The 144,179-nt window shown below is 33.5% G+C and overlaps 1 protein-coding gene across 1 annotated transcript; it reads right to left on the reverse strand.

Moving 5' to 3' along the window:
- Nucleotides 1-5,940: 5,940 nt before the first annotated feature.
- Nucleotides 5,941-64,070, reverse strand: LOC126892548 (homeobox protein SIX4). The gene is made up of 4 exons (XM_050662112.1): nt 63,616-64,070; nt 48,519-48,789; nt 33,701-33,947; nt 5,941-6,121 (listed from the first exon to the last, which is right to left on the reverse strand). The coding sequence occupies exons 1-4, from the start codon at nt 64,027-64,029 to the stop codon at nt 5,956-5,958; spliced, it is 1,098 nt and encodes a 365-aa protein (XP_050518069.1). The 5' UTR covers nt 64,030-64,070; the 3' UTR covers nt 5,941-5,955.
- Nucleotides 64,071-144,179: the final 80,109 nt, after the last annotated feature.

Below are 144,179 nucleotides of genomic sequence, written 5' to 3' on the forward strand. Positions count from 1 at the left end.
CGGTTAGGAGTCAGAAGTCGTCGGAGAACGCTGTAAATCGATAGCTTCATTATCGTGCATTACTGCTTTTGACATAGGCAAGCAACTGACCAGGTAGAAGGAGAATATCATGGCTGAGGAATTTGAGAACATGGTTTAAGAAAAACTCCACGGAACTGTTTCGAGCCGCAGCGAGCCAGGTTATGATTGCCAATATCATTTCAACATCCGAAACGGATAGGAATCGAAAGAAGAAGAAGAAGTGCTTTTGACTCACATCTTGCAAAATTAGATGAACTATTAATGGAGAGAAAACATCAATCAACGGACAAAAAAATCAAAGAAAAATAGGCAAGACGAAATATACATAGTATCTGTAGAATGTTCTCGCTGAAAATATAGACATGAGGTGGATGAAGCCAGTAATCATACAGAACTACCACTTTAGATAAATGACATCGACAATCACTGGTGGAGAAAAGGTATCAGTTATAGATATTTTATAAAAATAAATAATTTACACAATTTTCTTTTAAAAAAAATCTATTGATAAAAATTAACATTAACATTTAATATATTTACACAATTTACAAATAGTACGTATAAGTTTTAATAAAAATCACATGTGTCTATATTTAAAATGGTTTCAGAAACAACAAAATCGGTTAATTATAATTAAAGATAGATTGATATAATTAAAGATAGATTGATATAAACAATTGGGCTACAGCCCAAGTCAGGCCTTGGCCTTTCTCAGCAGCCACCTCCAAATATCTCTTTTTTGGCTGCTCTTCTCCAGTTATCCACCCTCAATATCTCTTTAGTATCGGTTTTCAATTCCTCTATCCACCTATCCCTTGGTCATTCTAATTGAATGACCTGTCCAGCACATTCCACGTATTTTTGTATAAATTGCTTACAGAAAAATTATAAGAAGAAAATAGGCACGAATTTATATATTTGATCGACTTGAAGTAAGCATTTGACGAAGTAAGACTTGAATATGTAATAAATCTATTGTATAATAAAGAGACCTCGCTGGATACTATGAAAACGATTGAAAACGTCTATCAAAATAATAAGATTGAAGTCAGAATAGACGGACAACTTACGGAACCTTTACATAGAGGCAGTGCCGTTTTTGTGACGGTACGCGCCGGTACGTGACGGTACGCGCCGGTACGCGCCGGTACACCTTTTGGGACAAGAAAAAAAAACAACAAATATATTGTAACTTTAGGTAAGCCATTATGCGATTGAAGCGATGTAGAACTTACAACTTTGTATTTAACGCGAGACAGGTGGGATCACGATCGGTAGAATTCACTTTTGCTGACGTCACAAAACGAATTTTACAATGCGAGAATCGACGATTGCTAGGCAACATAGCAAAATAGAATTCTACTCATCGTGATCCCACCACTGTACTTTCTTCTACCCTCTCCGCAGTCTCCGCCCCCGCGGCCGGCAATATTGCACTATCCAAGGCCGTGTGTTGTTTTGTTTTCCATATTTCACTCAGTCCAGTGACCGCGGTCAAAGTGGCAGGTACTTGCCACTGTCCTATTTGTGCGCCCTAATCTGCTACCCTCTTCCGCTCATTTAATATGAAAGTGTTGTGTTGCTTCAAAAATGCAGAAGATTACTAATTATTTTAACCAGCCCAAAAACGAAAACTAGATGAACAATTTCAAAAATGCTTAACATCGCCAGTGATATTGGACCAAACGTCTTCACTAGTGTCTAGTCCAAAGAAGGTGATAAACATTGGCCAGACTGTTGGACTTTTGAACAAAAGAGTGAACATTGTAGGAAAAACGATTGGCTTATTGTACAAAACAAAAAGTTAGGCCACAGTATAAAGAGGGATAGTAGAACCGCTCTCCGAAAAATTGGAAGTAAAATCTGTAGTCGCGCATGGCGACCGCGCAATGTTCTTAGTCGCTTTTGCCCCACTCTCCCATTGCCAGTCGCATAGAAATGTACGGATTTTAACAGGGAAAACCCGCATCCACCACTGGTGAACTACCAATTGCGTACTGCCGGTATTACTTCTTGACATCAAAGCGCCGAAGGGGAGTGGTTCTACTGTGGTTAGGCTGTGACGTTTGCAGAAAAGTTGGATCTCTGGGTGTAGAAAAAAAATGGTATAAAAATGGTCAAGCAGTGGACTGAATGTGATGTCTGTAGAGAGTCGAGCTCAGTAACAAACTTCACTAAGAAAAAAGATATTTGATCACAAAGTTAGTGCTGCTCATGAAGCTGCTGTTAAGATATGGGCAGAATTTTACATTCACGGAACGCTTGTGCTAATATAATTACTCACATAAGTTCAGAAATGAAGAAACAAGTTGTACAGGAAATTGTAGAAGGGACTGATAAATTTGCGCTTATTATTGATGAGTCAACAACATTAAGTAAAAAATAAACATTTATTTTGTACCTTAGAGTGTGCCTAAAAAAGTTAAATATGGAGTCACCTGTGAACTTGTTTTTAGACCTTGTGGAACAGGAAAATCTGACGTCTCGTGGAATTTTTAATGCTGTTATGAAATGCCCTGAAGGGCACAAAATAGATGAAAACGTTTTAAAAAGTAGACTTGTTGCTTTGGCATGTGATGGAGCAGCAGTGATGCTTGAAGGGAAGTCTGGGGTTGGTGTACTGTTGAAAGAGAAGTTTCCATATATTGTTATTTGGCATTGCCGTAATCATAGACTTGAGTTGTGTGTGAGTGACGTGGTAAAGAAAATGGCAAGTATAAACCGGTTCAAGGGATTTATAGACAAACTATACGTACTGTATCACGCCTCGCCCAAGAACAGTCGGAAGCTGCACGATGAGCTTGGTGTACAACTGTTAAAAATCGGTAGAGTGTTGAACACGCGGTGGGTCGCATCGAGTTTTCGCACAGTTTCGGACGTTTGGGAAAATTATGAGGTCTTAGCCAACCATTTTGCAGCAGCCAAAGTAGACCAGAAGCGTGATCCTTTGGAAAGATCCAAATACGAAGGCCTATACAGAAAGCTGACATTAAGGTGTTTCTTTTTTAATTAGGGACTGATGTGCGACGCACTGCAAGAACTATCTGATGTTAGTGAGGAGTTACAACATCGAGACCTTGACCTATTTCGAGCTAACAAGAAACTTCAGATTTTGATGAACACGTTTGTTTCTCGAAAAGGCAGTCCTGAAATGTTTTATGCGCAAGCTGAGATAGCTGTCAACAACAGAAGTTTTATGGGAATCGAACTGTATGTGAAATCTAAAGAAGACCCCAACAATGCTGTTTTATGACCACCTTGCTCAATCAATCGAAAAGAGGATGCTCAGTGGAGACGATGCAGTGTTGGCCAATTGTGCCCGCATAGTTGACAAAAGCGCTTGGCCCAAAAACATTAAAGGCAATACTTTTGGGGAAAGAGACACTGAAGCGCTCGCATATCATCTACAAGTGAACAAACGAGAGGCAATTAAATCCTTCAGAGAATATTTTTTGACAATTGTAGAAATTTGGGAAAAAATTGTGAGAACAATAGCTACCCAAAAAATTGTCTACGTTTGACAACAGCTTTAAAGAAAATACTAATATGTTCCAGTGAGTGTGAAAGGGGATTTTCCCAAATGAACCTGATAATTACTGATGGCAGAGCTTCCCTACTCACAAAAACTGTTTCTTCATTAATGTTTGTGAAGTTAAACGGCCCACCTCTTACTCGATTTGAACCCTCGAAGTACGTGAATTCGTGGTTGCTTCGGGGACGGCACTCAGCATTGGACACAAACAGCAAGGAAAGAGGCAGAGAAGAGACTTACGACAAAAACTTCTCCAAACTTTGGACAGTTCTATAAACTGTAAGTTATCAAATTTATTGCTTTCTTTCGTGTAAAATGTAGCTATGATCTAAAAACTTACACTGATTAATTTGTTACTGAATATTAACTAATTTGTTACTTTTGAACTGTTATTTGGAAAATTATGCAATAAAACATGTAAACTAAGATTTTGTGCGTTTTTTATAATATGCCCTTGAAATGTGTACAAGACTAAATTTCTACAGTAGGCCAGTTAATTAGCAAATACAGTTTTTTCCAGTAAAAGCAGACATACCTGTTAAGAAACCACAAGTTTAATAGGAGTAAAAAATTTCAAGTTTTCTGTTATTTTATATTTAAAAATAATCTTTGTACTGTTATTTTATCAATGATGTAGCCAAGTAGAGATGGTCTTAGATTTTTTATAGTATTCAGGTCAAATTATACACAAATTCTTAAATTTTTTCCTTGCTCCCAAATAGCTTTAAAATGCCCTTTTTGAGGCTGAATTTGCAAAGTTTTCCCGGGGCCTGACCCCCCTTCTGAATACCCCCAGACTCCTGGAACATTGCGTACCGGAACCTATATTGTTACAAAAACAGCACTGGATAGAGGCAATGGGATAAAATAGGGGGATTTATTAAGCCCTATAATATTCAGTTTATCATGGATGAAGCCATAAATAGCATTAATAAAGGAAGAGGGCTGAGGACATAGAATGGGAACAATGAAATTAAAATTATCTGTTACGCAGACGATGTAATACTAATATCCCAAAATGGAGATAGCTTTTAAAGAATTTAACATTACGATTTCAGTTCAGAAAACTAGATCAATAGTAATCAGTAAAGAACCAATAAGAGGTAAATTGAAAATCGATGGATTAAACATTGAATAACGAGTAATGGAGAGATAGCCCAGCTATTTAGATGTTGAAATAGAAATAATCAAGTACAAAGAGCAAATAGATTAGCAAGATATATAGGTCTTATACTGGCCTTACATATAAGAATAATAAGGCCAGTACAAGAAAAATAATGATGTATCCATCAGAGACAAGACCAACACAGCCAAAACACAGAGGAGACTGGAAGCAACAGAAATGAGAAGACTTTCAAGAAACATGTTAAGAGAACGAGTAAGGAGTGTCGAGATCAGACCAAAATTTAATGTAAAGGGTACAAACGAGTGGACACTAAATATAAAAATTAATGGAACAATTACAACAAAAGTAGAATGGCAGATACAAGAGTTATTAAAATAGCAAGAGATCATCAATTGGTAGAAGTATATAGCTATTATAGCGGTCGCGGAAGAGATGGAGTGACAATCTTCCGCAGAGGTAACGACTCGTCAATGAACAAGAAAAATTAGATTTAATAATTCACAATTAAAAAAAAAACAGATAAATTCTAAAAATTAATTGCAAGAACATAATTAATTATTCAGCAGAAAATTTCCACAAAATTTTCGTTTCGTTTATACAAACCTTTAAGAGGAAACAGTAGCGTTCAACAGGTAGCGAAAACGCGTTCCAAGATTGCGGCTGTAATTTTGAATATTTTTTCGAGATATTCGGCACACGTATTCGTAATATAATAAAGAATGGCGGTGCAGAGCCCAATTTGAAAAATATATTAATATGTGGAAATTACTCTGTAACTAAATACAATATTAAAAAAACGAGCCTGTACCGCCATTAAGAAGAACAAAAATATACACTTTCTTCAAATAAACTTTTTTATCCGATGCCTAGATTTTGTGTCATTTTGGAACTACTAAAATTTTTTATTTCATTAGTAGTTCCAAAATGACACAAAATCTAGGCATCGGATAAAAAAGTTTATTTGAAGAAAGTGTATTTTTTTGTTCTTCTTAATGGCGGTACAGGCTCGTTTTTTTAATATTGTATTTAATTACAGTGTAATTTCCACATATTAATATATGTTTCAAATTGGGCTCTGTACCGCCATTCTTTATTATATTACGAATACGTGTGCCAAATATCTCGAAAAAATATTCAAAATTGCAGTCGCAATCTTGGAATGCGTTTTGGCTACCTGTTGATCGCTACTGTATCACCTTAAACAAAATTTGTTGTTTCTGACACGTCTATATATATATATATATATATATATATATATATACATTTTTTACATATATTATGCTACTTGGTAGTCTTGATAACAAGAGGTTATTGTACAGTTTGGATCAAACAGTTTTGTAGCCGTCTGGAAAGCTGTCATGTCCAATCCCCCTTGATGGCTTCCCATGGACGTCATAATGTTGCTCTGGTGGGTTAGTGACATATTGCCAATTATAAGTTCACTGTAACAAAATAAAGGTTATTAGAGGTAATTCCCGAAATTAAATTTCTAAACTTTTGCAAGTTATTTTTATAGCATTTTGATTACCTTTTATTATGATGACTAGAATATTCTGATTTTATATTCAAAGTTTGTATACATTTTTGTGTTTTTATATTTATATAATAGTATTATCTTCAAATAATTAATAAAAATAAGCTGAAAATTCGAGCAGTATCATAACGAAAACTTTGTTTATTTACGTATTTAAATTCATAATATGGAAAATTGCAATTTTGAAAAGTTGTTTAGAATTAAAAATTATGTTTTAATGTGCAATTATATCATTCTAATTTAAATGTTGTAAACCATAAAGGTACTTTATATGATGGTTGCATCATAAATCTTAGACCATGAAGAGCTTTTTATGAAGAATAACTTTTCTTCATCAAATTAAAAATAAAATAGTTATAAATGAAAATTATGTTGGTATCCATAATTTGAGAAAAATCTTCAAATATTTTTCTTCCATTAGAAGGATGTAATTTCATATATCAGAACATATTTTTTTATTCCAAACATGTCATAATAAAATTTTCAATAGTGTTAAATAAATAAAGATACTTTATTCTTTAGCGAAATTCATATTTTTTTAACATACCTCGTATAATATAAATACAATTTGATATCTGATAGTTGAATCTAAGGTTTTAGTCGAAAAGTCTTAGATTTAAAATATTGTTTATTATATTTTTATTTCAATTATTCTAATTGTTTAAAAAGTAGTAAACTTTGTATCTGGGGCTTTTCGTTGTTTTCCTCGTAATACGAGAGATGTCTCTGATTTGCGTCTCAAAAGGTGGGTTCATTGCATCGCGATGTTTTGCCTTAAAAGAGGCAGAATGTTTATATTCCCTTCAGAGTTGTGACTGCATAATCTTCACTGATGATGCATAAGGATGCTGAGATAGTTGCTATATGGAGATGGTAGTTTAACTCTGAATCGAATATAAACAAAACCTGCCTTGAACCCTTTTTAATCCTTTTCATTTTACTCAGTTTTTGAGTATTTAGAAACTGTCTTTCGGTCCTTTTCCTAGACGAAGAGAAGGTAAATGCGTGGCCTAAGTGTCCTCTATTTGCTTTCTCCTATTTTCGTCGTCTCTACGTGATTATATATTGTAAAATCCGGAGATATGGGATGCAGCCAGAAAGCAGTTTATTAACGAAAAGTCTTAGATTTAAAATATTGTTTATTATATTTTTATATCAATTATTCTAATTGTTTAAAAAGTAGTAAACTTTGTATCTTGGGCTTTTCGTTGTTTTCCTCGTAATACGAGAGATGTCGCTGATTTGCGTCTCAAAAGGTGGGTTCATTGCATCGCGATGTTTTGCCTTAAAAGAGGCAGAATGTTTATATTCCCTTCAGAGTTGTGACTGCATAATCTTCACTGATGATGCATAAGGATGCTGAAATAGTTGCTATATGGAGATGGTAGTCCAACTCTGAATCGAATATAAACAAAACCTGCCTTGAACCCTTTTTAATCTTTTTCATTTTACTCAGTTTTTGAGTATTTAGAAACTGTCTTTCGGTCCTTTTCCTAGACGAAGAGAAGGTAAATGCGTGGCCTAAGTGTCCTCTATTTGCTTTCTCCTATTTTCGTCGTCTCTACGTGATTATATATTGTAAAATCCGGAGATATGGGATGCAGCCAGAAAGCAGTTTATTAACGAAAAGTCTTAGATTTAAAATATTGTTTATTATATTTTTATTTCAATTATTCTAATTGTTTAAAAAGTAGTAAACTTTGTATCTGGGGCTTTTCGTTGTTTTCCTCGTAATACGAGAGATGTCGCTGATTTGCGTCTCAAAAGGTGGGTTCATTGCATCGCGATGTTTTGCCTTAAAAGAGGCAGAATGTTTATATTCCCTTCAGAGTTGTGACTGCATAATCTTCACTGATGATGCATAAGGATGCTGAAATAGTTGCTATATGGAGATGGTAGTCCAACTCTGAATCGAATATAAACAAAACCTGCCTTGAACCCTTTTTAATCTAAGGTTTTAGGTCATGCAAAACTTTTTATGAAGAATAATTTTTTTTCGTAAAATTAAAAATAAAAAAGTTTCACATAATATGCGACTTAAGTGACACCCTGTATATATTGTCCTTTTCATGAGCATTTTTCAGTGCTTAACAAATGAAAGGAAAAAGGGTAAGTCCGTGATAATACACATTTATGACATTTATTCTAACATGACATCTTAGTTAAATCTGACAGTTGTCACATTTTATTTTCAGATTTCGTCAGATTTTTGTCAGATTTCGAAAGCTTGTTGCTTGGAAACAGACCGACGCCGTAGGCGGAGGTCTGTTGCCTGTAAGCAACAAGCTTGAGAAAGTTGTTAAAAAATTTTTGAGCATTTATCAATGTTCGAGGGTTATTCGGATAGAAAATTTTTTGCTGGTTATGAAAAAAAATACAGAGCAGAAACAATTTATTTAAATGTGCAATTAACAAAGGAACAATTAGAAAAATTTAATGAAGATCCAGACATGTTAGTTTCTATAACTGATGAAGATGTATTTCCACTACGCATGCTGTTAATAATTTTATTATGATGTTCTTCGTCAATGTAAATTTTTTACTGTAAACAGTATTCTTTGGTATATTTGATTCGATAATTTCATTAATATTCTCATCAGTATTACAACCAAATCGTGACATTTTGAAATATTGAATATTTGAAATGTCAAAATCGAAATGAAACGAAATGTAGGTATCCATAGCTACATGATTGAGTGAAAACAGCCCATGGGATCTGTTTTCAGTATAATGTTGGTTTAATTGGTTGTATTCAATCAGATGACCACAAATTAATTGATTTAATTGGATTTCTAATTGAGCAAAAAATTTTCAATTTCAATAAAGGCACTACGATTTAAGAAAAAAGAAACAATTATCTCGGCTTCAGTTGGTTGTAGAAAATTTTTATTTTTTTTTATAAATCTTCGTTTAGTCTTCAGCAACAATAATCTGTAAGTTAGAAACTCATAGGACGTACAGGGCCGCTTCAGATCTAAATGTTTTTAACGAAATTTGCCCCCTTATTTTCAAACCCAACATTTAGCTCGGCTTCAGTTGGTGGTAGAAATTTTTTATTTTTTTATAAATCTTCGTTTCGTCTTCAGCAACAATAGTCTGTAAGTTAAAAACTCATAGGATGTACAGGGCCGCTTCAGCTCTAAATGTTTATAACAAAATTTGCCCCCTTATTTTCAAACCCAAAAATTAGAGGTTTAAAAATGTTTTACGCATTTGTTTACATCAGAATATGAAAATATAAGTCTTTAGAAGGAGACTGGATGTTTCACCAACTCTCTACGATTTTTTTTTTTCAAAAAGTTATAGCCTTCGACATTTGACCTCTTCGGATAAACAATTTATAATATCTAAGCAACAAATTCGTTAATCTGGCCTTACAATTTTTTTTATGTTATGCAAATGAAAGATCTTCATTTTAAAGCTTTAAAAAATAAAAAAAATATTTGTACAATGAATAACGCAATTGTAAAAAACGGCCGTTTTGGACCCTTCGCAGGTTGTTTTGAAATAACCAATAAACGAAATTAAACTTACCATAGCTCAAATTGTAGATTTTTTAATTTACTACAACCTCTATTAAAAAGCTTTTCTCTAGAATGAATATCCTAAGCTGCAAAATTAGAAATCTTTAAAAATTGCAAATTTAACAAATGAAAATCGCAATAAATAAAAAAGCTCACAATATTTACGGTCACATTTTAGTAGAAGTTATTCCTGGCATCGTCCTTTACAACACCTGATAGGTTTCAAAAATTCCTGAATTATATCCTGAAATCGACCGATTTTTCACCCAGAGCCTGGAGTATTATAATAACCATCCAAATAACATTTAGTTGTAATTACATTAGTCTTATAGTCTAAGAGCTAGTGAACCCTACGACTAACGGTTGTCCTGTAAGGCTAGAAATTTTTCTAGTGATAATTCATAGCCAGGGGCGGCTTTACCTATTGTGCAGGGTGTGCGGTGCACACGGGCGCCGGGATGTTGGGGGCGCCGAGCGCCAAAGAGCGGGTCCTTTACTTTGTTTTTCAACATAAAATATGCTTTAAAACGATTAATGAAAAATTACATTGGATGCTACTACACCTTTGGATGTTTTAAATTACTTGTGTACAAACAAATTACTTTCAGTGTTCCAAAATTTGTTCACTGCTCTTAGAATTTACCCCACACTGCCAGTAGCGCACAGTGAAAGATCATTTTCTAAATTAAAAATAATTAAAAATAAATTATCTAAGGTCAACACTGCTGCAAAGTCGATTGACAAATTTATCACTCATAGTAAGTATTGGACATAAATTAAAAATTGAAGTCTACTTCTTCTTCTTTTTGTATAGGCATAATTCTATCTGTTTTTTCAATGTGCCTCTACAATAGTAAGTTGTCGTTCCATCGTTTTCGTGGTCTTTCCACTGATCGTCTTCCTATTGGGGAACCGTCTCTCACTGTCCTGACTACCCTATTTGTTGTCATTCGGCTTATGTGGTCATTCCATTCTATTCTCCTGTTTTTTACCCAGTTATTAATGTTATCCACCTTGCATCTCCGTCGTATATCTGCACTTCTAGCTCTGTCTCATAGAGTCTTACCATCGATTTTTCGAAGAGTTTTCATCTCCGATGTTTCGAGAAATCTTTTTGTCCTCTCTGTGTCGGGTCGTGTTTCTGATGACTGTTTTGTAAATTCTGTCTTTAATTTCTTTTCCGATATTTTTATTTCTCCATATTGTGTCATTCAGGCAACTTACTGTTTGCTCTATTCACTTGAACTTTCACTTCTGTTTCGAGTCTTCCGTAGCTAGATAGTGTGATGCCTACGTATTTATCTGAGCTCCAATTTACATATTATTGGATCTGCTGTTATAACCATGCATTTTGTCTTTTTTGGGGAAATTAACATGTTAACTTTTCTAGCGATTATGTTGAATTTGTGCAGCATACGTTGTAAATCATCTTTACTTTGAGAGATTAGTATTGCATCGTCCGCATAGCAGATTATTTTAAGTTGTTTTTCTCCCATTTGGTATCCTTTTTCTTACATTTTTTATTATTTCGTCCATGATCAGGTTGAACAATAAAGGACTCAAGGAATCCCCCTGTCTTATCCCATTGCCGGCTTCAATTGGGTCAGTTAGTTCATCTTCCACTTTTACTTTTATTGTGTTGTTCTGGTAGATGTTTTCTATCGTTTTAATTATTCCCAGAGGTACCTCTCTCGAGTATAACAAGTGGATAACGTCCTTTAATGTGACCCTGTCAAATGCTTTCTTAAGGTCCAAGAAACATAAATATGCCGGTTTGTTGTATTCCAACGATTTCTCTTGAACTTGCCTCATTATACAAAATATTATAAATATTATATTATAAATATAGCGTCAGTGCATGACCTTCCCGACCTAAAACCTTGTTGTTCTTCTGTTAATGTTATAATTTCATTCAATTTGTTTGTTATTTTTTTGTTGTTAATTGAATTGAAATTTTGTTGAAAATTGAAGTAAGTGATATTATTCAAAATTTTGCTAATGCAAAATCACAAAAAGTAACTTTTTTATAATTATATGTTGTAATATGTGCGTCCTGTAATAATTCGTTAATAAATTATTATTTTTTTAAATAATCAAACCTGTCAAATTTCCTCAACCAATTTTTAACCTTACCTCATAGATAAGAAAGTAATTTTTAATTAAATCTTTTTAACAGATTTGGGTAGGTTGTTCTGACGCCGTGAATACCTATTGACTCCCGGCATCATTTAATATTGCAATATTTGCATCTGAATTTTTGTTTACATTATAAGCGTACCTAATACCCTCTAATAATCCATGTACTAGTACTAGGTAGGTATCTATTCGACTATTCCATTTTCACTGCGCGTCCACCAAAGGGCGCCAGGGCATCGGCTGCACACGGGCGCTACATGGGCTAGAGCCGCCTCTGTTCATAGCACACCAAGGCTAAAAACCATGACCTGGCAGGCCTCAGCGGTGCACGTGTATCTACCAGGTGAATCGAAAAGTGCAAATTTAGGGGGTAAAATAAACCTTCTCCTGTAAGGTTTAAATTTAAGTATGTGTTTGAGTAAGTCATTTAGAAGAAATGTGTACAATGACAGGCGATTCTGAAGAGCATAAGACCTTGCCAGGCGAGGGGAAAGATTAGGGGTTTTTACTAAAATTATTCTTTTTGCATCGAACAATTTTTTTTTAGGTTTTTTGAATAATTACAAACAGAAAAGGTCTTTAGTGATTTTTCTCTTAAGTTAACAGTTTTTGTTATATAAGCGATTGAAAATTTTGAAAATTGCGAAATCGGCCATTTTTAACCCTAAATCGGACATTTATCTAAAAATTTCAATGTTGCCAAGGTACGTAGATATTCTTTAAACATTGATTGATGAAATCCCGAAGAGTTACTTGCAATAAAATATCGAAAACCCCTTTGTTTTTTTAATTTCTAATCAAGCGGGCGCGTCACTGTAGTATAAGTGAGGACGTTTGAGTTTGCATAAATTCATTATCTCGAGAATGGGCAAATTTCAAGAGAAATCCTCAAATAGGTCGATTTTTATTTTTAAATTAGGACTTTTTGGCATATATATAATACTAGTGACGTCATCCATCTGGGCGTGATGACGTAATCGATGATTTTTTTAAATAAGAGTAGGGGTTGTGTGATAGCTCATTTGAAAGGCTATTTAATTCTCTATTCCAGCGGTTCTCAATCTGTGGTACATGTACCACTGGTGGTACATATTATTATTTGCGGTGGTACACAAAACACAAAAAAAAATTTAAATAGTAGTACTTAGTAAGTATTGATAATACAATCTAAAAATATAGGTGGTACCAAAAATAATAAAAATAACTGTAGGTGGTACATGACTCAAAAAGGTTGAGAACCGCTGCTCTATTCAGTAATATAAACATTAACATCATTATTTATACAGGGTGTACAAAAAAAATGTTTCTTCTATTTGTCAAATTTAATCAAAGTTAATTTAATAAAAAAAAATTTTTTGTACACTCTGTACACATAATGATGTTAATGTTTATATTACTGAATAGAGAATTAAATAACCTTTCAAATGAGCTAACACACAACCCCTACTCTCATTTAAAAAATTCATCGATTACGTCATCACGCTCAGATGAATGACGTCACTAGTATTACATATATGCCAAAAAGTTCTAATTTAAAAATAAAAATCGACCTGTCTGAGGATTTCTCTTGAAATTTGCCCACTCTCGAGATAATGAATTTATGCCAACTCAAACGTCCTCACTTATACCACAGTGTCGCGCCCGCTTGATTAGCAATTAAAAAACAAAGGCGTTTCCGATATTGTATTTAAAAAAACTCTTTAGGATTTCATCAATCAATGTTTAAAGAATATCTACCCACCTTGGCAACTTTGAAATTTTTAGATAAATGTCCGATTTAGGGTAAAAAATGGCCGATTTCGCAATTTTCAAAATTTTCAATCGCTTATATAACAAAAACTATTAACTTAAGAGAAAAATCACTAAAGACCTTTTCTGTTTGTAATTATTCAAAAAACCTAAAAAAAAATTGTTCGATGCAAAAAGAATAATTTTAGGAAAAACCCCTAATCTTTCCCCTCGCCTGGCAAGGTCTTATGCTCTTCAGAATCGCCTGTCATTGTACACATTTCTTCTAAATGACTTACTCAAACACATACTTAAATTTAAACCTTACAGGAGAAAGTTTATTTTACCCCCTAAATTTGCACTTTTCGATTCACCTGGTAGATACACGTGCACCGCTGAGGCCTGCCAGGTCATGGTTTTTAGCCTTGGTGTGCTATGAATTATCACTAGAAAAATTTCTAGCCTTACAGGACGACCGTTAGTCGGAGGGTTCACTAGCTCTTAGACTATTATCTCTTTTACTGCGACAAGTAAAAATAATTGCTTTTCGGTCTAATGGTTTCGGTCTCTTTACAGTAAACCGTTTTTCTTTGTTAAAACTGAACATATTTAAAACTCGATAGAATAAAAGTTGCTTAGAATTAGTCATTTTATCCACCCCCGAGAAGTTGTAAAATTGAGGGGATGTAGAATTATAAAGATTTTCGTATATAATAATTAGACAATTTCAACTACCTATTCCCAAATTTTCATCCTCCCTTTGAAGATCCTATTTTTTTGAGGTTTTCGTAAAGTTTTGTGTTCTTTGATCGTGCTATTCATTAACAATTAATTTACAGCCGACGTTCCAACCAGAAATGATACCTTCTTAGCTACTTTTGCCGATGATACGGGAATCTTAGAAGTGAATGTCGACCTTAATGTAGCATCATAAAAAGTACAAAATCATTTAGACCAATTACAAAACTGGCTCAAGCGATGGAAAATAAATTTTAATGCCGGCAAATCAGTACAAATTACTTTTACAACCAGAAAATCTGCATGTCCTCAAGTTTCTATAAATAATGCTCCGATTCCCACCAAACCAGTTGTCAAATACTTGGGATTGCATCTGGATGAAAAACTCATATGGAAAACGCACATTAAAACTAAACGTAAACAATTAGATCTTAAACTAAAAAATATGAACTGGCTATTTAACAAGAGGTCTTTGTTATCTCTTGAAAATAAACTACTATTGTACAAAGCTATACTTATACCAGTTTGGTCATACGGAATAGAACTATGTGGCTGCAGTAAACCTTCAAATACGAAGATATTCCAAACATTCCAGTCCAGAGTACTCCGTATGATAAGTAAAGCTCCATTGTACAGTTACGGCCAGTGAATAGTTTACAGGCTGGCTTATCTAGGAGCCGATTTTTTAAAATTTTTACCTCGTTTAAACACACCTCTTGAGTCAAAGTGACGTTGCCAGTGGTGTACCTAGAATAGGTTAATTAAAATTAAATACGTATCACGTATCCAACCAGACACTTCACAATGATCTGAAATCCCACTAATCAAGAACTTAATAAAGAATCATTCAATAAAATATAAAAATCGCATCACTGACCACACCAACGAATTGATAAATAATTTATTCACCCAACCACTTGCTGAAAGAAGACTGAAGAGAATATGGCCAGACGACCTACCACAAAAAAACAAAAAAAAAAACAAAAAAAAACAAAAAACAAAAGTCTTCAATCAATGTATACTCCCTGTTTTAATATATGGCTCTCAGACATGGACGTTTACAAAAGAGAATATGGAAAAAATAGCAAAGACAGAAAGAGCCATGGAAAGACACATGCTGAACATTAAATTATCAGACAGGAAAAGAAACGAATGGATCCGTAACAAAACAAAAGTGAAAGACGTCTCTACCCAAGTAGCAAAGCTTAAATGGAAGTTCGCCGGACACACCCTACGGCAGAAGGATGAAAGATGGACTAAGATGGTAATACATTGGAGACCATGGAACCACAAACGAAAAAGGGGAAGGCCACAGATGCGATGGTCAGATGACCTGAAGAAACACACTGGGTCAAAATGGATGCAAATTGCCCAAGATAGAGAGGCATGGAAGAAGGAAGAGGAGGCCTATATCCAAGGATGGATGTTTAGGGCTGATTAGATAGATAGATAGACCTACCACAATAATGCTTAGGGCTTAGAGAACCGTCACTGGACGGTACCTAACTCATGTTAATTGACTTACATACCATTTATTTATTACTTTTTATATAGAGCAGTAAAAATGCAGTGTATCAAATAAAAAAGATTAACAATTAAAAAATAGCATTTTAAAAAATAAACCCAAAATACTTATCGGCAAATGATCAAACAAGGTTTCAACTTGAGTTTAGATACAAGGCAAAATTAAAATAATATTTTTACTTGTGTTTTTGAGCCTTTAAATCGTCATGTTTCTTTTATTTCAGTTTTAATTTGTTTATAACTCGAAAATGATGCCCTTTAGAGAAAAATTACAAGAAACCTTTTTTGTTCAGAATGATACGGGTCGAAAAAATTTATTTTTAAAATTCATTTAAAAATATTGTTAAAAAATTAGGAGCACTTTTCGCAAGGGCTACTTCTTCAACATTAACCTGTGGTATCTCATGAAAGTGTTTATGTAAAAAAATCTTATGGGAATGTTTTTCCGAGCGAACCCGAGTTTTTCGCCTTTTCTATGTGTATAGGACAAAAGAGTTCGTTATCTTAAAGGTATGTACTCATTACTTCGTGTTATTGTTTGTATATTTTCTTCACCATGATTCCATACATCATTTCCCTTATTAGCCACTAAAAAAGTAGTTGTTCGCTGCAGCCTAAAAATTTAATAAAACAGCGGGGCTATTAGTCTAAAATACAATATAAGGTCGATTTGCACTTTAATGGATAAAAATGATTGGATATGTAATTTAGCATGTTAACAATTACAAAAACATAGGTTACCCGATCTAATCTTGTTCTAACTATAATTAATTAATAAATAAAAAATGACATTTTTTTATAAATTAAAAAAAATTCGACCATGCCAGATATTATTTCAGATTTTTTAGATCATTCTAAACAAAAAAGGTCTTTTGTAATGTTTCTCTAAAGTTGATCGTTTTCTAGTTATAAACAATTTAAAAATGAAAAAGAACGAAAGATGACGATTTTCAAGGCTCAAAAACATAGTATAAAATATTATTTTTGAAATTACGAAGTATCTAAATTAAAGTTCAAACCTTATTCTATCAGTTCTTGATGTCTTTTTTTGGACTTATTTCATTTTGAAACATTGTTTTTTAGTTGTTAATGCCCGTCTCCCCATAAGAAACCTTCCTCATTAACAATTAAAAAATATGTTTTAGAATAAAACATTGCTAAAATTCTTATCTAGACCTGACAGAAAAAGGTTTGAACTTGAATTTATGTACTTGATGATTACAAAAATGATATTTTTATTTGTGGTTTTGAGCCTTGAAAATTGTGATCTTTCGTTCTTTTTTCAGTTTTAAATTGTTTATAACTCGAAAACGATCAACTTAATAGAAAAATTACAAAAGAGATTTTTTGTTTAGAATGATTCAAAAAATCTAAAATAATATCTGCCCGGGTCGAATTTTTTTTATAAATAAAAAAAAATGTAATTTTTTAATTATTAATTATTAATAAGTCAGAACAATATTAGATCGGGCGACACTGGTTTTTTGTAATTGTTAACATGCTAAATTACATATCCAATCATTTTTATCCAATAAACAGATCGGTGCAAATCGACCTTATATCGGATCCTCTAATATATATTAAAAACCACTGTTTTATACAGGTAGCCAAAAATTAATTTAAAATAAAAGAATCCATTATTTTTTGTGCATCTCTATTGTTTCTTTTTTACGTTCAGGTTGGTCAGTCATAAATTGTCGAACGTGCTTCTCGTGAATTCTCTTGATTTTAAACGGTTTCATTTTCGCTCTCTGGAGATATATGTGATCAAATAAGTCGAAAAATTTATTGCATCGTAAATAAAGGTAACAAGGTACCTATATGCGACTCCAGTCAATTGGTTAATATAACTTTCGTACATTCGTACGAATATAGCTAAGTGAAATCAGCTGACCACCAACAAATTCAGGACCAATTATCCCATAACCAAATGCAACAACTTAAGAGCAGTCAAAGTCCGAAAATTGAATTTTTTAAGTTTTTTTGGGTTATGATTGAAAATTATTCTGAAGTCTTCTCTTTCCAACGATATATAACACCAGGGGCGGTTTCTCCATTGGTTCACTTGTGCAGTCAGTGGCGGATCCAAGGGGGGGCACGGGGGCACGTGCCCCCCCCCCCCCAGACGAAATAAAAATACACTAGATAAAATGGGTTCAAAAGTTATTTTATGAAACATATTGTACCTGATTCAAATAATTTATTTCGGGAACATAAATGCATTAATTGGTTATATTACAATATTATATTATTTCATAAAATACAATATATTCTGCTCTACACTTCTACAGTCAACATAATATGTTATATCTGCTCATAGATCTGATATTCATGTCAGTTTCGGTTTCTACTTTACCAGCACGGCTACAACTACGACAGTCGGCGCTGAGCTGAAAATCTTGCGTTGAAAATCCTCCACCAAGAGCAGTACAACCGCATAACAACTAGCGCATGCCCGCATCCACCCGCTATCCGCCATTTTACTAGCTCAGTTTCCCAGTTTGTGATCAGAGCTTATAAACGTGTTTATGCCAACGTGCCGTAATTCAGAACTCACAATAAAAAACTAAAATTTTCTCGTTTCTACTCGTTTTGTCAGTGTTGTGTTGTGTTGTGTAAAATGAGTTCTAGTGGAAAGAATAAAAGACAACTAGGCCTTGACTCCTTCTTTTCTAAAAAACCTAAGGTAAGTTCGATAAACATATTCATTTAGTTAACACTGTCTTCATTGCATTGGCTTACTGTTAAAACTTACTCCTGAAATTCCTAGATCATGTTGTTTTACGATGTTTAGGTCTACTATAGGTTCAAGCGAGAGCATAAGTAATAGATTTCTTGTATTTTATTTCTGGATTTATAACTGATCATATTGATGATTTCGAACTTATTACTGCTAATGCATTTACATACTAAAAAGCACAATGAAGTGTTTGCTAATGCATTTACATAGTAAAAAGCACAATGAAGTGTTTTTATAGCAAGTTTATTCGAAATTAATGAGCCTAGTTTTATTAAAGATATTACTGTATACCTATGTTTCTGATTCTCTTTAAGCAAGTTTCTGGCAATTTTCCACAATCACACTAGATAACTAGATTCTCCTAAATATTGGACACTGTGGCAGTAGGCCTAGTTATTAAAGTTTAATAGTTTGTTGAATAAATATATGTACACCAAATTACAGAATATACATTTCTGAAGGTTTTATCAATTAGGATAAATAAAACATAGTTCAGAGAGGTAAAATTATTAATTCGAGGTAAAATATACAACTTTTTTATTTTAAAAGTTTGTCGTTTGCCCTAAAAGCTGTTTGTTTTCAAATATTTATCGAAAAATGCCAAAAAAGGAAATCTTCCCACTCAACCTGGTTATTCTTTAATACTACGTCAAAATCGCTTAAACCATTTTAATTAGTATCGGTATATATGTACATAGTTGTATAGACAAAGAAAACTTTTTTGAAAACTTAATGTAACTTGTATACACGGAGTTTATTTATTTTCCACGTATAGGAAGTATAGAAAGTAGCCTACATTCCAGGTGTGTTCACAATGGGATATCACAAACCTTGAGGGCGTGATCCTGGACTCAAAACAGCCAAAAAATGTTAAATACATAATATAATATGGTCTATCTAGCTCGATTTTCAGTCTGTTTGTCTGTATGTGTTTTTAAAACAATTAATCATAACTTTAGAACCATTTAAGATATCAACTTCAAACTCAGTAATTTTTTGATAAATATTAGGACCTATTTTAATATGGAAACTCAAATTTCTAATTTTTACTATTATAAAATGGCGACCATTTTTATTTTTTGAAGCTTAATATGTATCTTAAAAACGGGTCTAGGACGTTTCATCGCCTCCGTTTCGATGCCGATGCAGGCCGTTTCATCGCCAGTCAATTAATCGCTATCTGATATATTTCCGAATTTTCGACAGTTAGAATTATTATTTATTTTTAGTATTAATTAGGAATTATAGGAAATGCGACATATGACGGCAATGAAATGGACTGGCGATGAACCGGCGGCATCGAAACGTCCCATTCCGCTTAAAAACCATACATTTTACAAAAAATATACCTACAAGACGCAAAGATTTGAGTATTTTAATTTTCTAAACAAATACAAAATATTATTGAGATCAGGTTACAAATAACTGAGAACATTAAGTTTTTATTAAAGAAATACCAATCTTGCGATATTTTGGGTATGCTAAATTTTCATGTAATATTTATTGTATTTTCGTAATTTTCAGGTGGACCATGCAGATTCCCAACCAGAAAATCAAACAACAGCTAACAGTAACATCCTTGTTAAAGAGGCTAATATATTTGGAGATAAGGAATCAGGAACAGATCGCTCTGCATCAGGATTATTAGTCAGCACTTGTAACTTATCTGTTCGCGATTTTGGTCGTCTTCTTAAGAATGGAGATGTCACACCATCACTTCTAACAGATGAAGAGAAATTTCAATGGGTAAAAAACCCTTGGGTGCCATGTCAAAGTTTCATATTCCCAATGGTCTCTGAAGGCAAGAAAAACCGCTCTTTTCAGAAAAGCTGGTTAGAAACACATGAATGGCTAGTTTACAGTAAACTAGTACATGGTGGTTTATGCAAGTACTGTGTTATGTTTGGTCGTAGAGAAGGTGGGAATAATGATGTTAAATTGGGAAAGTTGGTTGTTTAGCCAATGACTTCTTATAAAAAGGCTACTGAATTGCTGAAGAATCATGCAAGTACTGAATACCACAGCCGAAATGTGGTTGCATATCATAACTTTTGTTTGATTCATGAAGGCAAGATTAGCAATGTAGTAGCTTGTATGAATACAGCAGAAAAAAAAATGATCGAAGAGAATCGCAAAAAGCTGATTCCCATTATTAAGACAGTTATTTTATGTGGGGTACAAAATATACCACTTCGTGGCCACAGAGATGATGGTATAATTGATCTAAACACTGAGAGCTGCTTCCGGGAAGGTAATTTTCGGGCACTATTGCAATTCAGGGTGGATGCGGGGGATGAGGTTCTAAGCTCTCATTTAAAATCTTGTGGCAAGAATGCTAGCTACATAAGCAAAACAACTCAGAATGAAATAATTGAATGTTGCGGCGATGTGATCACTGACAAGATCATATCTAAAGTAAAAGAATCAAAGTTTTTTACTATTATGGCAGACGAAACGACAGATTTGTCGCTTAAAGAACAGCTAACTATCTGCATTAGATATTTCGACACCAAGAAATGCAAAATTGAGGAAGACTTTATCAAGTTCGTTGATGTTGTTGATCTAACTGGAGAGAACCTAGCAAACACTATTGCTCAAGAACTAAAAAAACTTAATGTTGATTTAGCTAACTGCCGTGGTCAAGCTTTTGACGGGTCTTCCAACATGAGTGGGGTTTTCAAAGGCGTACAAGCCCGAATTTCACAGATCCAGCCTCTGGCAATGTACACTCACTGTGCCAATCACAGATTGAATTTGGCAATTAGTAAAGCTTGCTCTATTGCTAGCATTAGGAATACCATGGGAGTTATATCTTCCGTAGCAGTTTTCTTCCGTGATTCTCTAGCAAGATTTAAAATTTTGGAAAATGAAGTAAGAGAGAAACACAACCTGAAACCAGGAACTCATGGCCTGAAAAAACTCTGTGAAACAAGGTGGATTGAAAGACACGATGCTATTTTGACTTTTGTGGAACACCTTCCTACACTCCCTGCTGCTCTAGAAACCATCGCCAATTCCCCTCAAGGCAAGGGAAGCAATGCATTTTCTTTCATGCACTCTATTCTTTCATCCGAGTTTTTGGTCAGTGTGGTAGTGTTAGCTGAGGTCCTTGGAATAACCTTACCACTAGCACGTAAACTTCAAGCTGAGTACATGGACGTACTTAAAGCAACTGAGCTTGTAGAAGCCACTACAAAAATCCTACAAGAGAGAAGAAACAACAGCACCGACACATTCAAGGAGTTATTCAGTCAATCAACAAAGCTGGCGGAAGAAATGGGTACAGATATTCAGAAGCCCAGGACAACATCCCTTCAAAAAAACCGAGCCAATGTCCAGGCTGAAACGGTTAAAGAATATTATAGGATGACAATTTACATCCCATTTCTGGATTTTGTTATCAATGAACTGATGGCAAGATTTCCCAAAAATGAAATGGAATGTGTAGGTAAGCTACAACATCTTCTCTCACCAGATCTCAATGATGATCAAATAAGGGATATTCTTCAAGGAGCTCGTAAATATGAATATGATTTACCGTGCTTCTCTGCTCTGAAAGGTGAGCTACAAATTTGGAAACACCTGTGGTCCAATTCTGCAAAAGAAATGCCAAAACATCCAGCACAGGCATACAAGTTGGCCGAACCACTGCCAAATGTACAAGTTTTACTGCAGCTGCTGTGCACTCTTCCTGTGACGACGAGTACAGCGGAGCGAACCTTTTCGGCTTTGCGTCGTATGAAGACATATCTGCGAACGACCATGACGGAAGAGAGGCTTAATGGACTGGCATTACTCCATGTTCACCAAGACTTATCTAGTGCATTGGACGCCGAAGAAGTCTTGGACGTGTACGCAAGGAAGCACAAGCGAAAGCTGTCTCTCAAGATTTTATAAGATTGTCGAAGAAAAAGTAATTTTATTCATGTTTTTAGCTGTATTATATTGAAATACAGTATACGTATACTTATGTGTTGTGTATTTTTATCATGTAAACAACATTTTGGAGATCTTAAATTCATGGTAACTAACAGCTTACAGGTCGAGGTCTTCTAACCAGTATTTTTGAATTAAAATGGTAATATTCGATATTAATAATTCTAAAGTTCCTAATAAAATGCAAACAAATAATTTTGAATACAACTGCATATTTTATTATAAATAAGTTAATTTATTAAAAAAATTAGGTTTAGGTATTTAGTCATCGCAATTCACAAATCTCACTGTAATACATAATATTCCTTATTCTAAGTTTGAACCTTGTGCCCCCCCCCCCCCAACACAATTTTCTGGATCCGCCCCTGTGTGCAGTGAACACCCAATCAAATTTCATTAAAATACAGATTTTTAAAAAGCTCCTAAATATTATAGCAGTGGCGGCCGGTCAGGGTCGGCAGGGTCGGCAGTGCCGACCCACACATTTATAGATATAGATTTTTTAAATATTTGTATCTGTGAAATAAAAAAAAATCTATCAGATAATACAGACTAAATTTTGTTCATGGTTTTTAAAAGAATTTGATCAATCCGAGCGTTAAGTGATCCCTGCGCATAACAGACTTCTCAAAAAATGAATGATCCGAGCCATTTATCTGACTTTTCGGCTAGCCGTCCCTAACATCCGTAGCTTGACAATTTACACGTAAAACTCAACGACATAACAAGTCGATGAGCAAGCGAACATTACTTTTCTCCGTGGGCAATAGCAGATACGGCATGGCAGGTTACGCGGCAAGTACGGCACATTTCGGTCTGCCGGTCGGTGTTTCATTTGGAAGCATGCATCGGTAGAAATTGTCAAAAATAATCACGCCGTTTTACGTCGTTTAATTGATATTGTAATTTTTTTAAGTTGTCAGGAATTATCATTTAGTGGACATGGATCGAAGCATTTGTTAAAAATCAAAGTAATTATAGAGAATTAATAAAATTGTTTTAGAAATACCTATTTACTTTCTGATTCGAAGTGTATTCGTAATACAGAATGAACTAATACATATAATCAAATAGTTAAATTTTGAATAACGTTGTTGAATCTGAGATTTAGAAAACCATTTGCTTTTCACTGAAAGTAGATGAAACTTCTGATTATCATGTCATTCACAATTATCAAATATTTTGTTCGATACGCGTTACGTGGTAATATTTATGAGAGGTTTTAGAGATGTGAGTAAAAGCAATAAGGCAGAATATATTTTTGGTGTTTTAAAGAACAGATTCAAATTTTTTGATACCAAAAATAAATTGGTAGGGCAAACTGGGGCAATCTTATGACGGCATTGCTGTGATGAGTGGTGAATTGAATAGTCTCCAGGCAAAAGTTAAAACTATTGCATCACAAGCTTTATTTACTCACTATTATGCGCACATAATGCATTTAGTTTTACATGATACGTGTAAAAAAATAAAGAATATCATCTTCTCTTGCCAGTTTAGCTCACATAAACGGATTACTGCTTTAGAACAAATTTGTTTCGAAAAAAAAAGCGAACAGTTTGTCAGACGCGATGAAATTTAAAATCTCGGTTAGTTTTATCTAAGCAGATTATCTCTTATAGTTTTAGTATCTGTAGCAGATTTTCGTGAACAGCTTTTGGAAGTTTTTGATTTTATTATCGAAGGCGATGATTTTGAAAGTGGCGATACCTCGATCCGTGAAGCAATCGGTTTGAGAACTTTATTAAATACTAATGACTCTTTCAATATTTTTTTAAATATTTTTAAGACAGAGTTTGCCCAAGATATTCCTTGTTGTTCAAAATGAGTCAACTGACATTATTTATTCTAAAAATAGAATACGAAAGCTGGTGCAAAATCTCAGAGATTTTCGTAATGATAGTAGTTTCCAATATATACGCAGTGACGTTTTGGATTCGCTTGATATTTCCGAACCACCTCAAAAAAGATAACGACATGATACATATCTCGAAAAACGAGTAAGTACCTATATCTGTAAATTTTGGATACCTAATATTATATGCAAATAGATACTCGTTTTTCGAATTTTGAAGATTTGCAAATTTTTGACCTCTTTGACGATTTAAAATTTAAAAGTTACGTTCGCTAAAGAATTTTCAAGATATTTATTTTACAAGTTAGGGTACTTAAAAATTATGCTGGTCCAAATATTTTCCGAAAGTGGGATAAGTTGCACAATATGTATGTATAATTCTATGTAGTAAGTACTGCAATTCATTACAACAAACTGTTTATCAATTTTCTTATTACCACCAATTTCTGCCTAAAAAAACGGGATTTACCTTGTCTCAAAAGAATCAACACGTATTGTCGAAACACCATGAAACAAGAGAGAATGTCAAGTACATCAAATAAAAAAAAAGCAAAAAACAACAAAATCTCCTATGATGAATTAAGCCTTTTAGTTTGATGATATACCTATATGAGGAGACAAAAAAACCTTGCCGACCCTGTCTCCAAGGCCACGAGCCGCCACTGTATTATAGTATCATTAAAATAGTTTTTCGAAAATCTCATAAATATCATAGTATCATTAAAATATATCTATTTTTTATTAATCATATAATTTATTTGAACTGCACCGCTACGCTAGATGCACGTGGCTAGTGCAGAATTCAAATTGAACCCAGCCACTATACAGTAAACCTGTAGAAGAACGAGAAATCTTAAATCCGTGAACCAGCGATTCTCCTATCTTAAAACATTGAGGATTTGTGCAGTGCACAGAGAGACCGGGGCGGAGCGTTTCGATTCACAGTTTGGCATTTTCTGTTGTGGGAATTTATTAAATACAATATTGGCAGATTTTTTTATAATGGAGCCTTATTCAGTGAAGTTTATAAAAGAAAATGCAAATATTTTTGAAAATAGACTTCTTATAAAAAGAATGGTAACTTGGCCGGAGATAAACTTTGTATAAGAATGTGCAATAAGAAATAAAAAGTTTAAACATTGTTTTAAAGTTGAACAATATAGAAAAACTTCGTGGTTATGCGGGTGTGATAAACTACATTTTTTGTTTTGTTTTCCATGTTTAGTATTTTCAAAGAATGAAACTATAATTTCAATCTCGGTCTTTGGATGCTGTTAAAATAAACGGATTTTTAAACAGTTTTGATAAAGCCATTTCAATATTCGCAACTTCATCGTCCACCTTCACCACCGAAGAAGCGCCATCATTCAGTAGGTATCATATTCTGCACAAAACAAAAAAAGTGTATGACATCCTGATTAATCGGGTCAAAGATAGGTTTCATTTTACAGAACATCTTTTGGCGAGGCCCCCAAAAATTTTTCGCCTGCGGCGCTTATTCACCATTTGTATAATTACATTCTTTAATTGAACACCCTCCTTAAATTACCACGAGCCGCCACTGTATAACACATTATAGTAGAAAATATCCATGGCTACAAAATTATTTGTTTTTTGAACATCCGCACTCAACTTACCGTGTACCTGTCAACGGCGTAACCAGGATGATCCAAAAGAGGGGGGTTAAAACTGCTAGAGGGTCTCTGAGAGGTATGGATTAAGCTCAAAGTACATCCCAATGGAGGGTTATAACCCGCAAAACCCTTCTTGGTTACGTCACTGGTACCGGTAGCTTTCTTTATAGCCTATTAGAGTGTTTTACATTTTTGCAATTTCCCGAATACTAGGTTTTTTAACTTTTGATGTCAAATATCTCTGGATCCTTAGATGATAGAAGGTCCAAATTTTTACAGTAACTGTAGATAGATAATATAAAGTGCCGCGTAAATTTTTATTGAAAATGTACCAAAACAAGTAAAATAAAAAATAAAATCTAAACATTTTTGGGGTATTTTGTAAGAGTATTTTCAAAAATTTTAAAATAAATATTACCTTCACTCTAACTTTACAAAAATCTACGCGGAACTAAACAATACATCTAGTTTCAAAATGAAATTACAACTGAACAAAAATTAAGTCTCTTAGTGCTTTGGTTACAGAGCTATGTGACATAATGTTAACATTGTCGTTAAATGGGACTTCGAGTGCCCTTAAGTTGCTAGTTACTATTAAATGGATTATTTTGGACTGAATTAAATATTTTGGAACATAAGTAAGAAAATAAGTAAAACAGAAATTTTCTGTTACACGTAGTTTCTTCTTCTTTCAGTACCCTGTCCGGTTATCGAACGTTGGCAATCATATTGGCAATAATAACTTTGTTATACCACTGTTGGAGATTTCGGAGCCAGAATGTTCTTATTCGGCCTGGGCCATCTTGCGATCTTGCTCTGTATTATGAGGTGTAGAAGGTTATACCTCTCTAGATGTTTCATTACATGGACAAAATAAATATTGTAAATTTCGAATTTTTATTTTTGTGTATATCCCAGTTATATTTAATTGATATTATACAGTGCGCTGGAATAAGTGTTACCCCCCCCCTTTATTTACTCATTTATTTTTAGCACATAATCAAAACGCATGGACAGGTCGATTTTTAAAATAATCTTAGTATATTATAGCATAAATGTTTCGAACTTTACGCGATCCCTCTTCAGGTGACAGGCGTTACTTCGATTTTTTAAATGGAAAAGTACATCATGTGACACCTCATTTAAAAGATTTTGAAATACAGATTACAAAAATGTATAATACTTTAATCTTTTTTGAGAGCGTAGGCGGAAAATTTCGGTCGAATTATTTTTAAACGCATTTATTTTTTCGAATCCTGAAAAAACTAATGAGTATTTTAAAAAAATTTAAACTCAGAATGAAATAATACATTATTATCGGTGGTCAAAAGTCCCTGAGAACCTCTATAATGGTTATTTTAATAAGTCATAGGGGTAAAAAAAGAGAAAATTTAGTCTGATTTTTATTTTAAATGTATCATTCAAAAGAAACGTTTTGTTTATTCTAAGGGACTTTCTTCCTTCGGTAATAATACAGTATTTCATTCTGCGTTTAAATTTTTCAAAAATACTTATTAGTTTTCTCAGGATTCGAAAAAAATAAATGGGTTTAAAAATAATTCGACCGAAATTTTACGCCTACGCTCTCAAAAAGGATTAAAGTATTACACATTTTTGTAGTCTTGTAGCTTTTGTAAGAAGCTTTTAAATGAGGTGTCACATGATGTAATTTCCCATTTAAAAAAATAAAAGTTACGCCTGTTACCTGAAGAGGGATCGCGTAAAGTTCGAAACATTAATGCTATAATATACTATGATTATTTTAAAAATTGACCTGTCCGAGCGTTTTGATTATGTGCTAAAAATAAATGAGTTAATAAGGGAGGGGGGTAACACTTATTCCAGCGCACTGTATATCCCAGTTATATTTAATTACGTTTTATTTCACTTCGTAATCAATTATTTATCAAATACACTATCAATATTACACACACCTCATTACAGTAAACAATTCTGATATCAAATCACAAATTATTCGCTACCTTCTAATTTTACACATATTGCTTGTTTTCCAATACACCTACATACATCCATCCAGTTTTAAACCTTTTCAATTCAACTCGATAACTTGGTATAAAAAATAAAAAATAGAAAAAATCCCTATTTCATAAACATGTTTAGTCCTAGATGCTATGTTACATAAAAGGACCTCATACTTTTGCCAGGTTATTAGTTCATTTGATATTCTTCTTCACTTCCAATATCAACACTCAGGTACCTTAACCAATTAATTCACATATCATTATATCATATCAGTTTCCTCCTGTGACTCATACAACTTATCTTAATTTCAACACTACTTTAATATCAGACTTCCATTTACTATAGACTCTCTAATTTACTCTGCCATTGGTACAATTAAACCAAACACTCCTTTTAATTCATAGTAAATCAAATTTTCAACAGCACAGTTGGACTTACTTCAATTTGAATAGGAACATGTATAGATGGCTGCATAGATTCTGGCTATTTCTCATTATAAAAATCATTTCATACTTCACGTTCATCTTACATATTCAAAGTACTTACTTAAATGTAATTATAGCCACAACTTTGTTGATGTTTGTTATTACTAGGTAAATTTTCATTAAATATTTTACTAACAATTAGTTGGCTGTCGGAATACAGGGTAAATTCCACGTCACGTTGTCCATCTGTCTTTTGACACCTTTCAGAAACATCACTCATTTTGCATTCAGTTGCCATTAAGTCATTGAAATGTGATCAACTCAATTTGGATCCCACGTGTTGGGAAACCTGTATACCTTACATTAGGGCATTATCCTGTTTGCCATGTGACCATCACATGCCTTTTTACTGAAGTATGCACTTTTAAGGCATCTATATTTTATGTAAAGGGTTTTTACCCAAATATTTTTCTTTTGTGGCTCAGCTAGCATCCAGTTTGTAAGTATAACCAACTTGCTCTAACCTTTGTCAAAATTTAAATAATAACTTTATATTCATTAAATCGGTTATACTTATTTTTAGATTGAACACTGATGATGATTTTTTATAAAAATCGAAAACGTTTTGTTGTGATCCCTTTTAAGGGATTTTTAATAAAAAAAAATTTTATACCTTTTACAAAGGATTTCTTTCCAATTTTATCAATATTATTTAATAAATACGTAACTCAAAATATTCCTGAAACCGTGTCAAATATTTGGTAGCTTTAAAAATAAATAACCATTTTCAGTTTCGTTGCAACACAAAACTACAGTCGCATCATATTCTAGTTCAATTAGAGAGTGCAGCAAGCACCTCTACCGGTTTTTGATTTACATGTTTACTCTGATTGGAGTACGAAGGGAACCATTCCCGTTGGAACTTTACCGCGCTGAGCAGATGGGACGCGAATTATAAATTGTAAAATTCCCTCATCTTCTTTAGTCTCAGCATCCGTTATGGCTTGCAAATTTTAGAAGCCTCGGAGGTGTAACCAGAGAAGGTCCCCATTGTTTTCAGTCTGGTGGGATGTAGAGTAAAATTTTTGATGTTATTTTATGTGCTATTAGATTGAAAACTTAGTCATTTAGTAGCTTTGTTTGCCACTGACTTGTCACCAGATTCTGTTCGGTTAAGTGATTTGTATGACAAATATAGCGAATCTTCGATTTGGAAAATATCACCATGGATATGGGGCTCATATTTTTTGGAATCCTGGAAAACTAATAAATATTTTTAAAAAATTTAAACGCAAAATGAGAGATTACATCATTACCGATGCTAAAAAGTCAATTATAATAAACAAAAAGTTTCTTTTGAATGATATGTTGGAAATTAAAAATCACACGTATTAAAATAACCATTATAGAAGCTTTCAGAGACTTTCTACCGTCGGTAATGATGTAGTCTTTTACTCTCCGTTTAAATTTTTCAAAAATACTCTTTAGTTTTCTCAGGATTCGAAAAAAATTAATGCCTAAAAAAATAAATTTTGCGCCTACGCCCTTAATAGTTTTATAGTTTTTGGGTTTGTCTTAAGGCGCATTTAAATCAAAGCGAACACGAACGAACGAACGAAGGAACGACTTCGTAGGTGTTCGCTTGGTCATTCGTTCGCTACAAAGTAGGGCCATTTACATTGAAGCGAACGTTCGCATTCGTTGATGATCGGGAGTGCATATTGCCCGTAGATGTATTTAAGATGGGCCAGTCACACATTGTGTTTAAGTTTATTGTCGTGTTTCTTGTTGGGTAAATTTTAATACAATAATAGCTTATAAAATGCAATATGTTTTCTGTAAAGAAAAAAATATGTCATATTCGTAAATATAAGTATAAATTTTGATACTCAATAATTTTCAATAATTTTATATTGTCCTGTTTCTATTCTATAATTATTTAATTTAAAAAAATTGATTTTACTAATTAAAATAAAATAAAAATTATTTCCAGACTCAAAAATAATTTATCCAGGTATTCAATTATTTTGTTGAAAATTTTGATAAGTTTTATTTATTAATATTTTATTTAAAGCTGGCATTATCAACAAAAATTTGAGATAAATAAAACCTCCAAAAATGCCTAGCAATTATAAATTCATATTTCTTCTTCTTCTTCTTAAGTTGCCGTGCATTTCTGCGTAGGCGTCCACCGTACATTGTCTTGTTTATAAAATATTACTGTTTTTAGCAGCATTGCAAAGCATTTCATAGCCGTGGATTCTTGTCCACTGGCGGTGGCGATTACGCAGCCATGGCATCTTTTTCCCAGACCCCTCTTACCCTCTATCTTTCCGTCGAGTATCAGTTGCTGGAAAATGTATCGTTCCCCTCGTAATATGTGCACCAAGTATGCAGTCTTCTTACTTTTAACATAATTAAAAAGTTCTCCATCTTGCAAACCCGCTCTTCTTAATACTTAATCATTTCTGACTCAGTCCGTCCATGATATTCTAAGCATTCAACGGAGGCACCACATTTCAAACACTTCAAATTTGTTAATGGAACTGGCCTTTAACGTCCATGCTTCCATTCCGCACAAGAGCACAGGTCAAACGTAACATATTTTAGCATATAAATTACTGACAAAATATTTGTATTCATATTTCTAATAATAACAAAAAAAAATATCCTGTTACAATAATTTTGAATTCAATATATTTAGGTAGGTACCTGTAATGTGCTTCGAACTAATGAACGCAATCTGTATCAGTAGCCACAGCCAGGTAGCAGGTATCATACGCTGTTTAAAGGAACTTAGACAACAATATATTAAAGAACCAGCTTTCTTGAAATTCTTCCTCGAAAAAGTTGCTTGCTCTTGGTATTATGACTATATTATGTTCAAATAATAAGTTGTAAAATTGGTGTATCAAAATAAATTTGCATTTGATTAATTTTAGCAATTAATTTGATTTGCTTACCTCATTAGTCTTTTGCGGGTTGAAATTTATCAAATAAAAACATTAAGCTTTTAAAAGCAAACCACTTCGAACCCTCTTTTTGTCTTTCTCGTCTAAATGATGCCAGAAGCTAATTCATTTTTTTTTAGTTCAAAGACATCACAACACATTCCTATAGAAATGTTAAAACAAGCATCAGCTTTTCTGTTTATTATTTTATATAGCTTCGATTTCGGGTCTCATAGGTGCCTCATAGGGGCATTTAAATCAAAGCGAACACGAACGAACGAACGAATTCGTTAGTTAACTTTATTGTATTTGTACAGCGAATCGAGCACGACCGAACGAATTCGTTCGCTTTCGCACATGTTCCAACCGATGTCGGTAAGTGAGCGAATCATCAAAGGAAATCGTTGTTCAATGTGGACAGTGGATAGAGGGTAGCGAACGAATTCGTTTAGAAGTACCTGATTTAATTTATTTAAAAACATAGTTTGAGAGGGTTGTTTATTGTGTAGTCGTGAAAACATAATTTTGCAATATGGAATGGACCAATGAAAAGATGCTTCAATTAATTCAGTTATATAGAAATGAAGAATTCCTGTGAAACCCGAAATTGAAGCTATATAAAATAATAAACGGAAAAACTGATGCTTGTTTTAAAATTTTTATAGGAATGGGTTATGGTGTCTCTGAACTAAAAAAATGAATTAGCTTCTGGCATCATTTAGACGAGAAAGACAAAAAGAGGGTTCGAAGTGGTTTGCATTTAAAAGCCTAATTTTTTATTGGATAAATTTCAACCCTAAAAGACTAATAAGCTAAGCAAATCAAATTATTGCTAAAATTAATTAAATGCAAATTTATTTTGATACACCAATTTTACAATTTATTATTTGAACATAATATAGTCATAATACCAAGAGCAAGCAACTTTTTCGAGGAAGACTTTTAAGAAAGCTGGTTCTTTAATATATTGTTCTTTATGCTCCCTCAAACAGCATATAATACCTGCTATTGAATTCAAAATTATTTTAACAAGATAATTTTTTTTGTCATTAGAAATATGAATATGTACAAATATTTTGTCAGTAATTTATATGCTAAAAAGTGTTACGTTTGACCTGTGCTCTTGTGCGGAATGGAAGCATGGACGTTAAAAGACAGTTCCATTAACAAATTTGGTGTTTGAAATGTGTTCGAATGCTTAGAATATCATGGACGAACAGAGTCAGAAATGATTAAGTACTAAGAAGAACGGGTTTACAGGATGGGGAACTTTTTAATTATGTTAAAAGTAAGAAGACTGCATACTTGGGGCATATATTACGAGGGGAACGATACACTTTTCAGCAACTGATACTCAACGGAAAGATAGAGGGTAAGAGGGGTCTGGGAAAAAGATGTCATGGCTGCGTAATCGGCACCGCCAGTGGACAAGAATCCACGACTGTGAAATGTTTTGCAATGCTGCTAAAAACAGTAATATTTTAAAAAACAAGACAATGTACGGTGGACGCCTACGCAGAAATGCACGGCGTCTTAAGAAGAAGAAATATGCATTTATAATTGCTAGACAGTTCTGGACGTTTTATTTATCTCAAACTTTAGTTGATAATGCCAGATTTAAATAAAATATTAATAAATAAAACTTATCATCAACATTTTCAACAAAATATTAAAAAATATCTGGATAAATTATTTTTGAGACTGGCAATAATTTTTATTTTATTTTAATTATTAAAGTAAAATTTTAAATTAAATAATTATAGAATAGAGACAGGACAAAATGAAATTATTGAAGTCGTATCAAAATTTATACTTATGAATATGACATATTTTTTCCTTACAGAATTGCATTGCATTTTATAAGCTATTTATCGTTGATTGATAAATATAGAGGGGTATATTCATCAAGTATATTCATCAATCAACGCTATTATTGTATTAAAATTTACCCAACAAGAAACACGACAATAAACTTAAACACAATGTGTGACTGGCCCATCTTAAATACATCTGCGGGCAATATGCACTTCCGATCATCAACGAATGCGAACGTTCGCTTCAATGTAAATGGCCCTACTTTGTAGCGAACGAATGACCAAGCGAACACCTACGAATTCGTTCCTTCGTTCGTTCGTTCGTATTCGCTTTGATTTAAATGCGCCTTAGATGGTTTTGTTCTGACTGCGAACATGTAGTTTAGACTTGGATAATAATTTGCAAAATTTTAACTGATCTAAAAGACTAAAATATTTACATATCAATAAAAAATACATTCTCTATCTACAGAAAAAATGAAAAACTGTTACTACTTACGGCCTAGATTGTGGCGTCCTGTCCCTCTGCCTCCTATTTTTGAACCAATTCGACACTTGAGTTAAAGTTAATCCAGTCCTTTTTGCTAACGCTCGTTTTTCATCTGGCGTTGGATATCGATTTCTACTATAGCAGTCTTTTAAAGCATTCCTACTTCTTTCCTTAAAACAATAGACTGTTTCCTCACCGTCCCATATTGTTTTTGGTAAAGGATACTTTTTGCGTAGTCGGTATTTGTCGACAGCTCCTAAAAATAATGGAAGATGAGGATGTCAGTTGTTACTGTAATATGCATGAGTATACGAAGTACGAAGTAAAGAACGAAGCAATAATAATAATAACTGATGAACGCTAGAGTGGGCAAAGATTATAATAGAGGGATGAGAAAATATGGAAACGATACCGCAAACAGAAATGGAATAAGGATGATCAAATTCCGTAGAAGGAAAGATCTAAAGACTGGGAACACCTATTGGAACCAACGAAGAGAAAATAAGTACCTACACGTTTGTAGCAGAAAAAAGAAACGCTAAAAGCCTAATAGACTAAACAGTACATATTATATGAACAAATTAACAAAGCTAATACAAAAAATTTAAACAAGGAGAGAAGCAGAAATATGATTACAGGATAGGCTAGTTGTAGTAGAATGTACAGTAAGGCCACGAAGAAAAGAGGATAAAACTAAATACAGAAAAATAGAAATATACAAACTAAACAAGAGAGAAATAGAACAAAAATACCAAAACGAACAAACGAAGAGTTCAAAAAATTAGAAAGTGAAGAAATCCAATGAAATCTCGATTAAAAGTGGAAAATATTCAAAATAACAATAACCCATCAGGCGAAAGAAATATGTGGAATAAGAAAATTTAACAAACACTTTAAGAGGACAGAATGATGGAATGAAGAAATCAAATCATTAATAAAGGAGAAGAAAAGTACTTTGAAGAAATATAACCAAACACTCATAAAAAGCGATAAGAAGGAGTATATTACAAAGAGAATCAAAGCATAAAAATTGGCAAAAAAAATCTGGTAAAAATTTGGAGGTAGCTTGAAGGAAGGATATAAAATAAATAACTGACAATTCTGGACTCTCGCATAAAGAGGATAAAATGCTGCAACAAAAGAAAAGAAATAAGAGCAATAAAAAACAAAAAAAAATAACCTAAAACGAAGAATATAGAAATATTAGAAAATTTCAAAAGAACACTATGAAGAAATAAATGGGGATGAAGCGACAGAAGATTACTTAGAGGAAGACGAAGTATTAGAAAGTTTACGGGAGATAAAAAGAGAGATACAAGAAAGAAAATGATGAAGCCATAAATAGAATCATAACAGGAAAAACATGTGGGATGATAAAATTGGGCCAGAAATAAATAAATATGGCTGTGGATAACTTGCAAAAAAGCTTGAAAGAATCAAGAGATGCCTGAGGAATAGGAAAATAATTTAATCGTATCATTGCATGAAAAAGGATACTATGCCCAGATCAAGTTAGCTATAAACTATATACATCGATAATAAAGAAAATACTAAATGAGTACGTTACTAAATAAATAGGTAGATCAACTACCATACTAGACCTTTATTGACCTTAGGTCTTGTAATGGTCTTAGGCGGCCCACATATAAAATTATTATTTATAACCACACTGTTGAAACTTTTTGTACTTCTTATTTGGGTGGAGTCGGACAAATTTGGAGCTTAGCGCATTATGGCAGTGGGGCGTTTGTCTGTCAAGCGGTCACGAAGTTGTCAATTTTATGCAAGAAAAAAATTTATAACCACATTGGTAATTTTGTTTTAATCAATGGTTTTTATCATATAAACAGCGAAAACAATTTTGTCGGACAAAATTATTGGGCCATATCACGCGTCGGTTACGCTAAATATGTGAAATTTATTAAAATAATAAATTTATTACCACATGGCTAATTTTAACAGAATCTACCATAAAACATTTTTACAATAATGTGGTAACCTTGTCGGACAATTTTTACGGGGCTTATGCGCAGACGGATGCGCCGAAGTTGTCAATTTCCTGGAATTTTTTTATTTACAACCATTTTTCCGACAAAAATAGGAGGCTATAAGTAATTATATTCTAAATCAAAAAATCTAAGTGTCCTACAAAAACATTGGGGCAAATCGACAGTCGGACAAAAAATTTAATTTTTATTAGTAAACTACACTTTTAAACTATTCTGGGTTCGTGCATCCCTTATCTTTACAACCATTTTTCCTACAAAAGTAGTAGGTTACAAGTAATTATATGTAATTGTCTGACAAAAATGTTGGGGCAAACGATCAGAAAACTTAATTCTTTTAGTTATCGACGCCCTTAAGAGGAGCCATTGTCAAAAAAAAATTTAAAACAGTTTTTCTCGGTTACTTTTGAATCGATTCAGCTGAAAATTGGTACACACACTAAGTACAACATTTAAAAGGATGTGACGTAGAGTTGTACCCAAAATGTTCCAAAAAATTTTTCGACATGTGGGAAAATTTTGGAAAAATTTTGATCTGAAGTTTTGTGTACATACTCCTTCTGTAGTTTCTTTTCTCGAATTTTCAAAAAAAAATTCCGACAAGAGGGAAAATTCCGGAAACTGATCCAATATGCATTACACATGTAAAAAAACAGTACAAAATAAAAATGACATCTGTGGTACTAAATAAAAAAAATCCAGGAAATTGACATCTTCGGCGCATCCGACTGCGCATATGCCCCGTGAAAATTGTCCGACAAGGTTACTACATTATTGTAAAAATGTTTTATGGTAGATTCTGTTAAAATTAGCCATGTGGTAATAAATTTATTATTTTACCACACTACGCCATAATATACGCCCCACTACCATAATGCGCCAAGCTCCAAATTTGTCCGACTCCACCCAAATAACAAGTTCAAAAAGTTTCGACGGTGTGGTCATAAATAATAAGTTTATATGTGAGCCCAAGGACTATAAAACAAACTACGCGAAAAAAGGTAACGACTTTCGATTAATAAGTGTCATGCCCCATAGACCTGGATCCCGCGTACCAAAAAAAGTTGATGAATAGCAAGCTGAAAATTTGTTAATAGCTTAACGGTGTCTAATCGGACAAACTTTGATGTACGGGAACACTGGAAGTTTTCGTTGTGGAACAGTTTAAAAATTTGGAACGTCAGAGTACGAAAACGCCCCATGTATTTTGTCGGACAGAACTTCCAATTGATTTGTTACCGTTTCATTAAACTCTCATGCAAAAATCAGACTGCTATTTTTATCACCAATATAATTTTTGCATGAGAGTTTAATGAAATGGTAACAAATCAATTGGAAGTTCTGTCCGACAAAATACATGGAACGTTTTCGTAGTCTAACGTTCCAAATTTTTAACCTGTTCCACAATTAAAACTTCCTCTCTTTCAGTGTTCCCATACATAAAAGTTTTTCTGACTAGACACCGTTAAGCTATCAAAAAATTTTCAGCTTGCTATTAATCAACTTTTTTTTGGTACTTGGGATCCAGGCCTACCATATTCTGAAGCTATTTCTAAAAATTATCCATAACACAATGTACAAAAAATGCGAAGAAGATATGGGTCCGGAACAATTTGGCTTTCGAAACGGTATGGGCACTCGAGAAGCTTTGTTCAGTTTCATTGTTCTCATGCAAAAATGTCGGGATCAACAAAAAGATGTCTAGTTGTGCTTTATAGACTATGAAAAGGCTTTTGACAAAGTTAAACATGATCAGCTAATAGGATGCTTGAACAATTAATAAAATACGTGAACTCTACTGGAATAAAAACGCGTCTGTTAAAACTGAAATGGGTGATACTGAAACCATAAACATCCAAAGAGGAGTTAGACAAGGTTATACATTATCACCATTATTATTCAACTTGTACTCAGACTCAAAAGAAATTTTTGCACGAGCTCTAGATGAAGCACAAGAAGGAATAAAAGTCAATGGAAAAATCGTGAACAACATCAGGTACGCCGATGATACAGTACTGATTGCTGGCAGTGAAGAAGAACTACAAGTTCTGTTAACCAAAGTAGTGCGAGAAGGAGAACTATACGTTCTTAAGGTGAATGTAATAAAACTAAAACAATGGTAATTTCAAAAAAGCACACACCAGTTGTAAACATCCTAGTCAACAACAATCTCGTTGAACAAGTGAAAAAGTTTAAGTATTTACCTAGGAGGATGTTGGATGCATGAAACCTTAGACCAAGAACAAGAGATTAAGTGTAGAATAGAACAGGCAAGAAACACCTTTTTAAAGATGCGACAGTTACCCACTGCCCGCAATCTTGATCTGTCCCTACGATACCGTACGATAAAGTGTTATGTATATTCTATACTACTACACGCCGTGGAAGCTTGGACGTTAACAGTCAGCTCGTTACGACGTTTAGAGAGCTTTGAGATGTGCGTATTTCGTCGTATGCTGAAAATTCCATGGACCGACCGCATTAGGAATGAAGAAGTTTTAAGGCGTATGAATAGAGAACGCGAACTCACAGAAATTGCCAAGAAACGGAAAACATCTTATCTTGGACACACATTTAACACAACAGGTATAACTTCCCTCAACTTATTATAGAAGGGAAAATAGAAGGAAGACACGGCCCGGGTAGACGACAACTGACCTGGTTGCGCAACATCAAAGAATGGACAGGATTAGTCTTTCAACGTCCAAAATAGAGAAGACTTTGCAGAAGTCATCGCCAACCTTCGCTAAAAAGAGGGCACCCAAAGAACAAAAAAAAAGTGACCTTTTTCGAAGTGATTTTTTTAATGAGAATACGGGTCGTGCTCTAACTCATTTTAAAGATTCATCATCATAGTCATTAACATCTTAGTAGATGTGTTGTGGTTCATAATTGGGCTTCAGCAGCTCGGACAGTTTGATTGATAATATTTCTCCACTGGTCGCGGTCATCAGTTACATGTATTACCTCAGTATACTGTTTGTTGAGAAGCTTTTTAGTAATGTTCGCCCATCGCTGTGGAGATCTTCCGCGTTGGCGTTGAGTCTGAGGCCTTCCTTGGACCACCAACCGCTCCATTTTGTGATCACTCCGATGGATATGACCAAAGAACTTTAAAATTCTAGAGTAAACGGTACTGGAGAGACGCTGATCCGGTTTAATTTCATCCAGAACCGAGACATTTGTACGGCGAGCCGTCCATGGAATTCGAAGCAGGCGTCTCCATGTCCACATTTCAAAGGCGTCTATACGTCGTCTATCTGATTCTTTGACTGTCCATGTCTCGCATGCATAGTAAAATATGGAAAAGACCAGAGTTGAAACGAGTCTCTTTTTGTTTGTCATAGTAATATGACGATCACGCCAGACCCCGTTTAGTTCACTCATTGCTGCTCTTGCTAGTTGAATGCATCTTCTAATTTCGGGTTCACAACTGCCTGTGTTGTTAACTGGAGCTCCAAAATATATCATAGATGAGACTACCTCGCATCCCGCAATAGTTTGGGTTTCAGGAAACTGTTGTTGGCGATCAATAACCATGATTTTGGTTTTGTTGTAGTTAACCATGAGTCCAAATTTAGCAGTTTATTTTAGCAAGATTATTCAATTCTATATTCAGTAATATAAACATTATTATTAGCGAGGGCGGAAAGTCCCTGAAAACTTCTATAATAATTATTTGAATAAGTTACAGGGGTGAAAAAAAAGAAAAAATTTAGTGTGATTTTTAATTTCAAATATTTCATTCCACAGAAACTTTTTGTTTATTCTAAAGGAATTTCGGCCCTCGGTACTAATGTAGTCTGTCATTCTGCGTTTAAACTTTTCAAACATATTTATTAGTTTTCTGAGGATTCGAAAAAATGAATTCATTTAAATAGCATTGAACAAGATGTTGTGCCTACCCCCTTAAAGCATATTTGGATAAATAACCTAACTCTAGTCTATGTGCCAATAGTTTTAATTCACTCTGTATAAAAGTGAATCATATTTTTTTTTCGAAGTGTGTTGTCTTTCGTAGGAGTAGGATCACTTTTCGTAAACTGCAAAGAAAGAGATAAATGTCATACGATGCACTAGGTAATACAAGTTGATAATAGGTAGGTACTTTAAACTTTTATAAATAAATTTAGACTTTAGATAAAATTACAGTAAAAAACTACACAAAACTTTAGAATGCAGAATGTGTCCAAAGTCTGCATTAAAAATATTATTTTTGTGTTTTTTTTATAACAATATGTCCGATTTATAGATATTCGGTTTAAAAAATTCCAATATTAATATTTTTTTGTCTAAATTTATTAGTCTCCTATCATTTGTATCGTATTATAAATAGGTATTCTGTTTATATCGTATTATACATTAAAAACCTATATTGGGATCAAATGGCGTCAGTCAAAATAGACAACAGCAGAAATGTCAATAAAAAGAGGAGTTTGTCAGGACTGTGTACTTCCTCCACTATTATTTGATATATATTCCGAAAAGATCTTTCAAAATTCCGTCGAAAATATTGAAGAAGGAGTAAAAATCAACGTAGAATACGTGAACAGCTTAAGATACGCAGTCGACACCGTTATTCTTGTGGGTTTGCAACGACTTTAAAATGTCAAAACTAGAGAGGGAGATAGCTTGGAGCTGAATATAAACACAAATAAAACCAAAGTAATGGGTGTTACACGTGCACCAAATGCTGACATTAATATTCGTATCTATAACAAACAGATAGAATCTGTACAATGATTCCAGTAACTTGGTTGCTAGATAACAAGCGATCTTGACCACGAAGTCGAAATACGTGTTCGTATCATAGAATATGCTAGGTCAGCTTTTCAAAGAATGAAAAAATTCCTAATAAAGTCTACCTTATCGTTAGATATTCGATACCAATTTGTAAAAACATTCATTTATTCCATATTGCTATATAGAGTGGAAACATGGACGCTCGAAATTACAAGTATGACGGGTATAGAAGCCTTTGAGAAGTGGGTTTTTCGAAAGATACTGAAGATCTCTTGAACAGAGCACGTGACTAACAACGAGGTGCTGAGAAGAGTGGGGACTCAGAGAGAACTCTAAATATTGTAGAAAACAGAAAGACGAGTTATCGAGGACATATTTACAGAGGAGAAAGATACAACTTTTTACGACTCATAATGGAAGGGAAAGGAAGAAGAGGTCCAGGAAGAACAAAATTCTCCTGGCTGAAGAATGTAAGAGACTGGACTGGACAGGCATAGACAAGCATTCTATACTAAAAGCAGCTCTAGATAGAGAGTAATTTGCTATAGTTATAGCCATCCTTCAGTAATAGAGAACGAACAGGCGGCCAAACTATCTAACGATCTCCTGGCCAATACACAACTGAAAACATGAACGCCCAACCAAGAAATGGTTCTTATGAGAACCAAGCGACTAGAACTCTGGGACCCATTGTCCGGATTTGTCAGATAAATATTGAAGGCATTAGTCGATCCAAAAGCGAAATGCTGCCAAACATACTACTTTCTAACGACATCGACCTGGTAGTCATACAGGAAACCCATGCTGCGAACGAACAACAACTCGCAAGTAGAGGCAAAATTCCAGGCTATGATCTTCTGGGAGCAACCTATCACCATGCTTATGGTACCGCCAACTACGTAAAAAACTCCGTAGAAAACGCTCACCTCATATCTTCCACCATGCAAGATAATATACATTTGACCGTTACCAAAATAGGTGAAATGGAAGTGACAAATGTTTATAAACCCCCAAGTATTACATGGCCAAGCCACGTCATAGACATAAGGCCCCATCCCGCCATCTATTTAGGTGATTTTAACAGCCATCATCAAGAATGGAAATACAGAAATAACGATGAAAACGGGGAGACACTGCTAGACTGGGCAGAGAGTAACCACCTGCATCACGTCTTCGATGCCAAAGACCGGGGCACTTTTAAATCGGCGGCATGGAAACAAGAGTACAATCCAGATTTATGTTTTGTGAGCAAAAACCAGAAAAGCTACCCCTTACCAACCAAGAGAAGAGTACTTCATGACTTCCCGCATAGCCAGCACAGGCCGATCATTATTGAGATTGGTATCCAAATCCCACTAGTCACAACCATTCCACGACCACGCTGGAACTTTAACAAAGGTAACTGGCCCGCCTTTACCAACGAACTCGATAAAATCCTACGATAGATTCCACCAACATACAAAAATTATGAAAGGTTTAGAGGGGCAATAATTGCTACAGCAAAGAAACACATTCCCAGGGGCCATCGTAAGCAATACATACCAGGATGGAGTGAGGAAAGCCAAAACCTCTACGAAGAATATCTTGAAACCGGTGAAAGTGACATTGCGGACGAACTTCTCCTGAGCCTTGATGTAGCAAGAAGGAAGAAACGGACAAATGAAGTCGAATCGTTAGATTTCAAAAAGTCTAGCCGTAAAGCGTGGTCGCTCCTAAGAAAACTCGGAAGTGACAAACTGGCAACACGACAAATCCACGACTTCAACCCTAATAAAATTGCATCACATATAGTTGCCACCTCCAGAGGAGCATGTGATAAAAAGTTTACCACTACTATAAAAAGGTAGCTTAAACATCTAAAAGCTGCCTGTCCATCAGATACAGAGTACTCTGCACCGTTCACTCCAGAAGAAGTCTCAAACGCCATCAAAGACATTAAACCTAACAAAGCTCCTGGTACAGATGGTATACCTCCCGAATTCCTGATCCATTGTGGGAAATTTGCAAAAACCTGGTTGTCTAAATTCTATACAGATATACTCAAAACAGGTAACCTACCAAACATCTTTAAACAAACAAAAATCATAGCCATTCTAAAACCTGGAAAACCAACAGACAACCCAGCGAGTTACCGCCCCATCGCTTTACTCAGTTCAGCTTACAAGCTCCTCGAAAGACTGGTCCTGAACAGAATCGGCCCAAAGCTACTTCAAAAAATACCAATTGAACAAGCAGGATTCAGGCGTCAACGAAGCACCACTGACCAAGTGCTCTCTATAACTACCTACATAGAGGCAGGTTACCAAAGAAAACTGAAGACGTCTGTGGCATTCATCGATTTATCGGCTGCATATGACACGGTTTGGAAAGATGGCCTCATCTATAAGCTCCTGAAAATAATCCCCTGCAAAGCAACCGCCCGACTCATAAATACTATGCTGAGCAGTAGAAACTTTCGTGTAACCATGGGAACTACAGTGAGCAAACAGAGAACGCTTAACAACGGCCTCCCCCAGGGCTCCGTACTTGCACCGCTGCTATTTAGTATGTATATAGCTGATATGCCCCCTACCAGATCTAAAAAATTTGGATATGCAGACGACTGGGCACTTGCAACTCAAAACTCCTTAATACAAAACTCCGAGGCAATCCTAACGGAAGATCTGGAACGCCTGGTTAAGTACTTTAAACAATGGAGACTTAAACCTAACCCCAAAATAACCGAGGTTAGCTGTTTTCACCTGAAACAATATGGCCCACACAAAACTTAAAGTGTACATTGATAACCAACTGCTCACGCACAACTATAATCCCAAGTACCTCGGCGTCACCCTGGACAGAACACTCTCCTTTAAGAAACATCTTGAGAACACCGCAGCAAAGCTGAGAACCCGTAACAACATCATACAGAAGCTTTGCGGGACTACATGGGGCTCAACAGCAAGTACACTTCGGTGTTCAGCCCTTGGACTCGTATACTCCGCAGCTGAATACTGCTCCCCTGTTTGGCTGAACAGCTTTCACACAAAAATTATAGATACTCAGCTCAATGTCGCCATGCGTCTCATATCTGGAACGATCAAGTCTACACCTGTGGAGTGGCTTCCACTACTGAGCCACATACCTCCACCTAACCTTCGTCGTCAGCATGCTCTGCTTAGAGAATTCCAAAAGCTGCTTAACAACTCGCAGTTACCTATACACACATATGTCGCCGACGCTAACTCACATCGATTGCGTTCCAGAAAACCTCCGACTAGAGATGCAATAAACTTGAGTTCCAACAATTTCCAAATGAACTCCCAGTGGAAGAACATGCAGAGCGACAGACCGAACCTAATAATGAGAAACACACCATGCATCACAGAAACTCCACCAGGTTTTGACCTCCCCCGAAAATCATGGTCAACTCTTAACAGGATAAGAACGGGTCATGGAGTCTGTGCAGATTCCCTTTATAAATGGAAAATGAGAACCTTTGCTGAGTGCGACTGCGGCGCCGAGAAACAGACCATCCAGCATATGATTGCCGAATGCCCTCGGAGAAAGTATGATGGAGATCCTCTGGACTTCGCCTCTGCAACACCAGCGTCGATTGAATATATTAATACATTAGATGTTAGACTATAACATATGTGTGATAATGTTGTGTATCAAATTGCCATACGCTAAAATAAAAAAAAAATAAAAAAAGTAATAGAGAAGGCACCTTAAGAAGAAGAATACTCTGTTTTGTCCTTCAACCTCTTTTTCGTTATCTACTTTAAAATAAATTATGGAATTAATACAGAAAGATACTCTCAATATATCCTATTTTTAATTATTCACTACAGAAGGCTCTGGTAAGGTAGTCAGACCTATGGAATACCTGTGGAGATTTGAAAGGGTCTAAGATTGGATGTGGTTGAAGTGTTGTGAGAAATGATGAGTACGATATATGAGGAAGTAAGGATGCCCAATGCATGAACGGATAGCGTGATGGTATCACTGTATAAAGATAAAAGGGACATTTAGGACTGTAGGATAAAGGGGTAAAACTGACAAGGGCATAAACATAAACGGAGAAATGCTTAGCCACCTGAGCTTGCAGATGTTATTGATTATATAACCTGAGGTTGCAAAGGGGGATTGAAAATAAATATATCTAACACCCAGATGATAACAAATCTTGTAGTCAGCGAAGAGATGTGCGAGGAACAAAATCCATAGACCATGTAATGGCTTATCGCAAAACGTACACCGGAAAACAAAACTCCGGGTCTATAAAACAATAATCAGGCCCATAGTACGTTATGGCTGTGAAACATGGGTGTTGTCACAGAAATCTGCCAATGCATTGTTTGAAATCAGTGTTTGAAAGAAAAATATTACGTAGGATACTGGGCCCAATAAGTGAAAATAACAACTGGCGAATTAGGTATAATAGAGAAACATACGAGCAATATAGCGAACCAACTCTAGCACAATACACTAAACTGCAGAGATTACGGTGGGCAGGGCAAGTGGTCCGCATGCATGAGAATGGAATCCCCAGAAAATTGCTAAATGCAAGAATGCAAGGAAAAAGACCTGTTGGAAGACCTAAAAAGAGATGGGAAGACGAAGTCGATGAGGATGCCAGGAACTTCCTGGGAACGCGTTCATAGAAAAGAACAGCGGTAAATCGAAATGATTGGAGAAGCTTGTTGAAGGAGGCCAAGTCTCGATTTGGGCTGTAGTGCCATTGGATGGATCGAGGTAATGGCTTATAAATACCTAGGTCATGAGATTCTCATAGGAAAAGATCTTGAGCTACTCGGTCGTATAAGACTGACTTGGGCAGCCTTCGGCAAGCTGAATCATATTTTTATATCGTCTGATATATCAATATGTCTTGAAAGAAAAACCTTTAATCAGTGTGCTTTGCCAGTGTTAACTTACGGAGCGAAAACTTTAACCATGACAAGGATAACAGTGCAAAAGATACGTGTGTCTCAAAAGGCGATGGAGCGTGCTATGTTGGACGTTTCACTACGAGACAAGATCCCAAACCGCCAGCTACGACAAAGATCAGGAGTGGCTGACGTAAGTAGTAGAGAAAATAGCATCACTGAAATGGAACTGGGCAGGTCACGTGGCTCGAATGACAGATAACAGATGGGCAAAGCGGATACTGGAATTGAGACCAAGGGATGATGCCTACCGAAGCAAAGTCGTCCACCAGCACGTAGGACTGATGATCTAAAACGTTGGCAGGCGCGGATACAGGGGGGGGTCAACGGGTCCATGGACCCCCCTATTGTATTTAGTCTATAAGTATTTTTTTATTATTTTTTTTCTGTTAACTCTAAACTTTAAGCCAGCAGTACAACACTAAATTACACGACAACCGCTTCCAAAGAATCGAAAGAAGCCATAAAATCTAATAAAACACCCTTCTCTGAAAAATAATCTGCAGGCGCATTTGTTTGGGTACCGGTGGAACCATAAACAACGAAAATATTTTTCTCAATTCAAAGAATAACAAAAATGATATTTTAAAATGAAAATACATTACACAGGGTATAAATTTACTTCATGAAAAGTCACGTTTCAAATTTGCGATACAATAAAGATATAAAAATTTGTATTTTACTAGATAATCCATGCGTACCTACCCATTGATGGTAGAAAGGTTAACGACCAGTGAAATTAATAGTCGTGAATTGTCTATCAACCCTTTTGATATTGTAGGTATTTGGGATTATATAGTGTATTTTATCCTTAGAGTAAGTGTGAGTCGTATGACTAAATCTGGAAAATATAATATTTGAGCAGTGTTGCCACAGGTCTTGGACAGAATTTCGGGAGACTGCTCCTATTTTTCGGTAGAAATCGTCAAATTTCGGTAGATTTCATTTTTGCTTCTTTTGCTATCACATTGCAAAAAATGATACTTTATGTACGAGTATTCAAAAATAAACTACATTCAGCATTATATAATGATCAATTATCACCATTCATCATAATAATCATTCAAAGTTCAAAATCGGTATACATACAAATGTACTTTCTCTGCTTTCTAGGTATTATAGAGCAACTTTCTTTATTTTTTTTAATACAAAATAACTCGAGTAGAGCCGTCTAACTAATGGTAGGGGAGCAAAGTATGCTAAATGTGCAGTCACTCGAGCGCTTTGGGGACCTATTGGGTTGTGATTATTAGGTCCTAAAACCAAAAAAAGTTAAGTAAAATTTTCCATTTTATCGGGCGCTTGCCATTTTTTAATTTAATTTTCCATTTCCATTAATCGTTTTTTCCGAATATTGCGCCATCTATCCATAATTCGAAAAAATGTTTCGAATAAAAGTTGCTTATTTTTATGCAGAGAATTCAAATCTGCAATAAAAAATGGGGGCTCCCATTTAAGATTTTAAAGTAACCCCCCACCCCACCTCCGTGGGGGGTCGCGTTTGATACCATTCGATATATTTTTCAAAAATATTAAATAAGTGTATTTTGCAGTTTTTCGATCTGATGTTTATTTTGCTAAATATCGCGGGATTTGTATTTAAAATTTAAAATTTACCCCCCACCCCTCTCTGTGATGGGTCGTGTTTGGTATCTATCGATAGATTTTTGAAAAATATTGAACGTGTAGTTTTTAGTTTTTCGATCTGACATTCATTTCGCGAAATATTCGCCTTTTTCTTGTGAAACTTTGTGACTCACCAATTCCCTTACGCCCCGCTCAAATCGTCAGATTTTTTAAATATACACTGTTTTGCATGTATTTAACTTACCTTATCTTAATCTGACAATTTCGAGTATTTTTAAGGATAGATTTTTTTTTTCGGGCCCCCCTAAACGAACTCCCCTGTGTTAAGAGCCCATATATGGCAGAGGTACATCTGCAGGGTACCACGTTTCTCCCCATATGATAATCTGACGCGCTCGAGTAACTGCAAAAATCCCCGCTTGGGCTCCCCTACCATAACGCAATACTAAATATCAAGGATGCTTTAGTTTTGTTATAAGGAATTAATTTATTTATGATAAAATAAAACTACATATTTTTTCCTGTTGTAGACTTTTTAAAAAAGCTTACCACACGTGTACCTATTAACGTTCAAAATACAAATATTCTTATTTGAAAGCTGTATAATTTTTGTTATAATAAATAATAGTTATAAGTTATTAACATTTATAAATTACTGCAAAAACAAGGGTTTTTTGCAATTATCTCCAATTGTTTATGTATTTCAAATTAGAAATTATTAAGATCTAAAATATTTATTTGAAATATTTTTCTCTAAAATCTACAGGGAATGTTTTATAGGCAAAAACATGATGATTTACACTTTATAATCGTTTAAAAACAAAACAATGTCGGACATTGAAGCAATTGAGAACGAGAAAAATTTTTAATGTTCTTTAGTTATGTCGAAATTCTGTAAGTTAAAAAGGTGCAAAATAAATTTCTCTTGTTTTAAGATTTTAATTTAAATACTATTTTTAGTTTTATTTAGTTTGGAATTATCTTCTATATCAAAATAAGCCACAATCCTTCAGTATTCACTATTAAGATTCAGGTAGATACATTTTACTCCCAAAATTATAATATAAAAGGACAAAGGACTGGTCATAAAATTGATATCGGTAAATCCGTATCTGCTGGTTCGCACATTGTGTCACAAGCTAGTAAAAGCAATTTAAGAATTCTTGAAAATTGACTAAACTCTGTTGCCAAATCTATCCGCTAAAAAAAGTTTTCTAATAATTTTGATTTTTCGGTAAAAAAAAATCGGCAAATTAATTTGAAAATTAAGAATTTTGATTTTTCGGTTGAAAAAAAGGAGAATTAGGTAGATCGGTAGATTTGACAGGTATTCGGTAGATCTACCGAAAAATCGGTAGCTGTGACATCACTGTAATTTCAGGTAAGTCTGCCCCCCCCCCCTATTATGAATTTCTAGATCCGCGCCTGAACGTTGTCATAGGAATTGGATTCAAGAGACACAAGATCGAAACAGATGAAGAAATGTCCAGCAGTGGACAAGCGAAGATTAAATGATGTTTTAACGGCACTTAGTTTTGAAAGTGAAAATTATTTAATTACCTAGAGGTCTCCCACGGATTTTCTCAGCTTCGTTATAATGTGCTTTAAACCATAACGTTTGCAATTCGGAATGCCACCTGGTGTGAAATGCGTGGGACTCCAATATCGAATATAGTTCGTGGTATGATCCCCTGTGAAACGCCACTGCAGCTCGAGCACGAAGAATACTTTCGTTGCCCCTTAGAAGCTCCGATTGTGGAAGTGACCATAGGAACGTTGCTAATTTTTCGATGTCACCTCTTTGTTGAAGAGCTTCACACATACATTGTACCTATAACAAAAAATATTCTGTTATTATTGCACAATATATGTATAAAGGATTTTTCATTAACGTGTCATTTCACGCAACCGCGGCAATTTGCTCTAGTTCCAAAAAGTCTCAAAACTCATCACGTCATTTATCCCGTCACATAAAAGGAAAAAATAGAACAAGAATATCAATTCTAATTCGAAATACTAATAGTGCAGTCACTGAAGATGGATATGAGCTAGTGGCGGCCGGTCAGGGTCGGTAGGGTCGGCAGTGCCGACCCACACATTATGGACACATTATAGATTTTCTAAATATTTAATTTAATCCAGAGTTGATGATATTTGTTTCTGTAAAATAAAAAAAAATCTGTGAAATAATACAGACTAAATTTAATTCATTGTTTTTAAAATAATTCGATCAATCCGATACGTTACGTGATCCCTACGCTTAAGAAACTTTTCAAATTAATAATCCCAGCCGTGCATCCGATTGCGATTGTATGAATTCTTTTTTATAAGATCAGCTTCGCTTGACGGCATGCCGTCCCTAGATCTACGACTGCAGCGCAGCGCTTCAAATATTCCACAGCGCGCTGTGGAATATTAGACAACCAATTATACATTTCACCATAATTTCACCCGTATTTGAATGGCAGGGTCCGGCACAGCGGCACATAAACAATCTGCCGATCATCGGTGATAGGTAGACAGTAGACACAGACAGCAGCAGGCAAGCCACGTAAATCTAAAGTGCGCTCGGGATGAAATTAATTATGAAATAAAGTAGCTTTTGGAATTTTAAATCTCGGTTAGTTTTCACTGTAGCAGATTTTCGTAAACAGCTTTTGGAAGTTTTTAATTTTATTTTATTAAAAAAGGCGACAATTTTGCAAGTGATGATATTATCTCGATTCGTGAAACAATCGGTTTGAAAACTTTACTAAATGATTATTCTTTTAATATTTTTTTTACATATTTTTAAGAAAGTGTTTACCCAAACTGATGTGATATTCAATGGTGTTGAAAATCAGTCAACTGACATTATTTATTCAAAAAATAGAATAACAAAGCTGGTAAAAAATCTCAGAGATAGTAATTTTCAATATAATATACGCAGTGACGTTTTGGATTCGCTTGATATTTCCGAACACCCCCAAAAATACAAAAGTATGACACAGATCTCTAAAAACAAGTATATTTTGAAATTTTTGATACTATTATTATTTGTGCAAATAGATACTACTTTTTTTTTTCAAATTTTGAAGATTTGCAAATTTTTGAAGCTTTGCAAAAATTTAAAAGTTACGCCAAAGAATTTTCAAAGTATCTATTAGACAAGTGTATTAAAACTATGCATCATTCTTTAATCAAATAGACAACTAAAGGAATGAATTAAAAGTTTTATATGCTGATCCAAATATTTTCGGAAGATGGGATAAGTTACAAAATATGTATAATTTTATATACTGCAATTCATTGCAACAAACTGTTCCCGAAATTAATAAATTATTATCATGAATTCTCTCATTGCTACCAACTTTTGCCTTAAGGTGATACAGTAGCGATCAACAGGTAGCAACAAAAATGCGGTCCAAGATTCCGAAAGTTCTACGAACTTTCAAAAGTGAGGCAACAGTGCGTCGGTGATTCGACACTGACAGTGACGTTTATACTATCAAAATCAATAATTTTTATACAGATAAGGGCTAAATGTTGCCAAGTCAGTGACGTTCGATTTCTTGTTAAAAAAAATCGATTTTTGGTAGTTTCAATGTGACACAAAGTCTAGGCACGGGATAAAAAAGTTTATTTGAAGAAAGTGTATTTTTTTGTCTTTCTTAATGGCGGTACAGGCTCCTTTTTGAAATATTTTATTTAGTTATAGAGTAATTTCCACATACTAAAATATTTCTGAAATTGGGCTCTGTATCGTCAAATCTTTATTATATTACGAATAAGTGTGCCAAATATCTCCACAAAATATTCAAAATTACAGCCGCAATCTTGGAACGCGTTTGTTGCTACCTGTTGATCGCTACTGTTTCCTCTTAAATGGACTGGATTTCTCTTGTCTCAAAAGTGTCAAAACGTATTGTCGAAACACCATGAAACAAAAGAGTATGTCAAGCTTTTCTCAAATGTCAATAGAAAAAAACTATTAAAATATCTCCAACACATTAATAAATTTTACGATGTTATAACCCATTTTGCTACGTCCAAACAACATAGACTAAAGTTAATTTATAAACATGTTTAGGATCGTAAATCTAAATCTAATGTGAAAAAAACAAAAAAAAAAACAAAAAAAAATAAATAAAAAAAAACAAAAACCAAAAATCTTTTATGATGATTGAAGCCTTTCAATTAGATGGTATACCTATCTGAGGAAACAAAAACCTTGCCGACCCTGTCCCTAAAGCCACGAGCCGCCACTGATATGAGCTATTACCTCCGATTTCGTTGAAGCTTCATCGATTTGAATGAAAATTGGTGAGTGGTTAGAGGATATTTCAAAGAATAAAGGTGACATGGTGCCAACTTGCGCTTTTACTCTGGGGGTGGATGCCACCCCTTCCCGTGTGTGAAAATTATTTTATTAAAAATAACTCATTAATTCGATAAAGGGATAAATTTTAAGCAAAATTTATTTTATAAAGTTTTTAAAATAAATCAAAACTTTTTGAGTTGTTAAAGATCAAAGACTTTAATTTTTCGTGAGAAAAATGCATGTTTTTAACCGATTTTTCATAAATAACTCAAAAAATATAAGTTCTTGTAAATAGTTATTATTACCAAAATTGAAGCTAATAAAAAATGAAATACATTCCTTATTAAAAAAACCCTTTAGTGTTAACTAAAAGTGAGTTATAGGTAATTGAATATGTATATTTTTTCGCCGAGTACCCAAATGGCTAAGTATTTAAGCTTAAATAACAGGAAAATGATGCATTTTATAGCATAAACTTTATTAAACATTTGGCAAAGTACTTAGAAATATTTGGATGACGGGGTTAGGCCTTTTTTTGGACCAATTATACTATAATACCTCAGTAACTTTGGAACCGTTAGTTTTAGGAGGAGTATACATAGGACCTTTTTTGTTTATAATTCAATGTAGAATATTTTTGTATAAACCACTATTCACGCTAAACCGCATAGTTTTAGACATATTGACGAAAACCGTAAAAAACTACTAATTTGACGACTTCTCCCCCCCCCCCCCCCCCCCCAAACCCGACGCTCAAAATGGTGCAACTTTTAACGGAACAATATGTGGATCATATAGAAGAATTTGGTGTTGAAGGATAACTTTCAATTTGGAAGTCTGGGTTTGGGTCTAGTTCTAGTTATACCATATACCATACTAAAATAGTATCTAAGTATTGTTACAAAATTAATAAAAAACGTACTTGTTTTAAACTACTTCATTGCAAAACCTCATTAAAAAAAACGAGAATCAAGGAAAGTTAAAAAATGTAAACATATGTATACAGGGTCTTCCGTTAAATTAAATGGGTTGATAAATACAAATACCTGGGAAGCTGAATTTAAAGAAAATATATAAAACTATAAAAATAAGGTCCAGGATACAAATAGCAAGAAATGCGTTTACAAAATGAAAATGTTTCTTTGCAATAAAGACCTTAGATTGGAACTGAGTGCTCTGAATAGCTCTGAGATGATACGTGTTTTCTATACTGCACATACGGACTTGAAAGCAGGACATTAAACAAGGACACATAAATAAGAATAATTATCTCTATAGTATGCTATGTAGATGATGCCATACTTATTGCAGAGAGAGAGAAGTTGCCTTTCAGAGACTTTTAAATCAATTTAATGTAACAGCAAGAAAGTTCAACACGATATCACCAAATAAAAAAAGTATGGTAATCTCTAAAGATCCAATAACGTGCAAGCTGGAAGTGGACAGCAAAATAATCCAACAAGAAAGAAGTATCAGCTACCAGGGAGTGCAATTGCACAGTTATGGAAATAGAGAAACGGAATATGCCCACCAAATAAACAAAGCCAACAGAATAGCAGGATGTCTTAAACACACTATCTGGCGCAACACACATGTATGGACAGAAACAAAGGCCAAGATCTATAGGACAGTAGTTAAACCAGTTATGACTTACACTGTGGAAACAAGACCTGACACCACAAGGACAAAAAGACTGATGGAAACGTGTAAAATGAAAACAGTCCGACATATCACAGGAAAATTATTATGGGCTAGACAACGTATCACAGATCTAAGGCAAAGCTGTAATATAGAGAATATAAATGACTGGACATTAAAAAGAAAAAAAATGGTGTAGCCATATAAGCAGAATGGGAAAAGGAAGACTGGTAAAGATAGCACGAGACAGATCACCAAACGCCCGAAGGAGTATAGGAAGGCCAAGGAAGAGTTAGAGTGACAACCTGGATATCTCATGAGGGGGCATCCGAAAATGGAACAGGCGCGAGCCTATTAGGGAAGCAGGAAGAAGAAGAAGAAGACATACATAAGCTATAGTCATTTTACATGTGGTATTGCAGAAGGATCCTTAGAATAGCATGGAAACATAAGAAAACCAACAAGGAGGTATTGCGAGAAATGGGCAAAGAATACGAAATAAGAAACACAATAAATCTAAGAAAGTTACTATATCTGGGATACGTAATGAGAGGACAGCGATACGAAATGATAATACTTATAATAGAGATGAAGATAAGAGGAGGAAGGTATATAGGAAGAATAAAAATGTACCCGTGTTGAGCTGCCCCCCCCCCCACTTGCAAAAATCAAAAAACAAATAGCCCTGATTTATGAGCTATTTATGAGCTCTCATATTCCGCAAACCCAGAATTTTGAGCTCGTTCCACTGAGCAGGAATTTGATAGGTACTTTGGTACTTAAAAATAGGAATATTGAATCGGTTTTTGCGGCAGAATTATGAGCTATTTATGAGCTCTTGAAATTATATAGTTTCGATTTTTGAGCTCATCCCATTCACCCCCAAACAACCCTTTAATTGATTTAACTTAAGAGAAAAATGCTGAGAAAACTTAAAATATATCGTATTGCGGATATAATTCCTATAGCTTATATACTCTAAGAATAAACTATTAAATCACGTGCATTTCGATTATTGAGCTACAACCCCTTCGCAAGAAAACCACCCTATCTTCCTGGCTTAAGAGAAAGTTGTACTTAAAATGCATTAAACTAATTATTTGGCGACTACATATCATTTAATAATTTATAAGCTTCCAAATTACGCGCCTTTAGATCAGTAAATTGCAATTTATTTTATATAATGCAGTCACTGAAGGTAAAAATCAACGATTACCTTCAATTTCGGTGAACCTTGGTACCACCTTGCGCCTTTACTCTTAAGGATGGAATCCGCCCTTTCTCAGGGGTGAAAATTATTTTATTAAAAATAACTGCACAAATCAATAAAAGAACAAATTAAAAGCAAAACTTATTATATAAAGTTAATAAAATAAGTCAATACTTTTTAAGTTATTAAAGATCAAAGATTTTAATTATTCGTGAAAAAAATGCATGCTATGAAGCGGTTTTTCGTAAATCACTGAAAAACTGTAAGTTTTTACAAAAAAGTTAATAGTAGTTTAATTCGTATAGCTTATATTCTAAGAATAAACTCTTAAATCACGCGCCCTTTGATTATAGAGCTACAACCCCTTCGCAAGAAAACCATCCCATATTCCCGGCTTAAGAGAGAGTTGTATTTAAAATAATTTAAATTAATTATTTGGCGACTACATATCGTTTAATAATTTATGAGCTTGCAAAATATACGCATCTCAATTATTGAATTGCCATTTTCTTTCTATAGTGCAGTCACTGAAGGTAAAAATCAAATATGACTTTCGATTTTGGTAAATCTCCATTCATTTTCACGAATTAACAATAACAACTTGGGGTTTTAACCTGGGGTATATGTCACCCCTTCTCGGGGGTGAAAATTACTTAATTAAAAATAAGCCCACAAATCGAAAGAGGGACAAATTGTAAGCAAAATTTGTTATATAATATGATTAAAATAAATCAATACTTTTTGAGTTATTAAAGATCAAATATTTTAATTTTTGTGAAAGAAAATGCATGCTTTAAAGCGATTTTTCATCAATAAATCAAAAACTGTAGTTTTTACAAAAAAGTGTTCATTACTAAAATTGAAGCTAATAAAAAATATAATAAATTGCTTACTTGAAAAACCCTTTAATGTTAATTTAAAGTAAGTTATTGGTAATTAAATGTATATTTTTTTCTGCGACTGTTAAAATCTAAGGATTCAAGCTTAAATAACGGGAAAGAGATGCATTTTATAACACTTAGGTACTAAATACTTGTCAAAGTACTTAGAAATACCTATCAAAAATGAGCTCCAGAAAAAGTTGATAGCATCTAAATCCGCTCACCAATTTTCGTGAAAATGAATGCAGATTTACCGAAATCGAAGGTCATAGTTGATTTTTACCTTCAGTGACTGCACTATAGAAAGAAAATGGCAATTCAATAATTGAGATGCGTATATTTTACGAGCTCATAAATTATTAAACGATATCTAGTCGACAAATAATTAATTTAAATTATTTTAAGTAAAACTCTCTCTTAAGCCGGGAATATGGTATGGTTTTCTTGCGAAGGGCTTGTAGCTCAATAATCGACAGGCGCGTGATTTAAGAGTTTATTCTTAGAATATAAGCTATACGAATAAAACTACTATTAACTTTTTTGTAAAAACTTACAGTTTTTCAGTGATTTACGAAAAACCGCTTCAAAACATGCATTTTTTTCACGAGTAATTAAAATTTTTGATCTTTAATAACTTAAAAAGTATTGACTTATTTTAATAACTTTATATAGACATTATACATATATAACTTTATACATTTTGTTTATAATTTGTTCTTTTATAGATTTGTGCAGTTATTTTTTATAAAATAATTTTTCACCCCCGAGAAGGGGCGGTATCCACCCTCAGGGTAAAGGCGCAAGGTTGTACCATATCACCTTTGTTTTTTGAGGTATCCTCTAACCACTGACCAATTTTCGTGAAAATCGATGAAGGTTCACCGAAATTGAAGGTAATCGTTAATTTTTACTTTCAGTGACTGCACTATATAAAATAAATTGCAATTTACTGATTTAAATGCGCGTAATTTGAAAGCTTATAAATTATTAAATGATATGTAGTCGCCAAATAATTAATTTAATGCATTTTAAGTAGAACATTCTCTTAAGCCGGGAAGATAGGGTGGTTTTCTTGCGAAGGGGTTGTAGCTCAATAATCGAAATGCACGTGATACATTAGTTTATTCTTAGAGTAAATACGCTATAGGAATTATATTCGCAATACGATATAATTTAAGTTTTCTCAGCATTTTTCTCTTAAGTTAAATCAATTAAAGGGTTGTTTGGGGGTGAAGGGGATGAGCTCAAAAATCGAAGCTATATAATTTCAAGAGCTCATAAATAGCTCGTAATTCTACCGCAAAAACCGATTCAATATTCCTATTTTTAAGTAGTGGGAGGGGGCTGACTCAGCCCCCCCACTAAAGTATTAAATTCCTGCTCAGTGGAACGAGCTCAAAATTTTTAGTTTGCGGAATATGGGAGCTCATAAATAGCTCATAAATCAGGGCTATTCGTTTTTTAATTTTTGCAAGTGGGGGGGGGCCAGCTCAACACGGGTTGAAAATGTCATGGTTGAAACATTTAAGGGATTGCTTTAAATGCAATTCTATAGAACCCTTCAGAGCAGCTGTAGATAGGGTAAAGATAATGATGATGATGTCCAACGTCCGATTGGAAGACGGCACTTACAGAAGAAGAAGTTCCATTAAAAAATAAACGTTTGTTCTACCCTGTGAATATGGGGCGCCCTATTAGTCAATGTGGTGCGACCGCTCCCGTCTGACAAAATTTCTAATTCCGTTTCTTTGTGGATTCCTATTCAAAAATGTCCCCTTTAAACAAATCTGAAGGGTGCCGGGCGGAATTTTTGGACAGAAATTGTTTAAACAATTCTTTTAAACAAATACAAAAGATTACGTTTTTTTGCTCCGGAACATATATTTTTGAGTTTTGTGGGTCATTCTGAACAAGAAAGGTATCTTGTAAATTTTCTCAGAAATTAATAGTTTTCGAGTTATAGACGATTTAAAATCTGAAAAATGCGAAAATACGCATTTTCGAGGCTTAAAACTCATATTAAAATTAGTATTTTTGAGGTTGACAGATACCTAAATTGAAGACAGCTTCAAGATTCTGAAGAGTGATAGCGTCTAACTTTAATTTATACCATTTTTTTTAATTGTTAAATATGCGTGTTTATCCGATTTTTTTGCCGGTGAGGCGTATATATTGACACGTTTCAATTCAGAATATAGTTGAAGACCATCAATGTCACTGTGTTGGCCATCAGTGAGAGCAATGTGTAGGTCCTTGCAGCATTTTAATGTTTTGTCATTGCTTGTGGTCTTTGAATGTAGAAACCCAAACAGTTTGTGATAGTTTTGAAGCTGCTCAAATCTGTCTCCTGGAGAAGAGATACACTGATCCAAGACCGCGTAGAAGAATTTAGTTTTGAACACGATCTCAGCATAAAGAACTGTTTCATCACTTTATTCATAAAATTGTATAGAATTCTATAATTTTAGGTATGGACTTCTTCAATGCTTTTAATAGCACCTTAAGTTGTTCTGATTTTTCTTTTTCCATATCTAAATTTAATCTGTCTACCCTTAGTGCTATTCATGATTTTTCCAGTTTATCTAGTTCTGAACAAAGGCAATTGGAGAATATGATCGCTCAGTTTACTACTATTTCTTCAAATGACAAACTAGGTCGTACTTCATTAATATCTCACACTATTGAGAATGAATAAATTATAATTGTTGATATATAAGACGTTTGTAGAAAAACTATTGTATGATATAAACACGTAACGTGCTCTGTTTAAAAAATCTTCTAGTTTCCTCCAAAATATTTTTTCCAGATTCTTTGGGACATTCTAAATAAAATAAGTTTCTTGACATTTTTCTCAAAAGTTAATAGTTTTAAAGTTATAAGCGATTTAAAATGCGAAAATTTGTTTTTTTTGTCATTTTTCGGATTTTAAATCGCTTATAACTTAAAAACTATTAACTTTTGAGAAAAATGGCTAGAAACTAATTTTATTTAGAATATCATTAAGAATCTAGAAAAAATATTTTTCGGAGGAAAATAGGAGATTTTTCAAATGGAGCGCGCCGCACCGGCAAAAAAATCGGATAAGCACGTATATTTAACAATTAAAAAACAACGGTATAAATTAAAGTTAGACGCGATCACTCTTCAGAATCTTCAAGCTGAATATTCAGTCTTCAATCTAAGTATCTGCCAACCTCAAAAATACTAATTTAAATACAGTCGAACCCGCTTATTAGAATCCCTGTTATAGGAATATCCCGGTTTATGGAATATAAATTCAAGTTCCCGAAACATTTCCATTTACTCCTTAATAAATTTATCTGTTTATTGGAATAGGATCTAACTAGATAATACCGCTTATTAGCATATTTTGCAGGTCAAAGATTTTTTTTTACAATTTACTAAAATGTTTGGTATTATGGTTTGTCGTCAACGTAGATATTATTAGGGTAATAATTATTACTTTGTTACTTGTTACGAATACCAATTCGATCTTTAGCATGGGCAGGCAGCATGGCCGACAAATGCATGGGTCATAAAATAATTTTTATTTTTCTACACAAAGGCACTGTTGCCTGTTATAAAATTGTTAGAAGCAGTTTATTTAGAATTCACTCAGAGAGTACCTACTTGTTTACAAGATGGGAATTATGGCTTTGTTAAATTCGAAAAGGAGGGAAAAGAACAAGAATGTAACAATCCATTTCTTGACGCCATTAAACTTCTATTCAACCAATGGATTAAGGATTAAGGATGACCACACGGATTAACAACCAAAAAGCTATAATTACCAATAATTTCTCAAGAAAAAAAAAGTAATTTTATTATATATCCATTTTAATAAGAAAATATTTACATATCCACATATTGCATACATTTCATATTAATTACCTAATGTATTCATTCACATACATGTAATGTAATTTGGTAATAAACACATACATAGATAAGTACTAGTTACACTACTGTATTATTGACGTAAAAAGACCTAAAACCATTTACATACACTGATTATGTCTTCTTCTTCTTCTTCAGCCTGTGTTCGTCCACTGCTGGACATAGGCCTCTTCCATTTGCTTCCATCGATTTCTACTCTTGGCAATTCTCATCCACTGCTTGCCCGCGACTTGTTTGATATCATCTGCCCACCTGTTCTGCGGTCTGCCTACTCCTCGCCTGTTCTCTCTTGGTCTCCAGTTTGTTAGTCTCTGTGTCCATTTTTCGGGATTATCTCGGGCAACATGTCCGACCCATTGCCACTTGAGCCTTGCTATACGTTCTGCGACATCAGTAATCTTTGTTCTTTCACGAATGTCGCTGATTATGTAGATACCTACATATATGATATACATATTGGCATATTGGCATAGTATGTAATAAAACTACATATTGGCATAGTATGTAAAACTACACATTGGCATAGTATGTAAATAATATTATTACCTACTATACCTACGTATATTCGGTAACACTTATTTCGATTAGCCACCAATGATCGGTTATTAGAATATCCCGGTTATAAGAATATTTTTGCCTTGCACAAAGGCTATTCCAATAAGCGGGTTCGACTGTATGAGTTTTTAAGCCTCGAAAATGCGTATTTTCGCATTTTTTAGATTTTAAATCGCCTATAACTCGAAAACTGTCAATTTTTGAGAAAAATCACAAGATACCTTTCTTGTTTAGATTGACCCAAAAAAATATATGTTCCAGAGCAAAAAAACATAATCTTTTGTATTTGTTTAAGAAAATTGTTTAAAAAATTTCTGCCCAAAAATTCCGCCCGGCACCCTTCAGATTTGTTAAAGGGGACATTTTTGAATAGGAATCCACAAAGAAACCGAATCAGACATTTTTTTCAGACGGGAGCGGTCTCACCACATGGACTATATATACCTATTATATATTTGAAAATTCCACACCTGTAATTTTGAACCAATCAAAATACGTTATTTTGACAGATCACCATGGCAACGGACGTATTTTATCGGAAATTTTTTGCTCGTGGGGTACCCAACAGCGAATTATAGTGGAAATTTTTTGACGTTTACAATAACAGAAAATTTTTGACAGACTGGTTTTTATTTGTTTACATAATTTAGTTTTGATTCATTTTCTATCACTTGTAGTTACTCAAAACTTATGTAAAATTGAAGAATATACTATTTTCTATCTTGAAATGGTATTCCCATGCAACTAAAATGAGTAGAAATTACGAATTTGAAAGCCTAAATAATTGCTGACAAAGCTATGGCGCGCTATTAATCTGTTCATGCAGCTTTGGATTTTCAAATGCAAATTTGGTGTGGAATTTTCTTACCGAATACCACGCGAAGTCAAATTAATATCCGGAATTTTTTTTTTGATCATGAATATTTTTAGAAAATTTCCCTCGTCTGCGACTCGGGAAATTTTCAAAATATTCATGATCTCAAAAAAATTTCCGGAAATAATTTGACCTCTAGTGGTATTACTAGTGAAAATATTTTAAAAGGATTGTCCTATCTATGCCCTAACTTTTACTTTTTTAGTATCTTTGACGACAAACGAATAATCAGACTTATTCCCACTAATTGTGCACCCTATCTATGTATGAAGTCTATCATATTTAGTACGTTCTTTAACGGTAAAATATTGCAAGACCTCTAAATTCTAAAGTAACCGCTCCGATTTAGACGAAATTTTTCAAATAAGCTCATCTTGTCCTCCTCTTCAAAGGTGATAATGAAATGTGTGCTTTTTATTTTAAGGGCTGAAACTACCCTTTTTTACCAACAATTAAAAACAGCCGATATAAGCGTTATTTAAACATAATTTATGTGTGGGTACGTTAAATAGTATGTTAAATATAGAAATTTGATTGTTTCTTATATTGAAATGTATTTTATAGTTTATAACTATTTTTTTCTACAACCGTGTTAAAAATGCAATTTTTAGCACAACATACGAGCGTTAAAAATGCTACTTTAAGACACTAGTGCTTTCAAAAAATTTTAAGGCACTGCAGTTCGTATTGACCGTATAGACAATTTTGATGTAATTTCAAAAAAATATAAAAATGGAATGTCAGTCAAGTTCAAGTAAAAATTTTTGTAGATCCTGTAATTACGTTTTGTAGAAAAAATATTGTATGGTATGCGTATTAAAAAGTACATTTTTAAGGCACTCAAACTTTCACATGCGTGCCTTAAACGTGTACTTTTAACACTTATACTTATCGTAAATAACTATAAAACCCTTAAAAACTACCCTCTAAATAAGAATTTGTATACAAAATATTTTGTAACTTTAAATTAGGTAATTATGTCTTTTGTACTGATTTCAACTTTATTTTATGTTTGCAATTTAGTTTATTAAGTATTTAATATTGTCAATCCTTGTAAACTACCCCTACAAAGACATTTATTAGGTCATTCACTCACGGTAAAATTCACAGGTTTTGTCAACTTGACATGAAATTTGGCATTCACATAGCTAATAAGTCAAAGAAAAAAAGTGATATAGTACCGATGTGTGCTTTTGCCCTGGGGGTGAGTTTCACCCCTTCTCGGGGGTGAAAAAATATAGGTCCAAAATAAGTCCGGAAATGGATAAACTGACTAATTTTAATCAACTTTTGATCTATAGAGTTTTTTCAATAATAATAGTCTCCCGTTTTATAATATTGTGGCTTTGGGAGTATAGCAGGGAAGTCTGCTATATCTAGGGCCTACGGTCAGAGAATAAGGACCACATGTGGTCCTTATTCTATGCTACGGTATACAAGGAAGGTAACAGGGCCAGTGCTACGCTTCAACCGCCTATTATTACCCCTGGTTTTACTCAAGGTACTCATTTTATTCAGGCTGAGTCGACCTGGGGCCTATAAACATTTTAAAAATGTCTAGTTGTTCTTGCCGGCGGTAGGATTTGAACTCCGGACCACCGGCACGCGAGCCAAGCACGCTACCACTTCGCTACGCCGGTTTAAGTCAATACTTTTTTTTCACAAGAGTTTTTTCACCAAGTCAATACTTTTCGAGTTATTTGCGAGTGAATATGTTCATTTTTCAACAAAAGAACCACGTTGTTAGACGGTTTTTCGCTAATAACTCAAAAAGTAAGTATTTTATCGAAAAAATATTCCGAGCAGAAATATAGATTATGAAAAACTGAAAAATCTGTGTATGTATGAAGTTTGGAGACCTAGTAGAACCAAAGTCGTAGCTAATGAAGTTCCAAGATACGGGGTCTTGAGATTTCTCTTATAAAGTGAAGATTTATTGATTGCTCTAAAACCGGTTGAGATATGCAAATGAAATTTGGTGGGTTTTAAGAGGTAGTTATTACGCATTTGTTGACAGACTTACTATTAAGAATTTTATATTTTCCCTTTTTTTTCATACGATGCGCCTTTTTCATAAAAAAAAATAAAATACTTATATCAATGCTTAAAAAGTATTCGACATAAGTTTCAATATGGTTTTTTAACGATAACTTCTGTATATTTCAAGATATTTCATTGTTCCGAAGCTTATTTTGTGGGAAATTGTAAGTGCTAAAAGTTTTTCAAAGTTGGACTTTCTGGAGGTCTTTGATTTTTAAAGCATGCGATTCAAAGGGCTTAGAAAACTGCTTCTCACACATACGTACAAACTTAAAATATAAATATCTCACTCAGTTTTTATCAAGAAGACATTGAAAAAACTGAAAAGGTTTCAGTATGAAAAATACTACATTTTAGAATTGATAAATACCTATTTTTCAAATTTCTTTTAGTTTTCAAGTAATTTTGAAAAAATGGAAAACATTTATAAAATATCAAAAAATAATTTAATAATAACAATAGCCAGTTTATAAATAAACCTAATTGTGTATGGAATAATGTTAATTTTTATTTTCGTGGAAAATTCACCAATTTAAGTAATTATTGTTTTGTTTTTTCAACGACATAATCGTTTTGTTTTTGTAATAACTCGGACATGTTTTATTCAAATCACTTTTATCGTAGCACCTTTTAAAGGTATCAGTAAAATCTTTAAAATATGTCTCCATATTTTTTTTTCTAAAAATCTCTATTTCTTGCGTTAGGTATATAATGATAAAATGTTTGATTCAAGGTTAATTCGAAAAAACCCCGATTTTAAGTAGGCTGTAACTTAGGTTGTCTTATTGCTATAATAATTTAAACAACACCACTCCATTCATTAATTTACAAGGTTTCTTTTTGTAGATAATGACTTTTTCGTAAAAATATATAATTTTAGAGTTATTTTTGAAAATCCATTCAAAAACATGCATTTTTCATTTAAGAAATCATTAATTTCGTTCGTGAGTAACTTGCTAAATATCAATTTACCGAAAAAGTCGTATAAGTATAAGATTTTTTACTCAGAATTAAAATATCTATCAATTTCCGAGGTTAGTTTGAGGTTAAATATTTCCACCCCCGAGAAGGGGTGGTGCTGTGGTACCCACCCCCAGAGCAAAAGCACACATCGGCACAATATCACTTTTTTTCTTTGACATATTATGTATATGTATGACAAATTTGAAGTTAATCCAAGCTGTTCTTTAAAATGCACCGCAAAAACCATCAAAGAATGTACTAATTAGAAAAAGCGCATATTAACAAATGAATCAACTTACTTGATCTGGTGAAAAGCTCAGTGGTTTCTTTCCAAAACTGTCCAGACCATTCAGTTGTATCGAACCTTCATTTTTATTTACATTGGTACTACTACTATAAAAATCCAATTGCAGTCTCCGCCCATCATCAGTCTTCTTCTCGAAACACTCCGCATACCCCATCACCCTCTTATCAACGTCACTTTTGTTCTTAACCAAACTATAATCATCTTTCTTAAAATAATCCAACTTTTTAGCACCAACACCCGCAGTGTCCTTTTTCACCAACTTTTCACCCATAAAGTAATTGTCCAGCTTGCAATTCGTCGCGAAATATAAATTGTCCGAATAATAGTTAATGTTCCCCATGGGGTGACAGAAACTCCCCATGTGAGAATCGCTCGAGCCGCTGGAGGCAGCGTCAATTTCCATCATTGCACCGAATCTTATTATTTAACCATAAGAATTGTACTAAACAAAACTTACAAACTAACAACAAGCGTTAGATTACCAACTGGTGCACTGTTTGTATATTGCTGGGGACACCCGAAGAGAAGGCGGAGTCAAAAGCTCGCGCCGCCAATCCTGAAGATGGCTTTTGTGTTGCCGGGGTGATGTACCTCGGGATGAAGCGAATCAGACGCGAGTATCTTCTAGTTGTCGGGGGAGCTTTTGAGAGGGTTTTATTTGTTTGGAGCTTTGTTTAGTATAAAGAATGTTGATTGCGTTTCAAGAACAAAAATTCAATATGTGTTTTGATTTTTATGAGACGGAATGTTGGTCTCAGCTAAATTATTTTTCAGTTTATTAAGAGAAAGTATATTTTACTTGCATTAAACTTTTCATTTGTTTACTCCAGTTTATCTAAAATTCGTATTTCTAACTTGCCAATTCGTTATTGGTTATTTATGACTAAAATTATTGGTCATTTTGACTTTACTCAGCGATTATTGGCCAAATTCCTATAAAATAAAACTGTGATGTTCTGTTGTGATTTGTGATAAACTTTCATTATTAAATACTGCATTTATATAAATAGGCATGGGCGTCCACAGGGAGGGGCAGAGGGGGGCAGCTGCCCCCCCTAGAGAGGACGAGGCGAGTGTAAAATTGGTGAATAAGCAATATAGAAAAATACAAAGGTGTAACTTAATCTTGATTTTCAGTGCAACCACTCTGTATCTACATTCTAGCTGAGATGAAAAAACCGCATAAACTTAACAAAACTTTAATGCAAATTTGAAATCTGCTATTATTTTATTTACCTAATATTTTTTAAATCTGCAAGCAACAGCAACCACCCCTGAATTCGTATTTTCTTTCTATTCGAATTTTTTTTCCACTGTCCGTCACACAGATTAAATTTAGTTGTGAACGATTTGAATAGTTTAAATGAAGTGCAAAATACTATTGCAACTATTAAAGATACAACCAATTTCTTCCGTGAATCAGTATTAAGAAGGAATATGATAGCAAATATCCCTAGCCTCTGCGAAACACGGTGGTTCGAGAAATACAAGGTAAGTAATTAGTGTTTTTCGAAAAAAATTCATTGAAATTGTACAGGCCTTGCAAACCCTATCCGTTGAAGGAAATTTGGTCACTAGAAAAACATCTTATCAGTTGCATTATGTGGCATGCAAGTCAGGATTTATCGTCGCTGTCATTGTGATTGCAAAATATTCCGAATACCTAGAGCCTATAGTCAACCGCGTACAATCTGCGCAAACTAATGTTTTAAAGGTAGCGGAACATATTCGTCAAATCATGGATATTTTAAAAACACAGACAGAACGCAGATAATGTAACAAACACTTTATTGAATGAAGCCAATAAGGTAGCCGAATAATGCGGTTTTGAATTATCTACCCCTGTAGACAAGCAACAGCATAGAAGCAATCATCCAGCTGATACGCCTAGTAAATACCGAAGGCGATCCATGATTCTTTCGTATTGTCTCTAGAGACGCGGTTTCCGAAGAAAATACGCCAGCCTTCGCTCTGAGTCTTCTGCATTCCAAGCATTTTTCAGAAATTTATTTAAATGGCCATAAATTAGAACAACTGAGACAATCCTTAAAGCACTATGAAATAAATGGAATAAATAGATGCAGAGCTAGAAGTATGGGTAGAACATTGGAATAAAAAACGCCTTAATAATGAGTTAGACATCTTCAACACCCTTGAAATTTTTGAACTGGTTCGAGCGTCCACTACTTTTTATCCGTTAACAAAAAAATTGCTGGAAATTCTCGTATCATTGCCTTGCACTACGTGTACAGTTGAGAAGTCGTTCAGCAGTCTTCAAAGAATAAAAACATGGTTGCGGAGTACAATGGTCGAAGATCGCCTTAATGGGTTAGCTCTAATGAGAATTCATCGAAAACAAATATTACCAAAAAAGAAAGAGTTTGTAGAGAAAGTTTTACAAGAATTTACAATTGATCCGCGTAAATTGTTGTTTAAATAATAGTGTTTAGGAACAGACAATTTATCTTGCTTCACACATCGAAGGCTTATCCAGGAGGAAATAAACTTGTTAAATTTGCATCACGTTTTTGTAAAAATCATTAAATTTTTTTAAAATATTTAATATATATTTAGTTTGCTTCATTTTTGTATGAAATCATTGAGTTATAATTTTGGCTCCAAAAACGTTATTTTCAAAATTTTTCGTAGGAAACCCCTTCACCCTCACCCTCTCTGAAGACTCTCAATTTACGTCTATATTTATTATTGCTTATCTAACCATTTTTTTTATTTCTCAAATCTGCCCTCCCCTAGTTTTGATCCTGCGGACGCCCATGTAAATAGGTATGTACATACCTACTACTTGTTCGTTCAATTTGAGGTATATATTTTTTGAAATGAATATTGGTCTATCAATCCCATACAGAGCCTATTTTACTTCAAATCAGGCCCGAGGCACTACACAATTTTCGGGCCCCTAAATATAATTTAATAATAATAACTTTTTTAAATGTATTAATTATTTAATAGAAATATAGTTGCACAAGAAAATAAAATTTTTATTAACAATAAATAAAATTTATATTTCAACAATTAAACATTGTTTAAGGGGATAGGCGCAAACTTTCGGCTTCAATGCTATTTAAATGCAGAATGATAGATTACGTTACTACCGAGGGCCGAAAGTCCCTGAAATCTTCGATAATGTTTATTTTAATAAGTTACAGGGGTGAAAAGAAGAGAAAATTGAGTGTGATTTTTAATTTTAAACACAGTCAAACTCGCTTATTAGAATATCTGTTAAAAGAATATCCCGCTTTAAGGAATATAAATTTGAGGTACCGAAAAGTATCTGCTAGCCACTAATGATCGTTTCTTAGAATATCCCACTTATTATAGGAATACTTTTGCTTGGCACGAAGGCTATTCCAATAAGCGGGTTCGACTGTATCTTATTCAAAAGAAACTTTTTATTTATTCTAAGGGACATTCGGCCCTCGTTAATAATGTAATCTTTCATTTTGCGTTTAAATTTTTTTAAAATATTTATTAGTTTCTTGAGGATTCGAAAACATGAATGCATTTAAAGAGCATTGAAGCCGAAAGTTTGCGCTTATCCACTGAATTATAACTCTTATGGTTATCATTTATCATTGCCTGTTCGTAAAATGAAAGAATTTTGAAAATTTGTTTTGTTAGATATTGTAATGAACATGTTTTGTTTGGCGATCTTTCCGAGCCCCATTCAAATATGGGCCCGAGGCAGGTGCCTCACGGGCCTAGTGGTAAAATAGGCCCTGATCCCATACTCTCCGAGTTAGATAGACCGCAATATTGGGGATGGACCAGTAATTTCAACGACATTATAATAAAAAAAGACATGTATTTTTCAATAAGACAAGGTATTGCAAATACTTTTTTTGCACGATTGATCATTTTTGACTGGTGACATTTACTAGCAACTCGACGGTAAGTAATCCAACTCGACGGTAAGTACTCCAACTCGACGGTAAGTAATTCACTTACCGTCGAGTTAAAAAATCTCTTAATTTTAATTTATTTTTTGAAAGAATAAAGAAAACTAACGAATTATTTATTAAGTAATATTGAAACTTATGGTACAATTTGTTAAATTATTTAATGAAATCCCACTTGTTTGGGCTGTGGTTTCACTTCTAACAGAAACTCCTGCAGAATCGCATACATTAGTAGTATTACTAGTATTGCACAATATTTTTTCGGCAAAATCTATTTTATTTTGAAGAGAATCTTCTACATAGCTTTCTGCCATTGTCGATGAACGCCAACCTCCATGACGCTTTAATCCGAGGACATCAACACATTTATTAGCCAAAAGCGTTGCTGATGTCCTCCTGAACGAATGGCCAGTATAGTTCTCGGGATTAGGCAAATTTAAGAATTTGGCAATTTGAGAAGGCCAGCCCCCAATTGTCCCTTTCCCTATTACTTGAGCACAACATTTTCCTTTGGCGTATCTTAAGAACAAATGATTTGATTTTACTTGTAATGGACGAAGTTTTATATACTTTTGCAGAATTTCTAAATATGGAATTTTATCGTCTGGTTTATTAACGACTGTAAAAGTACGCTGGATGTTCGTTTTTGTATTGGGTACTTTTACAATCATTAAACCATCGGTTTGTTGGATGTCATTCATAGTAATATTATATAATTCTTCTCTTCTACAGGCACCAGATATTCCCAATATCATTGCGACCTACAAATTATGAAAAAATCTTCATTAGAGTATTTCTTTTACCTAAACTAGCTTATATTACCTTGTGAACTAGAAATTCTTCATCCGGTGCTTCCATCAGAAATTTTTCGAATTGCTCCCGTGTAAAAATGCTCGCTTTCTTAGGCCTATAGCCAACGTTTTTTTCTCTTCAAATACGCGATCAAAGTTGAAAACTTGGAAATATCAATGCCATCATAAAGAAAAACGGTGGATTTAATCATTGAATATTCTGCCCAGAGGCTTCCAGGAGCTTTCAACTGCATATGTCTTTGAACGAAATATGCCAATAGAGTCTTTTCTTCGATTCTTAAATTCTTGCCTTCGCACCATTTTTTAAAACTTTGGTAGGTATTTTGATAACGGATTTTGGATTTTTCGGGAATAATTGCGGAACACCCTTCTTCCCAAGCCCGTTCAATTTCTTCAAATTCACTTTCGCTCATATTTTAATTTATAATAATCAAAATTGTACTTAAAATTATTGACAACTAAATAAAAACTCAATTCTCCATAGTTGTTATGCACCCTAGTTACTACCTAACAACCAAAGTATCTATCTTGATAAAATGAATGAAACTAGTCAATATGACGAAAATGTTTAATTTTATAATTTATAATGGTATCAATAGTGCAAAAAACGTTATAAGCATGTCGAACGTTAAGGGTAACCGATCTCAGACAATAATTGGAGTGGTCGCCCCGCTCCTCCTCCAAACAATTGTCTTCGATCGGTATAAAACCCTTACCGTTCTCCATACTTAATATACTATTAAAACATTATTTTTTTATACCTAATAAACAATTCTACATCTAAGTGAATATATTTTTTAGTTTTTTCCTTCTTAATGTTATTTTTCAGCATTTTTCTTTTTCTTCTTCGTATTTTTTTACGAGTTTACCGTTTTCAAAATCAATGGGAAAATCCCAATAGTTGACTATACCATAGTTTAAAAAACTCTAAAAGAAGTAAAAACTTCAAATTGTATTCTGGTATAGAATCGTTTATTAAAAACTATCTAAAAAGTCATCCAAATGGATTGCAAAACGTTTTCGTTCTAATTTAGAACATCTTCAGTGCATTCTGCAGAGTAGTTTGAAACTAGCACACTATTTAAAGTGGTAACCCCATAATATATGGTTTACATATTATTTATTACATAATAGAATATGTTAACTACATACAAGTCGATGTTGTTAGATATAATAGAATACATGCCTAAAGGGCAACATGCTTTTCTGCGCGAAAATACTAGGTACTTGCCAGTTCAATGGGCACAGACCAACTCAGTTGCCAACCTTTGGCGCGCATACGGGTAATATGATGGCTCATATTACCCGTATGCGCGCCAATGGTGAATATTAAATACTTAATTGTATGTCAAAAAATATGCAATAACTACGTCATAAAACCCACCAAATTGCATTTGCATATATCAACCGGTTTTAAAGCAACAAATAAATCGTCAGTTTGTAAGAAAAACTTCAACACCCTGTATCTCAGAAACGAAGCATTTGCGGACATATCAAGTTTATAAAGCAAACTGTCATTATTTTTTCATGCATAATTATCCCTTAAACTTTTCCAAATTTTTTTAAATAAAATTGAATTGTATTGATAAAAAACATGTCTAGTTGTTAAAGCACCTAACTTTTTTATTATCCAACATAAGCGATTCAATCAAACAACATAATGTTGAGAAAGCATGAGGCTATAGTTAGGTTTTAATTTCAGTATTCTACAAATGCTAGAATATCCCACAGGGTGATGCAAGCTTTAAGAAAAAAACACAGTTTGATTAGTACACCCGGTAGACAATGAAAATTTAACTGTTTAGTATCAATATTATTATAACGATTTTGCCAAGGAATAAGGCTATAACATATTAAAAAAATCACTTATATCCGACAACAGGTTTAGGAGATATTAGACATCAAAAATGACCCAATTTTAAGGAGGCCGGTTATTTTGGGCCAGAGTGTATATTTGAGGTCAGGTGAATAAAAATAACCAATTACAGCAACATTACACTGATAACAGATCCATTAGTCCAGTCGGGTTAGACGAATAACAGGCCTAACCTTGCATTAGGAGCTGCCCCAAATTTTATTTTTTTAATCTTTAGGGGGGTCGATAGTAGTGTAAATTAAAAATCTCGACTGAATTCCGCCATTGCGTTAGCCGCCATCTTGATTTTAAACCAGAACCGTTTTTGCTCAATATCTCCGCCATTTTCAACTTTTCGACAAAAAGTATAACAACCAAAATTATTGAAAATGTAATTTTCTATCATTTCTATTTTTACAATTTTTTCGTGTGATCAATATTTTCGGAGTAATAGCGGAAAATAGTGACAGTTATATATAAATAGAGCATAATTATTGATTTATCTCGTTTATTGTTAGTTTTACTATACAAAAATAGAGAGAATTGAATTCTACACAATTTTAGTTTGTTTCATTTTTTGCTAAAGTTAATATTTAAGGTAGTATATACGCGATAATGGCGCGAGCGTAAGACCTGATTGATTTTGTAGCAATTGTTTTGTTCAATATATACGCCATTTTTAACTTAAATTGTTCCAAATATGATTTGCTACAATTTCTTTTTAACAATATTTTTCATGCGGTTGATATTTTCCGAGTTAAGTGGGAAAATAGTAAAAAGTGGTGGGCGGAGCATAATTATTGAATTGAATATTTTTTCCGAGCTGCCCCAAATTTTAAAATTCTATCCTTTAGGGGAGATCAATAGAGTAGTGTAAATTTAAAATCTCGACTGAATTCCGCGGTTGCATTAGCCGCCATATTGATTTTAAAGGAGAACAGTTGTTGCTTAATATCTTCGCCATTTTCAACTTTTCGACAAAAATGGTAGGAGCCAAAATTGTTGGAAACGCAATTTTCTACAATTTCTTTTCCACAATTTTTTTATGCGATCAATATTCTCCGAGTTAAGGAGGAAAATAGTGAAAGCGGAGGGGGAGCATAATTATTGATTATCTCATTTATTATTAACTTTAAGACATAACTGTACATAACAAAAATAAAGAGAATTATATTTTATACACCACTTTTTACTATTTTCCCACTTAACTCGGAAAATATCAACCGCATGAAAAATATTGTTAAAAAGAAATTGTAGCAAATCATATTTGGAACAATTTAAGTTAAAAATGGCGTATATATTGAACAAAACAATTGCTACAAAATCAATCAGGTCTTACGCTCGCGCCATTATCGCGTATATACTACCTTAAATATTAACTTTAGCAAAAAATGAAACAAACTAAAATTGTGTAGAATTCAATTCTCTCTATTTTTGTATAGTAAAACTAACAATAAACGAGATAAATCAATAATTATGCTCTATTTATATATAACTGTCACTATTTTCCGCTATTACTCCGAAAATATTGATCACACGAAAAAATTGTAAAAATAGAAATGATAGAAAATTACATTTTCAATAATTTTGGTTGTTATACTTTTTGTCGAAAAGTTGAAAATGGCGGAGATATTGAGCAAAAACGGTTCTGGTTTAAAATCAAGATGGCGGCTAACGCAATGGCGGAATTCAGTCGAGATTTTTAATTTACACTACTATCGACCCCCCTAAAGATTAAAAAAATAAAATTTGGGGCAGCTCCTAATGCAAGGTTAGGCCTGTTATTCGTCTAACCCGACTGGACTAATGGATCTGTTATCAGTGTAATGTTGCTGTAATTGGTTATTTTTATTCACCTGACCTCAAATATACACTCTGGCCCAAAATAACCGGCCTCCTTAAAATTGGGTCATTTTTGATGTCTAATATCTCCTAAACCTGTTGTCGGATATAAGTGATTTTTTTAATATGTTATAGCCTTATTCCTTGGCAAAATCGTTATAATAATATTGATACTAAACAGTTAAATTTTCATTGTCTACCGGGTGTACTAATCAAACTGTGTTTTTTTCTTAAAGCTTGCATCACCCTGTGGGATATTCTAGCATTTGTAGAATACTGAAATTAAAACCTAACTATAGCCTCATGCTTTCTCAACATTATGTTGTTTGATTGAATCGCTTATGTTGGATAATAAAAAAGTTAGGTGCTTTAACAACTAGACATGTTTTTTATCAATACAATTCAATTTTATTTAAAAAAATTTGGAAAAGTTTAAGGGATAATTATGCATGAAAAAATAATGACAGTTTGCTTTATAAACTTGATATGTCCGCAAATGCTTCGTTTCTGAGATACAGGGTGTTGAAGTTTTTCTTACAAACTGACGATTTATTTGTTGCTTTAAAACCGGTTGAGATATGCAAATGCAATTTGGTGGGTTTTATGACGTAGTTATTGCATATTTTTTGACATACAATTAAGTATTTAATATTCACCATTGGCGCGCATACGGGTAATATGAGCCATCATATTACCCGTATGCGCGCCAAAGGTTGGCAACTGAGTTGGTCTGTGCCCATTGAACTGGCAAGTACCTAGCATTTTCGCGCAGAAAAGCATGTTGCCCTTTAGGCATGTATTCTATTATATCTAACAACATCGACTTGTATGTAGTTAACATATTCTATTATGTAATAAATAATATGTAAACCATATATTATGGGGTTACCACTTTAAATAGTGTGCTAGTTTCAAACTACTCTGCAGAATGCACTGAAGATGTTCTAAATTAGAACGAAAACGTTTTGCAATCCATTTGGATGACTTTTTAGATAGTTTTTAATAAACGATTCTATACCAGAATACAATTTGAAGTTTTTACTTCTTTTAGAGTTTTTTAAACTATGGTATAGTCAACTATTGGGATTTTCCCATTGATTTTGAAAACGGTAAACTCGTAAAAAAATACGAAGAAGAAAAAGCTTTAAAACCGGTTCTAAAGATGGATCTAAAACTGCCCATGGTACTGGATCAGGAGTCTTTGGGCAAACATGTAACTATAATAAATCTTACAGCCTAGGTCAACATACAACGGTTGTCGTCTATGTACAAGCATAAAGATTGCTATGTTTTGCGATTCATTCTCCAAATATATGATTGATGCCAATCCCAATCTTGGCAAAAACTTCGATACCGGAGGATTACCTCTTACAAATTTTTATGTGAAGGAATTGACAAAATCGGTCCATGGTGGCAACCGTAACATTACCATGCATACGGACTCTGTGTGTTTTTTAAGGGATAATAAATATAAGTACTATCAATCATATGTGATATATTTCCATAATTCGCGCAAAACAAATAGGAAGCCAGTTTTCCACTCTCAATTTATGGTTTATTTGAGCAAAAGCCTTGCTGAGTCATAGATGCGCAAAAGATTAACCAAATTAAATTTACGGCGCAATATTCGACAGGACATAAACGAAATCCTAAATATACAATCAGTTTCTTAACCGAATAATCCTATTGAAAGAAAACGGACAGTATGCTACGATGCTACTTATGCCCTAGCCGTCTAAGAAGAATGACAACAAACTTTTGTGTACAGTGTAAACGAGCAATCTGCGGACAAATATTTCTAAATTTAAAATATGTTAACCATGTACAACTTACATTTTTAAAAATTTTCAAATTACTTTTACTAAGTGCAAGATAGAATGTACGGAATCGGAATGTAGAACGGAATCCTATATTTTGTTAGTAGTCACTAACATCATCAGGGACGATAAAATGATATTAAAGCTACAATGGTAAAATTAGGTATTAAAAACAACTTACTAGGGTAAGATATAACATCTACATATATATGACGACAATCTCACCCTAGTAAGTTCTTTTTAATACCTAATTTCACCATTGTATCTTCTTCTTCTTCTTCTTCTTCTTCTTAACTCAGGCGAGACTCGTTAGTCTCTGGCACTTGGTCATAAGACCTTTGTACCAAACCCTGTTCTTCTCCTTAAACTTTAATAAGTCCTGTGGCCTCAACGAAGGCCAACAGTTTTCTTATTGGTAGTTTTAAGATCTCTTCTGGTTCAAACCTCATTTGACCAGTGAAGTTCTGCCTTACATCACCTAGCACACTGCAATAGCATAGTATGTGTATGGCAGTTTCTTCTTCTATTTCGAACTTTCTGCACCATGGTTCATTCACCTTACCTAGTTTGTATGGGTGATTTCTTAAACGACAATGTCCAGTCACCATTTCAGTGACCGTTTTGATCTCTCGTTTATTGAGGTTCATCAAACTGTTCGAGAGTTTTTTATCAATATTCTTGATTATTTTTTTAGTCTGGATTTGCCCTTGAGTGGTTCTCCATTTATTTTGATGATTCTTTATCAGCCATTTCTGAACCTCGTTTTTCATAGCATCTTTAGTGATGCCATAGAAAGGTTCTGGGCCTTCAAAAGTTTTTTGGTGAGAGGGTTCTTTACAGCCAGAATAGCCGATTGGCTATTTGTGTAAATGTTGATTCTCTTAGCTTTAGGGTCCTCATCAATTATTTCATCAATGCAGGCCACCAAAGCAAAAACTTCAGCCTGGAACACCGTTGTATGTTGACCTAGGCTGTAAGATTTATTATAGTTACATGTTTGCCCAAAGACTCCTGATCCAGTACCATGGGCAGTTTTAGATCCATCAGTGAACCATATTAAGTCTCCATTAATGTTTGGGACTTTTTGTTCTCTAGATGGCATAATTGTGTTAATCTTCTCAGTGAAGATTAGTTCTGGTGTCATCATATCTAAGTTCATCATAAAGATGTATTCCTCAAGTATAGTCCCAGTAATGTTTGTGTGGCTATTCAATACATAATTTGGCCTCCAAGTATTGTTTGCTTTGAGCCTCAGGATGGTCATAAAGGCTACCGCCGAAATATACAATTCCAGCGGAGGGAGACCTGTGATAGCCTCTAATGAAGCCGTTCCTGTACTATTCAAGGCTCCTGTTATATTTAGAAGCGCTTGTCTTTGTAGCGTGGTGAGAGTGGTCACACAAGATTGCAAAGCCGTCTTTCTCCACCAGAGTACTGACCCATAAGTAACTGTCGGTCGTATCACTGATGTAGTGAAGGGCATATCGCATCTGATACGCAACAGTGCTGGGAAATTTTCCCCTAGTTACTATCACGATATCATCTGCGAAACCCTGGACCCAGATTCCTTGGGCGCTTAGCCCATGAATCAGATCATCGACAACATCATTGACTACCTCATTCTGAGTAACGTTATATTCTGTTTACATCCGTGGTTAAACTTTAGACAAATATATAACCTATAAGACAATTATTATATTTAACTATAGCATAGAAACTAAATTATGGATGTTAAAACTGTTTTATTTTACAATTTTATTCTTATTAAACATTTTATAATTATCAAATAACCAATAAGGATTTAGCAACCTGTGCAAGAGACGTCGAATGAAGTAGGTTTTGTGTAAATCCGTGACTGAATAAATATAATGTCAATAATGTGTAATAATTGTTTAAATTTAAACAAATTAAGGCAGTGCATTAATTTTTTAACTGATTTCTGTGCAATTTATGTAGGTATAAGGAATTTAAATTGATTAGTAGGTATTAATTAAATACAGTTTAAAATTTATCACATAGGTACCTATTATAATTAATCGTCGTTTGGAAATTGTGATTTTTATTTTTAGGAAAAACTGTGCTTGTAGAAAAAGTATAGTGTGAAACACGTGCAGAAAGGTAATTTCTCACTCGTTTGAATTGCGGCACTCGCTTGCGCTCGTACCGCAACTTTTCAAACTCGTGAGAAATTAGTACCTTTCTGCACTTGTTGCACAATATACTATTTTCTTATCGAACCGCAAAACTTATTGAACAAACTATTAGTATCTGTTATCTTCACACTCTAATTATTGTCAAAGCCTTAGCCAATGGGCATTTCTTATTTTTTTTATAATTTTACGCACCAATATAATATTAACAAATTAACGATCATTTTAGATTAGGTACTATTTTTTTTTCTAAGAATTAATTTTGATTTAATATTTTAATGGCCAAGCTATAAAATTTCACCTAAAGTTGATCAAAAAGATGGCATAACCCAGACATCCAAAGTGAAAGTTATCCTTCAACATCAAATTGTTCTATATGGTCCACACAATGTCCAGAAAAAAGTCACACCATTTTGAGAGTCGGGTTTGGGGGGGAGAGGGGGGAGAAATCGGTAAATTCGTAGTTTTTTACGTTTTTCGTCAATATTTCTGAAATTATGCGGTTCAGCATGAACAACCCTCTATACAAAATTGTTCTACATTAAATTTGAAATAAAAAAGGCCCCATGCATAATCTTTCTAAAATTCATGGTTCCAAAGTTACGGAGGTAGTATAGTATAACTGGTCAAAAAAAAAGGCCTAACCCAAACATCCAAAGTAAAAGTTTTCCTCCTACACCAAATTGTTCTGTATAGTCCACATATTGTTCAGTAAAAATTTACACCATTTTGAGCGTCCGGTTTGGGGGGCAGATGGGGGAGAATTCGGAAAATTAATAGTTTTTTTACGTTTTTCGTCAATATTTCTAAAACTATGCTTTAGCGTAACCAATGTTATATACAAAAATGTTCTACATGAAATTTAAAACAAAAAATTTTGTATACATAATTGTTATAACATCAACGGTTCCAGAGTTACGGAGGGTGAAAGGTCGAGGTTTTCGATATGATTTGTATTTTTTGTGCAATGTATGGTATAACTATACCAAAAACCCAGACATCAAAAGTGAAAGTTATCCTCCAACAACAAATTGTTCTATATGGTCCACATAATGTTCAGAAAAAAGTCACACCATTTTGAGCGTCGGGTTTGCTGGGGTGCGGGGGGAGAAATCGATAAATATAAAAAGTATCGAAAACCTCCACATTTCACCCTCCGTAACTCTGGAACCGTTGATTTTATAACAATTATGTATAGAACCTTTTTTGTTTTAAATTTCATGTAGAATATTTTTCTATAGAACGTTCTTTACGCTAAAGCATAGTTTTAGAAATATTGACGAAAAACGTAAAAAAACTACTAATTTACCGACATTCTCCCCCATCTCCCCCCAAACCGGACGCTTAAAATGGTGTAACTTCTTTCTAAACAATATGTGGACCATATAGAACAATTTGGTGTTGAAGGAAAACTTTTACTTTGGATGTCTAGGTTAGGCGTTTTTATGGACCAATTATACTATACTACCTCCGTAACTTTGGAACCGTTCATTTTAGAAGGGTTATGCATAGGGCCCTTTTTATTTCAAATTTAATGTAGAACAATTTTGTATAGAAGGTTGTTCATGCTAAACCGCATAGTTTTAGAAATATTGACGAAAAACGTAAAAAACTACGAATTTACAGATTTCTCCCCCCTCTCCCCCAAACCCGACGCTCAAAATGGAGTGACTTTTTCCTGAACATTATATGGACCATATAGAACAATTTGGAATTGGAGGATAACTTTCACTTTGGATGTCTGGGTTTGGGTCTAACTATACCATACTACTAATTGTTGATGCAATTAAAGTTTGTCTCAAAAAATTAAAAAATAACTCACAAATTAAAGCAACTGTACTAAGTTTACAATCAAGAATCAAGATGCAGTAGAAATAAACAAACCAAAAACCAAGACACGTTAAATGCTACTAGGAGCACTCCCGAATCATAATTTACGATGTATATACATTGTAAATCCCAAATCATGATTTCCAAAGTTTATACATTGTAAATTATGATTCTGGAGTGCTCCTAATAACATGTCTTGGTTTGTTGATTTCTATTGCATCTTGAATGTAAATTTAGTATAGGTACAAATGCTTGTATAGGCACTACGTAAGAAATAATAAAGTACCTACCATAAAATTGAATTTCATTACAATATTATAGAAGACTCAGAAACTACTCATTCCAAGCTTCCACCAACCCTTTATACCAAAATTAAATATTTCGAAAGCGAAAGTTTTACTTTAATAAAATGTAAAATAATATCAAAATAAACAAGAATGTGTGTGTACTTTGTACGCACGTAAGAAGTTATACTTCTACTACATATTATGTGATTTTTAAGACTATACCAAAAATTTAAAAAAATAAAAGAATAAAACGCACACAAACACATTGAAAAATGCCACAAAGAAAAAATGATTTCTGGACGATAATAATTGTTGGCAAAAATTTTAAATAAGCATTTGCTGAAAAAAAAATTATATAACAAATATACTTACAATCATAATATGCATAAAAAAATAAAAAAATAAAACTTGCATCGGGAATTGAACCCTTGAATTTCGTGCCGCTTTGACTCGTAATCGAAGCGTAGACTCACTCGTCCAATCGCACATTATTTATCATGTGGAAAAATACGGTAACTGAACGTTTTACTGTTTGACAATTGTTTTGAAAATTATGTAGTTTAAATTTTGTGGAAGAAAATATAAAAATATAACAAAACAGTAAGAAAACAATATATTAGATGAAGATTGGTAGAACTTTTGTTGGTAATCAAATTAAGTATGTAAATCAAAGCATTACATACCTACTAGATAAATAAATCTACGCCAAAAAATCATAATTTAAAAATAAAAATCGAACCTAATTTGGGATTTCTCTCTAAAATCCGCATTCTTGAGGAAATAAATGTATGTATTTCAACCTAATCCAAATGTATAATTACAATATGATTATAATAAAAACTAGGTACTTACCAAATTAGAATGAGTTTTCCTTGTCCAAAATAGTCCAAAAGTCCAAAAATATAGGTATATGAAAACTATTTAAAAAGGCAGTATAACTATTAACTAACTTTTGTTTGTTGTTTCTTTTCACACAAATTTTAAAACGCAACAACCATAAATAATCTAACTACAGCTGTGCCACAGCCACCATATTGATTAATTTTTGACATGTCATTTGAACATCCAATCAGAACAAAGTTATAATGCGCATGCGCCCGGTCGCTAGGTTTTCCCATATAAAAATTTACCCTCTATCGCCGGTAAAGAAGTATAACTTCAAAAATTTTTGGGATCATTTTTCTGGTAACTTCTTCGTGGCTTCTAAAGTTTGCAAGCCAAACTAATGCCGGAGCAAAGAAGGTTGTAGCCCAGTAAATGAACGGGAAATTCGGCGATACCGTGTAATTTTCAGGGGCAACTCCGAATTGCATGAAAATTTGGATTTAGGTTCTACTTATCCTCCACTTCAAAGTTGAAATCGTGCCGTTGGTTGCTTTTACTTGGGGGGTGACAGTCACCCCTTCTCGGGGGTAAAAAACATACGTTTAAGATAAGACCAGAAATGGATAAATTGACTGATTTTAAGCAACTTTTGTTTTATAGAGTTTTTTACGTAAGTCAATACTTTTCGAGTTATTTGCCATTGAAAATGTTGATTTTTCGACAAAAAAACTACGTTTTCAGACGGTTTTTCAACTCAAAAAGTAAATATTTTATCGAAAAAAATATCCCTAGTAAAAGTGTAGCTTATAAAAAATCCAAAAAAAATGGTGTATCAGTAAAGTCTGTCAATTAAATAAAAACAAAGTTGTAGCTCATGAAAAATACGTTCTTATTTGTCTAATTCCAAATCGAATATTTCAAGGTGAAATCACCGAAACATTAAGCACTTTTCGGGAAAAACCCATTTAAACTTTTTTAAAGTGTTTATAAAAAGCTTTGTTTTGTTTGTTAACAAAAGTTTTAGCATTAAAAATAAGCGAGTTACGCTCAAAATAAAGTTGGCCCTCTTTTTTTTTGTAAAAAATCATGAAAATCTCGCCGTGTTTAGCTCCCCAAATGAAATTAATCGCTACCGCTTTACAAACAATTTACTTACCTATCTATTTTTTATATGATCTATCAGTCTCACCGGTTTAAAGTGTTTATTTTTGAAAGGGGTATAATTGAGAAAGCTTGAATGGGTCCTTAATCACGAGTGTATGCAAATTTTGAACAGCCATATCTTAACCAATTTTTGTCTTACGGAGAAACAAAATAAACTAGCATGTTTATAATAGCAAACCCTAGATTTTTTTACTCTTTAAGATTTTTCATATCACTAATACTTTTCATATAAGATCCATGTTGAGCAGTGATCGTTCAGCTGATATCTTTATCGAGTAAGATACGTTTTTATTGTTTGGCTATACTGTAAGACTGTTTCATGCTCATTGATTAAATCACAAAAAAGAATATTGTATATTGACTTGTAATATTATAGAGGATGTTTGTTGGTTTGGTCATACTGTAAGAATTCGCTGGTTAATACCCATAATTATATAGGAATATTGTAGGTCATCTGAGTGTATGTGTGTGAGAGACGAGAGTTGTGTAGGTACCTATACTTAGACACTTCGGTGGTTTGGTCATATGTGAGGATGACCTACGGTCTTTATGATGTGTTTGATTTTTCATCTAATCGCAATAGGTTGTCACGCGATATGTCGCATGTCTCTGTACATTGAGCTGCTTAGAAGATTAATATCCCTTTGTAGGTACCTACATGCTTTTGTGTTTTGTATAAATGTACCTATTTACGAATGTTTCTTCTAAAATTTAGGAATATATTAATTTTATAATACATTTAAGTACCTATGTAGTAATTTTCTTTACAATTTTTACTTAACTATTTGTTTTTTTTTTATAGCTAATATCGCCCGTGTCTAGCAAGTGTCTGCGTAGGCTAGCGGTATGTGTATCTAGTTACTGTCGTGTTAGTACTTGGTTCGATTCCCTCCTAAGGAAAAATTTTTTGTTTAATATTAATGGTTATTGACATACTTAGACTATTATAAGGACTTAAAATATTATTAAAAATAATTAAAACAATTAATCGGGGTTGTCGCCCAATAACGTCACCCGACAAGTCACGACAAGCTCTCCAATGACGTCACTCAACAAGTCCCGTCAAGTCACCCCACTAACGTCACTCGACAAGTCTCGACAAGTTACCCCAATGACGTTGCCCCTACACGTCGGAGTCACACGGGCTGCTGTATCGAGAGGCCGTCACGCGCGATGTTGTATCGCTAGGGTTCAAAGGTCAAAGTGTCCTGAAGTGGCTACATAAAGTTATTTTGAAAAAATGAATTTTTCAAAAATTTTTAGAATTTTTTTTTTACTATAAAACCAAATGTTTTCAAAAATAAGCACTTCAAACCAATCAAACTTACAGATTATATAAAAAATACAAATACAGTTAAAATAGATGGTAAAGCTAAACAATTAATTTCATTTAGGGTGCTAAATAGAGGGAGGTTTTCACGATTTTTTTTAACCAAAGAAAAGGGACCAACTTTTTTTTTCAGTGTAACTCGTTTATTTTTGATGCTGTAAGCTTTTGTAAAAAACAAATCATAAGCTTTTTTTCGCTACTTTAAAAATGTTAATAAGGTTTTCCCGAAAAACGCTTCTTCTTATTCGATTAGACGAATAAGAAATTATTCGATTTGGAATTAGACGAATAAGAACGTATTTTTCATGAGATACAACTTTGCTTCTACTCAATTTGTAGACCTTACTGGTACACCATTTTTTTCGTTTTTTTATAGGCTACACTTTCCCAAAAATATTTTTTTCGATAAAATATTTACTTTTTGAGTTATTTGGGAAAAACGGTCTGAAAACGTAGTTTTCTTGTCGAAAAATCAACATTTTAAATCGCGAATAACTCGAAAAGTATTGACTTACGTAAAAAACTTTATAGATCAAAAGGTGCTTAAAATAAGTTAATTTATCCATTTCCGGCCTTAATTTAAACACGCGGTTTTCACCCCCCGAGAAGGGGTGACTGTCACCCCCCAAGTAAAAGCAACCAACGGCACAATTTCAACTTTGAAGTGGAGGATAAGTCGAACCTAAATCCAAATTTTCATGCAATTCCGAGTTGCCCCTGGAAATTACACTCCAAAACGGTCATTTATTGGGCTATTGAGGGAAATATAATAATTGCATTTCACGTCTCGCCTGCCCTGCGCGGAAAAATTCCATTGAAAAACGAAAAACGGTCCCCCATACTCAGTTAGGAGTAAAACTAATACAAACAAATAAACATTTCGTTACAAAACGACATCAAGAGCCGTCTTATATTTCAGTTTATTCAGACAGCGTCATAAACACTCTAACCGGTTTCAAACCTTCTTAGGTTATCATCAGGGAATGTATATACTTCGTCTAATTTACTTATCGTTGCACGTCATCAGCGTCATAGCTCGTGATGTCACATGATACCAACACGAAATATTTAGGCGGTAGGTGTGTTTGTAGCCACTAGACATATTTTATTATGTACGCGTAGAAATAATATTTAAAGATTTCTATTAATGTTAACTTAAAGAAATATGCAATAATATTTTTAATTTAATTTGTATAAATGGATTATAAAGCGTTTTTATGAAGCACATTTGTTCGGAACACACTGTAACTATAATCGAACGAAAGTGATATTTTGGCATAAATTGGTAACATTTATTTGACAGTTGCGGTGATGACACTTTATATTTGTTTTTATTCTTTACTATAAGTATTTGTTTCTTTATATGTACTGTTTTTAGTTTTTATTATGTATTTTAACGTAAGATTATAACTTAATTCTTGTTTTCTATTTCTAAAGTTTTTATTTATTTACATTGAATATTAATTTGTTTTACTGTATAATCCACTTAAAATCCGCAAAAATTATGTGATGTATTTGATTTAAAATGAATTCAAGAATTTTTTGTAATTGGGCAACAATGTCAACGATCTCTAACGTAAATAATGACGTGCAACGGTGAGTAAATTAGACGGATTGTATATGACTTTCTCTGGACCAACAGAAGCATATCGGCAGGGCCGCCGCTAAGGTGTTGGCCGCCCGTGTGCAACTTAATATTTGCCGCCCCCCTTCCAACACTTTACAAATCTGTACATTCTAGTATTTAAAGAAATGTACAGTGGATGCATAATAATAATAATTTGTAAATAGATACCTAGCTAAATACTTACCTAATCATTTAGACTAATATCCATATTATGATCCAACGTCCATTTAATTAAAATAAACCTTGAATAGATAACATAAACACATAAAAAAAGCTAAAAACTAACTTTTCGGGCTTTCGTTCCGGAAAACCTTTTGACAATGTCTTTAATATCGAATGTCGCACACACCTCATGTTCGATAGATAACATTGCTAAAGCAGAAAGTCTATCTTGCTTCATTGAAGATCGCAAATAGTTTTTAGTTTGCCATCTAAGATTTCTTATGTAGAGACAAATCCACCTGTTTAGCAATCCACATGAAGGGGGAGTCATATTTTCTAAGGTCCTAATCTTTATACATTTTATCCATCGTTTGGAATTTTAAGCAACTATGTTAATATAACAAATTTTTATACCATTTAAAGGGTTCATACCCTGGTATTTTTTTGTGGCTCAACTTGTTATCAACCAGTTCTAAACACTGACGATGATATTTTAAATATCGAAAACGTTCTGTAATGTAACCCTTAGATGTATTTTTCAATTAAAAATTTTTTGTTACTAATAAACAATTAAACAACATAAAAAAATAATATTATTAGGTTAATGAGCAAATCCATGCCCTTTAGCATTAGGATAGTTCTGTGTGATGTTTCTCATCGGGTGTCTAGTTCTTTTTTTTTCCTTTTGCTGCCTCGTTTTTGGGCGGACGTCCAGATTGAATCCTACGAGGTCTGCAAGACAATCTTTTACGATGTTTTTTTCTGCTGACAGCAGTTAGTTGAACTTTAATTTTTCTGCCTTTGAATAGGGGCTGATTATTGACTGTCATACAAAAATAAAAAAATCCGAGATTATCGATTTGCTTTAGATCAGGGGTCACCAATTAGTTTCCCTGAGGGTCCGTTTCGAAAACCTATGACACTTCCGGGGTCCGGATTTATACTGCCTGTGTCTGACTGTTCTGATTCGGTTTCTTTGTGGATTCTTGTTAAAAAATATCCCCTATAAACAAATCAGAAGAGTGCCGGGCGAAATTTTTGGGCAGAAATTGTTTAATATTTTTTTAACAAATTTAAAACATCACCTTTTTTGCCCGCGAAAATATGTTTTTAGCATTTTTGGGTCATCTTAAATAAAAGGATCTGTCATTTTATTAAAACTTTAGAGTTTTCAAGCATCGCAAATGCATATTTTCGCATTTTTCAGATTTTAAATCGCTTATAACTCGAAAACTATCAACTTTTCAGAAATATGACAAGAGACCTTTATTGTTTATAACTACCCAAGAAACCCAAAAATACATTTTTTGAGGCAAAAAAGTAATTTTGAATTTGCTTAAAAATTGTTTCACCCAGCACCCCTCTGTTTTGTTTAAAGGGGATATTTTTGAACAGGAATCAGCAAAGAAATCGAGTCAGAAACAATTTTCATACGAAAGTGGCCTCATACACGGACTAATATGGAAAGGAAAACTAATAATATCTGATTGTTTTTTGGTTACTGTATACTTTTCTGTAAGTTTTCCTGGTATAATAAATAAAATATAAATTCATTGTGTGTTGTTTTGATGTTATTATCAGTATATTTTGAAAGCAGCAGTATTGTAAATTGTTACTGAAAATATTTTAAAAATTAGGAATTTATGTTGTTCTGAAGCTATTTCCTTGTGGCATTTTTATAATGAACTATTTTAAATGGGAAACCAAAAAAATTAATTTATTAACGTTTCGACGCCCAAGTCGGCTGTCGTTGTCAAAATACAAAAGACAGTGAAACTTGGATAATTCGAATCTCAGGGGACCGTTAAAAAAATTCGAATTATCCAAAAATTCGAATTAAAAAATAAATCTACAAAAACAACGATTACCTACAAAAACACCTGCAAGTGATAAATATCAGTAACTGATCAGCAAAAAAACAGTAGTTGATCATTTTTATCGCTTGGAAATGTTTTTGTTCCTATTCTTGCCCGAGTTTTGTCAACCTAAAAAAATGGGCCAATAAAATTCGGCCAAAAATACCAATTAAAACATTTGCAAGCTGTAAAAAAGACCGACTTTATTTTTTTCCAAAGAGATCCGAAATTTTTAGCTGCGTTTTAGAATTTAGTTTCTCAGTAATGACAAAAGATTCTAAGATATTCAGAAAAGTTCGAATTATCCAAAATATAATTCGAATTATTCAGGACTTTTTACCATTACTTATATAGGAAATGCTAGGGACCAGTATAAAAATTCGAATTAAAGAAGATTTCGAATTATGGAAGTTCGAATTAAACAGGTTCCACTGTAATACTAAATAAACAAAAATGTTGGTGCTCATTTTTTTGGTAAAATTGTGGCTTATTTCCCATTGAAAATAGTTCATTAGGAATTTATATTTTGAATGCTAATGAAGTTTTTAGACATCTTCAATTTTGTAGAAAGGAAACTGAGGAATTTAAAATAAATAATCATAGTACAAAATGCTAATTAACATGTGTTCTTTTCTACATTAGTTTCAATGCAAGGTGTTTGTTGCAAACTTATTAAATCTGAAAATTATTTTAATTAAATGCACATCTGAAAAGTACTCCTACTTAACATATTAGTAGAGAGGAAATGAATATAAAAAAATGCACATGACAATGTTATATTAATTACAGCTTACTTAATTTCAAAATTAATGATTAGTAGGCATAAAAATAAGGGGAAAACTCTTTACAAAATTAAATTATCAGAGAGAAAAATGACATTTTTTTATGTACAACCTGTCTGAAGTTTGGAGTGAGTTTCGTGCAACTGAGTCTCCTTAGAGAGTTGAGATATTCATATATGTTAGTGAGATCTCTACCGATTTTTAATAAGGTTCATTCTTGATAAATCGGCTTCGCACACATAAGTTGAGCCAAACATAGTACACAATTTCATGGCCAAACATTTTCAAAATTGCCAAACACTAGGTAGGCAAACTAGCCCACGGTCCGGATGCGGACCGCGGTCCGCTAATTGGTGACCCCTGCTTTAGATTATTGTTAAACAGCATTATAAAAATAAACATAAATAGCATTTCTTCATGCGTCTGCCTTGATTCTAAGTAATTATGTTCCTCATGTTTTCAAGGTTTTTCTCAAAATTATTCATTTCTTCTTTACAACTTTATCTCGCTTATTGAATAATTTTGTTTATTAACTAATTTTTTATACTAATTTATGTAAATTGTATATATCCTCGCAATCTCATTTGGCAAACCAGCAACGCAACAGCCGCCATGCCGCATTTAAAATCAGTTCTTCTTCTTCTTCTTCCTTTATTGGGTTATATCCCTCAGGATAATTCGCCCAGCTTACACAAGGGAAAAATAAAATCAATTCTACCACTACAAAAGCTCACTGGTTTCAACACTCTGGTGTCCAAATCTGTTTGTATTTGCAAATGTACTGTTTTTACAAAACTTCACAGATTTTAACACCCTGGTGCCAACACACGCTAGCATATTATGTAATATGCAAATTAATATGCTTCCTGGAACTGCTTTATAACTATAGCTACAAAAGGGCATTTCATACAATAAATAATATTTTCTGACATTTTTGTTTAGATTATGATGAAAAAATAACTATAAATGATAAACGAAACGCATTTTAGTATTATCAGGTAATAATAATAATTATTATTGTTTGGAATATTAGAGTTTACAGAATTATCTGAATCATTACTATTTAATTATTTGAAATTATTTTCCTTTTGAAAAAAGTACATATTATCATCAGTAACTTGCGTTTGGCCGCCCCTATTGTTGGCCGTTTTTGTGCGATGCACACTTTAGCACACATGGTAGCGGCGGCCCTGCATATTGGACCGTTAGTATCGAATCGCATTAAATATTTTGATGTATTGACAATTTTGGACAATAGTAGAATATATTAAACATCGCTTAAATACACTCGAGTGCAAAAAGATCGATCCACTGAAAATTTGGTCATTTTTGATGTCTCGAATTTCCTAAACCTGTTGTCCGATTTAAGTGATTTTTTTACCATGTTATAGCCTTATTCATTAACAATATCGCTGTAATAATATTGTTACTAGACAGGTAAACTGTCATTGTATACCGGGTGTACGAATCAAACTGTGTTTTTTCTCAAAGTTCGCATCACCCTGTGGACTATTCTAGCATTTATAAAATACTGAAATTAAAAAACAACAATAGCCCAGATTTTCTTAACATTCTGTTTTTAGTTTCATTTACTTATGTTTCCAATTAGGTACGTTAAAACTGGCTATGTTCGTCATCAGTACAGGGTGTTTCTAAATAAGTGCGACAAACTTTAAGGGGTAATTTTACACGACAAAATAATGACAGTTTGGTTTATAATTATCTGTCCGCAAACGATTCGTTTCCATGATACGGGATGTTCAATTTTTTGTACAAACTGACGATTTATTTGTTGTTTTAAAACCAGTTGAGATGTGCAAATCAAATTTGTTGCGTTTTAAGACGTAGTTATTGATTTTTTGACATACAATTAAAAATTTAATATTCACCATTGGAGCGCAAACAGGTATTATGACCGATCGTATTACCCGTATGCAGGCCAATGGTGAATATAAAATTCTTAATTGTATGTCAAAAAATGTGCAATAACTACGTCTTAAAACCCACCAAATTTGAATTGCATATCTTAACTGGTTTTAAAGCCATAAATAAATAGTCAGTATGTAAAAAAAATTAAACATCCCGTACCTCGCAAACGAAGCGTTTGCGGACATATGTTTATAAAGTCAACTGTCATTATTTTCTCATGTAAAATTACCCCTTAAAGTTTGTCGCACTTATTTAGAAACACCCTGTACTGATAAAGAACATGACCAGTTGTTAAAGTGCCTAACTTTTTTATTATCCAACATAAGCGAATGAATCTAAAAACAAATTGTTAAGAAAACCTGAGGCTATAGTTGGGTTTTAATTTCAGTATTTTATAAATGCTAGAATAGTCCACGGGGTGATGCGAACTTTGAGAAAAAAACACAGTTTAATTCGTACACCCGGTATACAATGACAGTTTACCTGTCTAGTAACAATAATATTACAGCGACATTGTTAATGAATAAGGCTATAACATGGTAAAAAAATCACTTAAATCGGACAACAGGTTTAGGAAATTCGAGATATCAAAAATGACCAAATTTTCAATGGATCGATTTTTTGCACCTGAGTGTATGAAATAATTAATAAAAAACGTAATTATCTTTTAAACTACCTCGTATACCATAGCAAAATCTGTCATATTTTACTATAGGCACAGAATAACTAACCATATGGTTAGTTATTCTGTGCCATAGGTAATAATTTTTTTCGTATCTCTTACGACAAACGAATAGGTAATTGGACTTACTCGCACTAATGTCGCACCCTGTATTTTTTACTCTATACTGCATTCTCTATGAATTTTGGTAAAATATGACAGATAATCTGTTTTTACCATCATGTTTTAAATAGATCATTTAGCTTTTCTAGGAAAACAAACTAATTGGTTATGATATATAGTCACAATCAATCATACACATGCAACATCTCTAGAAAAAAATAAGCCAAAAAAGGATTTAATAGTTTCACAAAATTCTCGAAACATTCCAGACACGACGTCTGTGGCAAACGTGTTGTCGAAAGGTCAGAAATGCCCTTCCACTTGCAGCTCGGGACAGCAAGTGGGGATCCCGACTGCAAGCGTTTATAGCCGGTACCAGCTACCACGATACACGTACAGACGGTATGGCGATTTTGGCGCCTAATTCCGTCCGTTTCGCGCACGACGTCAGCTTCGAGGAACCCACACACATGCCACTTGACTTGCAGATACATTTTTACATGCATTTGTGAAATTCTTTTACATGATATTTTTACAGAGCGGAGAATATATTTTGCTACTTTTAATAATTATTAGACAATATTGAATGTGTTAATATTCAATGTCTCAAATGTACGATTATTTAAAGAGCAGATACGATGTAGAATATATTATTATATTACCTTCCAGGCTAAACCAAGATATTCTTGAGAACTTTTTTGCGTATATTCGAGGCATGGGTGCTAGTAATGATCACCCTTCTCCTATCGACTTACGGTACTGACTTCGATGATACATTCTGTCACTGATGGCAATTTTCACAGAAAATCGAAATACAACAGATTCTAATGAGGAGTGTTTGTTGGATATTCTCAAGGACTCTCAGGGCGTAACATCTGATCCAGAATCAGAAGAAGTTTGCTTGGCAAAGAAAATGTTGTTAAACATTGCAAAAATTGACAAGCCGCTCGAAACAAAAGAATGTGCGGAAAGAGAAATTGTGACAAATTATTTTGTAGAACCAGATTATTTGTAAGAAGAATTTATCGATAACGAAATAGCTGCTCATCCAAGATTTAGAGGTGAAAGAAAAAGTGAGTCAGGAATCAGTTAAATTAGCAGAATTTGTAGCATACAAATTTAAAAATAAATGCGCGTTGGAAAACTCTACTGCAGGTATGGACATGAATAGAGGCCCTGACTGGATACAAGCTGTCTCTAGAGGTTCTCCTTTACATCCAAATGATGATTTGTGGGAAGTGGCTCTGAAACTGGAGACAGAGTTCCATAAGATGCATGGTAACTCTTTGTCTAAATAGGAGAACATTTTTCACAAATTAGCTGATAAAGCAATGTCACAAATAACAACTACATCAGTGCCTTACAAAGTTGTCATTTACTTCGATTATTTTTTTCACCTGTCAAATTCTGACGTTTTTGCTTTTTCAGCCAATCACCACGCGTCGTTCTAGCCAATCATTGAGTGTAATACTGATAAAACAGCCTCTTCCTTGATAAAACAGTCTCTTCCCTGATAAAACTTAAGGTAATTTATGCAAAATTGGCAAAAAACAAAAAAATTATCGACTAAAATATCTAGCCAGTTGCGTCTGAGTTTAGCGAACCGACTATACCCTAAATTTCACATAATACGTTACGAACGACATTGGAAAATCTCATATTAGTTATAAAAATTGTGTTTTTAATAATTGTTCATTTTCGATTTAAAGAGTTTTTTTATGTATTAACAATATAATAAATAAATTGGTTCATTTTTAAATCATAAAATAATTTATCTATAACCTACTTAAGACATTGATCCTAGTTGTCTTAAAAATATTTCACAGATGCCCGTATTTACTAATAATACATATTGGTTCACAAAATAATCTTTTCAAATACCACTCGTCCTCTAAATTTTGCTTGATAAATTTTTTCGTTTTCATACTTAAACTTCTTTATTTAGGGTAAAATCACTCAAACAAACCGAAATGGATGAAATCACTCGTCCTTCGGACTCCTGATTTTATCATTCGGTTTGTTTTCGTAATTTTACCAAATAAAGAAGTTTTCGTGAAAACAAAAAAAATTATCGATAAAATTTAGAGGACTCGTGGTATTACCTTTGATAAAACTCGAACTTATATTAGGTTACGAGATAAAAAATTAGTTTTTAGGAGCCTAGAGAAGAAAATGTCAAAATTGACCAATTTTAAAAAATAATAATCAATTACTTTTAATGGGAAATTTGGTAAAATTGTGGCTTATTTCCCATTAAAAGTAATTGATTATAAAAATGCCACAAAAAAATAGCTTCAGAATAACATTAAAAAATAATAGTATTTTATTTTTTTTTTGTTCTCTTGCAATAAATTATTCTATAAAATGTCTACATTTCTTCTTTCATTTTTTTGGTAGGACGACATAACTAAAAGTATTATTTATAACATCAATGTTTTCTTTTCTTAAAAATATTTTTTAATTACCTGGCAATTTAAAAGAGACAACATTCCATCAGGTTATTAAGACAAGATCTACTCCAAAAAAGTATTTATAGTATTCTTGAATTAATAATCAAGGCTTATAAATCTGGATCCCGCATAAAAAAAGTTGATTAATAACAAGCTGAAAATTTGTTATTAGCTTAACGGTGTCTAGTCGGACAAACTTTGATATATGGGAACACTGGAACAGGGGAAGTTTTAATGGTGGAACAGGTTAAAAATTTGGAACGTCAGACTACGAAAACGTCAGATGTATTTTGTTGGACAGAACTTCCAATTTATTTGTTGCCCTTTCATTAAACTCTCATGCAAAAATCATTTTCAGCTTGCTATTAATCAATTTTTTTTGGTACGCGGAATCCAGACCTATTATTATTTTTGGACGTATTTCCTCGCCAACAATTTTCAAATACATTTTTATTGAACAACGTTTATGTGGACAAATTGTAAATCCCTAGGGATAATAATAGTACATAAAACTATTTTCCCTTATAACCATTTTGAATCAAAAAATCAGACGCTATCGTTTTAAATTCGATAAAACTGGAACGTATATCTTAAAATTACATGCATTTACAAAACATTGTCCTCGCGCATGACGTCCTAAGTAACAACCTAAGTAATACTATGGTTACCACAATTACGTTACGACTATTGCTGGTAAATGTACTTATTTGAAAACTAATTAATTCAAAATTCATTAAAATTTTTTGCATATTAGTACGTTCTTTAACGGTAAAATATTGCAAAACCTCTAAATTTTAAAGAACCGCTTGGATTGACATGAAATTTGGCATACACATAGCTAACAGGTCAAAGAAAAAAAGTGATATTGTGCCGATGTGTGCTTTTGCCTTGGGGGTGAGTTTCACCCCCTCCTGGGGGTGAAAAAATATACGTCCAAAATAAGTCCGGGAATCGATAAACTGACTAATTCTAAGCAACTTTTGTTCTATAGAGTTTTTTCACCAAGTCAATACTTTTCGAGTTATTTGCGACTGAATATGTTTATTTTTCAACAAAATAACGTTTTTAGACAGTTTTTCGCAAATCAGGTACTCAAAAAGTAAGTATTTGATCCAAAAAAATATTGTCCAAAAAATATATCTTGTAAAAAAGTAAAAAAATGGTGTATACACTAGGTCTCTATACTTAGCAGAAGCAGAGTTATAGCTAATGAAAAATCGGTTCATATTCGTCAAATTCCAAATCGAATATTTTAACTTGAAATATCCAAAAAATGAAGCACTTTTTGGGGAAAACTCATTTAAACTTTTTTAAAGTTTTTAAAAAAGCTTTCTTTTGTTTTATAAAAAAATATTTTTATAATCAAAAATAACCAAGTTACGCTCAAAATAAAGTTGGTCCCTTTTCTTTTGGTAAAAAAATCGGGAAAATCACCCCCTAATTAGCATCTCAAATGAACGTAATCGTTACCACTTGACAAGTTTTACTCCTGTATGTATTGTTTATATGATCTGTAAGTTTCATTGGCTTTAAGTCCTTATTTTTGAGAGGGTTGTAGTTAAAAGGGCTTTAAAGATTCACTAATCACAAGTGTATTCAAATTTAGATATACCAAATCTTAACCAATTTTTGTCTTACACAGTAAAACAAAAAAATACAAAATATTCAGAAAAGTAAGCCGACTTTTTTTATTGTTTCAGATTTTTGGCATCTCTAACAATTTTTAAGTTATTTTGAAAAAATGCATTTTCCCAAAAATGAAAAATTTTCAAAATTTTATTTTAAAACCAATTTTTTTCAAAAATGAGCACTTTGAACTGATGAAACTTACAGATCATATAAACACAACATAGGTAAAGTAACTTGTGAAGCAATAATGATTAATATCATTTAAGTTGCTATTTAGGGGTTGATCTTCCCGATTTTTTTTGCCAAAACAAAAGGGACCAACTTTATTTTGAGCGTAACTTGTTTATTTTTGATGCTAGAAATGTTTTTTGTAAAACAAAAGAAAGCTTATTTAAACACTTTAAAAAATTTGTAATGAGTTTTTCCCAAAAAGTGCTTAATTTTTTGGTTATTTCAAGTTAAAATATTCGATTTGGAATTTGACGAATATGAACCTATTTTTAATTAGCTATAACTCTGCTTCCGCTAAGCATAGAGATCTAATATATACACCATTTTTTTTTCACTTTTTTACAGGCTATAGTTTTGGTAAAAATGATTTTTTCGTCAAAATACTTACTTTTTAAGTTATTTGCGAAAAACTGTCTAAAAACGTGGTTATTTTATTGAAAAATGAACAAGTTCACTCGCAAATAACTCGAAAAGTATTGACTTGGCGAAAAAACTCTAAGGAACAAAAGTTGCTTAGAATTAGTAAGTTTATCGATTTTCGGACTTATTTTGGACATATATTTTTTACCCCCGAGAGGGGGTGAAACTCATCCCTAGGACAAAAGCACACATCTGCACAATATCACTTTTCTTCGCTAACATGTTAGCTATGCGTATGCCAAATTTCATGTTAATCCAAGCGGTCCTTTAGAATTTACAGCAAAAACCGTGAAAGAATGTACTATATAAAGAATAATTTAATCGGACATTAAACTTTGCAAGGCACCACGGGTATTACAGATAATAACGCTTTCGGTCCACGTATATCCCTCGGGCCAAAGGCCCTCGGTATATACACCATTGACCTCAAGCGTTATTATCCTTAGAATACCCTTGCTACCTTAATAACTATATCTGCTGTCTATTCTACATTTTTTTATTGCGTTTATTACGGACGTATGTTCTACGGTGTCGAAAGCTTTTTCGTAGTCTACAAATGCTATAAAAACTGGAAATTTGTATTCGTTGCATTTTTGTATTAATATTTTTGTGGTTAACCGGTGATCGAAAGTTGAATAGCTTTTTCTAAAACCTGCCTGTTCATATGGTTCATATGGTGGTATGTCATACCATTGCCTAGTCTCCTTTGTTATTAATATGAGTTTGTCTTATATCACTGTATTTGTTTTTTAAATCAACCACGGAATGATTTTTCATACTGCTGTAAAATAATATACCTACTGCTCCAAATAAAATAAACTTTATTTTTCTATGGATGCTATAAAATGTGGAACTTCTCTCACTACTTACATACATTCAAAACGAACAATTTCTCAGGCAGTGAGAAAAGTCAGCCATTGCAGTGAGAAATATTTTTTCTCACGGGTTCACCGCTGGTTTACATACAGATGATCGCCATTTCCATGGTAACATGCACAATGCAAATACAATTATTATTTTTGTCAAACAAAATGTCAAACAAGTTGTCAAAACTTATCAAACTTTACCTTTTAAGACTGTTTAACTGTGGATTATAATTTTAAATAAATAAAGTATATAAATATTAAGAATATTAAATACCTATGTGTATATATGTATTTTATTTCAATTTAGGCATATAATATACCTAAAAGCACCTAAATTATTTAATTTTGAAGTTTTAACTCTTGACAAAAACGCATCCATAGAAAAAGTACAGTGTACAACACGAGAGAAAATGACATATTTCTCTCTCGTTCGATTTTTTGGCACTCACCTCGTGCCTCGGCTCGTGCCAACAAACTTCTGCGCTTGTGAGAAATATGTCTTTTTTCTCTCTTGTTGTACAATATACTATTTTTTCAAGAAAATTATGAACGCATGCATAATATTAAAAAAATGGTGGTTCTTAAAAAATCTTTATAAACTGAATTATAAAAAAACGAATATTATTGACTAAAAAATAGTGAACCAGTGTTGAAAGTGCTTGAAAGTAGAACAACTGGATGAACTTGCTGCCATTCTAATATTAAAAGCATACTGAATGAACTGCTTTTAAATATAGAAGCGTAAACATTGACGTGCGGTAGGTGATACCGCCAGGAAACTTTACGTCAACGTAGCTGAAAGACTAAACCATACTAAAACTGCAGCGGTTGGGAGGAGATACAATTACGGGATATCTTGAGTATTAGTGCACCCTAATATGTCTCTGTAGATTTTGGCATTGGATCCGACCATCACTTGTAACACCGTTGCCGTATCCTCTATTTTTTCATACTATCACGTTACAATTTTTTGTGATATTATACACTAGCGGGACAACCCTCAAAAAAGCGCTTAGTTTTCGAGATACTGACCACGGAGGGTGAATGGCTAATTTTATTCATACTTTATATTTTCGAGGGTGCTGAAAACGAAAATGAGGTTTATTTTGAATTTTATGTGGGGGAACATTGTCAAAATCGCAATTTTAACCTAAAAATAAAAAACAATGAAATCACGTTTTTTGCGTTTACCTCGCTACAACTATGATCCATTTTAATATTTTTTTTCTGAAATTTTTACAGTATATAGCTTTAACATTTCTGAAGACAAAGGTACCGCTTCAAGTTTTTATTCTTATTATGACAAAGGTTATGAATTTTTCAAAGAAAAAGGTGCGGATTTGTGCATTGCAAAGTTTAATCGCAAAAGTTGTGTGACGAAGTTTAAACTTTAGCTTCTTAATCACGTTTATTTGAAAGTAGACAGTACAAAGAAGTTTTCTGGTAAGTTTTAGATGAAAATGTTTTATAGAAAAAAAATAGTGCAACTTTTAATGTCGACATTAGAAATCCCCAATATAACGCTTATTTTTTGAGGGACAGACAATCTAGGTCTAATTTCTCACCTTTAGTACTATCCTTTGATTATAAGCTTTCATTTGACACCTCATTTGTCATTCTACCTAGTATAATGACGGAGAAGTAAACGTTCTTATTCTATTATTCTTGTAGGTACATTTAACATTGATTGAAATTATGAAAGAAATGGCATGGCAACACTGTGATGCACAAACATAAGATTCAGCTGTGCGTTACATAGGGTGAACTAATATCCAAGATGTCCCAATTACGCACCACTTGAAGGTACACAGATGGTGTTGGAACGAATCTTTTATGAAACAAGTTTAACAACAAAATATATTTTCGGCGAGGCATGGCATACTGCATGTCAGTGGTTAAAGGTTAATATGATATAATATACGCTGTACAAATGGATGACAATTACAGTGGAACCTCGATAAGTCGGCCCCCGATAACCCGGAAGTCCGGCTAACCCGAACCGGTTTCATCAAACATTTCAACAATAAAGATGTATGTAATATAATATTTGAGAGATAATGTGTATTTGTGTAATTTGAACTATACGATAGTAAAAATGACTCATGGCACACGGCGGCAGAGCGACGTTCATTGTCTCGGATTTTTGGAAACAACAGGCACCTGTATTCCTTTATTTATTTCAAACTGTCTTAGCATTGTTTAAAAAAAACTCAAAGACTATGTAAACAATTATTTTTTAAACAATGGTCTTAGTCTCCACTGTTCTTAAATAAATAACATCGTTCGGATTGTGACCCTATTGTGTGTAGTAACAGTCGTATTGTTCACTTCCGTTCTGTAATCGTGCTTCGGATAAGTTTGTCTACGTAATAGCAACAAAACGTAAAAATGTTGTAGTGACAATGGATAAAAAACTAGAAGCATTAGGTAGGATTGATAAAGGCGAATCTTTAAAAACAATTGCAGCATCATATGGTATCGAAGAATTTTGTTTCAAAATGATAACAAAAGACAGTTTGGACAATTGGTGTAAAGCTAATAAAGCTAAAAATAAGACTCTCTCAGGCTAAACTGCTTATGTTGAAGAGACTGCGGGTTCGCACAGCACGCAACCGGCTGTGCGATCCCGCACAGCCAAAAACATTGACACAATCGAAACTGACTGAGTTTTTACCAAGAAATGGAGTTTTCCAAGAAATGGAGTTTATCTGTAAGTGTAAGTATTTAATTAGTTTTTACCATATTCTCCGGCTGAACCGGATTTTCATTTTGGCATCAATTGGTGCCACACCTAGACTTTCCCTAATATACTCATTTCTAATTTTATCCTTCTTTGTCACCCCACTCATCCATCTAAGCATTCTCATTTCCGCCATATGCATTCGTTGTTCCTCTTGCTTCTTCACTGCCCAATATTCAGTTCCGTACATCATAGCCGGCCTTATGGCTGTTTTATAGAATTTTCCCTTCAGCTCCATTGGAACTTTTCTATCACACAACATACCACTCGCTTCTTTCCACTTCATCCATCCAATTGTCGTGACTGTCCATTTTCCTTAATTATTACCAACAAATCCCGGCCTGTAACTGTAACGATAGTCACATTAGCTAATGTTGTAAAAAAATAACTTAAAATTCGAGTTTTCGTACATAACCGGTCAATACCGACTGTGGCTAGAATCAAATGGCCAATGAATACTATACTTTTTCTACGACCTTCTATTTATATTAGTAGAAAAATATAATTACTAACTAATCTCGATTAAAATTAAAATTTACAAAAACAAAAAAATGTAGTCCAACAATAGTTTGCGGCTGAATAATTGCTTGCCTACTATTAGGAGGCGCATATTATTTTTACAGTAAGTGTAAGTAAGTCTCTACTGCGAGGATTACTTGTATAAAGATAAACACTATTTATGTGAATTTACAAAAATAATGATTTACATTTGTCAATGTAACACATGATCAACTAATTGAAGTTCTCCAAAACATAGGAATTGATGATAAGAACATCCGAATTGTGATAAGTCTCCACTGGAATCAGATAGCCAGGTCTCTAAGAGTACGGAAATAAAAAGCTAATGGTTCGAAAAATACCATCCTATTGTTTATAACTTCGTCTCACATGCCGGTCAAATTTGACGGTTGTATGTCAGGAATCACTCATGGCAATTAAACTTTTTTTCCTTTAAAAAGAAGCGTCCTACCACTTCCTTCCCAATACTGTTTTCTAAATTAAATTTAATCCTTAGTTACTGAAATATTCTATTTGTTTATAAGCCAAAAATTCTTTATAACTTTAAAACATTCCTGAGGCAGTTTAAACAGTCCAATTTCAATTCTGTAAAGTACGCTAGATAGGTATAGTGCCTTTATATACGCAAATCATAGTTATTCTGATGTATTATCCAGATTTAGCCATACGGCCCACACTCCCTCTAAAGGGAAAATTCACTCATCCCAGATACCTAGGGTATCAAAAGGATTGAGCTCTGGTGGGACTCTTTCCGCGTTATCGAGCCCTAGGTGACTTGGTACGTCGGAGTATCTCCCAAAAATTTTTGTACGTATCTGGACGTCGAAAGTAGCACAGCTTTCTGCATAGTCTTGTAAAGATGTTCATTTAGACCCAACCTTTTGATGTTTTCTATGATGATGTATTATAATTATTACTATGCTTATTATTGCGACCGTAAACTATTAATTAACAATTTAATAATTGTTTCTAAAGTATTAGTTCAATTTCCACCAACTTCTGGAAATATAATCTATACCAAAAAAGCTTTTTGTTACCAAGTTATTCAATTATTGATAAAGAACTACTTACCTAAAATTTTAGTTGGAAATAAAAGATTTTTGAAAACCCAGACTATCCCAGGAAAATTTGTGTCAAAAAAAATCGGTAAAAAACATCTCTACGCAGAGTTAAGTTATGGTGAATTTTTATTTGTATGTTTTTGGTGTAAAGTTAAAATCTTTTGAATTACAGAGCGATAATTGAAAAAACACGATTTCGGAGCGCCAATTTGTTTATATAAAAATAGCACACTATCATCTGCGGACTTTGCATACCTATATTATTATTATATTAATATAATACAATCATAAGATTCGATTCTAGCAATAAAAAAACTGGTAAATAACTTTTTCCAAAAATGGCCTATTCTCCGATAATCTCTCGGCAACACTCGGACGACAGCGCAGCGGGATCCTTACTACAAGCGTTTATAGCCGGTGTCAGCCGAAGGCTCATTCGCGCCAGTTGGACCTATGAAATTTTAAGAGCCTAGGCGCAAATATTTTACGGCTATCCCAACTTTTTACTATATTCCTATATTCCTTATTCCTTTTTCCAAAATAAACTATAGTATTTTTGAAAGACGTAAACTCAGAATGAAAGATTACGTTATTACCGAGGGCCGAAAGTCCCTAAAAACTGCTCTATTAATTTTGATAAGTTACAGGGGTAAAAAAAGAGAAAATTTAGTGTGATTTTTAATTTCAAATATCTCATTCAAAAGAAACTTTTTATTTATTCTAAAGGACTTTCGGCCCTCGGTAATAATTTGGTCTTTTATTCTGCGTTTAAATTTTTTAAAAATATTTATTGGATTTTCAGGTTTTAAAAACATTTTTACACCATGTCCGTGGTGATATTTTCCAAATTGAATATTCACTATCTTTGTAATGCAGCGCACTCAGTCTAACAGAATGTGCTAACAAGACAGTGACTAACAATACTACTAAATATTTGACACGGCTTCAGGAATAATTTGAGTTGTTTATTAAATAATATTGATAGCGTATTTGATAAATAATTGATTTAAGACGTGAAATTAAGAAAAAGTTGTTTATTTTTTATTATTAATGGAAGATCCAAGTGGAGAATCCACCAGGACATATTCTGTGATCCAAGTATTTTGTTGTTAAAGATGTTCAAAATGTATCTAAGCGTTCCATAGTAACAATACATTATTAAAAAATCACTTTATCACTTTTCTTTTTTCTCGATTAAGTTTTAGTTTTTATTAATCACTGAATACATAGTTAGTGAAAAAGTAATCATATTAATTAACTGAATTAATAATTAAAGCGATTATACAAGTAACGGTTATCCAGCAACATTCAAAAGCCATCTCTAAGTTGATGATGACAATGTCATTGTAAACTAATGTTTACATCTCCATACCAGTGAGAATTTTACGACACGTAATTTGCCATGTAAGGAAAAAGTTGTGATAGCCGTAAAATATTTGCGCCTAGGCTCTTAAAATTTCATAGGTCCAACTGGCGCGAATGAGCCTTCGGCTGACACCGGCTATAAACGCTTGTAGTAAGGATCCCGCTACGCTGTCCGAGTGTTGCCCCGAGATGTGAATTCAAAAATGCCCCTTTCCACGTTCGACTACGACTCCAAGTGGCACTATTTTTTAAGGGTCATAAATTTCGTCAAATTTATGGCTCTCCCAATTATTTTTGATTATCGGTGCTAAGCCAATATTGGACATTTTTTATGTCACAAAACGAAAATAAAATTAATGTCTGCATATTTCTCATTTAGAGTATTTTTTAAAAAACATATTTTGTCGCGGTAATCAGCTGTTGGGTCGTGTTTCATCACACCCCAAAAGTGATTATAGCTGTGGCCTTTTTGTTTGTGGAACTTTGTATACAATATATAAATATACACATATCGGAAAAGTCTAGGGTTATTTTAATAACATAATAAAAGTAATAAACATAAATTCATGTGGTCGTTTAATTTCAATTACATTTGTACAGTTGCTCATTCTGGCCATTCTGTTCATTTTTGTACGTAAAAACAAAACGTAAAATTTTTTTTGAAGGAATTTTCTTTTTAAAAACATTTATTTTGAAAATAGATGCGTACAATAATGTGTACTACCGAACTATTAACAATAATAAAAATGCTCAATTACAGTTATGTAATAGAATCGAATAAATCGACGACTGCTAGATGAATGCTTGATGAAAAACGGGATACGGACGTTTCGCCCCCGCTGTTTCGCTCCCGACCGTTTCACCTCTACCGTTTCGTCCCCAGCCGTTTCACCCCCGAACCGTTTCGCACCCAGGATTTTACCTAACATTTTTAACTAGTTGTATTGAGTTATAAATACAATGTTAGTAATACATTTACATTCTTGAATATGTATATATTTATTGACTGACTTGATGATGTTTCTTCTTTTTATGTATCTTTGTTACTATTATATGTATTTTGACGATTTAAAAAAAAAACAATTCCTCTCAGTATCTTTTGAATGACCAAATTGATTTAAATAACCCACCCTTACTAAATTTATGTTTACAAATCCCCTAATAATAATTTATCTTAATCCATACTTTATCCGTACATTGTAATAAGGCAAAATTATTTTTCTGAGAACAAAATCCTTTGTGTAAGTAAATAGGTATGTAAAATTATTTCTGAGAACAATTATGTATTAATCCTGTCTATCTACTATAAATATGTATACCAAAGCACTTCTAAGAAAAACAAACAAAAAAATGATCAATAGGTAAATGTATTACTAACATTGTATTTATAATTCAATGCAATTAGTTAAAAATGTTAGGTAAAATCCCGGGGGCGAAACGGTTTGGGAACGGTTCGGGGGCGACACGGCTGGGGACAAAACGGCGGGGGCGAAACGCCCGTAAATCATGAAAAACAGGTGTAGGCGTATTTATAATCTCTGTTCGGATGGACTGTGGTCGGTGGTTTCCAATAGAATTATTTATTTATATTTATATAATCAAAGTTACTATAAGCATATAGTAACAATATTTTAGTACCTAACATTTTCTCCGTTCCAGGCACGTAGCCAAGGGTCCATGGGGTCCGGACGCCTCCCAAAACTACCTCGGCTTTGGTACCAAGGCAGCAAGTTTATCTCCAATCAGTGCCGGTTTAACCTAACTTCGGGCCCTGGGCGCTGGAGGTTTAGGGGCCCCCTTCATTGCTATTCGTTGTCAGTTTTTTAACAATAAAACACATGCATTAACTGTAAAGGTTTGTTGTAAAATCCATAAAGTAATTTTTTTAAACAAGCAAGAAGAATAGCAAACGTAAAAAATAATCCAAAAAATACTTTTAAAAACATAAATACAAAACAAAAAGTACATAAAGACAAAAATTAGATCATTTTTTTTCTTGACTTGGCATTCGCAAACTGCCATGTAATATTATCACAATTCAGTTTCTCCAGTTCTTCATTCTCTATATACAATAGTGATAATGCCTCTAGGTTTTTTTGACCCAAATTTGCCCTTAAATATGTTTTTATTCTTTTTAAAGCCGAAAAAGACCGCTCACCTGACGCGTCAAATAAATTTGCAGTAAAGTTAAGATACTGGGAAAAGTTGCCTTTACATCTTGGATGACATCAAATTTTTCATAAATTATATGTTTATTCAAATTTTGGCATACCGTTACAAAATGGATAATTTTATTATGCAAGTTCTCTTTGGTTTCTTCAACATTGTTTCTCGCATAAAGTATTAATTGACGTCTTGACTTCTTCTTTATCTAGAGTAAAGAAACATCTAAAAGCTGATGTCACACCCTTGTAGCATTCAATTCGCGATTCTGAAAACAGCGACTAATTTTCTAGACTCTAAATTTTCTGCGACAGCGATTTTTTGTCGCCGCGACTACAAATCGCAAGTGGAGTGCTAGCCTTAGAGGCCACTGTATAATGCCAAATTGCAATTTTTTAATCGCTTTACCTTTGAATGTTTGAAATATTGTGTACCTATTGTTTCTGTATTGGCATAAGAACTTATATTTTGTTCCTATTTTAAAAGAATTTATTTTAAAGCCGAAAAGTGAGACATACCTATTATTATTTAATCCCCACAATTCAAAATGAAATTATTAGAAACTTTTTTTTTTTATTTATTATTTATACATATGACCTGGCCTCTAGTGACTAATCCAGGTCGTTTTTTCCTGATGGGATTACAGATATTTTTTTTTATATTTTTACATTTTTTACTCAACTATTAAATCTATTTTTACAATAACAATTTGCCATAATCTCTTAATTACGTATAACAAACAAATTTAAATAAACAATTTAAAATATTTTTGGTACTATCAACTCCCTTCTAAGTTATAAAGACAGTCCCTCTATTTTCAGAAGAGAGTTGGTAGTTTTTTTTTTTTATTTTTTTTTATTTTTATGAATTATGTATTGAATTATTATTTTTATTTATTTATTTTATATTGAATTATTATTATTATAATTGTAAATATCTATTTTTGAATTTATATTTTATTTTATTTATTTTAACTTTATCTTACTCAACTTCATCAGGGTTGGATTATTGGTTGTCTTCTTCTATTATTATAGATTTCTTGTTGTTTTTTAGATATTATTTGTGTGAGATTGTTTAATATTTCAAAATATTCTTCATTTTGTAATATATCTCTTATTTCAATTCTTTCTAATCTTCTCCTCATTTCTCTGTGTTCTTCATTTTCTATAGTATTTTCACAATGTAACACTATATGTTCTGGTGTACCTAGTTCTCCACATTCACAATATGCATCATCTTTTAAGTTAAATCTTTCCAAATATGTTGGGTACGGTCCATGTCCTGTTAAAAAGTGTATTAAACCTTGTTTTGGATTAAAATAATTTGGAATGTTTTCTATTATTGGTATAAAATTGTATAAACGTCTAGATTTTGTTGAATTTTCCCATTCATTTTGTCTTTTTCTATTTATTATTTCTTTTAATTCTCTTTTATTTCTTATATCTAATCCTATTATTTGTATTATTTTTTCATATTTTTCTTTTTTAGCCAATAATTACATGCTCTTTTTTGTGTTTCTAAATGCATTGGCATTACTCCAATTAAAACTGTGAGTGCCTGTGTTGCAGTTGTTCCAAATGCGCCCGTCATTCTTACAAGAAATCCTCTCTGAGCTCTATTTAATTTTTCTGCGTTTTTTTTATTTATTAATCTATGTGCCCATACACTTGAACCGTACCCTACAATTGATGCAAGTATTGTTCTTAGGTATATTCTCATCTGTCGGAACGAAATTCTATATTCCTTCTGTGCTAGACTAGCAATGCTATGCATGATCTTTGTTGCCTTTTCACAGACACAATTCATGTGTTTTGTAAATAATTTTTGTTCGTCTATTATAATACCTAAATATCTTGTTTCCATTTTTCTTTTTATTGTTTTCCCTCTAATTTTTATAATTGGATCTCTTTCTAAATTTCCTTTTATTAAACTATATGTTGTTTTTGAATCTGATATTGTTAATTTTACTTTATTCATCCAATCATTTACTCTTATTAATACTTCATTTGATTTATTTTCTAATTCTCTTCTTGAAAATTATTAGAAATATTAGAAACTAAAAAAACTCCGTTTATGCGATTATTTTGGATACAATTCGAGACATAGCTAAATCTGACAACTTTCTGTAGTTTTTGAAAAAGGGCCCCCCACAAACACTGACACGGGGTCCCTGTGGGGCTAGGCTACGCCACTGTGTATAGGCGTGAAGAGATGTAACAATAGAACAAGGCTTTTGCAGTGTATTGGCGTATCTGCGTATGAGATTTTTTTCGGAGAATATGTAGATTACTTGAACCTAGCGCTAACGGACATATACGAGGGAATACTTATAAACGGAGAACGATTGAACAACATAAGATACGCAGATGATGATGATACTGCCATTTTTGCAGACAGTCTTGAAGGTCTGCAGACACTTTGGGCTTGATTTTAACATCAAAAAAACCAAATACATGGTTATAAGCAAAAATAGGATACCACCTGGTCAATTACTAGTTAACCAACAACCTATAACACAAATCACCAACGTTTGTTATTTGGGTGCAAACTTAAATGAACAGTGGGACCAATCGACGGATATTAAGATAAGGATCGAGAAGGCAAGATCAGCTTTCGTCAAAATGAAAAAAATCTTTAACAGCCACGATATAAAATTGGAAATAAAAGTTCGTTTACTAAAATGGTACGTATTCTCCGTTTTTTTATATGGCGTGGAGTTATGGACCTTAACTGAAGCATCACTGAAGAGACTCAAAGCATTTGAGATGTGGTGCTATAGACGCATGTTGAGGATTTCCTGGATAGACAGAGTTACCAGCGAAGAAGTTCTACATGGAATGGGTAAAGAGCGAGAACTAGTCGTAACCATAAAACGTCGCAAACTGGAGTACCTGAGCCATATAATGCGCAATAAACAACGATATGACCTACTTCGGACCATACTTCAAGGTAAAGTGCATGGGAAAAGAGGTCCAGGACGAAGAAGAATATCCTGGCTGCATAACCTGCGAAAATGGTTTAACTTAACCACTACCGGACTTTTCAGGGCAGCAGTCAACAAAGTCAGAATAGCCATGTTAGTGTCACAACATCCGTAACGGATAGGCACCATTAAAAGAAAATGTAGATTATTTAGCGTCTTTATTTTTTTATAATTAAAAGAAACAGGCCCCTTCGGGCCCCGGGCCCCTGGGCGCCCGCCACAAGCGCCCAGTGGATAAACCGGCACTACCCCAAGTTATTATTTTGAAACATTTTTACAAAAGTTTTTAACATTGTTGAAAAAGTGAACGTAATTATTATTATTTTTTACTAGGATTATTTCTGTTTTTATTCAGTGTACGGATCAACTTACATCCAATTTAAAAATCAGATTTAGCAAAAACGAAAATATTCTATCAGCATTTCAAATTCTTTTACCTGCATTTGCCTCTACAGTAGTCTACAGAAAAGCAAAATGCTAAAAAATTTGGCTGCCTATTACTCCCGCGACACTTCTCTTTCAGCAATAAAAGTTGAAAGCTGAATATGTATATGTTATGGTGTAACTGTAATACAAAATACAATATCATCTTTGGAACCAAATACCGAAGTTATCCACGTAATGAAGCATTGTAATAAATATTTGTTATCTAAACATTGACATATTCCTTACAATTTTGGCAACTATACCTGTCACAACGGCCAGTGTAGATGTGTAGAACCTTCGTTCTCAACAATGAAGAGAGTAAAAACTTTACTCGGAAACAAGATGGAAACGAAAGACTCAGTTTATTGGCTCTTTGTTCCGTTCATTGGCACGTCGAAAGCCAGATATATAGATATCAAATCATCATCACAGATGTCATAGAGCGAATAGCATAGCTGAGGTGGAATTGGGCGGGTCATGTAGCCAGAATAGAGAACGGTGGTGGACCCAAAAAATTACAGTGTGGAGATCACGAACGGACAGAAGAAGTAGAGGTAGACCACCTACACGATGGACAGACAACGTCAAAAGGGTTGCTGGGAATTGGTTACTGGAAGCCCAAGATCGACAGAACTAAAAGAAATTAGGGGAGGCCTATGTTCAACTTTGAATGCAGAAGACTGGATGATGATGATATATCAAATAACCCAAAATATTGAGTGGACAGCTGAATAGAAGACCAGGTGTACTCTTTTCTACGGAATTCTATATTTCGTTAGTAGTCACTAACATCAGTGAAGCTAAAATGATATTAAAGATACAATGGCGAAATTAGCTATTAAAAACAACTTACTTTACTATACTGCGTTCCACGGTCACCTTTCAGTAGACTCTTATGAAGAACAGTGTTGCCAAGACATATTAATATTTATATTAAATAAATTTTAAAGTATTTTTATACCTCACTTGGCCTATTAAATTTGTCAGTATGTATGAGAAATCTTGTAAGCTGTCAAAGCAAAGGGAGTTTAGCTCGGTGGTAGCGCGTTCGACCGGAGATCGAGAGGTCCCTGGTTCGAATCCGTGTGTTATCTACTTTTTTTTGGAAAGTAGTAAGTAAAAATTAGTTTAATCTTTAAATACAAATAACTTGTTGAAAGTATATTTATTTCGTTGAAATCATATAATATAAGTATAACTTCTTATGTGCGTACAAAGTACACATGTTAAAAAGTACATTTTTAAGGCACTCATGTGAACTGCAGAATTCGCTTCGCTCATTCTGCAAACTTTCACATGCGTGCCTTAAAATTGTACTTTTAACTTTTAACACGTATATCATAAATAACTATTAAATATAATATTAATCACAGGCTAATTATAATTAATATTCAAATGATATATCTTTAATATCGTGTAAATATCTTTCATAGTACCTATCTATGAATTCACAGATTTTCAAATCAAGATGTTTTGGACTTCTGGAATATTCTATTTAGACGGACTTTAAGTTCGTCTGCTTAAAACCGGCAACACTGAGCTGCAAGGTTCCATAAGTTTTATATTGGGATATGCTGCCCACACTGCAAAGTGACTGCGGAACGCAGAATAGAATGAGATTGTCGTCATGTAGAATATAGATGTTATTATGTTATTATAGTAAAGTAGTAAACACTTGTTATTGCAATTTTTAAAATATTAAAATAGTTTTTTGAAATTTTGCATATGGATCTAAAATTTATTCTGAATATTTTTTTCAATACCTTACCGTCTAACCAACAAAAAATTTGAGTTGTATTTGGACCCCCCCCCCCCTCAAGAACATTTCCGGAACGCTGTAAACCGATAGTAGTAGTAGTATAGTAGTATAAAATTAAAGGTAAAACGAATATTTTCGAATGGGTCATATGACCGATCATATTACCCGTATGCACGCCAATGGTGAATATAGAATTCTTAATTGTATGTCAAAAGATGCGCAATAACTACGTCTTAAAAAACACCAAATTTCATTTGCATATCTCAACCGGTTTTAAAGCAATAAATAAATCAACAGTTTGTAAGAAAAAATTCAACATCTAGTATCTCGAAAACGAAGCATTTGCGGACATACGATTATAAAGCAAACTATCATTATTTTTTCACGCAGAATTACCCCTTAAAGTTTGTCGCACTTATTTAGAAACACCCTGTACTCATGTAGATTACGGCTAGTTGTTAAAGTAACTAACTTTTTTGTTTCCAACATAAGCGAATGAATAAAAAAACTAGAATATTCCACAGGGTGATGCGAACTTTAAGAAAAAATTTGATTCATTGTATACCGGGTGCACAATTTGATTCGTGCATCCCATATACAATGAAAATTTACCTGTTTAGCAACAATATTATTACAGCTATATTGTTAAAGAATACGGCTATAACATATTTAGAAAATCACTTAAATCGGATAACAGGTTTAGTAAATTCGAGACATAAAAATGACCAAATTTTTAGGTGTGCCAATTTTTATGCACGCAAGTTTAGGTAAAATTGTATTAGTAACACTTTTTAAATCATATTTAAACCTTAAAGGAAGGTCAAGGAAGAGATGGAGTGACAACCTGAAAGAAGAGGAAGAATTTTATAACCATAAGATAGCTTTAATGTTCTTCTTTAATTTACAATTTGTAAAATTTAATTTGATCAATTATTAAAAAATTATGTAAAATTAACTAAAACGCGAGCTCCGCTGAACGATTTCACACAGTAAGGCGATGGCTTAGTGTGAAAACCTCGTATCTCATTAAATTACAATTTTACAGGAGAGGCAAAAAACTGATTTTCTGCATAATATAACCTAAAAACAAAAATTACCGTTACATAATTTTAATTCGAGCACATTGAGACAAATATCTGATATTGGCCTAGAGCTAAAAGTGTTAAATGTTGCTATTAGATTCGAAATACAAATATTAACTATGAAAAACACGTAAATATCCTTGCAGTATATAGAGCCTTTGCTTAAGTAACTATGATAACCTCGTATATCTTGATATACGTGTTTTTCATCTTAAATGAGGTTGTGTTTATTATTATTTACGAGGTTTTCATTTTTCATAGCTTAATGCACACCTCCAAATACTAGGTTGATACAGTACAAATCTTTTGATTTAAGCTTCATAAAATGTTTCTGTATGCAGGACTACCTTTTACTGTTCACAAAAAACATTTCTCTAAGTCGAATCTCTGAAACAAATACTCCAAATTAAGTACCAAAGTCTTGGTTATAAATATACGTGGTATTCACACTAAATCAAGAGAGCAATTGATATACGTGGTTTCTTTTTTCGGCTGTAGAAAATAGTCTAGTGTATTTGGATTTTTTCTAACAGTTGTAAATCGTGAGAGACAAGGTTTTCAAACTAAAACAACCAAAATGTCATTTTCGAAAAAAAATGAGATACGAGGTTTTCACACTAAGCCATCGAAGGTATGTTTGTGAGAAGGGTGACTTGAGCGTTATAAAAATAAAAAACTATAGAAGCTGTAGATTTAATGTTTAATCCGGTCAACTTAGACATCAAAATAGTTGGCAAATAACAATAATTGCCGGAGAGCCAAATTTTGGTGAAGAAGTAGAGTTTATCATATAACAAATAAAGTTTTAAAAGTCCCCATCGATCACATGTGTGCAACAAAAGTTATTCGGGGTCAAAGGTCAAAATTTGAGATTTTTTGGATTTTTCTCGAAAACGGTAAGTTTTATCAAAAAAAAAAATTTAACCAAAGTTGTAGATCTTAACATTATCTACAAAAATAGTCCTACAATTTTTTTCCTAAGAGTTACCATTCCTGAGATATCGCGATTTTAAAAGTTACTTTATACATTATATGCACATATAAGCCACAAGTATAAAAGCCTATTTGTGTCTCTTTTATATAATATATTATACTATTCTGAAAATATTTCTTCAAAAGATAATCAGTCCCAAACTGAATTTCCTCTATCCACGTGGCCTTGAAAAACATTTGCCAATACCATTGCTTAAAAAAGAACAGATTGTCTATTGTAAACAATGGCTACAGTATTGTCCGTAGGTCTTGTTCATATTATCTGTTTCTTTTAGTGCTAAAGGTTCAGTTCAAGTGAATATAAGTGCTTATTACAAGCGTCTACCATTTAACAGACATTACGGGCTTACAGTGACAGTTGTATTTGACGGCTACAGTGACTCGACAAAGAATATTAAAGCTCCAGAACAACGTCGTCGAACTACAAAAACATCATCGGGTTCCGAGATTATCTTTGATGAAAATATAACAGTTCCAGCATTAATAATAAATCTCGTTTAATTTCCATGTTAACTAACAAATTAACAGCTGCGAATATTGAAGTGAAACAAGCTAAAAATGACGCAGATGTCCTTATAATTGAGACAGCAATTTTGAAAAATTTAAGGCAACAGACACAACAATTGTAGTTGGTGAAACTGTTGATTTGTTAGTACTGCTTACTGCAAGGACTCCAGTAGATAAAGTTATTTATTTTCTGAAACCTGGAAGGGCTCAACAGCGAACAGAGATATATTCTTCGAAAAGTTTATCGGCTTATCCCGAATGCCAAAAGTACATTTTATTATTACATGCGATAACCGGCTGCGACACTACGTCAGCAATGTACAGAAGGGGCAAAACGTCAGTACTTAAATTATTCGAAAAAAAAAGATTTGACTGCTGTTAAGTTTTTACAGAACTTGATTCCACATCGCAGAAAATAATTACGGAAGGAATTCGCTTTCTTATTGCGGTTTATGGAGCTCAAAAAAAAATTGGTTGTCTTGATAAATACGCGAAAATAAATAATTTTTGTAAAAAATACGCGAAACAAGTACAACTATCATGTCTTCCTCCAACATCAGCATCTGCTTTTCAACATTTGTATCGAATATATTATCAAGTTCAAACATGGCTAGGCAATGAACTGAATCCAGAAGACTGGGGTTGGAAATTAATAGATAATACTCTGGAACCGATTAAAACCTTACTCCCACCTACTCCAGAAAAACTCCTTAACACTATTTTTTGCAATTGCAAAAAAGGTTTTAGTGCCAAATGTGGATGTATAAAAGTCGGGTTGCTGTGTTCCCTAGCGTGTACCATCTGCCAAGGTCAGTCTTGCTCAAATGTCCAGAGAGACCAATGACTCAGTCACATTTGAACAATTTTTGAACATCCAGCAGGTGGAAGAGGAAGAAGATGAAATCGAAGAAGACTTGACTGTTGAAGTAGACTTTCAAGAATATGAATCTGATTAAAATATCTACAGAAATCAAAACAATAGTTAACCTAATAATCAATAGCAATATCAAGAATCAATATCAATAATAAGGTAATATCTAGAACTTGACCGGTATTGTTTCCTTAAATTATCCTAAAATTGTCAAAACAGTTAGTGGAGTAGGCCTACAGGGAAACCAAGGTAAAAAACACGCGCCGAGTACACTACCTCATAGGTGGTGTGGAAACGTGTGCATATTCTGCATAATATCATGTATAATGTGACTCTTAGAATCGCGATATCTCAGGAATGGCAACTCTTAGGAAAAAAATAGTAAGGACTATTTTTGTAGATAATTTTAAGATCTACAACTTTGGTTTAAGGTTCTTTTTTGATGATACTTACCGTTTTCGAAAAAAATCCAAAAAATCTCAAATTTTGACCTTTGACCCCGAATAACTTTTGTTGCACACATGGGATCGATGGGGACTTTTAATACTTTATTTGTTATGGTATACCCTAGCTCTCCACCAAAATTTGGCTCTCCGGCAATTTTTGTTATTTCAAATGTCTATATAGACCGGGTTATTTAGAAAAATCTTTCTATAAGATATTTTTTGTAAAATTTTCTGAATTTTTCAATGGTAAAGTCAGTTTTTTTCTAAAATTTGTATTTTCATAGGTATTTAAAACCTACTAATTTCGCAGTTCATTTGTTTAATAAAAAATGAAGCGCCCACTTCTAAATAAAATTATAATGAGAGGGGAGCCCAAGCGGGGATTTTTGCAGTTACTCGAGCGCGTCAGATTATCATATGGGAAGAATCCTGGTACCCTGCAGATGTACCTTTACCATATATTGGCTCTTAACACAGGGGAGTTCGTTAAGGGGAGTCCGAAAAAAAATCAATCCTTAGAAAAACTCGAAATTGTCAGATTAAGATAAGGTAAGTTAAACACATGCAAAAGAGTGTATATTTCAAAAATATGACGATTTGAGGGCGTAAGGAAATGGTACAGTCAAAAATTTCACAAAAAAAGCCGATATTTCGCGAAATGAACGTCAGATCGAAAAACTAAAAACTACGTGTTTAATATTTTCCAAAAATCTATCGAATGATTCCAAACACGACCTCACACGGAGTAGGGTGGGGATAAATTTAAAATTTGAAATACGAACCCTGCGATATTTCGCGAAATGAACATCAGATCGAAAAACTGCAAAATACAGTTATTGAATATTTTTGAAAAATCTATCGAATAGTACCAAACACGACCCCCCACGAAGGTGGGGTGGGGGATTACTTTAAAATCTTAAATAGGAGTCCCAAATTTTTATTGCAGATTTGGATTCTTTACGTAAAAATAAACAATTTATTTTACACATTTTTTCGAATTATGGATATATGTCGCTATAATCGGAAAAACTATTGTTCGAAATGGAAAATTAAATTAAAAAATGGAAAGTTCTCACTAAAGTGGAAAACTTTACTTTACTTTTTTTTGGTTTTAGGACCTAATAATCACAACCCAATAGGTCCCCATAACGCTCGAGTGACTGCAAATTTAGCATACTTTCCTCCCTTACTATAAAAATTTCTATCTCATTTGATTTTTCCTCTAAGTAAAAACTCCATTGACTCCACTATATACTTATATCGAAATTCATCTAATAGCGGAAACTCTTATAATAAAATAAGTAAACTCTTATAAGTAGATCTCTGTCGCGTCGGTCGAACATAGAAACACCCTGTCATGTGTTTAAATATTACTTTGGGGAAAATCATACGCGCCAATAATTGTCTTAACTAATAATTAAATTACTATGATCCATGTTATTACTAAACCGCCCTCTGCAAACTCATAATCGAAGTGTCAATTTCCAAACAAAAGCTCCCTGCTTGAACGTAAAAAACGGACAAACCCTTAACGCCCTTTTGACGGGCGTTACATGAACTAATTGAGCGGTGTGGACCGTAATTTCTCATTGAATCAGTTAATGTTATGTGATTTATTGGCATAAGGCAGGCCCTGTATAGCAGATCGGGTTGCATCTGTCTGTGTCCTCTGTAATTAATTCCATCGGGAACAGCAATCATTTCAATTAGGGCCCTTTGATCATACGCGTATCGCAGGTGATTTATTCGGGAGTGTTAACACGGGAGAACAAAGAGAAATTCTTTGAATTTTCTTTAGGAACAGGACGATTTTTGAAGGGCAGGTAAAATGTTTTCCTCTATTACTCCAGGGAAATAAGCAAAAAATAGACCATGTTCGGGACACTGAAATATCCAGGAAGCTGACAACATTTTTAGTTATTGTAGACCTATATTATGAAAACTGGGGGTGGATGCCACCCCTTCTCGGGGGTGAAAATTATTTTATTAAAAATAATACCATAAGTCAATAGAGAGACAAATTATAGGCAAAATTTGTTATATAAAGTTATTAAAATAAATCAACACTTTTTGAGTTATTAAAGACCAAAGATTTTATTTTTTCGTAAAAAAATGCATGTTTTAAATCGGTTTTTCACGTATAAATAAAAAACTATAAGCTTTTGCAAAAAAGTTATTATTACTGAAATTAAAGATAATAAAAAAGTTAATACATTCCTCACATAAAGAACTAAACTAATAATAGTTCAAAGTGAGGTTATTGGCAATTGAATGTGTATTTTTTTCGACGAGTACTCAAATCTAAGTATTCAAGCTTAAATAACGGGAAAACGATGCAATGTATAAAATATTCTTGCTAAACATTTACCAAAGTACTCTAGAATACCTATCAAATGAGCTTCAGAACAAGGTAGTAGCGCCAAAATTAAGCAAGTTATAATGAAAATAAAAGAACCGTTTCGATTTTTTTAGGAAAAAGTGAAAAATAAAACATACGCCATTTCCACAAAAATTAAAATTTACAGTAATCCTTACAAGAACTTCTTTATATTAGCATAACTAATGTTCTCGATAATTTTGACCAGTTTAGAATGCATATTTTTGAAAAAAAGATATAATTTATAGTGTAGGAAACAGAGGTTGAACCTTGCAAAATGGACACAAGTCCGGTTTTATTTTTTTTCTGGCATATCAAGGGGTGCTTAATATAAGACTAACTTTTTCTGAAAAAATTTCGCCCCGGAACCCCCCTTTTCACCCCTTTAAAGGGGGTAATTTATGGTTTTTGCAGAACGTAGCCCTTCCTGTACCTTTTACAAAAAATTTTTTTTAAAGAAATATGAAGAGGACTATATTTTCTACGATTTATTTCCGACAGCATCTCTCTATCATCCACCGTTTAGCAAGGGTGGCGCCCCAAAGTTGACAAGTTTTTAAAAAAGATGTTTTTAAAAAATATATATTTTTCCCTAACTGTAACGGAAATTAAAAAGAAATGCTGCGAAAATTATTCACAAATAGATGATTGATTTTTTGGTATAGGTTTCACTTAAGGGTAATTGCCCTTTTTTTAATTACAGGGTGTTACATTTTAAAAAACCCCTTTTTATACCATCTGAACCGTTTATGCTAGAGTAAAAAGACTTTCAGCGATTACCCATGTACTGGTGTTATTTACAAATTTGTATAATGCACCCCCATTTTTTCCCCGGAACCACCCAAAAAAAAAAAGAAGAATTAATAAATAAAGTGATTTTCTTGGAATCCTTCACACACAATGCCCTTCATTAATATGCTTCATATATCATTTTGTGCAAGTTATTATTACCCATGCATGGACACTAAAAGCGATTTCCTAGTGCAACCCCTGTAGCCAAAAACAATAAATAAAATGGGGGTTGAATTTTTTTTTTGTTTTTTGCTTTATGATCCATATGGGCATATGCTTCATCAATAGTGCTTTTCAAAAATATATATGGTTATTGCAACATCCCTGCGCAAACCACCTCTATCCTTGGAAATATACTGCAGAAACTACCCCTATACCTTATCCAGCATGTTTTTACGATTTTCTCATTACCTATTCATTTTTTTTTAAACAAAACTTATACAAGGTTAAAGACCACTATTTACTCTAAAAATTAGGTCCTATTCATTTTTTTCGTTTAAGCAACCGTTACGGCACAGTGGCGCCGTAAACCTCATATATGCTTTGACGGGCTCCACTTTTTGTTTATTTTTTCGTCATCTGTTTGTTTTATTGATAAAGTACTTATGTAAAATAAAACAACACAGTGTAATCTACAAATCATGACCTATGCACATTTTACATTCTTTGCTCCCCAAAGCTACAGTGGTGGCCCAAAATAAATTTTTTCATATTTTCGCCACCTACACGCATTTTATTGCGGTAATGCTATCTTAATAGCACAATATTCACCCCTAAGTGGTCGCTAAGCAGTGGCGGATCCAGGGAGTGGTGATGGGGGCGATCACCCCCACCCCTCTCAAACCAAGTGATATTATATTTGAAGATTATAAAAATGTTCATTTATTTTTACAGAAATACTTATATTATATTAATATTATTTTTATAAGACTGACTTTTTATGCTTTAGCGACAGTGGCGGATCCACCATCGTTAAGAGGGGGGTGCCAATTGGTTAAATTTCTATAAAAATAAATGAATATTTTTATAATCTTTGAATATAATATCACTTGGTTTGAGAGGGGGGGAGGTGATCACCATATCACCCCTCCCTGGATCCGTCACTGCGTAGCGACCACGTAAGGGTAAATATTGTGCTGTTAAGGTAGCATTAATGCAATAAAATGCATGTAGGTGGCGAAAATTTGCAAAAATTTATTTTGGGCCACCACTGTGGCTTTGGGGAGCAAAGAATGTAAAATGTGCATAAGTCATAATTTGTTGGTTACACTGTGTTGTTTTATTTTGCATAAGTACTTTATCAATAAAACGAACAGATGACGAAAAAAAAAAACAAAAACGGGAGCCCGCAAAAGCATATATGAGGTTTACGGCGCCACTGTGCCGTAACGGTTGCTTATACGAAAAAATGAATACGACATAATTTTTAGAGTAAATAGTGGTCTTTAACCTTGTATAAGTTTTGTTTAAAAATAATACATAGGTAACGAGAAAATCGTAAAAACATGCTCGCCAAGGGATAGGGGTAGTTTCTGCAGTATATTTTCAAGGATAGGGGTGGTTTTCGCAGAGATGTTGCAATAACCATATATATTTTTGAAAAGCACTATTGATGAAGCATGTGCCCATATGGATCAAAAAGCAAAAAACAAAAAAAAATTTTCAACCCCCCATTTTATTTATTTTTTTTTGCTACAGGGGTTGCACTAGGAAATTACTTTTGGTGTCCATGCATGGGTAATAATAACGTGCACAAAATGATATATGAAGCATATTAATAAAGGGCATTGTGTGTGAAGGATTCCAAGAAAATCAATTTATTTATTAATTCTTCTTTTTTTTGGGGTGGTTCGGGGAAAAAATGGGGGTGCATTATACAAATTTGTAAATAGCACCAGTACATGGGTAATCGCTGAAAGCCTTTTTACTCTAGCATAAACGGTTCAGATGGTATAAAAAGAGGTTTTTTAAAATGTAACACCCTGTTATTAAAAAAAGGGCAATTAACCTTAAGTGAAACCTATACCAAAAAATCAGTAAATTGTTTGTGAATAATTTCCGCATGATTTCTTCTTAATTTCCGTTACAGTTAGGGAAAAATATATTTTTTTTAAAAAGATCTTTTTTAAAAACTTGTCAACTTTAGGGCGCCACCCCCGCTAAACGGTTGAAGATAGAGAGATGATGTCGGAAATAAATCGTAGAAAATATAGTCCTCTTCATATTTCTATAAAAGAAATTTTTAGTAAAAGTTACAGGAAGGGCTACGTTCCGCAAAAACCACAAATTACCCCCTTTAAAGGGGTGAAAAGGGAGGTTCCGGGGCGAAATTTTTTCAGAAAAAGTTAGTCTTATAATAAGCACCCCTTGATATACCAGAAAAAAAATAAAACCGGACTTGTGTCCATTTTGCAAGGTTCAACCTTTGTTTCCTACACTATTAAATAAATCATAATTTTTAAAATTATTTTAATTCTCATATCCTTTTGATAATAACTCCAAAACTACTCAATATACGTAAAAAATTATATTTAACCAAATTTTAGATTTTTCTGTGCCAAATATTTTACTTGTTTTACTATTTCTATAAGGTAAAAAATAACCGAGATAGAAACGTTTAAATATTAAATTTTGCTGTGGGGACTATGCAACCGGGGTTATTTAACCTTTTATTTTTAAAAAAGTAAGGGGTATAAAAGATTAGGTTCAACGTGCTTAAATAGCACTTGGAATTAACTTTCAAATAGTTTTTAGATGAACCTGATATCGTAAACACGAACGGAGTTATTAAAAAAAAACCATAACATTTTTTGGAAAATTTTTGAAAAGATAAATTTTGAAAAAATTTTGGAGCCTAAATTTTAACGCTATCAGCATGTTCGAGAGATCATTTAATATATATTTTTAAGTACTTTGACAAATGTTTAATAAGTTTATGTTATAAAATGCATCAATTTCCCGTTATTTCAGCTTGAATACTTAGAGTTTTTTATTCGCCGAAAAAAATATACATTCAATTACCTATAACTCACTTTATTAATAACTTTAAATAAACTAATAATTAATAACTATAAATAACTTTTTTGTAAAAACTTACACTTTTTAAGTTATTGATGAAAAATTGGTTAAAAACATGCATTTTTCTCAAGAAAAATTAAAATCTTTGATCTTTAATAACTCAAAAAGTTTTGATTTATTTTAATAACTCTATATAACAAATTTTGCTTGAAATTTGTCCCTCTATCGAATTATGGGGTTATTTTTAATAAAATAATTTTCAGCCACAAGAAGGGGTGGCATCCACCCCCAGGGTAAAAGCGCAAGTTGGCACCATGTCACCTTTGTTCCTTGAGATATTCTCTAACCACTCACTAATTTTCATGCAAATTAATGGAGGTTCAACGAAATCGGAGGTAATAGCTCATATCCACCTTCAGTGACTCCACTACCTATGCAAGCACATTCATGACACAGCGCTAGTAAGTTGTTACGAGCGTAAGCAGGACAAACATGTTTTACGATTTAGCAATGCGCGCACCCGCATTAAAGTAAACAGACTGTTTTGACCGTTGTGCGACAGTGGACTTATTTCTTATTGAATGTGAGAGACAGTTACATAATATTTGGTTACATATCTATTGGAATATTTGCTGTTTTCTTTATGAAACTTTATAAAACCATTCAATAAACTAATTATCAATAAAAAAGCTGCATTGAATTCGTGATTTAGTCAAAATAAGTTAAATTCTGTAAATTGCGGTTGTTTCACCAAATTTCCTAACCACTATCACCAATATTCCTTACCGTGTCACCAACTTACCTAACATAAGTTTGTATGTCAGTTTGACATTAACTATCATTATTATTCATTTTTTGTTAAATTAACTCTTTTAAACAGTTATTTCAAATAATAAGTAACGTAATAACGCAAAACTTATTTCTCGCTTAGTTGTTTAATTCATATATTATTAGTATTTTTTATTTTTATCACCAACATACCTTTCCTTACCCTACACCTTATATGAAGGATTTTATTAAATACAATTTTTTTGTGATAACTGGTTTACAGCTCATTTTTCTTGTGGATTTAGTAAACGTAACTGGACAAGTCAATCAAAATCCAAAATATTTAACATTTATGTCTTTTTCATTTTGTATTATAATTTTAATAAACGCTACATTTAGTTACCTAATGTACTTAATTTTAAGATTTTTTTCACTTACTTAGAAAACTGAATGATCTTGTTTGCTTTCGTTCTCCGACCACACAAATTATCATTGGAATTTTTACTTTGCCCATCTGAGTTGAGCCGAAAAGCAGACTAACTACAGAACAGAAAGATCTTGTAAAGACAATGAGCTTCTTTTGCACGAATTTATAACTAAAGTAAACATTAGAAATGGGAATGACATTAAATCTGGAAACAGAACTTAACAGGATAAAATTATTTAATTATTATAAATTCGTATGTCCTTCTTCTTCTCCTTTAAGTTTCCTGTCCATTGCGAACTAGTGTTGCCCAAAATCGGTCTTGGTCTTGTTCTTGCGTTTTCGCAAGACCAAGACCGGAAGCTTTAAACTTTTTTCCTCCAGAGCTTGTCTCCACTGTTCCAGTTTTTGTTCTAAGTCTCTTTCACTATTTCCTATTAACACTACATCATCAGCATACATTAGGCACCATGGAATACTACCCTGTAGTTTCGCTGTTATCTGGTCCAAAACTAATGAGAATAAATAAGGACTAAGCACCGAGCCTTGGTGCAATCCTACTTTCACCTGAAATTTATCAGTCTCTCCCACACCTGTTCTAACACTAGTCGTTACTCCCTCATACATATCTCTCACAATCTTTACATATTCGCCAGGGACTCCTTTCTTATTGAGTACCCACCACAGAATCTCTCGAGGAACTCTATCATATGCTTTCTCAAGATCAATGAATACCATATGAGCATTGGTCTCTTTATTCCTGTATTTTTCCATCAGTTGCCTTACAATGAAAATTGCATCTGTTGTTGATCTGCCCTGCATAAAGCCAAATTGATCATCGGATATTACGGTTTCTTCACGTATCCGTCTATCAATTACTCTCTCCCATATTTTCGTGGTGTGGCTAAGTAGTTTAATAGCCCTGTAATTTGTGCATTGTTGTATGTCTCCCTTGTTTTTGTAGGCAGGTACTAATATACTGCTTCTCCATTCGTCTGGCATTTGTCCAACTTCCATAATTCTATTAAATAGACCTGCTAGCCTAGTTATTCCTGTCTCTCCCAATGCTCTCCATTCTTCCCCAGGAATATCATCTGGTCCGACTGCTTTTCCTTTCTTTATTTTTTGAAGCGCTTGAGCCACTTCCCCGTTTGTTATTCTGGTAACCATTGCTATTACTGTCTCCGTTAACTCCACAGGCTGTCTGTCAATTTATTCATTTAATAAACTGTCAAAATACTTTCTCCATCTCTTTTTGACATCCTTTTCGTGAATTAGTATTTTATTATTTTCATCTCGGATACATTTAATCTGATTAAAATCTCTTGCTTTCTTTGCTCTCTATTTGGCTATTTTATATATCTTTGCTTCGCCTTTCCTGGTATCAAGTTGATCGTATAGGTTTAAATACGCTTCTGATTTAGCTTTTGCTACTGCTACTTTCGCTTCCTTTTTGGCGACCATATAGTTTTGAAGATCTATGTCCGATCTGGTTTCTTGCCACTTTTTATATAATTTTCCCTTCTCTTTTATTTTTCCTTGTACTTCATTTGACCACCACCAAGTCTCTTTATCCTCAAACTTCTTTCCTGGCGTTTTCCCAAGTATTTCAATAGCCGTCTCTCTAATAATATTGGCCATTTTCCTCCAAATTGTGTTAGGGCTTCCTTTCATGTTCCAACATATTTTTTCTACTATTCTTTCCCTGAATAGACTTTTTTTCTCATCTTGTAGCATCCACCACTTGATTTTTTGTGGTCCTCTCCGATATTTTTGTTTAGTTTCGCTTTTTACTTCGATGTCCAGAACAAGCAGCTTATGTTGTTGGCTTACTGTCTCACTAACTATTACCTTGCAGTCCTTGCATCCACGTATGTCTTCTTTCCTTATCATGAAGTAGTCTATTTGGGATTGATGTTGTCCACTTTTGTAAGTAAAAAGTTGAGTTTCTCTCTTTTTAAAAAATGTGTTAACAATCGCCATATCCAATGCTGTTGCTAAATCTAGCATGTCATCTCCAGCTTCATTTCTAGTTCCAAAGCCTAATCCCCCATGTATTGTTTCATATACTGTCTTGGCTTGGCCCACATGTGCATTGAAATCACCTCCTATTATAACTTTCTCCTCTGCTGGAATATCACTCAGTACGTCTCCTAATTGGTCCTAGCAAGCTCTTCTTTCATTCTCACCCAGACCTGTTTGAGGAGCATACACACACAATATTCAATACCCCTTTATCAATTACAAATTTCACTGACATCATTCTATCACCCGTTCTTACAACTTCTACTAAGTTATCTTTCATTTTACTGTCAGCAATTATACCAACTCCATTTCTAGTGTTACTACTCCCTACATACCACAATTTATATCCATCACCTAGTTCTTTCGCCCTTTGTCCTTTCCACCTAGTTTCTTGAATACAAGCAATTTGAACTCTTCTTCGTTTGAACGCATCCACTAACTCCAGACTCTTACCTGTAAGACTACAAAGATTTCAAGACCATATCTTGATTTTTCTAACCTGTAATGGTGTTCCCCCTGAGATAGTCCTCACCAGGAGATCCGAACGGAGGCTCATTTTACTTCCGGAACATTTTACCTCAGGAGATGCCCTCATTTCAGTATAAGTTTTTATTGCGTTTGGAGAAGGTCTTTTTATTATTATGGCCTGAAAATATTTTTGGATATTTGATGCCTGAATGCCTTTTCTATTAGCACCATACCCTGCCCTGCACGTTTAGCCAATACACCACCAATGCAACCAAAGTGCAGTATTACCCCACACCCGCCTGCACTTTTCTGTATAGGCCAGGATCCCTACTGTAAGGACTGCCCTATAAGCCAATGTATTGTTGCCCGTATCCCACCACTAGGAGGCACGTACTTTATTCGGGATACAGGCTATTATTTAAAAGTATCATAAGATAATGATACGAGCCAAAAGTACAGATAATGCCGGATATCGTGTAAACTAAATACCGAAATATTATTTTAACCATATACACTTCTCCAAGGAATTAAAGCACCACCTTAAAAACGGGTAATTTTTAATGTCTCAAATTTCCTCTGTGGAATATTCTATTAGCATTATGCTAACTTATTATTCAAGCATTCAATAGCATACTGACATTACAACCCAACTATAGCCTCATATTTTCTTAGCATTATGTTTGTTTATTCATTCACTTATAGTGAATAATAAAAAAGTTAGTTACTTTTTTAACTAGCCATGTTTTTCATCCATACAGGATGTTTTTAAATAAGTATGGCAAACTTTAATGGGTAATTCTGCACGAAAAAGTAATATCAGTTTGCTTCATAAACGTTTACTTTATAAATGCTTCGTTTCCCAAATAGGGGGTATTGAAATTTTTCTTACAAACTGAGGATTTATTTATTGCTCTAAAACCGGTTGAGATATGCAAATGAAATTTTGTGGGTTTTAAGAGGTAGTTTTAACTTTAATTAGTTAGAACGTAGGCAGGTATCACTTAGATCGTGGGTTCAAACCCCACCCAGTGTCAGTTGTTTAGATATTTATTAATTTGGCTAGTCTTTACTATGGCTATGATATTCAAGCTTAAAATGTACCTCTCTGTTACGTTGTTCTAAGATATGCAATAGGCTAATGGGCAACTGCGAGATTTGCAAGACTCTTGCTGCAAAACCAAGACCAGGTGTAATGGCGCAAGACCAAGACCAAGACTGTCTAAGTGTCGTCTTGGTCTTGCATTTGGGCAACACTATTGCGAACGTTGCCTATTAACATGGCAATTCTGATCTTGCTTCCGGCACTTCTGAATAATTCGACTGATGTGAGCCCGAACCACTTCCGCAGATTTTGGAGCCACGAGTGTCATCTCCTGCCTGGCCATCGCTTACTGTCTATTTTCCACTGGACAATCAATTGCAGTAGACGGTACTTATCGTGTCTCAATATGTAGCCTAGATATTCAAGTTTTTTTTGTTTAATTGTGCTCACGATTTCTTTCTCTTTTCTGATTCTGTGAATTACTTCTATGTTGGTGACATGTTCGGTTCAGGATATGGGAAGAATGCGTCGGTACACCAAAAAAAAATTATAATTCTTTATTTTCTTTCTGACAAACATAGTTTGTATAGAATTAGTCATAAATATACATTGCTAAAAACTAAACACTAAACTAGACTAAACAAGAAATGAAATGAATTTAGAAGCTAAATGAAATATAGGTCTGGATCCCGCGTATGAAAAAAAAAAGTTGATTAATAGCAAGCTGAAAATTTGTTAATAGCTTAAGGGTGTTAACAAACTGAAAGAAGTACTCTGTAGCAGGCACATTACAATTTCTTTAAAGATAAGACTTCTGAGATGCTACGTGTTCTCCGTATGGGTTGTAGGCTTGGACATTAAAGAAGGATGTTTCGGACAGATTAGAAGCCTTCGAGTTATGGGCCTACAGAAGAATATTAAGAATAAGTTGGATGGATAGAGTCACGAATATCGAGGTGTTGAGAAGAATGGGAAAAGATAAAGAGGTTTTAAATACAATTAAAGTCAGAAAACTGAAATATCTGGGACATGTTATGAGGGGCGAGCGTTATAACTTGTTACAATTAATAATACAGGAAAAATACAGGGTAGAAGGAGTCGCGGAAGAAAACGCATCTCCTGGTTAAACAATTTGAGAGCTTGGTTTAATTGCACTTCTGCTGATCTCTTTAGAGCAACGGTATCGAAAGTGCGAATTGCCGTGATGGTTGCCAACCTTCTTAGAGGAGATGGCACATGAAGAAGAAGTAAGGGTGTCTAGTCGGACAAACTTTGATATATAGGAACACTGGAACAGGGGAAGCTTTAATTATGGAACAGGTTAAAAACTTGGAACGGCCAGACCACGAAAACGTCACATGTATTTTGTCCGACAGAACTTCCAATTGATTTGTTACCCTTTCATTAAACTCTCATGCAAAAATCAGGCTGCTATTTATCACCAAATGGGAATTATAATGAGTGGAACACGTAGAATATGTCAAATGACAGGAATTATGACAGGTGATAAATAGCAGTCTGATTTTTGCATTAGAGTTTAATGAAAGGGTAACAAATCAATTGGAAGTTCTGTCGGACAAAATAAATGTGACGTTTTCGTGGTCTGACCGTTCCAAATTTTAACCTGTTCCACAATTAAAACTTCCCCTGTTTCATTGTTCCCATATATCAAAGTTTGTCCGACTAGACACCCTTAAGCTATTAACAAATTTTCAGCTTGCTATTAATCAACTTTTTTTCATACGCGGGATCCAGACCTAATACAGCTAATATCTAAGATATAAAAAATTCTTCGACTGTACAAAAACACTTTTTCACATAAAAATTGCCTAAGATTCCTCTTAAATACATTTATTGAACTGATGGACTTTACAACTGTGGGCAAATGATTAAACACCCCCGTATCGCCCGTATACCCTGGGCGATTTAAATTTAATGTTACCTTTTGAAAATGGTATATAAAGTTTATTACAATATCTAGTATTTAAATTATGCATATCACCACTTGTTTTAAACTGATGTAAGTTATTAAAAATAAAAACGCATAATTCAAAAATGTATAGACAGGCCAATGTTAAAATTTTATATTTTTTAAAATATTCTCTACTAGTTAGTCGGGAGACACCAGCGACACAACGCAATATTTTCTTTTGTGTGACAAAAATACTATTTGCATAACCAGACATACCCCAAAAACATATCCCGTATCTTAGCCTGGACTCCACGAGTGCATAATATATCATAATTAGCTGATTTTCCGTCAAAACATATTTTAAATTTCTAATTAGATAGTTAATGGAACTCAACTTCGAAACAACCGCTCCACAATGCAACTTCGAATCAATCGTCAATCGTTATTCCCAAAAACTTGACTGACGACACCGTAGCTATTTGCATGTTGTTAGAAATAAACTGAAGATTTTCCAGGTATTTTTGTTTATTGTGAAAATGTGTAACTTGCGTTTTTCTGCATTAAGATGCAACGAGTTATCGCAAAACCAAGAATATAAAGATGAAAGAAAATCATTACATTGATGATGTAGGATTACGTTGGATTTGTTTGATTGAATAATTTACGTATCATCCGCATATATAGTGAAATTTACCGCTCTGTCTACTTGTACGATGTCGTTAATGTAGACTACAAAGAGAATTGATCCTATTATAGATCCTTGGGGAACACCCATGTTTGTAGTAACAAGACTAGATCTACAACTGGTCACACAATCCTCGATTCTCATCTGCAGGCTCACATAATGTTGTCTATTGTTTAGAAATGACATAATCCACTGTAAAGAGTTCCTGTAATACCTATCTGTTTTAGTTTTTTAAATAATATTTCATGGTTGACACAGTCAAATGCCATACTGTATAAATATCTTGTGTGGACTGTATTATTGTCGTGGTTCTGATAAATGGATTTATTTTTACTGTATTACATTTATTCTTCTTCTAAAATACAAATGTTTTTCGAAGGTGTACGTAATGAAATTAAATTATTGGATCTTGTCATTCTGAAGTCACCTTGAAGGGAACCTTCAAATAATAATAATATTAACTTAAAATAAAACACAACCAAATTAACTACATTACACATGTGAGTCCTGTAATGGTAGTAAACAGAGATCTCTAATAGATCGTTTTAAAACACCATCGGACGTCCGAACTTCCGCTACCCTAGAGATATTGTCTTTTCCAGGAAAAAATTGTAACACTCGTCCAATGTTCCATCGGAAAGACGGTAACTGGCTATTCTTAATGAGGACAAGACTGTCCACCATTATTGGAAATGCAGGTTCGTTCCGTTTATACTGCTTGTGTAGTTGAGTGACAGTCTTTTGAAAACCGATTACAGAATTGTTGCTTCAGTTGTTGCACAAATTGAAGTCTAGATAGTCGGTTTGATGGAACATAATGAGGAAAGTATTTAAAAAAATGCAATATTGACCTAGAAATGTACACCAATGTTAAATTAAATCAGTTCCAAGTTCTAAGTAACTGGAACTAGAATCGAAATGTCAATTTGACAAATATTCAAAAATAAATATTCTAAATAACTTCAAAATAATCGTTTTAAGGTTGTAGTCTAAGAGCTGGTAGCGGATTTTGTGCGTGATAAGTAATATGGAAAATCTATACGGGGATATGTTGAATTAGTTGTGTACATGACTTCCACCAACGGCCGGAAACCAGAGTTGGGGCCGAGGGTAGTTTTAAGGGGTCAAAGTCGCGGTTTTTATTATTTTTTTTATGACGCTCATGATCGAGATAGTTCACCAAAATTTGGGAATAAGTAGGTCATGACGTACCTAAGTAAAATCTCTAGGGGCTCAACGCTGCGTGACCGACAAAGGGGTGGGGGTAGGGGTGAATATAAAAAATATAAGGGGTTTTTTGCGACGTTCGTGATTGAGATAGTACACCAAAATTTGGGTATAAGTAGACCATGACATAAAAAATTAAAATCCCCAGAGCCGGAAACCAGAGTGGGGAAGGAAGGTAGTTATAAAGGGTCAAAGTTCCGTTTTTTATTATTTTTTTTTTGTGACGCTCAGGATCGAGATAGCGCGCCAAAATTTGTGAATAAGTAGGTTATGACGTAACTAAGTAAAATCTCCAGGAGTGGAACGCTGCGTGGCCGACAAAGGGGTGGGGCAGGGGTGAATATAAAAAAATGTAAGGGGTTTTTTGCGACGTTCGTGATTGAGATCGTGCACCAAAATTTGGGAATAAGTAGACCATGACATAACTAAGTAATATCCCCAGAGGCGGAAACCAGAGTGGCGGACGAGGGTAGTTATAAGGGGTAAAATTCGCGGTTTTTATCATTTTTTTTGTGGCGCTCATGATGGAGATAGTGCACCAAAATTTGGGAGTAAGTAGGTTATGACGTAACTAAGTAAAATCTTTAGGGGCGGAACGCTGCGTGGGGTACAAAGGGGTGGTAGGCAGGGGTGAGTATAAAAATATATGGGGTTTTTTTGCCGTCCGTGACCGAGATAGTGCAGCAAAATTTGGGAATAAGTAGATCATGACATTACTAAGTAAAATCTCCAGGGGCAGAACGCTGCGTGGGGGACAAATGTTGTGTCAGGTCAAAAAAAAATACACACTGCGACTTTGACCCCTTAAAACTACCCTCATCCCCAACTCTGGTTTCCGGCTCTGGGGATTTTACTTAGCTAAGTCATGGTCTACTTATTCCCAAATTTTGGTGCACTATCTCAATCTAGCACGTCGCAGAAAACCCCTTATATTTTTTATATTCACACCTACCCCCAACCCTTTATCGCCCACGCAGCGTTCTACCACTGGAGATTGTACTTAGTTACCTCATGACCTACTTATTCCCAAATTTTGATGCACTATCTCGATCATGAGCGTCACAAAAAAAATAATAAAAACGGCGATTTTGACCCCTTATAACTACCCTCATGCCCAACTCTGGTTTCCGGCTCTGAGGATTTTACTTAGTTATGTCATGGTCTACTTATTTCCAAATTTTGGTGCACTCTCTCAATCACGAACGTCGCAAAAAACCCCTTATATTTTTTGTATTCACCCCTGCCCCACCCCTTTGTCGGCCATGCAGCGTAACACCCCTGGAAATTTTACTTAGTTACGTCATGACCTACTTATTCCCAAATTTTGGTGCACTCTCTCGATCATGAGCGTCACAAAAAAAAAAATAATAAAAACGTCGACTTTGACCCCTTATAACTACTCTCATGCCCAACTCTGGTTTCCGGCTCTGAGGATTTTACTTAGTTATGTCATGGTCTACTTATTTCCAAAATTTGGTCCACTATCTCAATCACGAACGTCGCAAAAAACCCTTTATATTTTTTATATTCACCCCTACACCCACCCCTTTGTCGGCCACGCAGCGTTCCGCCCCTAGAGATTTTACTTAGTTACGTCATGACCTACTTATTCCCAAATTTTGGTGCCCTATCTCGATCATGAGCGTCATAAAAAAAATAATAAAATCCGCGACTTTGACCCCTTATAACTACCCTCGGCCCCAACTCTGGTTTCCGGTCGTTGGTGAAAGTCATGTACACAACTAATTAAACATATCCCCGTATAGTTTTTCCATATTACTTATCACGCACAAAATCTGCTTCTATCTCTCCGACTATTGTAAAAATGTGGTAATCAAAATAATGCAAAACTACAAACCCTTAATTACAGTAATATGGTCAGAAAATAGTTGAAAAGGATATCCTCGTGTTATAAATTTAATAGCGTTCTTGAACTTTAAATGCTTTTCGAAGATGTACGTAATGAAATTAAATTATTGGATCTTGTCATTCTGACAATCGGCAACTTACAAAATGATAGCAAATATTTCATTGCCACCTTATTCAGGATTTAACAGATTATGTATTAAGTTTTAACACCTACTGAGATCACAAAATATTCCAATAACACATTCGCCTGCATCAATCAAACTGGTTAAATGAACATAAAATGCATGGACTGCCGTATTAGTAGATTTATTTTCTTGAAAACCATGTTGATTTATAGTTATGATATTATTGTTTTTTAGATAACCATTTAATCTCCTTAAATATCCATACTCAAATACCTTTGAAAATATACTGGGAATAATTGTTATAGGCCTATAATTGCTGACCAGTTTTGGATCTCCTTTTTTAAAAAACCCACATTTCGAATGCTTCTAGTTTTTTCGTGTGCGTCTCTGTCAGCGTCCAGGCCTCCACACCATAAATATAGTAAGATCGGAAAAGTGTAGCATTTAACTAGACGTAGTTTTAGGGAAAAAAACCAATCCTTTTTTAATAGGAGCTTTTTCATATTGTTAAATGCTGCTCAAGCTCGTTCTATTCTCGCCTTAATTTCTATGCCCTGTTCCCATTTTGCATTTACGTTGGTGCCAAGATGATACATAAGATGTCCTTCCTATAAATTTAAAAACGGAGCTTTTTGCCCTAAAATGACCTTAACGATAGACCCTGTAGGAAACGGCCGAAGGTTAGTAGCGCCGCGACGCGAGGGCCTTATTTCCTGGTTACAACTTTAACGAGGATGAAAGTCGAAGTTGCCATGACATTAACGAGATGATGATTCAGCGAGCCAGGTAGGACGTAGGACACACCTGATTTGGGGGATTACAAGTATGTATATGTATTTGTAGGGTAATTGGGGCTTGTTATACACGGATGTGGGATTATTCTTATTAATCATTATACAGTAAGTGCGTAAAGTATGCAAACAAAGATATACCTATGTGAAAAACTAAAAGAAAAAGAAGTTTCGGACACTTTGGATATTAGTGCACTCTAATATGTCTGTGTAGATTTTGGCATTGCAGCATACATATATGTAGCATACATTTTTTTGTGATATTAAATTTTGTGTGTGAAATGTATCATTTGTGTATTTTAGGTATGTTGGTTAGGTGTATTTAAGTAATTTTGAAAAAACATGAAAACGTTGAATTATCCACGTCCGTCTGTCCGTCCGTCCGTCTTGTTTGTCTGTTTGTAAACTCAACTCCTCCGTCAATATACCAGGTAGAATGACAAATGAGGTGTCAAATGAAAGCTTATAATCCAAGGATGGTACTAAAGGTGAGTTTAGCCTAAGCTGTCTGTCCGTCTGTCCGTCCGACCGCGAATATAATTCCTTCGTCACTATAATCTATAATTAGCTTAATCTATAAGCTTATAATCCAAGGATGGTACTAAAGGTGAGAAGTTTGACATAGGCTGTGTGTCCGTCTGTCCGTCCGACCGCGAATATAATTCCTTCGTCACTATACCAGATAAAATGACAAAAGATGAGAAATTTGACATCGGACTTCCGGTTTTAGATTTGCAACTGTAAGTACTGTTTTAAAGTCACTGAAATAGTATAAGCGATATATCATTCGACGTGCCTTACCAAGATGAGACAAATGTAGAATTTTGGTTTTTTGGATAGAATTTGGTTTGTCATTTCCGGTTAAAAGGTTCTAACCGGAAGTGCCATATTATAGTCACAGAAATACATGTAACACAAACACATCAATCGAAGCGTATTGAAAAGTCGAGTTTGAATCTTTAATTTCGATTTTGAAGCCATTTCTGTTTAAACAATTATGACCCACAGTTTAGTAAATATGACTCAAAATTAGTAAAATCGTATACCAATCGTGGATCGCTTGGTTGGTGATGTTGCCGGCCCCAAGCCCAAATAAAGGAGGGGGTTGTAGAGTTAGGTTAGCAGCCTGACATATATAAAAAAAAAAATAAAAAAAAGCTCAAAGAACCGGTCCCCTTATGTCGTTTACATTAAATGCCAAAGTCGTTTCCAAATTTCCGTATTTCCCTACTTCAATATGGTATTCCATAATACTGTCGTTTTCGAATAATTCAGGACCCAATTTAGATATCTTTAACTTCAATTTCTAACTTAGTATCAGTTTCTGGTTCTTTAACTTCTTGAACTGGAATAGAATTGTCATTGCACGTTTTTCATCTTCTTCAATCATGGAAGTTATGTTTTGCTCAGCTATTTATATATTTTTGCTCATTGTAACCCTAGGATATTCTCAAAAAGATGGTTTTACACAGAATATAGCAGACATTTTATAAAGACCATTAATCGGCTGAGAGCCAATCATGCTCTTACGCCATATTACATGCATAGAATCGGCTTGTCAGATACTCCCAATTGTACTTGTGGAAAAATCGGAGATCTAACACATGTCATATTAGAATGTCATTTAAACATAAATAACATAAACGACCTTTATAAGGAATTAAAAGATTTAAAATGTTTTTTCCCAATAAACCTTAATACTTTAATATTTACAAATGATATGGAAATTCTTCATCTCATTTATAAACATGTTAAATTATGTAAATACAAGTTGTAAACGTAATATAATAGGCATAATTTGTTAATGTGGTTTGAAAAATTAAAAAAAAATAATATAAAAAAAACACATAATAAAATAATAACAAAAAAATAATAAATAAAAAAAAAGAAAAAAAATAGAAACAAAAATAAAAAAAGAATAGAAAAAAAAAGAAGTAAAAAAAAGTGTATCGCACAAATTAAAATATATATTAAAAAAACAGTAAAATAATTAAAAAAAACAAAATAAAAAAAGCTACACAATGTACCAATGTATCTATAAAAATAATATTGTAGAATGTACTTATATTTATAAGAAATTTATGACTATGAATCTGCAATCAATCACAAACAAGTCTGGCTAATTGGCAAAAAAAAGCTATTTATATTTCATCATGTGCATCTTTATTGGTTGCAGTTTCACTAGCTTAATAAGTGATATGTAGTTTTATACGTCCACCATCACTGTTATGGTATTCTAATTATTTTAGCACCAGCGAGGCCCCTTTGAGGCCGAAGCCCCTAGGCAGCTGCCTACTTTGCTTAATGGTTAATCCGGCACTGATTCCAATAGAAAATTATAATTTTGTTTACATAAAACTCAAAGATAACATCATCAACGCTGCAACATAATCACTTGGAGAGAAAGAGAAAAGTAACGAATACTACCATATTAAAGAAGAAAACCCCGTGGTTTAGAGAGGAAGTGAAGATAAAATGTGAAGAAAAGAAGAAAGCCTTTTTACAATACAGAACAAAACAAACACAACAGAAATACAACCACTACTAACGAATCAGAAACGAAACGAATACTTTTGTGAGACAAATAAAAAGGGAGCACTGGCAGAATTTCTCAAAACAGATGGAACACGACTTCTACGGAACAGAAAAAGAAGTATGGAGAATAATCAGAGGGCAAAAAAAGGAGATGAACGAATTAATAAAAGCGAAACACATTCAGAAAGAAACATGGGCAGACTACTTCCGATCTCTATTTGCTAAAGGCGACGATAATGAACCACCAACACCTGAAGTTACGACAAACGAAGAAATAAACATCGAGGAGAGAAAGGTAAAGGAAGCATTAAGAAAATTAAAAAACAGAAAATCTCCAGGAGAGGACATAATATCGAACGAGCTCCTAAGGTATGGAGGACAAGATCTAACTAAACAACTATTAAAACTAATACAAAAAGTAATAGAACAAAACAGAATACCACAAGAATTGAGATCAAGCATCCTAATACCTCTCTTCAAAAACGGAGACAAATCGGACCCGAAGAATCAAAGAGGAATTAACTTATTAAACAAAACATTAAATTTAACAACCAAAGTGATAACAAACAAATTGAATGAAATTATACCATTAGCAGAAGAACAACAAGGTTTTAGGTTGGTAAGGTATAAGGTATAACTGACGATATATTTATAATGAGGCAAGTTCAAGGGAAATCGTTGGAATACAACAAACCGGCATATTTATGTTTCGTGGACCTTAAGAAAGCATCTGACAGGGTCAAATTAAAGGATGTTATCCATTTGTTATACTCGAGAGAAGTACCTCTAGGAATAGTTACAAGGATCGAAAACATCTACCAGAACAACACAATAAAAGTAAAAGTGGAAGATGAACTAACTGGGGGGTGAGACAGGGGAGTTCCTTGAGTCCTTTATTGCTCAACATGATCATGGACGAAATAATAAAAAAAGTAAGAACTAAAAGAGGATACCAAATGGAAGACAAACAACTTCAAATAATCTTCTATGCAGACGATGCAATACTAATTTCTCAAAGTCAAGATGATTTACAACTACCAGATAACCACCAGAAAATTTAACATGTTAATTTCCCCAAAAAAGACAAAATGCATGGTTATAATAGCAAATCCAATAAGATGTAAATTGGAACTGGAAGGTCAGATAATAGAACAAGTGATGGATTTTAAATACCTAGGCATCACACATAGTCACACTATCTATCTACGGAAGGTTCGAAACGAAGTGGAAGATCAAGTGAATAGAGCAAACAGAGCCGTAGGTTGCCTGAATGACACAATATGGAGAAATAAAAATATCGGAAATGAAAGCCAGAATTTACAAAACAGCCATAAGACCAATGATGACATACGCGGCAGAAACACGACCCGACACAGAGAGGACAAAAAGACTGCTCGAAACAGCGGAGATGAAAACCCTTCGAAAAATCGATGGTAGGACTCTATGGGACAGAGCTAGAAGTGCAGATATACGACGGAGATGCAAGGTGGATAACAATAATAACTAGGTAAGAAACAGAAGAATAGAATTGAATGGCCACATAAGCCGAATGACAACAAATAGAATAGTCAGGACAGCGAGAGACGGTCCCCAATAGGAAGACGATCAGTGGGAAGACCACGAAAACGATGGAACGACAACTTACTAGAGGCACATTGAAAAAACCGACAGCGTCATGTCTATACAAAAAGAAGAAAAAGAAGAAGAATTTTGTTTATTTAAATTAGGATATTAATATGCCCAGTAGTCAAATCTTTTTAATCTCCACAGACATTCACTTTTACTTTTAATACACCCATCTTTTTGATTCCTAATCCCCGAAAGAACTAAGCCAGCGGTTCTCAACCTTTTTGAGTGATGTACCACCTACAGTTATTTTTATTATTTTTGGTACCACCTATATTTTTAAATTGTATTATTAATAAGAAAGAACTTACTTACTAAGTACTACTATTTTAATTTTTCTGTGTTTTGTGTACCACCGCCAATAATGATATGTACCACCAGTGGTACATGTACCACAGATTAAGAACCTCTGAACTAAGCGGTTTAATCTCAGAAATGAACTTGGATCCCTTACTTACAAGTGAATAAAAGAATACCTAAAGACTAGAAAGATGTTAATGAAAAATACCGCAGCAAATTCTACCTGGACGATATCTTTTATATCAGTCAAGAGGTGTTGACATGTCGACAGTAGCTCTTTTGACGCATTCAAAAACGAAGGATAAGGGTCATTAAATAATAGGGCGTTTTCTAGGAATGTGATTATCCGATAGGGATTTTTGATTGTTCGGACAGATTGACAGAAACAGGGCATGTAACGAAATGTATTAAAACGGTGCCACAAGGTCTAGATTCTGAGGAAATATGTTTAAATAGTGTGTAGCTAATTATTTTTTGTAAAAGGAAGTTGCGATTGATAGTTGTAGGCCAGGGGTGGGCAAAGTAGAGCCCGCGGGCCGCATGCGGCCTTTTTGACATTTTTTGGGACCCGCGAAAAAAAAGTGACTTAATTTCATGTAAAGAATGATTGTTTGTTATTTATTGCTAATATTAATAATTATCTTTCTACACAAATTAAACATAAGGCTACCTGTCTTATATGCTGCGAAACTGTCTCTTCTTTTAAAGAATACACTATAAAACGCCATTTTAGCTCTAAACATCAACATTATTGCTTGAAATGTTCAGACGATGGAAGAAAAAAAAGCTGAACAGTATTGAAAAAGTTGTCAACATTAATATCACAAGAGAGTGAGAATAAATTAAAAATAATGCGACAATTTTCGAAAACTTGTTGCCTGGCACTAGACACGCGAGTCCACAGGGCTCGAGCAGTCCCGTATTAAGAATCTTGAGGCCCCTAGGCAACCCAAGCTATAAGGCCCCTTAAGGCATCTATGCCTTCTCCTTCCAAGACCACCTAGGTTAACCCCTCCATCTCCATCCTCCATCTGCAGTTTTAAGTGCAATCTCTTTTCTCTGTAATGATTTACTGACAGCGTTGATGCGTTCTAAAATGTTGCCCAAAATGCCACAACTTATTCATTACGAATGTTTATTTTTTGACATTTCTTACCAACAAACACTTAGTCTATTGAACTATTTCATCAATGCACAGCAGATTTAAAGACGTTGTAACCTTTAGACAAAGCTTTTGTTATGTCAGCCTTTGCACTCCATCTAATGCTGCTTGTTCTTTTAATAACTAGATTGTAGCGAATGAGATCGCTTAGTGAAGTTTCATTTAAGCATTTGATCATAACTTTCCAAAGGGGGGTACAGGCTGAAAAAAGTTGTACATGGACTGAACAAACCCAAAATACGATTTTGCCCCAATACAACTTTCAGTAGCACTTAATCCAACTAAATTATTTTAAACGAGTGTGCGGCACAAGGAAGGTAAATTGCAAGTTTGTTAAGATAAATGAGCCTGGAACCATTATATTTGACTGACATGTTTGTTGAATGATTGTCCCCTCATGTCGTTTACATCAATGCAACAGTCGTTTAAAACGATTAAAACAGCAAAATAAAGATTTTCTCCAGTATGGCTACTTATGGGTATGTCTATGAGTATACCTTCATAAACTTTACCATCAGTTGGATTTACATATCTTAATAAATAGTCAACTGGTCAATATGAGACAAACCTGAAATTGAATCGACACTTAAGGAGTAGTATTTGGCTTCCTTAATTTCTTTAACAATTTTATTCAAAACGTGTTTTCCCATTACCTCTATTATTTCTTCCCAGATCTTTGAAGGTAAGTAATGGAAGAACAGGCTTTCCAGTAACGTTATTGCCATACTTAGCTAAATGAGAGCTTAAAGAGGATCGTATTCTACAAGTACATAGCTCGAAAATGCCTAAGTAGTTCCCATTATTTTGTGAACGAAGGATGTCTGTATCACTTCTAAACGCTAATCCGCCAGAAGATAGAAACTTAACCACAGATACTACTCTTTTCAGAACTTGAATCCAGTAATCTCGTTCTTGATTAAATTAAATTTCCAAAGAGCTGTCAATTCGACCATAAAGGCGCTGCCTGTCGATGAGTGTTCGTCAAACGTTCGCCATGTTTGCCAAAAAGTATACATGGAGAGCAGTAAACATTTCCATTTGAAGAAGAGTACGTTAGCCAATCTCTTTTAATTTTTGTTACACTGATATAATATTTTCGAAAAATCATAGATTGTGTAAAAGTCTTGTAATGCCCTCAAAAATGTTTTTTGATGCTGAGACACTTCCATCAAGATTTTTACATTCTGGAGAACTTTTCCCAATCCAAAATTTCCATATTTCGTCAGTTATGGTATTTCATAATCCTATGTTGTTTCCGAATTCTGGGCCCAATTTACCTTTAACTTCAATTTCTAACTTTTTTTTTTCTGTTTCTGTTTCTGGTTCTTTTTTTGAACTGGAATATAACTGTCATTGTATGTTTTTTCATCTTCTTCAGTTACGGAAGCTGTTTCCCTCAGCTATTTCTATTTCATCACGTGCATTTTCATTGGTTGCAGCTTCACTAGCTGTGGATTTCGGTGTAAAACCAAGTTTATGGTATTGCGCGATATTTGAATTTTCCAACATATATATGATTTATAGTTTTTATTTAATTCTAATTAAAAAATCCACAGGGAAAAAAAAAGTTTTTCCTGTAGTTGGCTGTATACCTACCATCAATCACAAAATTGGAAAAAATCCTTTGTAAAAGATATAAAATTTTATTGAAATCCCCTTAAAGGGCTACATCACAACAAAACGTTTTCGATTTTTTATAAAAAATCATCATCAGTGTTAGATAAACTGGATGCTAGCTGAGCCACAAAAGAAAAATATCCGGGTAAAAACCCTTTAAATACAATATCGATGCGTTAAAAGTGCATACTTCAACAAAAAGCCTAATGATGGTCACATGGCAACTAGGATAATGCCGTAAGGTAATGTATTGAAATTTCCCAACACGTGGGATCCAAATTGAGTTATTTACATTATTTTTAGTTAATGTAAAGAATAAGGCTATAACATACTAAAAAAATTACTAAAATCGGACAACAGGTTTAGCAGAATCGAGACCTCAAAAATAACCAATTTTTAAGGTGTCCCGATTTTTTTTTGTCAGGAGTGTAGAAGAACTATGATATCCAAGACTCATACATACCCCACATTATGACGTACACTGCAGAAACAAGGACCGATACAAGTAAAACAAAAGGAATAATGGGAACAATAATGATACAAATGCTAAGAAGGATAAACTGCAAATCTTTATGCGATAGGGAAAGACGTGAAGACATTCAAAGAAAGTGCAAAATAGTTCCACTTAACGCATAGGTACAAAAAAGAAGAATATAATGGAATGAATATATTGATATAATGGTGCAAAACAGAATGAGTTGAATGAAGGTTATAATATTGTAAGATTTGTGAAAAGACATGTCTAGAGACACGCAGATGCAAAAATAACAAACAAAATATTAAGACAATAACAAACGTGGAAGCCTGTAGAAAGGAGAAAAAAATAAGACCCAGAACGAGATGGTTGCTTGATGTGGAGGAAGACCTGAAAAACATGAAAGTTAGATAATGAAGGAGAAGGACACAAGAGAGATCTGAATGGAATAGCCAAAAATGCCAAACAGGCAAAACCCATCGAGGGTTGTGATCAGTGTTGCCAATCGGCGTATAATTATCTGATATGCGTATCTTTTTGAGAGTTCTCGTATCTTCTTCGTATCTTTAAATAAATCGATATTTGCGTATATTCTTCAGTGTATCTCTACCAATCTACTACAACAGACTAATAACAAAAATAAACTTAAAAAATCCGCTTCCCATTCATAAATATATTCCCAACAACACATTAATTTTCTTTGGTTCCACTCAAATTTCTATAAATAGCCTATACATTGGATGAATGTTAAGCGACATCCGATACTTTTTATGGTAATTATCTAAGTAGGGACAGATAAGAAGGAACAAAAAGGACCTGTGCGAATTGTTTTGTTTAAAATTTGAATGCACAAATGTTTCCACTTAAGGCATACTGATCCAATTTAAATTTCAAAAACAGAGATTCTGCCGTCCGATTTTATTTATGGGTTTTTATTCTTTATACTTATGATAGCTACTGCACGATTTAGTTTTCTATTTTATGTAGTGCAGTGCCTAAGTAAACGTCTGTTAAAATAAATTTTGGTTTGTGAAAATACTTTTTTAATGGATAAATAGTAAAATTAAAAAATGAAGCTAATATATTTGTTTACTAATAAAAAAAGTATTTTCATTGCTATTCGTTCTACGATTTTCAAACGCTAGTGTATAAAGGGTTTTCAGTAATGTATTCAATATTATAACAACAGATAATAGAAACCTCTTAAATACATCTACAATTAGGTCTTTATTGGCGACAAAAGATGGTGTCGATAATACTGGCTGTGTAAAATTTACACATTCAAAAAAAATATTAAAATGTAACATAAGTATATGGCAAAATATAAATTAAGAATTTTGTACTTTACTATATTATGTTTCTTGTGTGTATTGGATTACGTACATACATGTTTGGGATTTTAATGTTTTACGACTGTCAGTTATGTTTCTACTGTTTTAGTTGTAATAAATCTTTAGTTGCTAAAAGAGCGTAAAAATATTTTTGAAACATTTAAACGCAGAATGAAAGATTACATTATTACCGAGGTCCAAAAGTCACTTAGAATAAACAAAAATGGTTTTTGAATGAGATATTTGAAATTAAAAATCACACTCAATTTTTTCTTTTTTTTTTCACCCCTGTAACTTATTACAATAAACATAGAAGTCTTCAGAGTAATAATGTAATGTTTCATTCTGCGTTCAAATTTTTCAAAAATACTTATTAGTTTTCTCAGGACTCGAAAAACCATTGACCAGAACATTTGCGCCTACGGTCTTAATGTAGTTGTAGTTTTTTGTATTGATTTATTTATTATTTATTTTTATAGTACCTAGTTTTAGGTAGTTATTACGTTTTAATAAAATAATATTTAAATGTGTTTTTTTTTCACTTAAAAACAAATAAAAATATCCAAATAATTAAATATTTAGATAATTATTTAACACGTACGATAATACAAAATACGTACAATATAATAATAATAGGTAATTACATGAATTAATCAGCTAGGATACGAGATTTCAATCTATAAACGAAAATTTTTAAAATAAACGGTAAAACAGAAAATTGAGTAGATTAAAATAGTCCATGTGGTGAGACCGCTCCCGTCTGGAAAAATTTCTGATTCGGTTTCTTTGTGGATTCCTATTCAAAAATGTTTTCTTTAAACAAATCTGAAGGGTGCCGGGCGGAATTTTTGGGCAGACATTGTTTAAACAATTTTTTTTAAACAAATACAAAAGATCACGTTTTTTTTGCTCCGCAACACATATTTTTAACTTTTGATGGTCATTCTAAACAAGAAAGGTATCTTGTAAATTTTCTCAAAAATTAATAGTTTTCGAGTTATAGGCGATTTAAAATCTGAAAAATGCGAAAATACGCATTTTAGAGGCATAAAAACTCATATTTATATTAGTATTTGTGAGGTTGCGAGGTACTTAAATTGAAGTTTAAACATTCAGCTTCAAGGTTCTGAAGAGTGATTGCGTCTAACCTTAATTTAAACCGTTGTATTTTAATTGTTAAAAATGCATATCCATCCGATTTTTTTGCCGGTGCGGCGCGCTCTATTTAAAAAATCTCCAATTTTTCTCCGAAAAATATTTTTTCTAGATTCCTTGGGACATTATAAATAAAATAAGTTTCTTGACATCTTTCTCAAAAGTTAACAGTTTTAAAATTATAAATAATTTAAAATCCAAAAATGCGTTTTTTTGGCATTTTTCGGATTTTAAATCGCTTATAACTTAAAAATTATTAACTTTTGAGAAAAATGCCAAGAAACTTATTTTATTTAGAATAGCCCAAAGAATCTAGAAAAAATATTTTTCCGAGGAAAATATGAGATTTTTGAAATAGAGCGCGCCGCACCGGCAAAAAAAATCGGATAAACACGCATATTTAACAATTAAAAAACAACGGTATAAATAAAGGTTAGACACGATCACTCTTCAGAATCTTGAAGCTGAATGTTTAATCTTCAATTTAAGTATCTTGCAACATCAAAAATACTAATTTGAATATGAGTTTTTAAATCTCGAAAATTCGTATTTTCATATTTTTCAGATTTTAAATCGCCTATAACTCGAAAACTATCAATTTTTAAGAAAAATTACAAGATACTTTTCCTGTTTAGAATGACCGAAAAAACCTAAAAATATATATTCCAGAGCAAAAAACGTGATCTTTTGTATTTGTTTAAAAAAATTGTTTAAACAATTTCTGCCCAAAAATTCCGCCCGGCACCCTTCAGATTTGTTTAAAGGGGACATTTTGGAATAGGAATCCACAAAGAAACCTAATCAGTAATTTTTTCAGACTAGAGCGGTCTCACCAAATGGACTAAAAATTATTATGTAATAAGTAGTCAGAAAAAAGAATAACATTGGCATTGATTTTAATAATTACAGTATAATTTTTGACGTAGCGTATCCAACGTTGTAACCAGGATGATCCTAAGGGGGGTCCTAATGGATGGTCTTTGGGACGTATGGAATAGTAAGTAATGGTGTTAAGCGTAGAGAGCTCAAAGTATATCCAAATGGGGGGGGTATAACCCCTCAACCCCCCTGGTTACGCCTATGAGCGTATCTTTTCGTGACAAATCGGATCTTTTTCGAGTCATCATCGGATAATCTAGAGAAATGCCATTGGCAACACTGGTTATGATGCAAAAAGAAAAAACAGAAAAACAGAAAGGTGCCAAACAGATGCAGAATGACATTACGTTGAAGGTAAGAATATCTCGGGACAAATCGTCAATAGGTTGAAGAAGAATTCGATGACCTAAAAAACTGGTATGACTCTTTAGAAGTTACCGAATATTGAACAAGCATTTTACCTATTAAAAAGAAAGAAGAAGAAGCAGCACCTCTTCGCTAGTATTTTAGTTAGTAGTTTAGGCCTAAAGTTATAAATAAGCAGTTAGTTATTAGTTACTTATGAGTTATTTTAGATACAAAACTTTTATTTAAAATTAAAAATACGCATGAGTCATGATCATGATACATTTACATGGCTATTATATTTAAATGTGTCATATAAAAAATCAAATAATTTGTTTTATTGTATAGTTTTAAATAATAAGTTATGTAATTTGTTGCATTTTCAATGATAACAAATTTGTCTATAAACATTAAATTGCAGAAAAGTATGAATCAGTATCGTACGTTTTATTTACTTTGTTAATGTTTATTTTGTATCAAATATCAACTACTTACTCATTAGATTTCTACTAATTTTACTAGACAAGGCAAAAAGCTCGAGTTCGTTAGGAAAAATATTCCCATGAGATGTTGTTCTAATACCTTTAAACTTAAAACGAACAAACATTTAACAGAATTTTATACCAGAAACTGCATAAGGAAGCATTGAAATTAGTCTTCTCACTACCATAGAAAAAAAAACAAAAATAGTCAAACACATAAGAAATAAAGAATAAAACGAGCTTTTAGAACTACATAACAACAACTTAGGCAAATATATTAACCCGTGTTGAGCTGCCCCCCCCCCCACTTGCAAAAATTAAAAAACAAATAGCCCTGATTTATGAGCTATTTATGAGCTTTCATATTCCACAAACTAAAAATTTTGAGCTCGTTCCACTGAGCAGGAATTTAATAATTTAGTGGTGGGGCTGAGTCAGCCCCCCCCCCAACTACTTAAAAATAGGAATATTGAATCGGTTTTTGCGGCAGAACTACGAGCTATTTATGAGCTCTTGAAATTATATAGTTTCTATTTTTGAGCTCATCCCGTTCACCCCCAAACAACCCTTTAATTGATTTAACTTAAGAGAAAAATGCTGAGAAAACTTAAAATATATCGTATTGCGGATATAATTCCTATAGCTTATATACTCTAAGAATAAACTATTAAATCACGTGCATTTCGATTATTGAGCTACAACCCCTTCGCAAGAAAACCACCCGATCATCCCGGCTTAAGAGAAAGTTGTACTTTAAATGAATTAAATTAATTACTTGGCGACTACATATCATTTAATAATTTATAAGCTCCCAAATTACGCTCATTTAGATCAGTAACTTGCAATTTATTTTGTATAGTGCAGTCACTGAAGATAAAAATCAACGATTACCTTCAATTTCGGTGAACCTTCATCGATTTTCACGAAAATTGGTCAGTGGTTAGAGGATACCTCAAGAAACAAAGGTGACATGGTACCACCTTGCGTCTTTACCCTAAAGGTGGATACCGCCCCTTCTCGGAGGTGAAAATTATTTTATAAAAAATAACTGCACAAATCTACAAAAGAACAAATTATAAGCAAAATTTATTATATAAAGTTATTAAAATAAGTCAATACTTTTTAAGTAATTAAACATCAAAAATTTTAATTATTCGTGAAAATAATGCATGTTTTGAAGCGGTTTTTCATAAATCACTGAAAAACTGTAAGTTTTTACAAAATAGTTAATAGTAGTTTAATTCGTATAGCTTATATTCTAAGAATAAACTCTTAAATCACGCGCCTTTCTATTATTGAACTACAACCCCTTCGCAAGAAAACCATCCCATATTCCCGGCTTAAGAGGTAGAGTTGTACTTAAAATAATTTAAATTAATTATTTGGCGACTAGATATCGATTAATAATTTATGAGCTCGCAAAATATACGCATATCAATTATTGAATTGCCATTTTCTTTCTATAGTGCAGTCACTGAAGGTAAAAATTTACTATGACTTTCGATTTCGGTAAATCTCCATTCATTTTCACGAAAATTGGTGAGCGGATAGAGGATACGTCAAGTAAGAAAATTAACAATAACAACTTAGCCGGGGGTATATGTCACCCCTTCTCGGGGGTGAAAATTACTTTATTAAAAATAACCCCACAAATCAAGAGAGGGACAAATTCTAAGCAAAATTTGTTATACAGTACGTAAATCGTTCAGCTGGACATAGGGAACATATATTGTATATATTTAGATACATAAATACATGCATTGTATTATATTGAGGTACTTGTGGCAACTAAGCTCATTCACAACTCATTTTGACTAACACAAAAATAAACGTCAAAATATGACAAAATTTTTGGCCTAAGGGAATGAGAAAACTGTTTAGTTTTGAAATTAGTTTTTAAAAAAAAAATATGTTTAAAATTACAGTAAAATTATTAACCCATTAATCATAAACTTTATTTTTGATTTATTTATGGACAGCCTTGCTTCAAAAGTCACTCATTCTATTATCGTTCTAACCCTAACCCCTCTATTGCACCAAAAACTCGTACTCTAACAGAGGCTTCAACTAACACAACTTGACGTAGTTGCCACAATTTTCTAAATGTATATTCCCTATGTCCAGCTGAACGATTTACGCACTGTATAATGTTATTAAAATAAATATACTTTTTGAGATATTAAAGATCAAATATTTTAATTTTTGTGAAAGAAAATGCGATTTTTAAAAAATAACTTCTTCTTCTTCTAGTGCCGTCTCCTAATCGGAGGTTGGATATCATCATCACTATCTTTACTCTATCCACCGCTGCTCTAAAGAATTCTATAGAACTGCATCTAAACCAGTCCCTTAAATTCTTTAACCATGACACTCTCCTTCTTCCTATACTCCTTCCGCCTCTTATCTTTCCCTGTATTATCAGTCTTAGCATTTCATATCGCGGTCCCCTCATTACGTGTCCCAGATATTGTAACTTTCTTATTTTTATTGTGTTTATTATTTCGCATTCTTTACCCATTTCTTGCAGTACTTCCGTGTTCGTTTTCCTCTGTGTCCATGCTATTCAAGCTCTGCTGAACAACTCCAACTACTACTGAACAAAACAAACAATTTCTGTAAAGAATATGGACTCAAAATGAATATAAAAAAGACCAAATACATGATAATAACTAAGAAAACAAACATACAAACAAGCATACATTTGGGAAATGTGTCGATAGAAAGGGTTGATAAATACAAATACCTAGGAACCTGGATTTCAGAGAAAAATGATCAAACAACAGAAATAAGGACCAGGATAGAAATAGCAAGAAATGCGTTTGTAAAAATGAAAACAGTTCTCTGCAACAAAGACCTTAACTTAGAACTGAGAGCAAGAGCTTTGAGATGCTACGTGTTCTCGATACTACAATATGGACTTGAAAGCTGGACATTAAAGCAAGAACACATAAATAAGCTACAGTCATTTGAAATGTGGTGTTACTTAAATATAAATGTTATAAATAACTTAAAAACTGTAAATTTTTACAAAAACGTTTTCATCACTAAAATTGAAGCTAATAAAAAATATAATAAATTGCTGACTTGAAAAACCCTTTATTGTAAATTTAAAGTAATTTATAGGTAATTAAATGTATAGTTTTAAAAGCGACTATTCAAATCTAAGGATTCAAGCTTAAATAACGGGAAAGAGATACATTTTATAACACTTACTAAATACTTGTCAAAGTACTTAGAAATACCTATCAAATGAGCTCCAGAAAAAGTTGTTAGCATCAAAATTTATACTCCAAAAATTTTTTCAAAAAAAAAAGATTTTTTTTAATTACTCTATTAATTTTTATATCAGGCACATCCAACTATTTGAAAGGTAATTTCAAGAGCTATAAAACTGTATTACATTTAGGCCAGATACTTTATGTCTCGATTAACAGCCGGTTAGTTCACCGGGGTTTAATCGTGACCTCTTTAGGGTCTCTTGCGTTGTAATAAATGCAATTATAGGTATTATTATATTCTTCTTTATTTATAATAATAATACTTGTAATTGCATTTATTACAACGCAAGAGACCCTAAAGTGGTCCCGATTAAACTCCGGTTAACTAACCGGCTGTCAACCGCGACATAAAGTACCGGCTTAATCTT

The sequence above is a fragment of the Diabrotica virgifera genome, chromosome 9 (assembly GCF_917563875.1).
Source record: "Diabrotica virgifera virgifera chromosome 9, PGI_DIABVI_V3a".
In the NCBI taxonomy this organism is placed as follows: domain Eukaryota; kingdom Metazoa; phylum Arthropoda; class Insecta; order Coleoptera; family Chrysomelidae; genus Diabrotica; species Diabrotica virgifera.

Coding starts and splice junctions, on each gene's coding strand:
- LOC126892548 (XM_050662112.1), bottom strand. CDS start 64,029: ATGATGGAAATTGACGCTGCCTCCAGCGGCTCGAGCGATTCTCACATG. Junction 33,948..48,518: donor AATCCGTGGGAGACCTCTAG/GTAATTAAATAA, acceptor CATTATTTTTAG/GAGCTGTCGACAAATACCGA. Junction 6,122..33,700: donor AGGACGCCACAATCTAGGCC/GTAAGTAGTAAC, acceptor ATTTTGTTACAG/TGAACTTATAATTGGCAATA.